General features: G+C 39.6%; 2 protein-coding genes across 13 annotated transcripts; both read left to right on the top strand.

Moving 5' to 3' along the window:
• The first annotated feature begins 779 nt into the window (after positions 1–779).
• On the top strand, positions 780–40,328 carry sh3bgr (SH3 domain binding glutamate-rich protein). Of its 10 annotated transcripts, XM_079824424.1 has the most exons (12): positions 821–983; positions 2,910–3,095; positions 12,144–12,224; positions 14,666–14,743; positions 18,996–19,139; positions 19,479–19,505; positions 20,819–20,836; positions 21,577–21,603; positions 24,577–24,603; positions 26,810–26,833; positions 33,326–33,377; positions 38,980–40,328. In XM_079824424.1, exons 1-11 carry the CDS (start codon positions 939–941, stop codon positions 33,332–33,334), a joined length of 666 nt encoding a protein of 221 aa, XP_079680550.1. In that variant the 5' UTR covers positions 821–938; the 3' UTR covers positions 33,335–33,377; positions 38,980–40,328. The 10 variants fall into 10 exon arrangements, with proteins under 10 accessions (XP_079680553.1, XP_079680544.1, XP_079680550.1 ...); XM_079824427.1 differs by lacking the exon at positions 14,666–14,743 and having other exon boundaries at positions 780–983; XM_079824425.1 differs by lacking the exon at positions 21,577–21,603 and having other exon boundaries at positions 823–983.
• A 177-nt stretch (positions 40,329–40,505) lies between these two features.
• On the top strand, positions 40,506–70,586 carry igsf5b (immunoglobulin superfamily, member 5b). Of its 3 annotated transcripts, none has more exons than XM_079824415.1 (9): positions 40,506–40,766; positions 42,356–42,421; positions 45,136–45,450; positions 59,076–59,369; positions 60,647–60,763; positions 63,497–63,521; positions 64,230–64,330; positions 66,257–66,321; positions 68,464–70,586. In XM_079824415.1, the coding sequence occupies exons 2-9, from the start codon at positions 42,385–42,387 to the stop codon at positions 68,551–68,553; spliced, it is 1,044 nt and encodes a 347-aa protein (XP_079680541.1). In that variant the 5' UTR covers positions 40,506–40,766; positions 42,356–42,384; the 3' UTR covers positions 68,554–70,586. The 3 variants fall into 3 exon arrangements, with proteins under 3 accessions (XP_079680541.1, XP_079680542.1, XP_079680543.1); XM_079824416.1 differs by having other exon boundaries at positions 40,610–40,766; positions 45,160–45,450; positions 68,464–70,431; XM_079824417.1 differs by having other exon boundaries at positions 40,672–40,766; positions 66,257–66,367; positions 68,464–70,433.
• Positions 70,587–121,896: the final 51,310 nt, after the last annotated feature.

The following is a 121,896-nucleotide window of genomic DNA, read 5'->3' as shown; positions in this document are numbered from 1 at the left end:
ATTATTTTTCCCTTTATTGTTTAAATTCCTAGACTTTGTTATATTTCTGTAATGGATCACTATTTGTATTTAATAAATAATCTAGCAAGTCAAATTATTCGTTTGCAAGTGTGATCCTCTTTATGTGACGGTCGAGAACGAGCTGACCTTGACAATAGAAAATTGTTATATTAGGGACAGGACAGGGCTTGAAAACAGGACATGTCCTGGGAAAACAGGACGTTTGGTCACCGTGCGTACGACAGTTAGCGATTATAGCGAAGTTAGAGATTATAGTTTGTAAAGATTTAAATATGGATATTTTTAACAAACGCATTGCTTCTCTAGAAGGCCTTTATTAACCCCCCAGAGCAGTGTGTATTACAGTTATGATGGATAGATGCACTTTTACGGACTTCAAAACAGAAACTGCAATTCACTGCCATTATAAGGAAGAGCCAGGACATTTAAAAAAATATATAACTCCGATTGTATTCGTCTGAAAGAAGAATGTCATATACACCTAGGATGGCTTGATGGTGAGTAAATTATGGGCTAATTTTCATTTTTGGGGGAATTATCTCCTTAAATAGTAGCTATAGCCGACCAACTCGTAGCCTCAGAGTTGCCCATCAAAAACAAAAGGGTAGCCTACTACAATTCACAACACTTTTTGTTGTCGATGCAAATTACACGTTTCTTGAGAAACAGCATCTCTGTCCATATATGCACGTGGTTACACTAACTTTAGCAGCTCCTGATGTGGACAGACAGCTGAAATTGCCAATCGCCCAGACAGCACTGGGACAAACGCGCCAATCCCGCCACACGATGATGCCCCGCGGACAGAAATAGACACCGAGCCGAGACTAGCGCCGTGTGCTTTCCAGCCAAAGGGGGGTGGTTTGCTGTGCCTTTAAACACTTTTCCCTTATTATTTAATCTCACGCGTCTACAAAATGGTCATTAAAGTCTTCCTGGCATCCTCCTCGGGATCGACGGCGGTAAGAAACTAGATAGCAAGTGTGTTATTATTGTTCAGTCATTCAACAGGTCTCTGAGATTTCGATTGTGTTTTAAGTTATACAGATTGTGTTTTATACAGCGCAATAATCGGCGGTGAATGTATTTAAACACTAAAAAAGAAGAAAAATGAACATGCTTTTGACTCAAGCTTGTTTAAATAATCCTGAGTGACCTAATAACCGTTGCAGCTCGGCCAGTTTCCTTAAATATCCCTGAGATCACATTCCAGAAAGCAGCAGCGATTCCTTTAAACATGATTTCTGTTACTCAGCAGGACGAGTGAAACGTGTTTATTTATTGATTTATGTTTTTTTTCAAGAGATATGGCTGGCTTACAGTGCTAATTAACCAATCTCTTAACTTCATCACTAACAAAAATGTACTTTGATGCTATCATGGGAGTACAATCTGTCCCTGAACCATGTCAATTGAGTGAGTATTGTTACAACCTACCCTAATACATGGTTGTAAGTAACACCTAGAAAACACCAGGTTACATTTTGCATTTGCATTTATGGTGGCCATCATTCAAAATAACTGATTGATTGCATAAACTGCTTGTTTTGAAAGATAGTCATCTAATTATTTTCTTTAGACAGGTCATAACTTTTTGTAAAAGTTAGATACACAGGGTTGCCAGGTCTGCGTAACAATACTAACCCAATGGCCAATCAAAAATAGCCCATAAAAGTAGCCAATGACCATATCCCATACATCAAAACTCAAAATATGCCATTCCCACACCTAAAATACATATTTTACAGTCACTGCTATGCAAATTGAAAACCACTAGGGGTGTAACGATACCCTCATGTCATGATCTGATACAGATCATGATACTGAACTCACATTACGATATTATTGCGATATTCCAAGACACAATTTTTTTTTACTGTTGATTAAAATGCTAAATTTGGTATTACATTGGGTGGAAATGAACACATGATTCTGAAGCTGAAAATATACACATATTGTAGACGAATATGCTTGCACTCTGTCACTGACTAGATATATTTTAAAATAATGTCGGCCACTTTTTACTGGTGGTAACATTTAATTATTAGGCATTATTTTGGACATTTTTGGCATTATTAGGACACACAAATATTACCCCATTGGAATATTATACATTATATTCAACATTATATAGTAGTTTAATGTGTAAACTTGAATTTTTTCCTCATATAGTAGCTATTCACACTACATATTGTCACTATCCCTGATACATATTGTTGCATTTTTGTATTGCAATATATTATGACACAATTTATTGTTACACCCCTAAAAATCACTATATCATAGTGATCGTAAACACAAATTCAAAGGCTCCACTGGCCCCCCTTCACAAGCAACGTTTTATCATTGGTAGAATATAAAATATTTTAATGCAAGCATTTCAGTCAAATATAATTCATGCAATATGTCAACTTTAACCTGCAAGGTTATTTCCATATTTCTACTACAGTTTGAAAATAAAAAGTTTAGACTTTCATTTGTAGCAGACAAAGGTTTGAGATATAAATACATAAAAGAGGTAAAAACTTTTTTGTTAAAGTAAATATACTCTGAAAATATAATGTGTGTGTTTTGGTCACACACAATTTTGGAAAATACACACATTTTGTGCACTGTTTCCGGGTCCAGTTGAGGTATTAGAAAGTGTTATAATCCTCCCCTTCTGGAAAGTCAGGATTGTTCTATGTGTTTTTTAAATGTATTACAGAAACATGGTATTATCATCTGACAACATTACTGTATTTACATTTCAAATGCATTATCTACTACATATACTGTTATCTGGAAAGTCTGATGTATGTTTTGAATTTGGAAGAATTTGAATGTTTCGTTTTTTTTCTAAATGTCCTGGGATTCACTTCAGTAATCTGTTATTACTAATACCACAGATCAAAAAGAAACAACAAGATGTTGTCGGGTTTCTTGAGGCACTTAAAATCGATTACGCACAGCTCGACATTGCTTCAAATGAGGATAATCGGCTGTGGATGAGGGAAAATGTCCCTGGAGAAAAGAAGCCCACCAGTGGAATTCCTCTTCCTCCACAGATTTTCAACGAGGAGATGTATTGTGGGGTAAGAACCTGCTGCAACAGAGGCGCCCATAAAACTGCCCTTCTAAAAGTTTACAATGTGGGTCACCTATGAGACATTATTTTACTCCAAAAAAACGTTTGCAAAAAAACGTTTGCGTCAGCCCCATAGGAAACTCCCATGGAAACCCATGGTTTGAATCTGGAAAATACTTCCAAGCTTTAGGACTATGTTTTGGGTTTCTTGGATTTTACATCTCTTAAAGGGATAGTTCGCCCAAAAATTCAAATTAGCCCATGATTTACTCACCCTCAAGTCATCCTAGGTGTATATGACATTCTTATTTCTGACGAATACAATCAGAGTTATATTAAAAAAGTCCTGGCTAATCCAAGCTTTATAATGGCAGCGATTATTGCTCTGTTTTTGAAGTCCATAAAAAATGCATCTGTCCGTCAAATAACATGCTCCACACTTAATAAAGGCCTTCTGAAGCGAATCGATACGTTTGTGTAAGAAAAATAACCATTTTAAAATATAAGTACCGTTTTGGCCTATCGCCTTCTGTATTCAATTTATGGAAGAAATGTTAAAAAAGAATGTCATATACACCTAGGGCCCTATTTTAACGATCTGAAACGCAAGTGTCAAAGCGCGAAGCGCAAGTAACTTTGTGGGCGGGTCTCGGCGCTGTTGCTATTTTCCCGGCGGGATAAATGGCTCTTGCGCCCGGCGCAAATCTAAAATGGGTTGGTCTGAAGTAGCTTCATTATTCATAGGTGTGGTTTGGGCGTAACGTGAATAAACCAATCAGAGCGTCATCCAACATTCCCTTTAAAAGCAGGTGCGCAAGTTCCATAATGGATTGCTATTATTATGGCGTATTTACCAGGCGCACGCCAGGAGCGGTTCACAGCCGAGGAGACTGATGTTCTTGTAAGAGCAGTGAAAGACAGAGAAGTGAAGTTGTAATGTTGTACATTATGGTAAAGGTGATTTCACAGTCTTTTTTTTTTCAGTCTTTCAGTTTTTTCAGTTTTTCAGTCGATTTTTTTTCCTGGTTCTTGACGGACAAACCAATTTGTCAGATGTCCTTATATACATATATGTCTTGCCACTATTGGGCAAACAGGTCTTATCCTTAATTATTACAATTAGCCTGAATCATTTGTAAGCTAGATTTATGCCTATTTTTTCACATCTTCGTGGCACACCACAATGATTTCCGTCATCTCATGTGTTAATATTTTTTTAGTGTAACAATTTATGATTTGCAAAAATAACTGTTGCATCTGTGTAGATTACATGAGCAAAGTGTATGCGCGTTGTGCACGCTATACATTATGGTCAAGCATGCGCCCTTAAAATAGCATAATGAACAACGCGCAACGCGCCACTGACTTTAGACTAGGTTTTTTCTGGTCAGTGGCGCAATTGTTTAATGGAACAGCAAAATAGCACCAGGGATTGTTTGCGCCGGAACACGCCTCCTTTTTTGCGCTGAACCGCCCAGGGAGCGCAAGTTCATTCACTAGTTTAGCGACGTGCTTCTGTGGAGTGAAAAGCGCGCTTTGCGCGGGTGCAAAATAGGAATGACACATGCGTCGTGTACAAAGTCAATTGCGCTGGGTGCAAGATAGGGCCCCTAGGATGACTTAAGGGTTATTTTTCATTTTTGGGCGAACTATCCCTTTAAGAGATGTAAAATCCACTTTATAAGAAACCCAAAACATAGTCCTAAAGCTTGGAAGTATTTTCCAGATTCAAACCATGGGTTCTCTTATGAGAGGTTCTCTCGTATTGCGTAAGTTTCCTTACGCATCAGGAAAGTATTCTTTCTTCGAGATTTCTGAAAAACCCAAAATTATCCTTAATTTTGTAACATTATCAACGCAGTGCGGCAGCCTGGCAGACCATAGCAGGCTATTCCAGCGTGCTATTGGCTGCTCTGCTGGCAACTGCAGCAGCCTATCGGTGAGCCCGCGTGACGTGGCGACCAATGAGGGCGCCTCGCGCCCACCTGGCTTCATTTGCCTACAGGTGGGGCGTGGCCACGTGTATATAAGCGGGGCTCACGGGCTGCGTATTCGATTTTCTTCAGCGAAGCCCTTCGCATCGCTGGATCTGGAACCCGCCGCCGTGATCGTGCAGACGAGCAAGCAGAGGACAGCGCCTGAGGAAGCCGCCAGCATCGCGCCACCTTCAGCCATCCGTGCCTGCTCTGCTATCCGGCAGCCCATATCCTTTTACGCTCAAGTGTTGTCGCCGCTGCGTCACACTTTCTCAAAAAGAGCCAAGCGTTTGATACAAAATGTCTCGTTCCACCTGCGGCTCGTGTCACGCGCAGCTCAGTTCTGGGGACCGCCATGTGATCTGCGCTCTCTGCCTGGGCCGTGATCATGCCGCCGCCGCACTACTCGCTGGCGGATGCCCGGAGTGCGAGGAACTGACGATGTCGACCCTGCGGGCTCGACTCAATCAGTTCGATGACGACATCCCTCCAGTCCCTGCTAAGCCGCGCAGAAAGAAGCGCCGCTCGCAGCGGACTCCGGAGTTCGCAGAGAGAAGCTCGCCAGAACCCTTCCCGCCGGCTTCACTCTCGCCTTCCCCGCCCCCACCCCAGGCCGCCATTTCTGTTGCCGCCTCCGGGGATGAGGCGGATGCGGCCGCGGAACGCGCCGACAGCTGCTCCATCGTGGCTTCCGACAACGAGGACTGGTCTTCCGCGACCTCTTCAGTCCGGGCCTCCGGACGCTCTCGAGCGGGTGAGGACGCGGAACTGTTGCGCCTTCTCACCCGGGCTGTCGAGCAGCTAGGCCTCGAATGGGCCCCGCCCAAGGTGGCAGCGCCGAATTGACTTGACGGATGCTTCCTAAACAGTCGCCGCCGTGCACCCACCTCCAGGACTGCACCTTTTCTGCCAGAGCTTCACGAGGAGCTCGCGAAGTCCTGGAACGCGCCATTCTCCGCGAGGGTCTCGTCTCAGGCTTCTTCGGCGCTCTCACAAGTTGACGGCGCGGCTGAGAAAGGCTACAATTCTATCCCTCCGGTGGAAGAGGCGGTCGCAGCGCACCTTTGCCCGCCTTCTGGTTGGCGCTCAAAGGCTGCCCTCCCGTCTAAGGCCTGCAGAGTGACGTCATCGCTGATCGGCCGGGCTTTCGCTGCCTCCGGTCAAGCGGCATCTGCTCTGCACTCTATGGCCGTGCTGCATATCCTCCAAGCTAATCTCCTCCGCGACCTGGACGAGAAAAGCTATGACACTGAGTTGGTCACGGATTTGCTAAGCGCGACGGATCTCGCCCTTCGCGCTACCAAGACCGCAGCACAGGCCCTCGGACGCTCTATGGCCTCCCTCACGGTAGCTGAGCGCCACCTCTGGCTCACGCTCGCGGATATGCGAGAAACAGAGCGCGCGGCCTTTCTAAACGCCCCGCTCTCCCCGTCTGGGCTCTTCGGACCAGCGGTCAAGGGGATCGTCGATCGTTTCTCTGAAGTGCAGAAGACGACTCAGGCCATGAACCTCTTCCTGCCTCGACGCCCCGGCGCTAGCAATAGCTCCGTTGCTCGCCGTCCTCGTGACCAGCCAGCACCGAGCTCCGCGCAGCGCCCAGCGCGGCCCCCTTCGTCTCAGCGAAGACCGAGCGGCCGCCCCAGATCGCGCTCTTCCAGCCGTGGTAAGCGGCTCCATAGGGCGTGGTAAGCGCCTCCCCCTCGGGGCCCCCGGCCTAGGATCGCGCTGAAGTCCGAGCCTCCAAAGTCCTCCTAGCCAGAGGCGAGAAACGACGGTTAAGTCCCGCCGCGGCCGGACCACCGTCAAAACTCTCTTTCCTGTCAGCCCCCACCACTGTGGCTGCTGCAGATGGATTTCACACAGCCAACGAGCCGGCAAAACTGCCCTCTCGCCTGTCAATAACCGCCGTTTTTACGGCGAACCAGAGAAATCACAAAAGTTGCATTATTTCTGGTTGCACGGCTCACGCCGTAGGTGTTTCAAATGCAGTAAATGTGCCCACTTTTCTGTGTTCACCCCTGCACACAAGCACTATAAACCCCGTGTCTCTCACTCACATAAAACGGCCACCGGCCGCTCGAGTGCTAGAGTTATGTCACGTGTCCGCTTGTTTGCGTCCACGCCTAACCACCACACGCGCTGTCACACAGCCACTTTTAACCGGTCATGTTCCACGCGTAGGAGTTGTGCCCGCTCAAACGCGCTCACACATTTTAGCGAACATTATGCCTCAGGCGCTACGCGCCGCGCCACACACCATTTGTTCTCCGCCCAGGGTGGCCGGAGCGATGAGTGTAGGGCCACACACAAGCCACTCCCCGCTCGAAGCGGCAGAGATACAGTGTGTAGGGCGGCCAGCCATCGCGAGCGATCGGCCGGCCCACAGCACAGAGAGCGCGCGCACTGCGCCCGCCCCTCCTATACAGGCCGTCAAACCCGCGAAGCGCGGCGTTTCGAGCCCGGAGGCCGTTCTATCCCGTGTGGCACATGCGAGAGCGTGGGAAGCCATTCCAGGTGTATCAGAATGGGTGCTGAAAACAGTGAAGCACGGCTACACTCTGCAGTTCGCTCGCCGCCCTCCGCGCTTCTGTGCGCGTACGGAGACGAGAGTGAGCGAGGAAGTAGCACATCTACTTCGAGCAGAGATAGCCACGCTGCTGTGCAAAGGGGCTATAGAACCGGTTCCCCATTCTATGAGCGAGTCAGGCTTTTACAGCCGGTATTTTCTCGTGCCAAAAAGGGATGGGTCGCTCAGACCGATTCTGGATCTGAGGCGTCTGAACAAAGCTCTTATGAGAAGATCGTTCAAGATGCTCACGACCAAGCAGATCCTCGCGCATATTCGCCCGAGAGACTGGCTAATCTCCCTAGATTTGAAAGATGCATATTTTCAAATCAAGATAACGCCGCGTCACAGGCCATTCTTACGATTCGCCTTCGACGGCCAGGCTTATCAATACACCGTCCTTCCGTTCGGCCTGTCACTAGCACCCCGTACATTTATGAAGTGCATGGACGCGGCCCTCGCTCCCCTGAGAAGTCGAGGGATGCGAGTATTGAACTATCTGGACGATTGGCTCATCCTGGCGCAGTCAGAGGCCGAGCTCCTCGCCCACAGGGCAATGCTGCTCAGCCATCTGGACAGCCTGGGGCTCACGGTCAATTGGACCAAGAGCTCATTAGTGCCCACGCAATCAACCTCATTTCTGGGTTTGAATCTGGACACTGTGGCAATGTCAGCCCGCCTGTCACCCCAACGCGCGCGCCAAGTTCGGCGCATGGCTGCGTACTTTCGGCCGGGCAAAATCGCACCTCTCAAGCTCTTTCAGAGGATGCTGGGACGTATGGCCTCAGCTGCAGCTGTGCTCCAGCTGGGCTTAATGCGCAACGCCCGAGTGCCTCACAGAGCCTGGGCATCCGGAGGCTTCAGGATCAGAGTGACTCAGGGCTGCGTTTCAGCCCTAGAGCCCTGGTTAGTAGCCGACTGGTACCAGCGGGGAGTGACGATTGGGAGCCATCTCACACCGCAAGGTCATCTCGACGGACGCCTCCACCTCGGGTTGGGGCGCCGTTTTCGAGGGCAGATCAGCTTCGGGCCTCTGGTCGAGCAGAGAAAAGCTCCTACACATAAACTGTTTGGAGATGATAGCGGTAGAGAACGCGCTCAAGCAGTTTCTCCCGCTTATACGAGGACACCACGTGTTGGTCCGGTCGGACAACACCACAGTGGTGTCCTACGTGAACCGGCAGGGCCGTGTCAGGTCCAGGTGTCTGGGCAATCTGACAGAACGCCTGCTCGTGTGGGCACACACTCGCTGAGAGCTGCGCACGTACCGGGCCACCTCAATGTGGGCCCGGACAAGCTGTCCAGGGGCCTCATTCTCCCAGGAGAATGGTCCCTGCACCCTCAGACAGTCCAGCTGGTATGGCGCCTAGTCGGCAGAGCGGAGCTCGACCTCTTTGCAACAAAAGAGAACGCCCGCTGCCCGAGGTTTCTGTCCAAAAGCGAGGATGCGCTGTCCCAACCTTGGCCCAGCCTCCCGCTGTATGCTTTCCCGCCGATTTCCCTATTGCCCCAGGTCATAGCGAAATTCAGGGAGACGCGCCGCCCGGTGCTCCTTATAGCGCCGCGCTGGGAGAACCAGATTTGGTACCCAGAGCTGGTGAAGCTGTCGCACTCACCCCCCTGGCCAGTTCCACTGAGAGCAGACCTCCTCTCTCAAGCAGGAGGGTCAGTTTGGCATCCCCATCCAGAGCGATGGTCTCTGCATGTATGGGTGACCAACGGATACCCGTTGACCTGCCCGAAGGGGTTATGAACACGATTTCACACTCTAGAGCCCCCTCGACGAGGCGGTTATATAGTTGTAAGTGGTCGGTGTTCACTGAGTGGTGTGTTTCCAAGGGATTGGACCCACAGCAATGTGGGGTCCAGCGGGTGCTCTCCTTCCTCCAGGAGCTTTTGGAACTGGGCAGGTCCCCTTCCACGCTCAAAGTGTATGTGGCGGCTATAGCAGCGTTCGCTCAGACGACGCTAGGTAGCACGCTAGGAAGGAACGAGCTCATCATCCGTTTCCTCAGAGGAGCCAGACGGATGAATCCCCCGCGGCCCCCATCGGTTCCTATATGGGATCTGGCCTTGGTCCTAGAGGCCCTGAAGGCTCATCCCTTTGAACCGCTCGAGACTGTGGAACCAAGGTTCCTTTCGCTAAAAACCGCGTTCCTGATAGCTCTGGCTTCAGTAAAACGCGTGGGGGATCTACACGCGCTCTCAGTGAGCCCGACGTGTATGGAGTTCGGCCCGAATGACTCCAAGGTCATTCTTAGGCCGAGGCATGGTTATGTCCCCAAAGCGATAGGCACTCCCTTCAGGGCGCAGATTGTCTCCCTCTCGGCTCTGCCAGCATCCGATGAGGGGGACGGTGGCAATGTCCTCTGCCCTGTCAGGGCATTGAGGATTTACGTCACACGCTCCGCCGCCTTCAGGCGCTCTGAGCAGCTATTTGTTTCGTTTGGAGGGCGCACTAAAGGTCTCGCCTCCTCGAAACAGACCCTGTCCAGGTGGATAGTGGACGCGATTGCAGCAGCTTACGCTTCCAAACACCTGCAGTGCCCGCTAGGTGTCAGAGCACACTCCACCAGAGGCATGGCCTCTTCGTGGGCTTGGCCCAGAGGGATTTCCATCCACGATATCTGTATGGCAGCAGGCTGGGCCTCCCCATCTACGTTCGTGAGATTTTACAATCTGGAAGTTCCTGCCTTACAGGCGAAAGTGTTATCAGTTCAATAGGGCTGTTGGTTCTGCCCAGTGATTCTGCGCAGACATAGCTCACATACTGGTAGTAAGTTCGGTACTAGGCTTATGTGAATTTGAAGGAGACCGGTGGTGCCGTTCCCTCATTTACGAGACAAGCTGTTGTGAGTTTGAAGGTGACCGGCGGTGCCGTTACCTCACTCATATAACAAGATATTGTGAATTTGAAGGCGACCGGCGTTGCCGTTCCCTCATTCATGAGACAATGTGTGACGAATTTGAAGGAGACCGGCAGGTGCCGTTCCCTCATTCATGGGACAGGGTGTTGTAACCACCCGTTGTAACCACCCGTCAGTTCGAATGAAGTGTCTGTATATGTGGTGGCCCGTTTTCCTTACCGGCCACCCTGCCCGAGCAGTGTTATGGTCCCCGGTTCCCTGGGATACATATGCTGTACGCGAGGCACGCACGGCGTTGACAATGTGTTCCCGATGCGTAAGGAAACTTACGCAATACGAGAGAACCTCTCGTAAGAGAACGATACTCGGTTACTTAACATAACCTTGGTTCTCTCTAGAAGAGGGAACGAGTATTGCGTTCCTTGCCGTGCGCCCCGCGGGCTTTTACGCTTCAGAACTACGAAAACCAAATACGCAGCCCGTGAGCCCCGCTATACACGTGGCCACGCCCCACCTGGAGGCAAATGAAGCCAGGTGGGCGCGAAGCGCCCTCATTGGTCGCCACGTCACGCGGGCTCACCGATAGGCTGCTGCAGTTGCCAGCAGAGCAGCCAATAGCACGCTGGAATAGCCTGCTATGGTCTGCAAGGCTGCCGCACTGCGTTGACAATGTTACAAAATTAAGGATAATTTGGGGTTTTTCAGAAATCTCGAAGAAAGAATACTTTCCCGATGCGTAAGGAAACTTACGCAATACTCGTTCCCTCTTCTAGAGGGAACCGAGGTTACGTTAAGTAACCGAGTATCGTTTCCTTGGGAGTTTCCTATGGGGCTGTAAAATCGCAAACGTTTTTTGAGTAAAATAATGTTTGTGGTTAACTATTATAAATTACATTATAAATTAATGGGATAGTTGACCCAAAAATGAAAATGATATTATCATTTACTCACCTTCATATCGTTTTAAACCTGTATGAGTTTCTTTGTTCCGTTGAACACAAAAGAAGATGCTTTGAAAAATGTTGCATTCTGGTCTCCATCGACTTCCATTGTATTTTTTTTCCTACTATGGAAGTCAATAGGGAACAGCAACTGTTTGGTTACCCACATTCTTCAAAATATCTTCTTTTGTGTTCAGCAGAAGAAAGAAACTCATACAGATTTGGAACAACTTGAGGATGAGTAAATTCATTTTCATTTTTGGGTGAACTCAGATTTTAATTCTGTTGTGTTTGCTGTTTTTTTGTTAAATGTACTTGTTTGCAGTTTATGTAGTGAACAAATTGTGATCTTTGAAGAACTTAAACTAATTCATGTGAATTATGAATCCATTTGAATTATCCACTAATTCACCAAAATGTACAATAGTTATGAATTGTTGTGGGATTGCTTTGGAATACTAAACATTTTGATCCATTATCCTCTAAAAGTTATTGTACGGCTTCATAATATTTGAAAATAAATGTGTAAGTCATATGGACAACTTACTTCTACCACATTCATTTTATGGTATGTTTAGCAGATGCGGTCCCATCCACTAATAGAGAAAATAAAAACAGTCTGGACCCTCTGCTTGATAGCTCCTTTTGAATTCCAGAGAAATGACACATAAAATGCTAATGATAGTTTCATATCCTAAATTGCAGGACTACGAAACATTCTTTGAAGCCAAAGAGGACAACGCAGTCTATGAATTTTTGGGTCTGACACCTCCACCAGGATCTAAGGTTGTATTTTTGGTTTCTTTCTGCGTGCTTCCTTTTCTTGATTGATAGAAACCATTTTAAAGGGTTAGTTCACCCAAAAATGAAAATTAGCCCATGATTTACTTGACCCTGACTCATAAATGCATTCTTCTTTCAGACGAATACAATCAGAGTTATATTAACAATGTCCTGGCTCTTCCCAGCTTTATAATGGCAGTGACTTGTTGGATCATTTTTGAAGTTCATAAAAGTGCATCTATCCATCATATAACTGCTCCACACGGCTCCGAGGGGTTAATAAAGGCCTTCTGAAGCGAAGTGGTGCGTTTGTGTAAGAAAAATATCCATATTTAAAACTCTATAGACTAAAATAACTAACTTCCGGCGGTCAGCGGTAGCAGGTCGACTTGCGGCGAAAGAGTAACCCTTGACCCTTGAGCCCTTGATACATGCGTATTGACGAACGCAGAAGCACAGAGGATAGAGTAAAACAAAACACCGGTCATGAATTAGAAGTCTAAAATAAATTTTTTTAAAGAGGAATGGCAAAGAATTTCGATATAAGAGAAGAGGGGCTTGAGTTTGTTGCCCAGCCCTATCCGCGAGAGGCGTCAAAGCTTGCGATGCGTCAGGGGTTACTCTTTTAGCGCAAATCGACTTGCATACCGCTGACCGCCGGAAGCTAGCTATTTTAGTCTATAAAGTTTGAAAATATGGATATTTTTCTTACACAAAAACGCCACTTCGCTTCAGAAGGTCTTTATAAACTCATGTGGAGCAGTTATATGATGGATAGATGCACTTTTATGGACTTCAAGAATGACCCAACAAGTCACTTCCATTATAAAGCTTGGAAGAGCCAGGACTTTTTTAATATAACTCCGATTGCATTCGTCTGAAAGATTAAATCATGTGCTAATTTAAATTTTTGGGTGAACTTTAAAGGGTTAGTTCACCCAAAAATGAAAATTCTGTCATTAATTACTTGCCCTCATGTCGTTCGACACCCGTAAGACCTCCTTTCATCTTCAGAACACAAATGAAGATATTTTAGTTGAAATCTGATGGCTCTGAAAGGCCTCCATTGGCACAATGGCACTTTTCACTCTCAAGACCCTTAAAAGGTACTAAAGACGTCGTTACAAAGTCCATCTCACTACAGTGGTTCTACAATAACTTTATGGAGTGACGAGAGTAGTTTTTGTGCGCAAAAACCCCCCCGAAATAACGCCTTATACAGTGATGACCAATTTCAAAACAAGGTATCATGAAGCTTCGAAGCGTTATGAATCAGTGAGTCGATTCAGGGGTTTGAATCGCCAAAGTCACGCAATTTCAGCAGTTTGGCGGTTTGACACGCGATCCGAATCATGATTCGACCCGCTGATTTATTTCGCTTCGTTTTGAAATCAGTCATCACTATATAAGTCGTTATTTAGTTTTTTTTTAATGACGTCTTTAGTACCTTTTATGGGTCTTGAGAGTGTAAAGTGCCATTGTGCCAATGGAGGCCTTTCCGAGCCATCGGATTTCAACTAAAATATCTTCATTTGTGTTCTGAAGATGAACGGAGGTCTGACGGGTGTCGAACGACATGAGGGTGAGTAATTAATGACAGAATTTTCATTTTTGGGTGAACTAACCCTTTAAGGTAATCCCTTTAAGGCCAATTCACACTGCATCGACAGATGGCAACAGACACTTCGTCAGGTTTTGTTGAATCAGTGTGTTACTCCTGTCAGCATCGGTCGGCTCTCGTTTTTTGCCGATTGAACGTGTTGAATTTCCGTTTGTCGGTCTAGGAATGACGTACTGTAAACTGGTGACTGTCAGCGTCGGCCTGTCGGTGCTGTGTGAATTGCCCTTTAGCCTGCAATATCTTAAAGTGATACCAGAAATAATGTCTTAACAACTGGGCCAAATAACAACCAAATCTTTTTCACTTGTTCCCGGTCCTGCCAACAACCAAAACACGGCTTTGGTACCGTTTTAGGCCTCAGCTATCTTCAGATGTTTTTTTCAAATGTTTAAGTAATGCAGAATACAGAAGTGGTGCGCATATGATTAAAATATGTCAGTGCCATTGTTTTGTTTCAAGATGCACCACAGTATTGTTTTTTTTTCTAAGGCACATTTATAAAAGCTACTTAAATGCCCTTGTTGAACTAAGGCCTAATCCTGAGTTAATCTAAACCCTGTCTGTGAAACCGGGTCCTAGCGTAATACAACAGCCAGTAAAGATATCCCAGGCTCCTTGGGATCCTCTGAAACATTACCAGGAGAGTCTTTGGTGGTGGATGGATAAATGTCAGTAGAATGACATTTAATCCTGAAAGTGTGTTTGAAACTGTAGAATCCGGTCTTCTTCCTCTCTTCTTTTTAGCATTTTTGGTGAATTTTCCCTTGCTGACAGCGATTGAATTGATTCTCCAGTGCTTTAATAAAAATCTCTCTTGGTGTAGGAGGCACAACAAGCTGAAAATTCACAAAAGCTTCATAATGGATCTGGCACAGAGGAACATCTTGGTGATGACACAACAGTAATACCCGATTGAATTTCTTTTACTCTTTGGTTTATATGTATTTAACCGAAATTCACTTTCAGTGCATTTCCAGACACGTCTTTTTGTATGCTTTTCGTCTGCTTTTTGTTCAACTGGACAAGTTTTTGTTCACCAGTCAATCACAACCTACACTCTCAGAGTAAAAAAAGGTACAAAAGCCATCACCCTTTCAAAAGGAACATCATTGTACCTTATTTACCCCTAAAGGGCAGTGCTTGAAGTGGAAAAAATAAAGTGGCGTTACTCACTAAAGGGTAAAAGGGTTATTACGGGGGTTTGTTTAGTCAATAATTCAAGAAGGTCCATATTTTAAAGCTTTTTCTAACTTGTACTCAGCCTTAAAACTAACATATAGTTCTTGTAATTGTTTAACTATAGCATTTGTTACAATAAAAGATTATTTACAAGGCAAGACCATTGACGGCTCCTCATTACCATGCATGTTAACTTTTTTTTTTTTATCTATAGCATTTGTTATGAAAAATAGCAACACAGTTAGAAACTATAACTACATCATGCCACAGGTGTAATATACATCTTTACTGAAAAATCTATTCCCTTAACTGATTATCTATTATAAAACTACAACTAGTTAAAATGTACCACAATAAATACAATAGAACGTGATAAATTCTAGTAAATGTGGTCATCATGAGTTTAAAAAGCTTGCAGGATGATGTTTTCCCCTCTTTTCATCAGACATTTTAGTGGCTGTTTTAGAACATTTTCGACTTTCTCTGTAGTGTTTTACTACATTCTCAATAGCATTCACATGGGTCGGACATTTCATCATCATCATAGGAACGGCTTGTGCAAATCTTAACACTTTTGGGGCGCGCTGGTGAAGACATTGACTCGCGCTCCACATAATAAACAATTGGGCTTCAGTCACAGTCATAATGCACAGATAATTGATCTGTTATAAAAGCGAGAAGTAGCGGTACGCAAGAAAAAGTGCAGGTACGCTTAAGAGTAAAATGTAGAAATGTTGGTATTGTGTACCGGTGAGTATCGCCCCACTTCGGGTGCTTATTAGTACCTTAAAGGTACATATTAGTCCCGTAGTTCCTAAATGGTATATATTAGAACCTTTTGAAAGGGTACCATCCCAGTGGGGTTGGGTATCATTTGATTTGAACAATTCCGATTCTGCTTATTGATTCCTAATTTCGATTCCAATAAGGGAAAAAAACCCCCAACAACTTAGATATCATTCACATTTATTTTAAGTCTTATTGGGAAAAAAAATGTAATTGTAGCTGAATACCACGAACAAAAATCAACAGGCTAAAGAACACGTACTCAAGGAACTTTTGCCTATGGTTTAAAAATACCACAGCAAAAACAACTAGTCTAAATAATATCAATGTCAAGCAATATTAAACACACACGTAAACACTAAAAACGAACAAATAAACAAATTAGCAATTGCACACATAAATACAACTGAACAAAGATGCAATTGAAATAAACAGTGTTTTAAGATGTTCAGGTACAGATACTAATCAAATGTAAAATAACACTGCACTTTATGAATAAAATATACATTGCAAATATATTTACAAAAGTGATTCCGTCACGAACAGCGAGTGAATTTTATCTTTGTCTTTTGTTGTTTGATTAACGTTATTATAGAGACGTCAGCGGGAATATTAGGCTGCTGTCACTTTAAGAGCTGCACGCATCCAATATACTGCCGGTTTTTTTCTGTTTACGTTCACTTAAGACATAACCGACTGTGTTTATGAGGATATTTTGTCATATTTTTGTGTATTTGTCCATCCAAGCGTAAAAAGACGTGGAAGAGAACTTAGTTTAGGATCGCACATTATACAGTAGAGCTGGCTTTCTGTGCGCACGTCATTTTGGATGTGTGAGCAACAAATAAAACAGCACACAATTCTTCTTGCGCTTGAATGGTTTAAAATCATAGTAAAATGCACACAAAGATTGTTAAGAAGAATCGAAATGCACGTGTCTTATCGAATTTTGGAACCGGTTCTCAATACCCAACCCTACATCCCAGTGACAACTTTTGTACCATTTTTTTTTTTCTGAGAGTGTAACTTAACACTCACGCCATGTTCAAATTAGTATACTACTCACACTACTTCAGCAGTATGTAGACTGTTCAGGGTACATTTGCAAGTAATTCCTGCATGACTTACATTTGTGTATGGACCCTTTTCACATTTCCGCGGTTCTCAGAAGCGGAAGTCGTCATAGTTGGGTGAACTTGCATGTTGAACGGGAGATGACAGCAAATATAATTTTTGTATTTGCATCTGCTCTAAAAGCAAATGAAAAATGTTGTGATTGTGATTCCACGACTTTCCAAAAGAGGATATAACAATATAGTGAGATTGATGGTCAGAAGAGAGAAAGATGTGAAATTAGCATTGTATTAGAAACACCCTCCTCGCAGCAGCGTTAATTCTTCTTTTGTCATTTACTGCCAAGGTAATATAACACAACGCATAGTGTTATAAATGTGTATTAAATTTGTTTAAAATGAACATATTAAAAACTTTCCTTTAGAGTTGCGATGTTGATAACTGTACAGTCTGTGAAAAGGGTCCATTGTATTCCACAATGTTGTTACAGCCTCAATTTTTAACATGTCCTTTTATTTGATTATACTGCCATAATTTAAGACTTTTATGAGAGCTTATATTTCTGAAATGATAATTCCTCACGGATTATTTCACAATAACACTTTATTAAAGGGCTCATTTGTTAACTTTAGTTAACATGAACTAACTTTAAGCTATTTTTTTTTTTACAGCATTTATTACCCTTTGTTATAGTGTTAGTTAAAGCCACAATATGTAATTTTTCGCCGCTAGAGGTCCCATATAAAAAAAGGCATAGCTTGATGACGCCTTGATTTTGCTGAGTTTTTATTATGCCGCACACGAGCGCTTCCGCTCATGCATATGTGGGGTAACGCAGCGCTGTTTTATTATATTATGTACATTTGAGTGTGCATTCGCTTGGCGGCTACTATGAGAGACTATGCACACTGCAGTAGATCGATATTAGGCATGGTAAAACATGGTACTCGCGGTAAATCAAGAAAACCAGATTTTTTATTTTTTTATTTAACCTTTATTTAGTTAACAGTTGCTCACCTGTCTAATGAAACACATCATATATTAAAGTGTCTTTGGTGTTTCCATGGTTTCTACAAAATAAAACTGGAAACCGAGGGTACCGCGGGTATGATGACATTGATAGGTGACGCACAGACACGGTCCATGTCCTGGATAAAATTGCATATTTCGCTGCATTTAACATTTGAGATAATGTAAGTACACAAGTCAACAAAATATATAACATTGTTCTAGTGTTTTTTGGATATTTGAATCCAAAAATCTTACATATTGTGCCTTTAATAAAATACAATTGTTCATCGTTTTTGTGCACAATGCATTCTTAACAGATACAACTTTTGATTTAAAAAATGTATTAGTAAACGAAGAAATTACCATTAATACATTTTTAATAAATATTTGTTAATAAATGCTGTAGAAGTATTGTTTATCGTTAGTGCATATTAATGTAGTTTACTAATGTTACCAAATGAAGCATTATTGGAAAGTGTTACTTTAAAAATGTGCATGCTGTCTTCTTAATCCACTGCATTTGTGTAGGGTTTTTAATATTAACCACGTTTAATCAGGCATGCTTTTTTACTGTTTCAGATACTCAAAAGAAATGCGGAAATCTTGTTTAGATTTGATGTTTATGTTTATTTCTGATTGATGTTTATGTTCACAATCATTTCAAAGTTACATAGAAATGACTATGCGATTACAACCCTATGTAATTACATGTACTTACAAACTTATTTTGTATTTACAACTATGTAATTATAACTATATTGACTTATGTTTGTTTGAGGAAAATATTTTTCTTCCAATGTTGTTTTGTCTTGAAAAATATAGATGTCCTTTGAGGATTTTTCAACATTGCAAACTTATATCCATTTTGTTTGGGAGCATTGTCTAACAAACAAACCCTCTTTTCTTTCTTAGTACTCTTCCTCAAATTCCATTGGTGATTGTTCTTCAAAAAACCCAGTTCATTTACTCATGCCTGTTTTCATCCCGAGGGACCTGTTGTAAAACTACCCAGGATCCTCTGATGCCTTTTGTCTGTGCCTTTGTCAGTCCTGTAGTGTCATAACAGTTTCCCCTTTCCTGGGATGCGTTGTTTGCTCTTCTAGAAAAAGGAAATCAAGGAGGCTGAGCAGAACGGAGATGCACACACAGCAGAGCTGGAGGACGATGATCCGGGCAAGAACGTGCAGATGGACACTCAAAAAGAGGATGAGGAAGAGGAGGAACCCGCAGAAGAAGACGAAGAGAGTGTAACTGACTGATAAAAACTCCTAATTTACCCTCGTTCCTTCTCAAACATCTTCTGCTTTCCCATACCTGCTCATTCCTCTTCCAAATAATCCATAATATCTTTGCTCCATCTATTAACCTCAAGGGTTTTTTCATACAGGTCCTGTAATCTATGCATCTGAATTAACATCTAACGTCCTGCTTTACCATCTCCTCTCTTCTAGTTTGATTCCTACTAGGGTTTTTCTTGTTGACTGTGACTGTTGTGTCAATGAAGATTGTTGGTTTTTATTCAGTATTTGTTTCTTTGCCTCATTTTATCAGCTTGTTTAATATTATATTAACTTTGTTTTTGTTAGAGAAAGGAAGCTGAAGAAGAAGAGCAGGTAAGGAAAAAGTTCTTAAACAATTTTGCATGTCTTAATCGTTGTAGATAGACAGACAGACTTTTGATTATTCTTCTAGAATCAGATTTGTGAGGTCAGGCACTGATGTTGGATGAGAAGGCCTGGCTCTCAGTCTCCGCTCTAATTCACCCCAAAGGTGTTCTATCGGGATGAGGTCAGGACTCTGTGCAGGCCAGTCAAGTTCCTCCACACCAAACTCACTCATCCATGTCTTTATGGACTTTGCTTTGTGCACTGGAGCGCAGTCATGTTGGAACAGGAAGGGGTCATCCCCAAACTGTTCCCACAAAGTTGGGAGCATGAAATTGTCCAAAATGTCTTGGTATGCTGAAGCATTAAGAGTTCCTTTCACTGGAACGAAGAGGCCAAGTCCAACCCCTGAAAAACAACCCCCACACCATAATCCCCCCTCCACCAAACTTTACACTTGGCACAATGCAGTCAGGCAAGTACCGTTCTCCTGGCAACTGCCAAACCCAGACTCATCCATCGGATTGCCAGACAGAAAAGGGTGATTGGTTACTCCAACACGTCTCCACTGCTCCAGTGGTGGTGTGCTTTACCCCACTGCATCCCACGCTTTACATTGGACTTGAAGGTTTGGATGAGCCGCTCGACCATGGAAACCCATTCCATGAAGCTCTACACACTGTTCTTGAGCTAATCTGAAGGTCACAGAAGTTTGGAGGTCTGTAGCTATTGACAGAAGTTGGCGACTTCTGCGCACTGTGAGCCTCAGCATGCGCTGACCCCGCTCTGTGATTACCACTTCGTGGCTGAGTTGCTGTTGTTCCCAACTGCTTCCACTTTGTTATAATACCACTAACAGTTGACCGTGGAATATTTAGTGGTGAGGAAATTTCACGAATGGACTTATTGCACAGGTGGCAACCCATCATGGTACCACACTTGAGTTCACTGAGCTCCTGAGAGCGACCCATTCTCTCACTAATGTTTGTAGAAGCGTCTGCATGCCTAGTGCTTGATTTTATACACCTGTGGCCATGGAAGTGATTGAAAACCTCGATTCAATGATTTAGAGAGGTGTCCCAATACTTGTAATATATAGTGTAGATAGAATGACAGATAGAAGGACATATATAGATATATTTGCCTAAATGTATTCCAATGTGGTTTTATTGTGTTATCCAACAACTATTACAAACGTTTAATCGTACTATTAAAAGTAATTGCAATGGTAATAAAACTAAGCAATGTTTAAACCTGATTGTTTTATAATTATATTCATTACTATTCTGAATGAACCTTTTCTCTTTTTCTATGACTCACAGGAAGGAGAAGAGGACAAGGTAAGACTGACATCTATACTTTTAGTTTCTATATAAGCATTTTGCAATTTTAACAACAATAGCCTTAGTCTTTACACATCAAGATGATTCATGTTAGGCTGTGACATCATTCATAGAAATGGTTTATATTGTACTGTGGCATGTTTCCTTTGGAAATAACCCAAATGAAAGTGGGGAATAAAGAAACAAATGTGTGTATCACAGGGTGGAGGAACAGTTGTCTTTAGAGCGCTGTATTTTCTCTGCCAAACTGTGGAAGTCATTCATCTAAAAACAAGAACTGCTAATTGCTATGACTTCTAATTTTGTCAATGTATTACATTTGTCCAGCCTTTTTTTGTTTGTTTGTTCATGGTTCCCATGGTCATGGAAAACATGGAAATATCATGGAAATTATGGTTTCCAGGAAGAAGTAACAGAAATTCCTTTAGTGCATATATTTATTATAGTTTTGTTTCTGCTTCTAAAATATTTAAATGATATTTCTCATTGTGAGAGTTTGTGTAGAGGGTGAAATATTATAATCTTTCCAGTGATGAGGGTCTTATTACAGTTTATAATATGATTTTTAAAAATTATTTTAATTAATGATGAACGATTTGGAAAAATGTGGGAACCCTGTTTTTTTTTCTCATTATTTCTCATCACAAATGCATTCATACCTGCTCATTTATTTATTCACAAAAATGTTTGTCAAAAAGATCCTTTAAAAAGCTAATGTTCACTATTCACTGTTTCAGGAAGAGGACAACCATCTGGTCTCAGAGGTGATTGTTATTCTAGAACGAACAGGTTCTAGATCTGTAACTCTATATTCTCTCCCATACATTCCTTCTCATCTCGCTGACAACATTTCCATGATTATTTTTAGCAAAATTTTGCATCCATGTGCTTTGTGTGACTCTCATCTCCTCCTCACAGTCATTTACTCACTTGGAAGGCGACTCGCTTGCATTGGGTTTTGCCTGTTTTTCATTTTCCTTCCTCCTTTTCCTTACAGGTTTCATGGATGCATTTTCTGTTTTTAAAAGCCTTTTAAGTCCTCCATCAATATCAAAACACATTTCTTCTGAAAAATTAAATGTGGTTTTGGAACTGATTATTCCATATATAATCAGTTTATTTTTAACTGAATTATGAATGATCGTTTCCATATGGTCTCGCCCATACCAACTTCATTATCCTAACTATCATAACTTATACTAAATTATATGCACTTTTCACCACATGAAGGACACGTCAAATATGGTTTGAAAATATTAATTTAATGGGACCCACTTTATATTAGGTGGCCTTAACTACTATGTACTAACATTTAAATTAATAATTTGATACAATGCACTTATTATGTGCATACGTGTTTTTACATTGTACTTACTTTACATGCAGGTATTTAAAAAAAAGTACCTGCATGTAATTACATCTGTAATTAATTTCTGTAGTTACAATTATAATGACACAGTTGACACTTCCCTTACACCTAACCCTACCCTTAAACTATCCCAGACCACCACACCTGTCCCTAACCTTACCCGTATCCCACCTCGATATCAGCAAAAGTGTTTTTGATGCAAGTATATATTAGATAAGGCCACCTAATATAAAGTGGGACCAGTATAAATGTATTTACACAGGAATTACAAGGAAACTCACAATAAATGTTTTTGTTGTTGTTGTTTTACAGTTTTTTTGTCAGATAACCTAAATAATGTGCTTTATGTAGTAACATCTAAGTTTCATACAAGTCAATAATGTCACTTAATCTGACTACATCAACCTGACAAATGACTACAAATTAAGTCATATTTTTGGGTTCGATCAAGTACAAATATGTCCTTGAAATAACAATTGCAGATGAAGGGCCCTATCATACACCCGGCGCAATGCGGTGCCAGGCGGGACGCAAGTGTTTTTTGCTAGTTTCAGCCCGACGCAGTTATAATTTTTACGTACAGCACCACGTTGTTTAAATAGTAAATGCACTCGTGCCCATCTGTTTGCCCATGGGTGTGCTGGTGGTCTGAAAAAAAGGTGTGTTCAGGCGCATTGTTGGCGTGTTGCTATTTTGAGGAACTGAAAACGACTGCTCTAAAGTCAATAGTGCAGTATTTTTTGTGTTATTTAAAGGGCGTGTTAGTAATATGTGCCTATGGGCGGGTGCACAATGTGCCTACACTCTGCCTGTTAAACACACAGGGACGCGCAGCAGCACAAAAGCGTATTAAATATTAATATTCAAAATATAAGGATTCCTCTCTGGAGAAGCGTTCAGTGTTTCCTCTTGCAAATTCTGCCATGTAAATAGCGAATCCACCATGGTGCGAGCGCAACTGGCTTTTAAAGGGAATGGGAGATGAGACTCTGATTGGTTTATTGCACGTTACGCCTAAAACACACCCATGACTCATTAAGAGACTTGGTACAACCCTTTTGGACCATGTGCCGGGCACGCAGACCCTTTTTCCCATCGTTAAAACTAGCAAAAGTGGATTCGGACACGCTCTAAGTGCACCTGCGCTTCAGAACATGAGCTCAGATCGATAAAATAGGGCCCACTTTTTTCCCATTTATCGCAATTGCTGAAATAAAGCTAAACATAAAATAAAGATAATATATAAATATCAGATTAAATATTAATATTAGATGAAAAACATCCTGCTTTTATAAGCATAAAATAAACAGAGACCACAAATATTTGGTAAATATTTTTATCAATATAAGTATACTGACACTGTCAATAGAGGGTATGCATCGACATCACTTTCCCGCCGGAACATATTTTCCGCTTGTCAAGAATGGAAAACAAAATGTTTATTCAAATTCTGAATATATTACAGGCCTATTCATTATTTTTTATATCACCTAGCTAGACAGCGTGCAAAGAGCGTTCCCTTTTATTATCACTAAAGCTGTCACTCATTCAATGAACGCGATCTCCCTAAGTTCCGACGACACAATGAATCTCTTATTTACATAATGTCTACACTAGAGAGGAGAAAAAACTCAGCACTGGACACAAACTCAGAGCGGTGAGGGGATTCTAACTTCAACACCTGTGATTGGCCATTGCGTTCAAGAAATCAACAAACGTGTCTGTGATTGCCTATCTTACTCACCAAAGCAAAAACACGTTGGAAATTGAATAGACGAGTGCAGATACGCACTGGATCTTTTGCAAACCATTTTTCGCGAATAATATGCTGTTATTACGAAGAAAACATATCCTAGACCAGCAGTTATGGGCAGCTTCCTCAGTGCGGACGGGGGCACAGGGATGTCCATGGGCCTGGTTTTGTGTGTTTTTTTCACGGCATTCACGCTGAAAACCAATGCTGCCTCTCAGTGTTTTTGCCACTCAGTTGGTGTAACCGCAGCGACGTCACATGCATACCCTCTATATAAGACACTGACTGTCTGAAGCGTATTGCACACATTCCTTCTTCTCTCTCCCTCCTGTTTTTTTTATAGGCAGAAGATGATTTGGTGTCTGAGGTAACTTGGGTTTGATGCGCAGTATATCTCTGTCTCTTTTGTTGTACTTGTTTTATCCCCTCATTTCGCAACTGATTTTCCTCCTTTATTCTTCCTTTTAACCTCCTGTTTGACTTTCCTACTACAGCTGCCTCCTGCCAGTCTCTTTCTCCTCTCTCCATCCGTTTCTGCATGCGTCTCTCAAGTTGCTCTCTTCTGCTTAAGCTCTCACATTCCTCTCATCTGATTCAGTCTGTTCTCCCCTATAGGAGGAAGAAGAACTCCGAGAGCTTGAGGTAGATTGATATATGTTTTTTTTCCCCTTTTCTTTGAGCTTTTTGTCTCTATTTCCCTTCTCTTTCTCTTTTTTCCTTTCCCCTCTGTGTGTGTGTTTTTCTTTTCTTTCTTCTAACTGCACTTGATATCTGTTCACTAGCACTTGTGTTGTCAGTCCTCCCATGTCTTGGACCAAATTTAACATACAATACATAAATATCGGATACTTAAAGGGTTAGTTCACCCAAAAATGAAAATTCTGTCATTAATTACTCACCCTCATGTCGTTCGACACCCGTAAGACCTCCGTTCATCTTCAGAACACAAATGAAGATATTTTAGTGTAAAGCTGATGGCTGAGAAAGGCTTCAGATAGGCCTCCATTGGCATTCAGTACATTTACACTTCCAAGACCCATAAAAGGCACTTAAAATGTTGTTACAAAGTCCATCTCACCACAGTGACAGACGACAATAGTTTTTGTGCGCAAAAAAAAAAAACACCTTTATCCAGCTTGTTCTTGTCTTCCGTGTGCCTCCACGACGCATGTGCGAGAATATGACGCAGATCCGGCGTTCGGACACATGACCCAGAAGCGATTTGTTTACAAGCAGAGGAAGACGCGCGTGTCTAAGCTGTTGAATTCTACATTGATCGTGCTTTAGGTCTCGGCGTAGTTCTCAAAATGGGGCTTAATTGTGCATTTCATGGATTCCCGAACGCCGGATCTGCGTCATATTCTCGCGCATGCGTCGTGGAGGCACACACGGAAGACAAGAACAAGTTGAATAAAGGTGTTATTTTGATTTTTTTTTGCGCACAAAAACTATTGTCGTCGCTTCGTAAAATTATTGTAGAGTCACTGTGGTGAGATGGACTTTGTAACAACGTTTTAAGTGCCTTTTATGGGTCTTGGAAGTGTGAATGTACTGAATGCCAATGGAGGCCTATCTGAAGCCTTTCTCAGCCATCAGCTTTAAACTAAAATATCTTCATTTGTGTTCTGAAGATGAACGGAGGTCTGACGGGTGTCGAACGACATGAGGATGAGTAATTAATGACAGAATTTTCATTTTTGGGTGAACTAACCCTTTAAGTAATTCATAAATCCCTTAGTGAATAATATAACATGGCATAAATTTAGCTAATTTTAGTTAGGAAGTAGGTGTCTAAAAAAGCATCACAATGCATTGTCCTGAGAACGTCAATTTAATGTATTAATAATGAAATGTATTAAATGATTACAATTAATTTTATAATAGCCAGTGTATTATGTGTTAATTTCGTATCCAATGTATAATGGTTGAACTTGTCAATATTGTGGTCAGTATTATTTTTTATTAAGATAGTAATTCCTTTTAATTAATTATTTATTTCTGTGTTCACTGTATAGTTTATCAAATAAATACATTAGTTATGATCTATTGTAATAATTCATCATTTAGCATAACAACATTTAGTTTGACGACGTCTTTCATTATTTTTCTTTTTGGTTTAGTTTTATTTACCTAAAGAGAAATACAGGCCCAAATCTGAAACACGGCCTAAAATTAAGTTCACTAAACATTTTTCTCTTCTGATATTTTTTGTTATAGGTATATAATATGCATTTAAAAAGAAAAAGTTTTTACTACATTTACACTAAAACATACATTACCAACAAATTAACAGATTCTGAAAAAAATAAATGCTACTAAGACAAATACACTAGACTTTACGTATGAATACCTTTTGAATACTAATGTGATGATCACGTTGATCAGTGTTGAGGGCCAGATTCAAATCCACGTGCACTAACCACGCGCCATGACTCTAGTGATATTTTTATTTTTGTGACATAAGCGTACACACACCTCAGCAATTTCATAATTTTATTATCCACATTCAGTTGCTGTAAACTCCTCTCTATGATCATCACCTGCTGCTTCATGCTTCCCTCTTTTCTCTTCTTTTCTTCTCGTCATTCCATCTCTCATTTATGTTACAGGAGCTGAAATCATAGAAGTTTTTTTCCCCTGTGGTTGTCACTTCTATAATCTTTCTTTGTTGTGGAAACACACACATATATCCACTCAAACTCTCTTCCACTGCTCATCCTCTTGTAGCTTTACTAGCTCAGAGAACTATATGGGTGTAGCATAACCTTCTCCTCCTTCAGTAGTTGTTTATTTCACGCAAATACATTGATGCATTCTTCTGTTTTAATACCAAATTCCTTTATCGCAGGAGGAAGAGGAACATGCCTCAGAGGTACTCTAGCACATTTTAGCCCGTTTCAGCATGTTGTGGTCGGTGGAGTCCAGGGGCACTGGTGCATGTAGTCAGTTGTCTTTCAGATTGACTAGATCAGTGGTTCTCAACCAGGGGTCCAGGGCCCACTTGGGGCACATTTCCAAGGGGGTCCCAAGTGAGTAAAAAATTATTTTCAAAACCATGTAAATCATCTCAGGTTGCATATGCAACCTGGTTCCCTGATAAGGGGAATGAGACGCTGCGTCTAGGTGTTGACACTATGGGGAACGTCATCAGCGTGGCCGGCGTCTGTTACCACACAGCCTTATTCATTGGTGGACAGCAGTTAGCAAAGATAATATTTTTTGAAATACTCACAGTGAAGTTCTTTTTCGTTCTTTGCTTCGTGGTAAAAAGAAGTTTGAAGTAGTGTTAGTGAGAATCCAGATGCCGCCCGTGCTGCAGCGTTTAGTTGAGTATTAATAACAAAATAAACACACAACAAAAATTACAGGGATGAGAAAACGTCAGAAAAGAAAGCATCTTATCATGTGGATGTCAATGTGGATTATGTTTGCACGAGCTCTGCATCACGTCGCGTCACGTTTATTCATACCACTTTATACAATATTGCTTTAAAGCAAATACACTATATTGACAAAAGTTTTGGGACGCCGGCCTTTACATTCACATGAATTTTAATGACAGCCCATTATTAATCTGTAGGGTTTAATATGGAGTTGGCCCACCCTTTGCAGCTATAACAGCTTCAACTCTTCTGGGAAGGCTTTCAACAAGGTTTAGGAGTGTGTTTATGGGAATTTGTGACCATTCTTCTAGAAGCGCATTTGTGAGGTCAGGCACTGATGTTGGGCGAGAAGGCCTTGCTTGCATGAAATTGTCCAAAATGTCTTAGTTTGCTGAAGCATTAAGTGTTCCTTTCACTGGAACTAAGGGGCCAAGCCCAGCCCCTGAAAAACAGTCAGGCAAGTACCATTCTCCTGGCAACTGCCAAACCAAGACTCGTCCATTGGATTTCCAAACAGAGAAGCGTGATTGGTCACTCCAGAGAACACATCTCTGCTCTAGAGTCCAGTGGTGGCGTGCTTTACCCCACTGCATCCGATGCTTTGCATTGTTCTTGGTGATGTAAGGCTTGGATGAGCTGCTCAGCCTTGGAAACCCATTCCATGAAGCTCTACACACTGTTCTTGAGCTCATCTGAAGGCCACACAAAGTTTTGATGTCTGTAGCTATTGACTCTGCAAAAAGTTGGCGACTTCTGTGCACTGTGTGCCTTCGTGGCTGAGTTGCTGTTGTTCCCAATTGCTTCACTTTGTTATAATACCACTAACAGTTGACCGTGGAATATTTAGTGGTGAGGAAATTTCACGAATGGACTTATTGCACAGGTGGCAACCAATCACAGTACCACACTTGAGTTCACTGAGCTCCTGAGAGCGACCCATTCTCTCACTAATGTTTGTAGAAGCGTCTGCATGCCTAGTGCTTGATTTAATACACCTGTGGCCATGAAGTGATTGGAACACCTGAATTCAGTGATTTGGAAGTGACCCAATACTTTTGGCAATATAGTGTATCATAACTGTTATCTATAGGCCTACTGTAATTGAGACATTTATTGAAGAAATTCATTATGAACAGAAAGATGTATAGTACAGTCCTTTCATGTCAGAGCTGGATGAGCAAACATTGTTTTACGTGAGCAGTACATGAGTGGAACCGTTTGCTAGGACTGCACACTGGCATCAAGCGAAATTTCACTCACACAATGCCTCTGCACTTCACTCCAAGTAATGTATTACTTTAATCGTTACTTGAAAAAAGTAATCAGATTACGTAACTCACGTTACTTGTAGTGCATTGACGCTATGGGTAAGCAATACCCACTACACCATGCTGAACGAATTCCTGTCTCACTAAGCTGTGGATATTCACAAAGTGGGCATAGCACTAAACGACTCTACGAAACTCAGCCAGAGTCAAGAGTGCTTCAACCCCAGGGGCACATACTATGGGACTTGCAAAAAACTATATAGCGGTGCTAATCCCTAAAGACAATATTCATAGGTGCTAGGGTAAAACCCTCAAGCTTCTATGCTCCATAAAATATTTACGTCTAAGAAAGGAAGTCCAGGCTAGTACATATGCCTTGGTATCCCTTACTAGCACCTCAGCAATATTGGAGAAGGCTCTTAGGGAGCAGCCTACAAAAGCAGCGAGGTGCTAAAACCACAGTAATTAGAACCTCAGCATATACAAGGAGTGGACAACTACTTGTTTTTCTAAGATGTAGTCCATCTCCATACTGCCCAAGCATACAAGGGGCAGTAAGACCCTAGAGAGGTGAAGGAGCAGTTAGCGGCATTCAGGAAATGTATCCCGTGTCAGTCCAATTCGCCTTCCAGAGCCTCCGACTCTCCTGGCCGGTAGAGAGATTACTGGAGACAGGGTCTGAGGACTGCTGATGGGAATCAGAAAATAGCTCCCTTTTATACTCACAGCGCTATGCTTGTGACGTCACGGACTGCCGTCCGCCATTAATATTGGGATATGGTTACACGTGTTTCAGACACCGGTCATGCTGATGACGTTCCTTATAGCATCAACACCAAGAGACGCAGTGTTGAAGTTCCACTTCGAAAGTGAACCATTGGTATTTATAATCTTGAATGGAATTTATTTGATTAATTTTTATATTATTTTAATTATTTATAGTTATTTAATTTAATTGTTTTACTATATTTTAAATCCTAGTTTCGGTTAAGAAAACTAGTGATTATAGCAGAAGTATCATGTATCTTCAATATTTTTTCAGACCTTCAAATATTTTATTTGAGTCCAAAAGGGCGAGAACCACTGAACTAGATACTTTCATCTGAATAAGTTTTGCCATTATATTTGTCATTGAATTGATTATTTTCTTACAGTTGCACTGTTTAAAGCTGCTGCAAGCGATCCACTTTTGGAATATCACACATAAAATGTTCCTGCTATTTAACAGGAGTCAGTGAAATAGGTGCCTGTATTGTGAAGCAGGGTGGGGCCGAGAGCCGTGGGAGCGGAGCAAGGCCAGTGACGAGGGCTAGCTCTGCTCCCACGGCTCTCAGCCTCGCAGCTTCATGCCACAGTGCCCTAAATAGTTTTTTTTTTGTTGCTCATATGACATTTTAGGTCACTCTTTCATATCTCAGGAGTGTTCTCACATTTCTTTGATACTTTGATTCTTTGATCTCACATTTCTTTGAACTGACTTAAAACTAGCAGGATGGCTAACATCGCTTACACCAGCTTTAACTTGAACAAACACATACCACAAAATAAGATATTTAATACAAAAAAAATAATTATTGAACACTTTAACAGTTTAAGATGTTTGTCATGGTAATTGTTGGGTTAGTGTGTTCAATTAAGACAAAAAAGTATTTTTTTGTGGTGTTTTTTGTTTAATCTGACTGCTTTTTATTAGACATTCTAACATGTTTATGAACCTTGTTTTGTCACTTTATTTGTTACAATATTGTTTAAAATTTCTGAAGTTATCAGATGTTTGTTTATTTCTTCTGACGCTATGGGAACACCCTCCAGATGTGACAATTGTCTAAAGCCTGTAAAGTCCTTAGCTAACTCGGCCCACAAATAAAGCAGGAAATCAAAGAATATCTACAAGCAATTGCAGCTACATATACCCTGAGTGTAGCCGGAGCTGCACCTGCAAAGAAACACATTTGAAGGAATGCCAACATTGATCCAATAGGGCAGTGGACTGGGTCCAACTTGCCACGGTTCCACATCTCAGGCTGCCAAATTGTGCCCCAAGCCTGAGAATGTAGGTCCTATCTGACTGGAATCTTCCAAGGAAAACTCTAAAAGAGATATCAGATCCAAAAACCAAAACGGAGTCAACAACAACAGACAAACCTGTTTTCCCTCATCCTCAGAAAGACGGCAGAGAGAGGTTAAATCGGCAGGAAAGCATACTGGCCGGTTCTGGGCTACCTTTGCATTACTAGGGGACAGAGAAGAGGGCACTGGGCTGCTTCACTGGACGGAAACAGATCCACTTTGGCCCTGATCACACTCACCACTTCAGGGTGTAACCTCCACTCTCCGGGCCTCAACCCATGCGTTGAGAGTAGAATGTGCCTCGCTAATCTCTACAGGGAGTGAGAACGTATTCCCCTTTGACGATTCAGATAAGAGATCAGTGATGTATTGTCTGTTTTATCAACATGTGTCAATCCCGAAGATCCGGGAGGAGTTTCAATGCAGAAATACCACCAACATCTCCAGGCAATTCATATGCTAACGAAGTTGGGCACACTTCCAGACCCTTTAAGCTGGGCGGCCCTGATAGATCGCACCCCAGCCTACCATACACTCTCAAAAAAAAGAGTACAAAATTGTACCTTTTAAGGCACAAGTGTCCGTCACTGGGGTGGTACCCTTAAGGTTACATTTTTGTACCTCTAAGTCAGGGGTAGGCAAGTTCGGTCCTAGAGAGCGGATGTCCTGCAGAGTTTAGCTCCAACCCTACTAAGCTACCACAGTATAAAACTCATGGCTCCCAGCATGCATTGCAGCATTAAGTATGTCACCATTGTTGAGATTCATATGCTGATTCTTGATATCCGTGTGCATCTAAACTTTTTTCTCCCTAGAATGTATTTAAAAATCAAAATTCAGAATGCCTGATCTGTGGCAGGAAAGTATTGTTGGTGAATATTATTTATTAATATTTTTAGTCAGTGATGAGTTTAGTCAACCATTTTTCTTCACGACAATTTTTGTTTAAGGCTTCTTTTTGATTTGAACAGATTTTGTGTTTTGTTAACACTGTAATAAAAACCACAAACTCACATACAAATCTAAGAGTCAAACTGCCCAACTAAAGAAAACACTATATTTTCAATAAAACCAACATCTAAACCTCTGTTAATTCTCAATAAGAGCTTCTATAGACGTCTTTCAGGGTTGGAGTCAAACTCTGCAGGACAGCGACTCACTAGGACCGAACTTGCCTACCAATGGTTTAATTGTACCCTAAGGACCAATTGTGTACCTTTAAAGGTACAGTTATATGTTTTGTTCTTCAAGGAACAAAATTGTATCTCCACTGTACCTTTTTTTTCTGAGAGTGTAGAGGCATCCATCATGATGGTCTTGAGGATTTGCCGATCAGCGCAGATGTGACTCTAAGCTCCAGTTTATCCACAGTGTGAGCAACCACAACCAATAGAATGTCTCTCCTGACTGCTTGGGAGTAGAAGGTCACAAGGCCTGCCACCTGTGGACATCATTATGCCTGTAGACAAAAGAGATCTCATCGCGAGCTTCTGGGTTGTGTGTGAATTCAATTGGATTTACATAGTGCTCCTTCGCTGCCACCACGCGATACAGAGAGAGAGCGAAAGGGAGAAATCCATCAGCTTGCTCTCCAGAGCCATTAGCTTGACATCAGAGTCCCAAGTGTCTAGCTCACATGTGCCTCGATGGGCTTCAGACAATGGTCACACCTGAGGGTTGTTCCTGCTACAGCATCGAGCGAACCTATGAAAGGGAAAGTTAGTCCACTTTTAAGTCAAGGGAAATTCAAGAAATGATAATGCAACATTACAATGTCATCATCCAGATGGCCAAATAATGTCTGAGTTGCTCCTCCTATACTCGTCGTTTCTATGGAATATATGCAAGGCTGTTTTGTTTGAAGGACCAGGGTGGAGAAAATACATTTGTTTAATGTACACCAAAGAGTTTAATGAACCAATGTAAACACGATGTTGATGCATTGATAAAAAGTCAGACGTTGAGCAAGACCATGTGCATGCAATACACGTTGGTTTGAAAATAAGGAGGACATGGACTCTGCTCTTCAGGGCGGCATGGCTGACATTCAGATGGGATCAAAATGCAGAGAATGGCGTTTGGTGTGGAGTAAAAAATGCTGTGATAAATGTTCCTTTTATCTTAGCATTGGGTCTGAGTGTATTTTCATTGCCATAACTCTTGAGTGAGAGAGAATGTTAAAGACGCGCTGAAGTAGAAAAGTAGCTCAGTCAACAACATCCAAAAACCCTTCTGCTTTTAAACTCGCTGGAATTCCTCACTTCTTAGATTTCTGAGGGACACATTAAAACTATTGTCTGGTATTCAAGATACTTTATAATACTTTAAAAAGAGAAACAACAAAACTCGTCTTGAAGAAATGGTTTCTTCATAGATTGGTATAGCATTTGACTTATTCAGTATGCTGATGCTGCTTAAAGATAACTCAATTAATAAACTAATGAATAATCGATACACAGTTTGATTAATAATTAATTTATAGATATAACAATTGTGTGCAGACTTGTATTGTTTACCTCTAATAGCCAGGCTGCACCAAATGATGAATAAAACTAAATAATAATGAAAAATATTATACAGGAAGCATTTATAGCACATTTAGGAACAATATGCGTTTAACTTTGTGATTTCTGTCATTCACAGGAAGACTAGTGTTTTGAAACTGAGGATTTTGGACCTGGATTTTCCCTCACAGGTAATACATGCGTTTCTTTTGTCTTCTCTGCCACTTGGTGGCGCTGTAGGATACCATTTACCAGAGTAAGTGTCCAGGACTAAAGATATTTGTCTTCCTGGTGAACCAAAGACAATTGATTGCTTAAAATAAAGATCCTGCCTGCAACGACATACATGTTTGTTATCTTAAACCAAATTGGCTTAAATTAACTTGAAATATCAAGAAATACTCATAGTTTTTAAAGTCATGAGGATTTTCCCCCCTTGATCTTTTAAGATAAAATAGTTCATTGTACTATGAAAAGATACTGTCTTTTTCATAGCTTAAATCTTCCTCCCAAAAGAGTATTTATTTATACTAAGCATGTAGGCAATGGTTTCACAGACAGGGTTTAGATTAAGCAAGGATTAGGCCTTCTTAGTTCAACTAGGGCATTTAAGTGGCTTTTATAAAAGTAAGTGCCTTAGAAGAAAAGAAAAAACATTACTGGTGTGCATCTTTAGACAAAACAATGGCACTGACATGTTTTAAGATATATCAGTGCAAGTTGCTTTCAGTTAAAACAGCTCAAACATGCATTTTAGTCTGAGACTAGCTTAAGCCTTAAGTCTGTGAATGCTGGATATTAACGTTGCCCTCCCAGTCATGGTTAGTAACATAAGCAGGATAGATGATTATTTCCTCTGGTGTATCAGAGAATCTATTGACAAGAGTACTGTCAAAGTTCATCAAAGTACTGCTGTTCATGTCACATGGAAAGAGGGTGTTTCTTAAAGGTACAAATGCAAAAATGGGCTGTTTAATTCTAATGAAAAGGTGAATTCTAGAAATCCCTTCAGCGACGTTACAAAAGGACCCCAGAAAGGAAAGTTATTTATAATATAGGGATTATTTACATGTAGCCAGTCATTGGCTAAAAATAAACCACAACAGTGTGATCAGGACACAAAGCAAAGGGATTTATTTTGTGTTTATGACCAGCTTGTTGTGCATTTTCCCACTCATTAATATGTAATATTAAAATTGTTATAGTAATTTGTTTTAGTTAATGTCTTACTGTATTGAGTCGCAAGGTGGCACCAAAGGATACGAAAGACCATGAAAAAGAAAAAGACCATGGAGTGACATTAGATGGTCGAGCTGTCAGATGGTCAAATACAGATATGGGAGAAATTTACCAATTTTGTCCAATTAATTAATTATTTTTCTCATTATAATTATCACTTATTATATTATGATAAATTACTATATTATTTATTTAATTATTATATACATTTGTACAATATATATATATTTTTTACAAATGACCAAAAATAAATTTACGGTAATGCCCTTACAATGAACACCTAGCAGGCAAGTGGCAAAGGGGTAACTATAAATGTTAAATATTTTTGCACAAATAATTTAACATGAACTGTTTTGATGTATAGTCTGTGATATGTTGATGAAATTAATTAGACGCAATATGACGAGTAACTTTTAAACCCGTTTCGACTGCACATTGAGATGTTCATTTAGGCTATTTTCTTATTACACTGTGATTTGAGAAAGCAATAATTCTTACTGACCAATTTAAGTGCTCTCATGGACTTGATCTATATTACTGCCACTGTCCATCCCAGTATTTTATTGGTCATTATATGTTATTTTATAGGTCAGTGAATAAATGCATGGATCAGCATTTGAATGTGACGCATGGTCATCAAGTCACCTTTATTTATATAGCACTTTATACTATATAGATTGTTTCAAAGCAGCTTTACAATGAAAAACAGAAAAATAATGATACAATGATGCAAACAGAATTAAATTTGGTAAATTTTGTAGTGTAAACGTCAAAATGCGTTCAAACAGCCACAAAAGATACCTACTCTCCACCTACTGATCTAATGCGTAAACAGAATGGGAAGCAGCTAGCCAGAAGGGATTTAAACTTTATCGGCTGAAAACTCAAGTTTGGTTTGAAGATGAAAAACGTCCAATGTTCTCTCACCATTTCTGATTTCTAACACACACTCACAAGCGTTCGGCTGGTTTTGTGGCTGTCAGAGCAGAAATGAAAGCTGGTGTTTTTCCATCGTCTCCAGACGCGTTCAAATGTAAATTTCGTGAGCTTATTTTGTCCATAGATCGATAGAGCTAAAAAACCCATACATTTACCCACCCATAGACCCTCCCCTCGAAGAAATCAGGACAGAAGTGGTTGAAAGTGGACAAAAGAGACGGATTAAAACACCAGGTGTGAACGGGAATGTGTCTCCCTCATCTACTTTCTACATTCTCCATTCTCTCACCTGATGGAGTTTGGGTTCCTCGCCACTCTCGCCTTTGGCTTGGTTATGGGTTATACTTAATATTCAACAATGGCTCTGTTTACACCTGGTATTAAAGGAATAGTTTACTTTAAAATGAAGATTATCCCATGATTTCCTCACCCTCATGCCATCCTAGGTGTATATGACTTTCTTCTTTCAGACGTAATAAATAATAATCTGAGCTATATTAATAAATATCCTGTCTCTTCCAAACTTTATAATGGCATTATATCTCTAGCCCACTCGCCCACGAGTTTGAAGCTCATAAAAGCACATCCATCCATTATAAACGTACTCCACACGGCTCCGGGGGTTAATAAAGGCCTTCTGAAGCGAAGCGATGGGGTTTTGTAAGAAAAATATCCATATTTAACACGTTATAAAGTAAAATATATAGCTTCCGTCAGACCACCTTCTGTATTCAACTTACAGAGAAAGTGTAACGGCTCTCGCGCCAGTTACGCTTTTTTCATACGTTGAATACAGAAGGCGGTCAACTGGATATTTTACTTTGTAATGTGTTAAATATGGATATTTTTCTTACAAAACCCCATCGATTCACTTCAGAAGGCCTTTATTAACCACATGGAGCCGTGTGGAGTACTTTTATAATGGATGGATGTGCTTTTTTTTGAGCTTCAAACTCAATGGACCCCATCACTGCCATTATAACGCTTGGAAACATCAGGATACTTATTACTATAACTCTGATTGTATTCGTCTGAAAGAAGAAAGTCATATACACCTAGGATGTCTTGAGGGTGAGGAAATCATGGGATAATTTTCATTTTAAAGTGAACTAATCCTTTAATGCCAGGTGTAAACAGGACCATTGTTGAATATTAAGTATAACCCATAACCAAGCCAAAGGCGAGAGTGGCGAGGAACCCAAACTCCACCAGGTGAGAGAATGGAGAACAAGAAACCAGGCTCAGTCGCAGGACCAGTTCTCCGACATGGTGGGATTATGATTCAGTCTGCATCACAAGTCAGATTGTGGATTGATATCATTCAAAATATCAGAATATTGTTGGTCTGGAATTAATCGTGTTGCATCGAGGGTTCTTGGTTCTAACCTGCAATAAAATAACTTTATTTTATTAAATGAAAAGCACATCAGCTCAAGAGCGTCGACACATTTGTGTGCATATTGTTTTGTGATCCCATAGGAACAGATGGATACACCTGAGAGCTGTACGGGAGAGGATATTGCTGCTGTCACTCTTGGACACACTCAGCAAAACACAAAAAATGACTCAAAGTAATGAAATGAGAACTCTTCTAAAATTAGAAAATTGAAAAAATTATAAAAGTGTAAATTGGAGTGCACCGTGGTTTATCTAAAATCTGATGACGCATTTATAATATGGTTTCTTGAAAATAACAACGTGTAAAACAGACAGACAGATTTAGGTTAATGTATGTTTCTGTCGATGGATACACATTCTGGCTTCCCAATACATTACAACAGCGATGATAAAAAAGCGCGGACAACACAGTCACTCTTGTATGTGAGCGTCGTCTGCTCAAATCATTTCACCGTCCTCTCCTCACCCAGGTGTTGATGTACACTATACTCTTTCCGTGCATTATTTCTTAAAGGGAAACAAGCCTTTTTATGCTGTCTGTATTTTATTGTTAAACAAAAAATGACAGAAATCACTCACTGCTCTTGAGTGAATAGCTTTTGTAACTTCAATAATGATTCATCTTTATTTAATTTATACAGTGAAGATTATAATATGGAATATAATTTTATATTTGATTACTTTATTCAATTTCTGTACCTGAAAACCACTGTTAGATACCTGATAAACCTGAAAAGCACTGCTTATTTAATATGCATCGTTGTTCTATTGTATGTATTTGTGCTGTTGCTTGTAGTTTGATTATTTGTTCTTATTTTATTTATTTTGATTTGACAAATGTCCTAATACATAGCACATAGCGAACCGTACCATAACCATGACCCTAAAACCGTGATAAAAACCAAACCATGAGTAATTTGAACCGTTCCACCCCTATTTCCTACATATTTGAGACACCCTGCCGCAAGCTATTTCATAAAGTGGTGGGGACAAAATAGGGATGTGGGTACATGTCTTGATCCCCAAATAACGCCTGTGATATATAACAATCAATCAGTTGGGATTTGCTGTATAGCACATACTGCTTAACATGAGTATACTGTATGTATCTGGTTTGGATACACTTTTAGTAGTTTAATTACTTTGCTAATTAATTTGTATTATTAAAGGGATAGTTCACCCAAAAATGAAAATTCTGTCATCATTTACTCACCTTCAAGTTGTTCCAAATCTGTATGAGTTTCTTTGTTCGGCTGAACACAAAAGAAGATATTAAGAAGAATGTTTGTAACCAAGCAGATAGAGCAACCATTGACTACCATAGTAGGGAAAAAAATACTATGGTAGTCAATGGTTGCTCTATCTGCTTTGTTACAAACATTCTTCACTCTATCTTCTTTTGTGTTCAGCAGAACAAAGAAACTCATACAGGTTTGGAACAACTTGAGGGTGAGTAAATGATGACAGAATTTTCATTTTTGGGTGAACTATCCCTTTAATTCATTATGTGGTGATATTGAGAATTATGAAACTGGTGAGGTTTTGTTCCATTTATAACAATTTAGTGTAGTGCCAAGCCTAATTACTATTAATCATATTACTAAAGAAAAACACTTTATTATGCATGCCAGACAAGTAATTTGGCGGCCATTTTGTAAAGAATATCTACGCGCCTGCGCACATACGTATTCAAACACGCTTGCCTATAGACTAAACACGTAATGCTTGCATTGCTTGCATGCCGTTTTTTTTTAAGTTTACACGAAGATGATAATGGTATCGTTTCAAAACTATTTCAAAGTTTGCGTTCTCGAGCCACCAAACACTGTTGCCAGAATGCTTTAAAAAGTCAATTGAAAATGGTGTCGTAAGTGGCCCCAAAGTAAATAACTAGTGGAAATCAATCAATCAATCAATCAATCAATCAATCAATCAATCAATAACATATTTTAGCTGAACAATAACTTTTTTTTTTTTTAACAATCTCTCTTCCATTAATTTCCTATTATCATTGTATAAGCTGCTTTGAAACAATCTATATTGTGAAAAGCGCTATATAAATGAAGGTGACTTGACTTGACCTATAAACACATTTTCCATTTTGTTTTCTGTTATTTTTTGTATTCTTTGTGGCATTCAACAGCATGAAAACTAAGTGGGTGGATATCATGAACGCACAACCCTGTACACACACTTACATTGCCCTTTACATTTCAGCTTGAAGCGACACCCCACTTGCCCTGGAGCCATCCAAAATCACCCCCAAACACCTTCACCGAAGCTTTGCTCAAGCCAAATGTGACGCCACTGCACTGGAGAATATGCACTCAGGACCCCGACTTCAAGCTCCCCATGATAACTGTGCCTTATCCCATTACTGATGAGGCTGCAAAATGCCTTTTAATGCTAGAGGTGCTTAAGTGGCGAGTTCCATGTGAATTTTTAAGGGATGTCTTTTATCTTACTGTACATATAGAAGATAGCTATTTCTTTAACCTTTAAACTAACATTTTGTGACTTTGTTCTGTAGAATCCCAAATAGTTGTGCTGAACCATTTAAATGTGCCAAACCAATACTTGCAAAAACTCTCTGTGTTGTGAAGTACACTACCAGTCAAAGTTTGCACACACTTTGCTACAAAGCTAAATGCTAATAATAAAAGCAACTTTCGACTATCTATTTCTAGACAGTAGGAAAAAACTCATATGCTGTGCGTTCGATCAAATTCATCAGTCACTTAGCCAAGCTAGCCATAAGATAACATTTTAGATGCTAACATTGGCAGGTACTTGATATCCCATTATCCTCGAAAAATAGGCAAAAGAAAAATGATCCAAACGACGATAAAAATGGTTCACCAGTATGAACATTGACCATAGTTTGTTTTGCTAATAGCATGAAAAAGAATTCAATTTAAAAAGCCAATATTGTCAATAATAAGTCATGTTAATAATTTGGCATATTGTTGGGTCTTTACTGTAATAGCCTATTCATAAAAATAAATGTTTGATTATCTTACAGTACAATTGAAAATTGCCTAAACAGTTAATTGAATATGAAATGAGGGCTAAGGATATTTGTGTGGGTCTCTACTTGATGTTTAATTACAAATTTGAGCCCTCAAACATTTCATAACCCACTGAGCTAAAATATAATAGTATTGATTTGTTAGTTATTTTTGGTCACTATTTGGCATGCTTCTATTTCTCTTATTATCCTGAAATATGGAAAATAATAGAAATAATTAAGACTGAGTAGGTGTGTCCAAAACTTAGTAGTTACTCTACATACATACTTCACAATTAGACTACACAAAATGCTTCAAAGTTGGTTATAACCACAGTTGAAGTTGCAGTTAAAATTAGACAACGACACTGTAAAAGGGCATACGTCATAATTCCCTCCTTTTTCAGTCTATTGTGTCTGATTTCAGTCTGAATGTGTGACGTCAGTACCTGCGGGAAAGCCATTCTCTAGTCGTTCCGCAGTTATAATGCACTTTGTACGTAGACAGAAATGAATGGTTGGAAATACCCTTATGTACCAATAAAGAGTGAGTTTTAAAGGCGCTGTCTGCTTCATTATGTTCTATTCTTGACACATTGTGTGTATTTAAAGAGCCGAAATGTTCAACCAGGGTGGTTCAATTCAATAAACAGGATGCGACCTTAAAGAGATTCCCTAGAGATAGTGAATGGAAGACAGGGATTGGGCTGTGGAAGGTTTTCACATGCTCACATTTGACTTAACAATAGCAGCAAATTTCGGACGTTATTTTAGGCCGTCACTAAAATATTCACAGCAGCCGATATGAGTCACTGGTGAAGATTTGCAGTGGTCAGTTCAAGGCTAAAAAGGCTGTTTTGCTTTCAGTAATATTTAACTGGCTAGGTTTGGCCACATCCCACAGTGCTCAACAAACTGCTGCTATATTGACTGTGGGAAACATGATCTCTGTTCAAGCTCTCTGGAATACTGCATAACCCTATCTGGAATACTTCAGGTAAGAATACAGCAGCAGGATTTGTTATTCGTTTGGGACATGTACAATAAATCCTTTAAAAAGAATTTTATTAGTTGAACAAATATGGTTCACAAGTGTAAATGGTGACCCATTTAAATTTAAGGTCAAACAATACCTTGTTTATGTGTTGTCATGAATTAGGGCTTATATTGTTACCGTGTTGTGGGAGGAAAAGTTCAACATCCCACATTTAGTTTAGTTTGTTTTTATTATTTTTATTTTTTACAGCAACGAGCATATAAATCGTATTCAAGTGAGTCTTACAAATCCAGTTAAGAACATGACTATATTTTAAATCAAAAGAGAAAAATAAAAATTTATATTTTATTTATTTTATTTTCATGACAATTGCATAATTTTTTTCTTGTTAGCGTAAAGTAAAAGGTGAAATATTATAGGAATACATTTATATGGATTGTGAAGGGAAAGTGTATATTTAGGCACTATAGCTGGGCATTTCTCATCAGTTTTTTTAAATCATCTTTTTCCTTGAGGTCCCAAAATATTGCATTTTTTTTTTGCAAATATCATCTCAGTTAACTTTAGCTCAGAAAAAATGACATGCATAATAATGACAACTGAAAATTTTAGGAGTATCTGTCAAACTGTAATGTGAATCATAATATAATAATAATAATAATAATTAAAGCTGCAAGCAGCAATGAAAGGGCCCTCGCACCCGGGACCACCGCCACCCGGTGGCCTCAGGAAAACGTGGGCCTAGTGGGTGACATGCATTTAAGCGGGTAAATATAAGAGAAAACTAGCAAAGTAACTTTGATGTGCCACACTTCCTGCTGCCAGCACGTGGCGCTTTGAATATAACTGAATATTGGCATGTAGATGTCTTCAGGTCTGGACTATGATATCAAACTTCCTGTTTCGTGGATCTGATAAAATCTCTAGGCGGAGTTCGTTAAAGTACATCTTCTGGAAATGGATATTCAAAATATCTCACTTCCTGTTGGTTTTCAGATTTCATACGAGGGACTTTTTTGTAGGTATTGGGCTGTTACATGTGTCTACCGAATTTCATACCTGTATGTGAAACGTAGTGGGAGGGGCACTTCGTTGAAATTTTGTAGGTGGCGCTATCGAGCCATTTTGCCACGCCTAATTCTGAATCCCATAACAGACGTATATTTTCACCACTTCTGACGCGTGTGCAAAGTTTCACGAGTTTTCGAGTGTGTTTAGCCCCTCAAAAAGCAATTCATTTGGGAGAAGAATAATAGGCTAAGCAATTCACACCCTCGGTGCTCGGGCCCTAATAATAATAGTATTATTCACAAGTTCAATATATCGCCTTGGCACTTTTTTAGACCGAATATAAAATATATTAACAAGACAAATTATTAAATATATATTTCCATAAGAATACATAATTCATTTAATGTATTTAAATAGTATGAGAAACATACCCATATCTTGCACAGTACATTATTTAAGTGTTACTGCAACATTAACTGTGTGCGGCTCATGTTATAAACAAGGTTAAAGGCCATAACAATTATATATTTTGTGGCAATTGCAAATATTTTCTCCACCACCGTGTCCTTGCTGTGCAGAACAATGGCCTGACTGTTTCTCTGGCAATATGCATGGCCACATCCTCCAGCTGTGTGTAATCCAAGGTGAGTGTGTCATCTGCTAAGTAAAGGTATTGTGTGTTTGTCCAACTACATGACTTTGCTTCCAAGAAAATTTGCTGTAGGATTAAAGTGGCATCTACATGAATACAGAATATTAGTGACTTATGTTATCTAAATAGTTATCAATATTATCTGCCATCATTTCATGCAGTAGAAGCCCTGTAATGTGGGCGTAAACTGCATGAAATGATGACAGATAAATATTACAATACAATACAATATTTATTTATAAAGCACATTTAAAAACAACCAAGGCTGATCAAAGGGCTGTACAGAAAAGAATAAAACTAAGAAAAGAGAAAAATAATGAAAGGTGCAGTATGCAGTATTTATGAGGATCTTTTGACAGAAATGCAATATAATATACATAACTATTTTTTCAGTGGTGTATAAAGACCTTAGATAATGAACCGTTATGTTTTTATTACCTTAGAATGAGCCGTTTCTATCTACACACACCGCGGGTCCTCTTACAGTGAAGTCGCCATTTTGCGCCGCCATGTTTCTACAGTGGCCCTAAATGGACAAACTTCTCTACAGAGCACTAGTCACTCTCTGCTGTCTCCGACGCAACTTTTTGGTCGGCCACCGTAGGTTCTCTAAGTGCTTTGAAGGGGGGGGGGGGGGTGCAATTCACAACCTCACCACTAGATTCCGCTAAAAATCACACACTGCACCTTTAAAAAGCACATAACAAGGAGTATTGCAAGCCAGAGAGAATAGGCCTTATGTCTTTAGACTTAAAGGAACACTCCACTTTTTTTGAAAATAGGCTCATTTTTCAAGTCCCCTAGAGTTAAATAGTTGAGTTTTACCGTTTTTGAATCCATTCAGCCGATCTTTGTATCTGGCGGTAGCACTTTTAGCATAGCTTAGCATACATCATTGATTCTGATCAGTCCATTAGCATCTCATTCAAAAAAAGACACTTTCAATATTTTTCCTATTTAAAACTTGACTCTTCTACAGTTACATTGTGTGCTAAGACCAACTGAAAATGAAAAGTTGCGATTTTCTACACCTATATGGCTAGGAACTACTTTATCATTCCTGCGTGATAGTCGCGGATCTTCGCGACCGTACCATGGCTGCAGCAGCGCAATGATATTACAGCGCCTGAAAGCTAGGTAACTTTCAATGTGACCGGCACTAAGTTCGTGTAGTTGCAGAGAAAGTTTCAGGCTTGCAGCCGACAAATTGTGTTGTGGATTTACCTGTGATTAGCCATGGTTCAGTGTGTTGTAAAGGGCTGTGATAGTAAGTCGAAGGTGTATACTACCACCATCTTTCACAGAATACCACGAATCATTGCGCCGCTGCAGCCATGGTACGGCCGCGAAGATCCGCGACTATTACGCAGGAATGAGAACGTAGTTCCTAGGCATATAGGTGTAGAAAATCACAACTTTTCATTTTCAGTTGGTCTTAGCACACGATGTAACTGTAGAAGAGTCAAGCTTTAAATAGGAAAAATATTGAAAGTGTCTTTGGTCATTTTTTGAATGAGATGCTAATGGACTGATTAGAATCAATGATGTATGCTAAGCTATGCTAAAAGTGCTACCGCCAGATACAAAGATCGGCTGAATGGATTCAAAAACGGTAAAACTCAACTATTTAACTCTAGGGGACTTGTAAAATGAGCCTATTTTAAAAAAAAGTGGAGAGTTCCTTTAAAGGTGGAAATAGAGGGAGCTAATCAGATATGGAGAGGAAGAGTGTTACAACGTTTTGGACCTGCAAAAGCGTGTTCGCCTCGTTTTTTTTGGTCTGGATCTGGGCACAGTGAGTAAACAGAGATCACTGGAGAGTTCTAGAAGGAGAAGAAATTGTTGAGGGGTTCATAAATTGCGATTAATTAGGATTATCACAATTTACATTGAATGATGTCTTATTCAATTGGTTGCTATATTGTTATATGAAAATAAGCTGAACACATTCTTCCTCAAAAACTTGTATTGCTTTTCTACAGCATTAAGCCTCAAATGTCAACTATACATTGGTTTGATTTCTTTCTTTTTTTTAAGTTCAAATATGCATGGCATTATAATGTTACACTAATACTAAAAAAAACCTTAACCTGTAGAAAGAAACAACACACACATCTTATTTTTTTTCCTTTTTTTAAATGTACTTGTGGCATCCGTAATTGTAATCACGAATCTCAAATCACGAAATTCGATCAATTGTGCAGCCCTTAAACATATAGTGGAATTTAAAAATCGATTCTATATATAAGTCATTGTCTGTATGAAATGTTTTTTTCTTTAGAATAAAGGACATCTGAGGCTCTGTTTACAGCTGGTATTAAGATGCATTTTAGTCGATCGGCTCACGAGTGGGCGATGCTAAATACAGGTGAAAACGGGGTCTAAAACACTTTGAGCTTGTCCACTTTCAACCACTTCCAGAGGTAGTGGAAACACATTTGACCAGATTACTTTTGTAGAGTAAACGCTCATGTGGTCGAATGTGTTCGAACAGCCACAAAAGACCGTCTCCTCTCCACCTACTGACCTAATGCGTACACATTATGAAAGTGGACAAAAGAGACGGATTAAAACACCAGGTGTGCACGGGAATGTGTCTCCCTCGTCTACTTGTGATCCGATCGACCAAAACTCATCTTAATACCAGGTGTAAACAGGGCCTGAACACCAGAATGTGATTTATTAAACAGTCTCTCCTCTTCACAGCTGTAGCCTCTTTCATCCATCTAGAACCCAAGAATGCCACTGTGTTGCGAGGCAGCGAGGTCCACTTTAACTGCAGCACTGATGAATCCTGGGATGTCATGACGTGGCTGTTGGGTGGAAGGACAGTCCTCAGCATCTCTGCGGATCACGGTCCTCTGGGCAGAGATGAGAGTGTGTCGACAGTAAATCACTCCATGTCATCTGTTTCAGTGTGGGAGTTAGTCCTGATCAACGCCTCTTTCAGCCCTACAGTACAGGAGGTCACATGTGAACTGCTGCCGACCGGCAGATCATCATCGGCCCTGTTTGTACAAGGTATGCCATCTTTTGTTGAGCACATCTACTTAAAAATGTGCAATCAGTCCGTCCATCCGTCTAGGCGTCTACATGGTTATTTTTTAAAAACAGAACTGAACCATATAAACCATATAGGAATGTGCCTCCAACAATATTCAGATTAGTAACTATTACTTCAAATCATAAATATAACACTAATATCTGGTAATATGACCGAATTTCAGCATGTTTTATGCTAACCATGTTTCAGAGTTGAACGTTGCAGGATTAGTGCAAAAATCATCGAGCAAAAATCATCACACTACCATATTATTTATGATATATTAAAGGTGCACTATGTAAAATTTCAGTAAAATATCCAAAAACCACAAGGCCAGTGTTATATATTTTGTTCAGTTGAGTATTTACAATATCCCAAATGTTTCCAACTATTTGTAAATTGTGAGAAATTGCTATTTTAACCAAGGAACCGGGACGTGTGAGGGAGTCTTCTGTCGATGGCGTCATATCTGCATTACCCTCAGTTTCTGGTTTTATTTTGCAGAAACGTCATAACTTCATTTTAAACACACTCAGATGTATCTAATATGATAAACAGAGCTGCATTACCTCATACTCATGACCAGGAAAGTGGAAATGGCGCCGGAGACTGTGGCATAATAAAAGTCCCGCCGACGACTGTGTCATAATAAAAGTCCCGCTGCTCGTGAGGCGTGTGTTGCGTTCATCCTGCGGCCTTGCTCAGCTCCACAACAATCGGTCCTGCTCTGCTTCATACTACAGTAACGTTAATAATCACATCCATGAACATGATTTCTGTGAGGTGAGGTGAAGACCACATGTCCCAAGATTCTGTGCTCAAACTAGGCGCCATCAAACTATGCCTTTGTTTTGAATAGGCGACCTCTAGTGGACGGAAAAGTTACATAGTGCAGCTTTACGTATTTTTGTACTTTGTGCAAAAAAAAAATCTGAAGAGTTTTCAATTTGATTTTCAATTTCAAAATTGAATGAAAGTTTGACAAAAAAAGCTTGTAATTTTGGTATTTGATTTTACTTCAAATTTAAGACAATAATTAGTAAACTTAAGATTTCAATTTAAGAGGCCATGCAAATTGGCTGATATTTCTGAAAATTTTTAGTTTCATTCCTTATTATATCATAAGTCATCTGGATAATGACACTATTCCCTGAAAAGTACTTGTGTATCAACAAGAATAAAAATACTTACCTCTAAAAATATGAAACAAATCTCCACCAACTCTTTTGCTCCATAATGATAATGAGCTGAAGATATTCTTGTTCACACATTGGTTATGTGTTGATATAAAGGCCAGATCCTTCTGCATGCAGAGAGGCTGTCAGTTTTTATGCGATGGCTGATTTAGGAGTGAGCATCGACTGAGGTGTTTTTCATGCTGGGGAATTCATTCGCTGCTGGCCGGAGTGAAGACTGCTGCTCTGGCAGTTTTGACGGAGCATATGACATTGTCGATGCCAGAGCAAAGGCTCTTGGGATGGGAATCGATTGAGGACCATTAAAAATACCTACTGCAAAGCCACTCTACCGGGCGGTAAACTGAGACAGAAAGCACTGCTCGACTCTAATCTTAGATTCAGGGGCCATCAGCGCCCATCTGGTCTACCCATTTCTCACCTTAATTTGTCATTCTAATGGGACCCAAAAATGTCATTCATATTGCTTCGTACTGCTGTAGAAACTGACTATTCTCTTAAGTTCTTTAATAAAAATAAATGTATTATATTATATTATATTATATTATATTATATTATATTATATTATATTATATTATATTATATTATATTATATTATATTATATTATATTATATTATATTATATTATATTATATGAATACTATGCTACAAAAAGGTTTATTTAAGTTTTATTTTTTTCCGTAAATATATCAAAACATTCTAAACAAAGACGTTATAGGCCAATTATAGTTAATAATAAAAAAACAAATGTTAACTATAATAAAATAAAACATGAAATAACTCAACCTATTTCATTTCAGCTAGTTTCTCATTTTCTTGATGACTTGATTCTATCTGGCAGATCATATTTGACAGGCTTTTGGGTGCTTGGACCCCAAATATCCCATAAAGCAATATTTATATTTTTAGCAATATAGATGCTTACTACGGAGCCCCGCACATGACGTGCAAAAAAAAAAAAAAAAATTGTGCGCATGATTTAGCCCACTCGTTTTTTCCTGCATTCCCTCATGTATGGGGCTCTGTAACTTACACTAAGTGGAAATAGCAAAAAAAAAATCTTAGAAATGCTCTTTACACTAAGGCTGCGTGTCCACCGAAGCGCTTGATCCAGCTGAAAACGGCTCGCTGTGGGCACTTGAGAGCGTTTTGGCAGCGCACCGTGTTTTCAGTTGAGACTCTTTGCTTATTATGAAATGGAATATCCACAGAAGTGTCACTAGTATCTCATTTCACAGATTTGTTTCTGTATTGATTCTATATAAAAATGCAGATACAATTATTTGCTCTGGCTCTTGTTTTAAATTATTTTGTTCCGTTATTATGCTTCTTGTTGTCATCTGTTGACGTTGTACAAGCAGTATGTGGCGGTTGGTCAGTGTTGTATTTGTCCCGCCCCTCCTCTACTGTGATTGGAAGGCTGGGTGAAAAGTGACAGTGATGAGCGCTGCGTTTTACTCAAAGTTGAACATTCTTCAACTCTTGGCGACCAGTAAAAAGCGCTGAGCGCTCAGCACTTGAGTGTGAAATACTCGCTCAGTGCATCGTGCCATTGATAACAAGGAATATTGTGTAGCTGCATTTGTTGATCTGGTAAAGGCCTTTGATTCTGTGGACCATAATATACTGATGGATAGGTTAAGAGGTATCAGACTTTCTGAGAGCTGTCTGGCTTGGTTCAAGAGTTATTGCTCAGGGGTTCCACAAGGAAGTATACTGGGCCCTATTCTTTTTAATATTTATGTTAATGATATTGTTTTAGCCGCAGGCAATTCTCACGTACACTTATATGCAGATGACACCATCATTTATAATTTCAGTTCTTCATTGACCACTGCACTGTCCTTATCGCAGGCCAGTTTTTACCCGCATTCAACATGCTTTTGCTAGCCTTCATTTAGTTTTAAATACAAATAAAACAAAATGTATGGTTTTTAATAGAAATCTTCGGCACGATAATGATCCGCCTGAAATTTACTCAATGGATGGCTCGAAGATTGATTATGTTGATTGCTACAAATATCTTGGTATCTGTCTTGATAGCAAGTTGTCATTTGAAACTCATATAAATGTATTGCTTACAAAGGTTAAATCTCGTATTAGTTTTCTTTTTCGTAATAAATCTTCTTTTACACACACTTCAAAACAACTTTTGGTTAAAATGACAGTGCTTCCAATTCTGGATTATGGTGATGTAGTTTATAGGTCCGCTTCAAAAACTCTCCTCCATAAACTGGATGTAATTTATCACGCTGCAATCCGCTTCGCGACTGGAGCTTCATTTAATACTCACCATTGTCCATTGTATTCTTTAGTGAACTGGTCTTCTCTTCATTCCCGAAGACAAATTTATTGGTTTCTATTTATTTATGAAACTCCTATCGGGAAAACACCATTATATTTACAGTCACTTCTTAATATTCGCAACATTAGTCGTAATCTGCGCTCTAGCAATTTCATTAATTTATGTATACCTAAAGTTCGTACCGCTTTTGGTCGTTATTTTCAGTTTTCTGCATTTGCAGCAGACTTTAAAGCTTAGTTCATTTATTTCATTCTCCTCCTTTAAGAATTCAATTTGGTCAATAGTACAAGACCGCTGTACGTGTTTTTAGTTATTTGTTTGTTTTATATGTTATTGTTTTATGTTGTGTTATTTGTACTTATTTGATGTTTTATTGTTCTGCACCCGCTTTTTTACGCTGCCCCTTGGCCAGGTCGTCATTGTAAACAAGAACTTGTTCTCAACTGACTTACCTGGTTAAATAAATAAATTAAATTAAATTAAATCGTTACGCTCATGGCGTTCTAAAAACGTGGTGCTCCAATTGAAAACAATTGAGTACGCCAGCCATCCGAGTGAAAAAACACTTTGGTGGACACACGGCCTAAGTGAAAATAGCAGTATTTTCTTTGCACAAAGTGTAAATAGTTGTGAGATACTGTTTAGTGCAAATAGTAGCAGATACTATTTACATGGTGTTGTCTTGTTCTTTTTTGGCTTAGTTTCTTTGTGCTTCAGTTCTGTCCGTGTTTGCCCTGTATGTTTGAATAATGATTGCGTTCACCAGTCGTTCGTTAATGACCTCATTTAGTCTGTGTATACTCCGTGTTTTGTTCAGTTCTTTGTCTGGTCTCGTGTTTATGAAGTGGATGTGTCACCCCGGGTTTCTGTCCTGTATCCTCTGGATTATTGCATGAAAGACTATTTTTGCTGATCGTCTTTGTGCGCTTCATACAGCCATCCATGAAAGAAGACCTGACTAAAACAGTAGTTCATTTTTTGGCGTTTTCTTTCTCCCCTTTTGATTTCTTTTTCCCCCTCATGGATTTACTTGCAGTTCAACTTCTCTGCTTGGAGCAGAGGGAACTGTCCACTGGAGGACCATACCCTGGACTTTATCAACCTGGCGTGCCAGACTCGCTACCCACAGTGGTCCACGCCTCACAGTGACGGTCCAAGGGAAGATTTTGACACGTTTATGGAGTGGGTGCTGGTGTGTAACTGATCGCCTTCTACTATCTGTCCGGCTGAGGAAGACTCCACCGCAGATGGTGTGCCCGAGCCTGCCATGAGAGAAAAGCCAGAGCTTCTCAGAGAATCGTGTGTTCCGGCTACATCGGTCATTCATGTGGGGCTGCTAGTGGCGTTTGATGTACCCACACCACCGCAGTCGGGGAAATGCTGGATCCGGCCTCTGTGAACATTTATGGCATGGCTGAGTTCAGAGAGGATTCTGCCCTGTGTTTCCCAATCAATCTGGTCCCACCCAACCCCAGTTCTCCAATATGTATGTTGGTTCAATCCAGTTCTGAGTCTCTAGAGCACTCACCCACCCAGCCTCCCTCTGCCACCTCTTCTACCAAAGCCAGCCATTGCGCTGGCCTTGCCTACTTCCCTACTCATCCACCCACCCCACTGCATTGCATGGATGCGCATGTGAACTTCCATTAACCAGCTCTGTCCTGGCAAGAGGAGTCAGTCCTCCGAGCCCTCGATCCACCAACCCTTCAGTGTCTCCTTGGCTCCATGTTCCTCCTTGGTCAGCCGTCGACTCACTACACCACGGTCTTCCACTACTCTGGCAGCGCTTCGTCCCTTCTTCCTTATGGCTCCATCAGCCTCCTCCTTTCCTCCAGCTCTGCCCTGGCTTGCCAAGCCCCTGTCTCCACCTCGGCCCGTGAGCCTCGGCCCTCCGGATCTCTGTTGTCACCTCGGGTCTCTGTCTCCTCCATTCCACCTGGCACTCCTCCGTATCCATCAGTTGTCGCTATGGTATTGTCAAGGGATTCTCCACGGCTCCTCCCTCAATGCCACAATGGGCCTTCTTCCTGGCTGCTCTCTGGGTCATCATCTTGCTCCCTCTGCTCATGGCCCCTACCTGGCTCCTCCATCTTTCCACTCCTTTAAGTTGTGTTTTACCTGTCCGACTGTGTCCAGTCCCTCTCTTGTTCATCATTCTCCTCCAGAGCCCCCGCCCTCACTCCTTAGTAGGGACATTATGTCGCGAGGACATGCCTTTCCGGGAGGGGGCGTACTGTCACATATATGTTCTGTTTTGGCTTAGTTTCTTTGTGTTCTAGTTCTGTTCCTGCTTGCCTGTGTGCCCTGTAATTCGACCCAGTTTCCCAGTGTGTTTGATTAATGATTCCGTTCACCTGCATTCGTTAATTACCTAATTTAGTCTGTGTATATATATACTCCCTAATTTTGTTCCCTTCTCGTGGTTATGAAGTGGATGTGTTGCCCCGTGTTTCTGCCCTGTATCCTGTGGATTACTGTATTGAAGACTGATTTTGCTGATCTATTTCATCCTTATTGGGACATAAATTCCCTAAAAATTTTTTTGTGTGTATATTCAGTTCTTATTCAGAAGTTGCAGGTGCATTGGTTGTCCTGCTCTGAAAGTGTGTAAGATCTACATTTTTGCAGTGTGTGCTTGCTAGCATTTCAAGTACCGGTACACCCAAAATCACCTTTACAAAACCTCTACACGACCCCTCCAAGAATATTATGCAGATATCATGTAGGATTTCATATGTGCAACATTCAGTAGGAAAAATTTTGATCCTGCAGGATTCCAGGATTTATTTTCATAAGCTTGTCTGTAATAAACTGGCTTGTCAGATCGCTTTTAGACAGCTAAAAGTCCTATGTCTCCGTCGATAAAACATGTCAATCTACAGATACATCACCAAATCAAACACTTTTTTAAGACCAAACCTGATTTATTCCTCAATAATTCATCTATTCTGTGACTGCACCTAAACCACAGCTCAGCCAAAAACTAATGAAATGACCTGAGACTCTCTCTATATTATGGAGTAAGCCTATTCATCACTAAGATCACAAATTTGACTTGGTATATGTCCCTATTAACAATCGTGTGTGTTTAATAGAGCCATTCCATGTGGATGTGGGGCAAGTCTGTGACTAACAGAGCTTTGGAATTAATTGGGCTCCTTGGCATTTTCAGTTAGCAGTCAGCATCTCTCGCGGTGATTTGTGTCACATTGGGTTAGACGTACAGTTGGAGGGCGCCCACAAATCTTCAGGGAACCACAAATCCTCTTCACTCCTCTTATTACAAAAGGGTCCTATTCATTTGCATGTGCACGACTAAACGCGATAGCTGTTTCTCACCAAGACAAACAGACCGGCCCCCGTGTGATTGGGTATGTGTGCAGAGATTCACAATCGTTTTTGCCTTCTATTACTAAACTGGCCTTTTTACTGATACTGGACGCCAAGAATAAAAATGAAAAAGGCCAAAAATGTTTTTTGTTTGGACATGTAATTTTTGAAGTACCTTCCCTGCTAACAAAAATGCACCGATCAGGCATAACATTATGACCGGTGAAATGATTAACACTGGTTATCTCTTCATCACAGCACCTGTTAGTGGGTGGGATATATTAGGCAACAAGTGAACATTTTATCCTCAAAGTTGATTTGTTAGAATCAGGAAAAATGGGCAAGCATAAGGATTTGAGTTTGACAAGGGCCAAATTGTGATGGCTAGACGACTGGATCAGAGCATCTCTCTATCAAAAGTGATCCAAGGAAGGAACAGTGGAGAACCGGCGGCAGGGTCATGGGCGGCCAAGGCTCATTGATGCATGTGGGGAGCGAAGGCTCGCCTGTGTGGTCCGAACAAACAGACGAGCCACTGGAGCTCAAATTGCTAAGGTGGCCTGGTCTGATGAATCACGTTTTCTTTTACATCACGTGGATGGTCGGGTGCGTGTGCGTTGCTTACCTGGGGAACACATGGCACCAGGTGCACTATGGGAAGAAGGCAAGCCAGCGGAGGCAGTGATGCTTTTGGCAATGTTCTGCTGGGAAACCTTGGGTCCTGCCATCCATGTGGATGTTACTTAGACACCACTTGACTTTGACACTGAGCATTGCTGCAGACCATGTACACCCTTTCATGGAAACGGTATTCCCTGGAGGCTGTGGTTCTTTCAGCAGATAATGTGTCCTGCCATAAAGCAAAAATGCTTCAGGAATGGTTCGAGTAGCACAACAATGAGTTTGAGGTGTTGACTTGGCCTCCAAATTCCCCAGATCTCAATCCAATCGAGCATCTGTGGGATGAGCTGAACAAACAAGTCCGATCCATGGAGGCCCCACCTCACAACTTACAGGACTTAAAGGATCTGCTGCTAACATCTTGTTGCCAGATACCACAGCACACCTTCAGGGGTCTAGTGGAGTCCATGCCTCGACGGGTCAGGGTTGTTTTGGCAGCAAAAGGGGGACCAACACAATATTAGATTATAAAGTTATGTCTGATCGGTGTATGTATGTAAGCTAGGAAAACTATTTCTGAATGTTCTCTGTTTTTAAAAACTTTTTTTGGTTATGTGCATTTTTATACATTTTGATGTTTGCATCACATAACCAGCTCCATTTTGTACGGCTTTTCTGACATAGTAAACTTATGAGTATGAGTCATGATAAAAGAAGCATCAACACTAATGTTTATGTGTAGTGAATATAGTACATTATCCATAACACGATAGACCATTAACCTTTTTCCACCACTTATAACACTTTTAATTTCCAAACTGCAGCGATACAACAAACAACATAATACAATGTTTACAGATTCATGTTTATCTGTTTCAGATAAAACTGAATGTGCTTTTAGCACCCCTCAATTCACTTTGGAATTGAAACGTGTGATCAATTTAAAGAAAATGACACCAAACAGGCGTGTTTTTTTAAAAACATATTTTAATTATAAGAAAATATAAGCAGTTTTTGCTTATATTGCGGGTGGTTGCCAGAGTGTTTCTAAGGTGTTTTTTTTAAATCATGTTTCTATAGGGTGTTCTGGGTAGTTGTCGGGGTCTCCAAATAAAAAGAGCCCACCCACAAGTCTCTATTCTCGATATTCTCGTTACTATAGTATTTCTGGTGTTTTTATCATCCAGTTCTATGAGTCCTGGGACATAATACTGGGAACACATTCATTCTAATCTTAAATACTATTTAGGATGGATTGTATGTGAACTGGGACACAGCCTTATTACATCTCTTATTCATATTCGCTTTCGTTATGACTTTCCTCTATAGATTAGCTTGGCAAGAGAATCAGGCTTCGGATGTAAATCAGGAAGGGCTAAACGTGTGTCAGCCTTTCGGACTCAGGATTGCTCACAAAGCTTTTCATTAGAGGCATGGCCAGCCATACTTCTTCCAGATTAAACGCTGTCTCATAGACAGTAATTTTCCCTGCCTGGCCCTCCTGCTGGAAAAAAAATCACCAGGCTGACACGGGATGAATGGCTCTGCTTTCAAATTACACAGGCAGGAGCAGACACAGACTTAGTGGTAGATATTTATGTAACTCTCATTGTTACCACCAAAAAATACATTATTAAAATATTTAGTCTGTAACTTGAACTTGATAATGATTTTATATCAGTATAACTTACTGACACATAACTCACACACTGTTTGTGCTATGGATGTGACCGTCTGATCAGGCTGGGGTCACTGTTTGGGCCTAAAACTAGCTTTTTTCATAATTATTTTTTACAGGCCATCAAACTGTTTTCGCAAAAACATGCACTTATGACACCAACATTTTAGATACCAGTGGAAATTCTCAATTTTCAGGTACAGAAATGTAATAAAGTAGACTAATCAAATGTAAAATAACTCTGCATAGTCTTCTCTGTATAAATTAAATATAGATTAGCCCTTATTAAAGTTACAAAAGTTATTCAGGCAAGAGTTTTCTAACATTAAAAAAGCAGGTTTATTAGGCTGCTGTCACTTTAAGACCGAATGCACGGATCCAATATACTGATACATGCTGTACACGTCTTCTTTTTCAAATGTTTACATTCATTGAAAGGATTAGTTCACGTCAAAATAAAAATGTCCTGATCATTTACTCACCCATGTTCTCATGTTCATGTCTTTCTGTCTTCAGTCGAAAAGAAATTATGTTTTTTGAGGAAAACATTCCAGGATATTTCTCCACACAATGATTTTCAATGGCAACCAATGGGTTGAAAGTCCAAATCAATACAGTTTCAAAGGGCTTGAGAGGCTCTGCACGTTCCCAGCTGAGGAATAGGGTCTTATCTAGCTAAAGATAAGGTAGATTTTGGCACAAATCTAAGTAGTCCAAATTCTCAATAAAGCCAATGAGCATTTGATATCTGATGTAAAACTTTGTCATAACACTTCTTGAAGTGGTACATTTTTTAATGTTTTAATGAATGTGGGATATCACTGTTACGGTTGCTACTGAGGTTGACTTTTCTTTTCTAAACGGTTCTGTTCCTCACACAATGCAACCATGTGGATTCTGAACATTTAAATTACAGCGCAAGATTCAAATTGATGATTGAATTTATGATTAGTCTTATTCACAGCCCAATCACAGAAAAAAGCTGTCTCACGGCAAACAAAATAAGTATTACATACGTAATTGTTAATGAAACAAAATTGACATTTTGTTCATTTTAAATTGTAGTTTTAAAGTAGTTGGACTGATATCTCAAATCATATAGCTTATTGATATTATCATTATTACGTTTGTTGAATGGTGGATGGTGAGGTCTTTTGGTTATAGGACCAACTAGCAACTACCCAGAAAATCCTAGCAAATACCCCAATAAATACCCCACAGAACCTTAGCAATGCTCTGTTAACCAGCCAAAACGTCCTAGCAGTGAGTTTACATCGTTCAAACATGTAACAATCTTGTGTTAAAAATACAATTTTACAACTCTACTTTTCCATTATATCAGCAAGCACTTAGATCTTCTTCCTTTTTTTTTTTTTTAACCATAATCACATTGTATGTTGGTTTAAGGGCCAAATATAGATATTTTTAAACAAAGACTCTAAGGTCCATGACATGACTTATGAGGTACAGTATAAGACAATCCTTAGCCACAGTAAAACCTTTACAAATGAATTGCTGTGGCCATGCAATTCACTAAGAGAAAGCGAAAATTTCAACTAATTACCCAGCTGTCTATAACAATCCAACTGCTTTACCTTTTGTTTCTCTTTCCAAGGGGAATAAAAAGCCCATAATGTGGGCTTTTAAAAGAGACAATTTAGCTGTCACACGTGTACCAGTCACATCTACTAGTCAATTATGAACCATCAATCATTTAAAAAGAATACAATAACTGTCTGCTTTTAGTGGAAAGAAACACATATGAAGTGGCCTCAAAAGGTATTTAAACACCTAAGCCACACTTAAAATGTTTGAATGTGTCTGCAATATTTGATACAATATCAAACTGAGTGACATTCATTTAAAAGAAAAAGCACAAGCACGCTTTTCAAGCAAAACATTTCACAAAAAGTAATTTGTTCGGTTTTAACCATTTAAAGCCATACTGTATCATATGCAAATTTCTTAGGCCCCTAAATTATCAAACTTGTACACAAACTGTTGTACACAATTTACTACATGCCTTTTGTCGTCTGATTGATAGTGTATACCTTGTTACCAAATAAACTGCCTTTCGTATAATTGTAAAAACATCCACCTTCATGGTCGGGTTCCACGTGTCTTGCTATTAAATCTTGAATGATTTTAGAAGGTGAACCTTAGAATAGCTGTTATTTTGTTAGTAACATTTCAACATGAACACTTATTTGAGTGAAGCAACTTACTCAATGTGAGTATATCAAATGTGATATATCAGGCTTTTAGGGAGCCCCTTAACTGCGGGAGGAAGTATTTCAGGGCCAGAAATACAGCCATCAATTCGAGGCAATTGATGTGTTAATCGAGATGATGGCCTCCCCAGACCTCTTGGGCTGGACGTCCATCTAAGACCACTTCCCAGCATGTGAGGGAAGCATCAGTCTTTAGTATTCTGCAACGACAACACACACCTAGGGCCATATTTTAACGATCTGAAACGCAAGTGTCAAAGCGCGAAGCGCAAGTAACTTTGTGGGCGGGTCTCGGCGCTGTTGCTATTTTCCCGGCGGGATAAATGGCTCTTGCGCCCGGCGCAAATCTAAAATGGGTTGGTCTGAAGTAGCTTCATTATTCATAGGTGTGGTTTGGGCGTAACGTGAATAAACCAATCCGAGCGTCATCCAACATTCCCTTTAAAAGCAGGTGCGCAAGTTCCATTATGGATTGCTATTATTATGGCGTATTTACCAGGCGCACGCCAGGAGCGGTTCACAGCCGAGGAGACTGATGTTCTTGTAAGAGCAGTGAAAGACAGAGAAGTGAAGTTGTAATGTTGTACATTATGGTAAAGGTGATTTCACAGTCTTTTTTTTTTTTCAGTCTTTCAGTTTTTTCAGTTTTTCAGTCGATTTTTTTTTCCTGGTTCTTGACGGACAAACCAATTTGTCAGATGTCCTTTATACATATAGGCCTATGTCTTGCCACTATTGGGCAAACAGGTCTTATCCTTAATTATTACAATGAGCCTGAATCATTTGTAAGCTAGATTTATGCCTATTTTTTCACATCTTCGTGGCACACCACAATGATTTCCGTCATCTCATGTGTTAATATTTTTTTAGTGTAACAATTTATGATTTGCAAAAATAACTGTTGCATCTGTGTAGATTACATGAGCAAAGTGTATGCGCGTTGTGCACGCTATACATTATGGTCAAGCATGCGCCCTTAAAATAGCATAATGAACAACGCGCAACGCGCCACTGACTTTAGACTAGGTTTTTTCTGGTCAGTGGCGCAATTGTTTAATGGAACAGCAAAATAGCACCAGGGATTGTTTGCGCCGGAACACGCCTCCTTTTTTGCGCTGAACCGCCCAGGTAGCGCAAGTTCATTCACTAGTTTAGCGACGTGCTTCTGTGGAGGGAAAAGCGCGCTTTGCGCGGGTGCAAAATAGGAATGACACATGCGTCGGTGTACAAAGTCAATTGCGTTGGGTGCAAGATAGGGCCCCTAGAGTGGGACCCCAGGTGAGGAACCGGGGTCTGAGCCACTTAGAAAGGGTACGAAGCCCCCGGCGGGTAACCCTTATTTTCCTTTGGGGATTGGCCCTTGGATGAAATCCCCTGGCTCTGAGCCACAACTGAAACGGTCCCATGAGACCAGGAATTCTTTGGAAATGATGATGTGTGTCCTGACCTAGGCTGATATTGCTCAGAATGTTTAAGATGGACTCGACACGTGTGGGAGACAGCCATGCCCACATGCTGAACGAGTCCAAATGGGTCGGAGAGAGAACGCTTTTCTTGGCATTGAGTCTCAACCCTAGAGATTGAAGTTGAGATGGCCCAGTCTGTTGTGATTGGTCTACTCTGCTCTGATTGGTCAGATTGCCCAGTCTGTTGTGATTGGTCTAGCTAGCGCATATTTCAAGTGAATGACTGATGTAACATTAAAGTTTGCAAAACAAATCTTGTTCCATCCTTTATATTTCCTCAAAGTAGGAAGAATAACGGACAATCTGCATTAATAAACTCAGTTTTAGGTAATAGTGGCCCACAGATGATGAGCAGAATAATTTCAGTAAGCAGTAATAACGTGAGTTAGCCAGAGACCTACACAATATGAAACCCAATAAACACATTGTAGAGCTTCTTGACATGATGCCATCCAGTATCCGCTGCAGTGTTTGAGGGGGTTCAAGGTTTTCCTGGTCTTATATGCTAATGTTTCGTCTTGACGTCACAACGAAACGGCTTAGGACTCGTTTAAAAAACGATTCAATTAATTGACTCAGAGTCGACTCTTACTTTTGAGAGACAATAACTTTATATATGGTGCACTTTCAAATTTAAAACTTTGCAGGATGCTTTCATTCACTTAGAACTGTTACACACTACATGCAAGGTCATTTAAAAAAAATCCATAATAGGGGCACTTTAACTTTTTGAGGACGTGCAGTATACCTCAAAATGTCTTATGTTTTAAATCTAGAAAAAGGAAATGTCAGGATTCTGGAGGGTGACCTGTCAGTTCAAGGAGGTGTGCTTGTCACCTTCCATTGCCAAGCGATTGGCTGGTATCCGAACCCTTCAGTGTCCTGGGTGGTCAACGCCACCAATGTGGACAGAGGCAACTACAACACCAGCAGTCTTCAGGACGCCAGCGGCCTTTTCAACTCCACCAGTGTGCTTCAGATAAAAGCCGAGGCGAGCACCGCAGTGGAGTGTTGGGCGTCTGTGTCTGCCGCTCTAGCCCACCAAACAAGCACTGTCAAGCTGACTGTAGGTAAGAGTGATTGGATATTAATGAGCTCCTCATGCAAATAAAACAATTCACATTAATAGTTTGATCACTTTGTTTACGATTACATTCTAAAACACAAAAGAGATGCATGGGTCACACTTTATATTAGGTTTTTTTAACTACACTATATGGCACTAAAAGTGGTGCTTCGTCATAATCAAAGAGGAACCACTTTTGGTGCTATATAGCACCATATCTTAATATGTTTTGTATATGGTAGTGGTGCTATATAGCACCTTAGCAAAAGAACCGGTGAAGAACTGCTGAAGAACCAAAATTGGTGCTATACAGCACTTAAAAAGGTTCCCCTATGATTACGAGCCAAGAACCACTTTCAGTGCCATTGAGAACCTTTTTTTTTGTGTACTATGTACTTATATAAGTAAAGTTATTTAGGTACAATGTACTTATTGCGTTAATGTTGTATTACAAAACACTTTTGCTGCTATTGAGGTGGATACGGGTAAGGTTAGGACAGGTTTGGTAGTATGGGTAAGTTTAAGGGTGGGTTAAGCGGTAAGGGAAGGTCAACAGTGTAATTATAGAGTTGATTACAGAAATGAATTACAGCTGTAATTAGAAGCAGGTATTTTTTAAACATGAGTACAATGTAAAAACATGTATGTACACAATAAATGCATTGTATCAAATAATTAATTTAAATGTTAGTACATAGTTAAAGACAATATAAAGTGGAACCGATGCATTATATATCAATATTAAAATCATAAAAAGCTAAATAGCGTTGATAAAGATTTCTTTTGTTTTATATATTTGATTTAGCTTGATTAAATTCAATCTTATTGCAGAGATACTGTACGTGTTATAAGATGGTGAATGTGATTTCACCAAGTACAACATCCCAATCAACCAATCAGATTTTCAGGGACAAGTTTACAGTTTATGTCAAGTTTAGGCTTACAATGGTTAGGTGCTTCTACATCAGTGTTATTCACCTATCATTTCCCTCTGAATTTAGGGATAACTTATGGGTAGGTTTAGGTTTAGGGGTAGGTTTAGGGGTAGGACCATGTTTTTGGACAGAAATGTTGTTCCAGGATGAACAAAATATGTTGATCCAGGAACTTTTCTTACTTGACTGTTATATGATATAAGTGACAGTGATATAAGTCACAGTGGGTACAGTAGGCTGCATATAATTTCTCTTCCTCATAGCTACAAAAATACTGAATAAATGCATTGGGTCAGTTTTGTGCATATAAATGAAGTGGCAATATTTGTACAAATGTGTTTTGCAGAGGCACCGCAAATTACACAGGACTACACAGTTGTGATCGCCGTGATAGTGTCGGTGTGTACGATCATTCTGCTGGCAGTGCTCATCCTCATCTTGTGCTATAGAAAAAAACTGACAAGTAAGCAAATCCAGTTTACATTCCTCTTAAAAGTTCCCTTTTAAACTCTCCTGCAAGTTATTAAACCAATGAAGAGAGAAGTTAAAGCAGTGCTAGCCATAAATTGGAGCAAAGGCAAGGACGCATTGTGGTAGATTGAGCTGTCAGCAATAAAGGGCAGTTTAAAGGTTTTACTGCATCACTCACCTGCCATGCAAAGTGCTTACACATCATTTAGGACAAAGAATAAACCATTTAAGATGGAAAACCTATTAACAATGTCATTGTTCGAAACGTTCTTTGTTTTTATCTTTTTTTTTTTACTCACTATTTCTCAAAGAACACTTTATCAGTGGTTTAATTAGAGAGATATTCCAATAACACCTGTGAAAGAAATATTGGAAATACATTACAGCACACTTTTTTTTTGTATCTGTACATGACTTATTACATATTCATTAAGAGTACTGACAGATTTCAAAAGGTGTAAACATGTTTCACTACTAAAACACCCAATGTGTAGATATTTATTACAATAATAAATACAATGTTTTGAGAATATTATAAGTATATTTTGTAGGGTGTTATAACATTTTCACATACAGACGACAATGTTCTCAATACAATCCCCGCTCACACGGATTCGAGAAAAATATTAAAAACGCTGCATTATTAATGCCAGGCCAGTAGTTGGTAATGTCACTTTTAAAAAAAAAAGAAACACTGTATAGACTGAACATGTAATACGCATGCACGTGATGTCACTGTTTTCACAAATTCATGTTTTATAGTTCACACGGAGATCATGGGCACTATCATACAACCTGCGCAATGCAACGCCAGGCGCAACGCCAGTGTTTTTTTTCTAGTTTCAACCCGACCCAGTTATCATTTTCACGTCCAGCACCACATAGTTTAAATAGTAAATGCACTCATGCCCATCTATTCACCAATGGGTGTGCTGGTCTGAAAACCAAGTGTGTTCAGGCACATCGTTGGCGTGTTGCTATTTTGAAGAACTGAAAACGACTGTGCCATTGACCACCAAAGACCTGCTCTAAAGTCAATAGCGCAGTATTTTTTGTGTTATTTAAAGGGTGTGTGAGTAATATGTGCCTATAGGCGGGTGCAAAACCTGCGTACACTCTGCTTATTACACACACAGGGATGCGCAGCAGCGCACACACACATGCCAAATATTAAAAAAAAGAGGATTCCTCTCTGGAGAAGCGTTCAGTCTTTCCGCTCGCAAATTCTCCCATGTAAATAGTGAATCCGCCATGGTGCGAGCGTAACTGGCTTTTAAAGGGAATGGGAGATGAGACTCTGATTGGTTTATTGCATGTTATGCACAAAACACACCCTAGGTACAACCCTTTTGAATCATGCGCCTGGCATGCCGACCATTTTTTCCGTAGTTAAACTAGGAAAAGTAGATGCGGACACGCCCTAAGTGCACCTGCGCCATGCACTTCAGACCGCTGAGATCATTAAAATAGTTTTTTAAAATCTTGCACTTTAAATTAGCCTGCCTCTACCCTCCTATGTACGTTCGCTCAACTTTCATTTTCCTTCAGTACTCCGTCTGGGACTGCTGTATATGCTTAGGTTTTCTCCGAAATGTTTTTTACCGGTCCAATCAGCGAACAGAGGGAGTGGCTGAGAGCGATGACGTTGATGTCGTGCGCTAGTTTGAGTTGTAGTTTAGTAATGGCGGCGGAGAAAGATGCGAGTGAAGCCATTCATTCCTGGCACCGCTGCCGAATATCCAGAAGTTAAAGCCGGAGCAGGAGCAAGAACAAACTTTGCTGAGTTTTATTGGTGGCCATGATGTTGTGGCCCTGGAAAAGTATGATTTTCCAGCTCGCTCCGTTAGTGGTGAAGGATTTGGCTGAAGCCGTCCGTCTCCCACCACCCATGTTAAAATCCCCGGCCGAATGACCTACTGTTTTAGACAAACACCAGGGTTGTGTGGTAATTTAATTGCTCTCCGAATCCTCATCTCTGAGTTTTCAAGAATATATCTTATATCTTATCTATATCTTTGACCAGAATATAACCTTTTTGACCACTGCAGAGCACCGGTTGCGGTTGCGCTTCGCTGTAATTCAGACGCATTTCTAGACTTGTATTTGAACGGCAAAAATGCATAAAAAGTTTTAAGTTTTTCAGTGTACTTTTTGAAGTTGGAAAAGATAAGATGCCCTCGGTATGCTAGTTATGGTTCTTTTCATGACAAATGGCAACCTTTTATAACATATTTTCACTCCCTTGAAACTTTGCCTGTTGACTGAATTCCTGTAAATTATCACCATTACTCCCTCAAGGTTTTTTTTTTCGTTCCTTCTGTTTTCTTTGTTGTAAAAAAGGGGTCTTCATTATGTCTGTTGTTTCAATTGATATGTCTTTTACTTTCCACTCAAAAAAAAGAAAAGAAAAGTTGTACGTTTTTAGTGTAAAAGGGTGTCCTGTAAACGGCTCCTAAGACTATACAGCATGATATTAAAGAAGAGTTAACCATATTTTGACCTGTAAAATTCCATTTATTTTTACTTGTTGCAATATATAATTTGTATTGTATATTTTATTGCAATAGACAATGGACAATGGATCTCAAATTTGTTACAGACTCTTATCCTCTTGTTGCACCAGCTACTAGGATGTCATACTATTCAGGCTTGCTACCAGTCGAGTAGTTTAGAGTCTAGAGAAATATCAAGTTACATGTATGCTATTCTTTTTCTCCTTTTACAGAATTGAGCTCTGAAAATAAAGTCAGGTAAGACATTTAAGAGCTGTTTTTGTACATCACACCTGTTTTGAATGTTTTCCTCTTCTGCACCAATGCTGTACATGTAACATCCATAAGATGGAAAATGACCCATAAGCGACAGAAGTCTTGATCTTTCTTAACGTTGCACATAAGATGCTAACACTAACACAGTGCAGGCATAATGCACAAAGCCAATCATATCACACTACTGTTGAACTAAGAGGTAGCTTGATGTTTGAATGCCCGTTTTTAACATTCATTGCACACACACACATACATGAATAAACATAGTGACTTTTTCAAGCTGTTAAAACAACAACCTTGAAACAAATCATGGAAATATTGAAGAGAAATAGAGCATTTTCCATAAATTCCAAACACAGAGAGAAACAGTTTTTGCTCAGTATTGCATACTAACACCCAACAGCTATTTCAAGTCAAATCAAGTCATCACCTTTATTTATGTAGCGCTTTATACAATACAGATCGTTTCAAAGCAGTTTAACGGCGATAAACACAAAGTAATGTCAGCTGAGGTCAGTTCAGTGTTGATTCAGTTCAATAAATGCGTAAAGATCATCAAATATTAAATGAGTTCAATTAAGCTATAAATACTCCCTGGCCTCTACTCTAGCATCCCATTCTGAACATAGCCACTGACTCTTATGTTGAATGTAAGAAAAACTGTTTATTGCATTGCATTTGTCTTTCCAGCTCCTCTTCATGGACTGTCAATTTAAGCAGTGAGAGGAGGTCTGTTGCTGATGAAACCAGCGGAAAAGTGAACCCAGGATACAAGGCTGAAGACGTAACAAGTAATAGCACCAAAATACACAATCAACAGAACACCCTGATGTGTTAAACTAAATTATATGGGGCATAATTCCTGCTTTATTCTATGAATTTTCACAGAAATTAAACAAAAAATCTACACACTTTATGGGATATCAAATATAACAAAGAAGTTAGGTCAGTCTTTGTGGAAAAAGCCTTTGTTAAAATAATGGTAACTTTTTGCCCTTAGTGTTAAAACTGCCAATAATTTGTGCAATTTTGCTTCTTGAGTGTAAAAGGTCTGCAAAGTTTCAAAGATATAAGTGCTGATAAATGTTACTGTCTCCCAGAAAAAAGAACCAATTCTGAAACGAGTCATCAGTAATTCCAGTCTAAAGGCCTTTGCACACTGAGTCCGAAATTTTTGCATGCGTTTTTTCGTATTCGTAATCCGAAAAATTCGTCACGCACAGAGACCTTGCACACTGAGTCCGATGCGTATTAATGAATGCGTTACGAAAAAAAAAACGCAAAACAACACAAAATGCCGTCTTCCACCTCGTCAAGGAGCTGCGGATTATCCAGACCGATTCAAAGTTGAATGTCAGTGGCTCCGTTTGATGCTTTGCTAGCGATTCTGGAGCCACATATTAAAAAGAAGACCACCAATTTCCAATCCTGAACAGAGACTGGCAGTATGTCTAGGATCCGCGCGCACACACACACACACACACGGTTTACAGGGAGTTGGTGTGCTATAATTATAGCTGTGATATTGTAGTATTTTTGATACAATAATATTTGTATATATAATTGTAGGTATCTGAGGAGCACTGGCGATTCATTCACCAGCACTGCCAGCAGTTTTAGGTTGGGCATCAGCACTGATGTGAAAAACGGATGCGGAAAACGCAGAAAATCGAACATGTTCCGATTTTTTTTTTGACGGACGAAAGTTTCGGAGGCAGTGTGCAAGCGTGATTGACATAACGTGAGGTCGAATTAATTTTTTGACGTGCGAAAATTTCGCATGCGAATTTCGGACTCAGTGTGCAAAGGCCTTTACTTCTCGCTCAAACCTACGTAGGTTTATAAAACATTTGCATAATGCCATCCTATGGTCTTCATTGTCTGCCCGCGAACAAAGTCTACTTTGACCCTCAAACACTGTAGTTTTAGCGGAGACTGGAAGAGTTTGGTTCGGGTTGTCTGCATGTCGAGCAGACGCTGTTTTCTGAGCTGTGAAAGCAAATACACTTTGCATACACTTCCAAAGGATGAGGAATCGGGCTCAAATCGATACGGTAAAACTGACGCCATCATTACTGTTCGTATCACTGTGTATCAAGTGCTCAGAAGCACTGGAGCTGAAATTTAGATTTGGATTCTGTCCAATCAAAGTAGACCAATCACAACAGACTGGGCCATCTGACCAATCAGAGCAGAGTAGTTACTCAGAAAGGAGGGGTTTGGAGAAAAGAGGTGATGCTGTAATATATTATCAGAAAATTGTGTTTTGACCTTGTAAACCTATTGTAGGAGACAAAATTAGGGACCTTTTAAATAGCATAATCGGGGCACTTTAATTAAAACAAAAACTGTAAAAAAAAAATGTTGCTACTTGAAATGAAATAAGGTTTAACTAAAATCAAATAAAATGACATATTTAGTCAGGTTTCCACTTAAAACAAGTAAAAAAAAGCCAGTGAAAAAGAGAAAATACACTTTTTTTTTTTGGGAGATTTATTTTTCTAAAAATATTGATCAAAAAGACCATCAAACAAGTCTTACTGTCTTAATATGTAAATATATCTTGCTTTAGATATTTTCACTGGATAATAAGACAAGCATACTTAATATGATGTTTGTATTTTTATCCAGCAGTAAGTGCACATTGAGCAGTGTAGGTCATGTCTGTAAGATTTAAGGTGGTGAAAAGTCACACACAACTGCTCTTCACCCCACAGGTTCAGGACACGGCGACCTCAGGAATAGAGCTGACAGCACGATAAACGTCATCAGCCCTCCACGGGTAAGAGGAGAGAGAATTACTGCCTCTGCATTATTCAAAACTAGTGGTGGGTTTTCTGACACCTGGGAAAAACTCTGATCTCTCTATTGCTATGTGAAGGAATATTCAGTCAGACATTTAAATAGTATGTAAATGCTTTATGTAATCCCTTTTTATTTATGAAAATGCCCTTTACTTTCTGTAATCATACTGTGGCACAGCAATGAGCTTCACCTCTATAACCCATCATGTTTAAATAATTCATAATGTAAATTTTTCTGATTAATGCTAATTGGATGCTGGGTCATTTTCAAGAAACAACCATTTCATTTTTAAGCATTTCATTTGAAATGGTTACTATTGAACTTTCAAGAAATCATATTTCTCACCATCAATCATAGACATTGGGCCACAATCTCGGGATGATACATTTCAATGAATATTTGGTAGAATTTAGATTTGTAAAAACTTCTCACGAATGGGAACTTATGAATGGGACGATATTCCGTTGTAAACCAAGCATTTAAAACAAAATTTCACGTTTTATCAAAGTCCTTTTAAAGGGTTAGTTCACCCAAAAATGAAAATTCTGTCATTAATGACTGACCCTCATGTCGTTCGACACCCGTCAGACCTCCGTTCCTCTTCAGAACACAAATGAAGATATTTTAGTTGAAATCTGATGGGTCTGAAAGGCCTCCATTGGCTCAATGCACGGTTCACTCTCAAGACCCTTAAAAGGTACTAAAGACGTCGTTACAAAGTCCATCTCACTACAGTGGTTCTACAATAACTTTATGAAGTGACGAGAATAGTTTTTGTGCGCAAAAAACCCTAAATAACGACTTATATAGTGATGACGATTTCATAACACGGCCTCATGAAGCTTCGAAGCGTTGTGAATCAGTGAGCCGAATCAGCAGTTTGGATCGCCTAAGTCACGCGATTTCAGCAGTTTGAATCGCCAAATTTCAGCAGTTTGGCGGTTTGACACGCGATCCGAATCATGATTCGACTCACTGATTCATAACGCTTCGAAGCTTCATGATGCCGTGTTTTGAAATCGTCATTACTATATAAGTCGTTATTTAGGGTTTTTTTGCGCACAAAAACTATTCTCGTCACTTCATAAAGTTATTGTAGAACCACTGTAGTGAGATGGACTTTGTAACGACGTCTTTAGTACCTTTTAAGGGTCTTGAGAGTGTAAAGTACCATTGAGCCAATGGAGGCCTTTCAGAGGCATCAGATTTCAACTAAAATATCTTCATTTGTGTTCTGAAGATGAACGGAGGTCTGACGGGTGTCCAACGACATGAGGGTGAGTAATTAATGACAGAATTTTCATTTTTGGGTGAACTAACCCTTTAAGTCATTTCACTCGGCGGCCATCTTTGAAACGTCCTTTAGGACATGCAAGACATACATTTCCTATCTCTCTGAATGGGGGAAAATCAAATTCTCCAAAACTGTTTGCCAAGCTTATGACCAATGAATCTGACAACTGTTGACAACTGAATGTAATCATAACGTTTGTTTCTAAATGCTCGAATCATGTAAAAAAAACGTAATTTTTCAGTCTTGAAAAAGCTTTCAGCTTGGCTTGCGAGCTGGAAAAACCAAACTCTGGTCAGGCCAATCACATCGTGTATGGAGTCGGTGGGCGGGCTAAACATAATGACGGCAGAGTTGATGCAGTTCCGCGTGCTACTTGAAAACAAAGAAGCTGGCGAACAGCGGTCTTTCGAAACGACTTTGGCCGCGACTCTGGAAGACGAAGCTTTTCTTTGAGAAAAGAACAAAGAACAGCACTGAAGTCATTCTTAAGAAAGGAAGATGTGTTCGGAGTTTAATCAAAAGTTTAATCTATCAACTCGCTCCGCTTCACCTTCTTCGTTGCTCTGGTTGGTTGTAGCGCTATCCTTTTGCGTGCAGAGGGAATTTGAAAGACAACCGTTTATCCCGCCTCTCGGATTGAGCCCTGCCAATGGTGTGTTCCCAGACCCAACATCTTGATGTGGTCTGGCTTGTCAGGCTAGCACATTCTCCCATTCATAAGTAACGGCAACTGTCTTTTTGTATATAAAGTCTTTGGTTTTATTTAAATTGTATTTTGTATTAGTCATTAAAAAGGTTCATTCAACAAATTTTGTTCTTCAACAGGTTCCTGATATTGTTATTTACAGCTCTCAAAATCAGAACTTGAACTGCAAGGGACCAGTGAAGACAGTCCGTCGGGTCACTACTGTTTGACCTCAGGGTCAACCACCCATTGCAAGAAAGGCTGTTTACATGCTGCTGTTTTGGACCAGATTTCTGTTCAGATAGAAGCCTCAAATTCAATCTGACTTTATTGTTCCCTAAAGAGATCATATCTGCTGAAGATAAAGTTGACTGGCTTGCATGTCAAGAGGACTGCATGCAATCATACAGCCACATCAACAATGCATATGTTTGTTTGTTTTTTACTTTAAAAACCATTATCATAATCCTTTTTTACTGGTGTTCCACCTTATTCAATTGGAATATTTTATTATTTATTTTTGTGGATCAATATTTTACACAATAATGTACATCAGTATTGGTATTGCCTTTTAAAAAACAAAACAAAATGAGTGTTATACTCTATATACTGCACTGTCAATTATTGATTGGTATACTGAAGCTGAGTCCGAAATCGAATACTTCTCTACTATATAGTTTGCGAAAAACTGTACGCCAACAGAGTAGTATGTCCGAAATCATAGTATTCAAAAAGTAGGTGAAAAGTACCCGGATGACCTACTACTTCCGGCGAGATTCTGAAGTGCGCATACGATGGACACTTTACTATCCCATGAGGCCACGGGAGACGGTTTATGAATTGAGGTGATGGGACGCAACCAAGCGGCAATCTCCCCCAGTTTCTCTTGAAGCCAATACGGAAGTGACTTAAACTGCAATTCATCGACTGGCCATTAGGGACAGGCTCCAGAAGGAAGCAGAATCTCATTGAGCCCCATGTTAAAATGCCCAAGCAGAAGAACACATGTTTACAGTCTGGTACAAATTGTGGTTTTGGTCTATACGGCTAATTTTGCCCTTCATGAGGGGGACTCATTCGTTTACATTATATAAAGCCTTAAAGTTCTGCATAATTAAGGGCGTGGCCACTTTGAGTGACAGGTGGATTGCCATTCATCACCTCAGCTCCGCCCACATCCCGCCTCTTTGCCCATTTTCTGTTGTCCGGGAGTGACGAGCGATGACGCGCTGCCAAGACGGCAACGGCCAGCTCGACCCTACTTTCCGCTTCAGAACTGCTCTTCAGAATCCTATGGGTGACGTCACGGACACTACGTCCTTATTTTTTACAGTCTATGGACGCAACTGACGCTGGTAGGTCACATGATCATGACAACATGGCGGATGTAGTACGTCCGGATTACATTCATACTATATTCATTCACACTATATAGAACATACTTTTTTAACGGTCGCGAAGTTCGTTCAAATTCAAATGTAGTACCTACTCACATAGTTCGAGATTTCGGACGCAGCCTGAGTATTAAAAAAAACCCCATGTTTTTCAAATAAGGGAAATGTGCTCATTTCTTTCTCCTCATGTTTTTCTGTCTGCTCGTCAGTCATGGATGGCAACTGCTGAATAAATTAGGGACACCCTCAGTAAGTCACACAAAGCTGTCGCGATATGAGAGGGCGATAACATAACCCTTTTGTTGTTGTTTGGGTCTCCAGACCAGTGTTCTCTTTCCTAGACCTGCTTGTGTTACTGAGGTTTTCATTTGCCATTCACAAGTGGCGGATTGATGTCAGGGTCAAGCAGACTGTTTCTCTGGGGTGATTTACATAGGCCACTGTTTGTCTTTCAAAGACTTCTGCATCATTGCTTCTGAAGTCTGTTTCCCTTCTCTCTGCCGCTCTCTCGTCTTGTTTTGGCATTTACTTCAGAGGATGTCTTGATTGCCTCTCTCTGTTCTGAGAAAATGTCTTTGCAATGCAGTATTTGAGACATGTTAGATAATAAATGTAGTGTTTTTCTAATTTTCCTGTGGCATTTTAATGTATAGCCATTTGTATAAAATGAATTCAAATGAAGAATTCAAATAAACAAAGGACATTCATGATATCACAATTGCATACAGTGAATGTTAGAGAGTGTCTCAGAAACACATTTGTGTTATATCTGGAGCATGCAGGCACTGGCTGTAAGCATCTAATCATGAGCATAAATATTTATTCATGCATATCGGAGCCCAGCCACCACATAAAGGTATTCGCCTCCAACAATGATTCAGTCTTTATGTAATTGACCTCAGCTGAATGAACCCTTTTGGAATCAGTCACGGTACTTTGAAACAATTGCAGCCTACTTTGTGCAGAGCAACGCTGATGAATAACTTATCATGTCTTCTCTGTGATTGAAATGCAATCTACTGTAGTGCATCCTTACAACAGGGCATTTAAGTGCTTCCAAAGTCAGTTAGGTGCCACTGTATTAAGTGACTGGCTATCAAAGGGAATTGGAGACAGGAGCCCTTGACATGGTGCTGTTAGCATAATTAAGGCCAACCTAATTAGCAGATTTATGCCTCTTAAAAACTGATGAGTTGAGTCGGAAATGCAGAAAAAGCTTTACATTCGAGTTCTCTTTTATGTGCAAACTCAGTGGGAGTGAGGAAAGCTCAGAGAATGGCCACCATGTGAATTCAGGCTAACAGAACACTTGAAGCCTTGTTTCGCTTCCCAAAGCAAACAGGCCTGTCTTACTAAATACACTTCAAGTAACCCAGAGTTTCATCACAGTGAATGCGTACCGACAAATCCTAACCAACACTAACTTTGCTGGAGGACAAAAGTTCTCCCTTGAAGCTTGAGGTATCAAACTCAACACATTTGCTCCAATTACTCATGCAGGCTCCAAAATGTACACTCAGCGTGTGACACATAAAAATAGGAGTTGCCAACTAAATAATACAAAGTTCCTGGAGGGCCAATGTCCTGCAGAGTTCGGTTCCAACCTGCCCCAACACACTGGTCTGGAAGTTTCTACTAGTAATCATGAAGACCTTGATTAGCTTCAGTTGTGTTTTTTTTTCTTCTTCTTCAAATTAAGATTTGCGCCAAAGGTGTGTTCACACCATGTCAGAATTGCGTAATAATGACAATTCTGGAATTTTCGAGAGCTTCGACTTGACTGCTGCAACATCATGCAGAAACACTCAAAATGTCAGCGCCTTGAGAAGTAAAATACAGTTAAGAACTTATATTTGATGAACTGATGTTAATGTCTTAATGCAAGAATAATCTGAATAAAAAACAAAAGACATACAATACTGTTTAATGTAGCTGGGACAGACCTTAATAACTATTTCCCTGCTAAATAAACTATACGTATATTAATAAGGAATTTGCATGAAGACTGTTACTTTTGATTGTGGTTTTGCCTATTTATTAGTCCAATGCCATTAATAGTGTTGCCATTAAAGCACATAATTCCGAGTTTGAGAATGTTAACATTCCGAGCTAGGATACAGGACTGAACCAGGGAATTTGCATGGCTGGACAGAACCAGCGAAGGAGGAAAGTGCCAAGGAACTGGACGGAACCAGAGAGTCTAATGCTGCGTTCCAGGCAGGTTTTTGAGCCCGTAAATTACAACTTCAAACCACGACTCACGACTTTGTAGTGTTCCAGGCAAAGTCATGCCAAACTGCCTGAGCGCGAGGAATTGTGTGGTAGTTAGATGTAAACAAAGCATGGTGGACCGTACGGGGTGTACGCTCATTTACAATCATTTCTATCGCCAAAGGTGCTTACTCCTTGCTTATTTGAGGGAAACGGAGGAGAAAAACAGCGCAGATGGCAAGAAAAGCTGTTATACCTTTTTATTTTACGTTATTTGTATATTTGTTTCATAAACACTGCATCCGTAGGGGGCTGCCATTGTTGCTTCGCGGGCTATGTGACGTCAAAACTCGTAACTGGGAGTACATCGATCTAGTACGAGTTCATGGATGGGAAGTCACGGGTTTGGCTGCCGTTCCAGTGCACTTTCACGGGTAGAAGGTTGGAAAAACACGGGTTACGGGTTGCCTGGAACGCGGCATAATAAGCCAGATGGGACCGGCGGGGGAGGAAGAACTGGGTGGGAATTGTCAATGAGCCAGGACCTATCAATGAGCACTGGCTCTGGGAAGGACATGGCAGTGTGCTGAGGGTCCATGGCTGGTGTGGGGCTTGCTTGGGGTCCGAATTATCTTCATGCTTACCAACTTTGAAAGGGTATCAACATTAAAGTAGTACTCCACTCCAGGATTTCCCTAAAGGACCAGACAGGCATGCAGATGTTATCCCGGGTTGTCATCTAATTACGGTAAATACGACATGGTGTGAACGCAGGATATAAACTTGGAGATTGGCCCTCCAGGAACAGGATTGGAGACCCCTGGTATAAGGAATTGTGGCATGGTTTAAAAATAGTGGCACAAAATAAAATTACAAAAATAATGCCTGTTTTCAATCAATATATAGTATTCTATACAACAATAATCTCAAAAGGGTAAAAACAAATAAAGAAATACATACTTGTCATGTCATGTGCAGGCAGGGAAGAGTTGAGGATCTAACTGAAAAAGTGGTCTTATTCAAAACAAAAAACTCTGGACTGGAACTCAGGAACAGTGGAAAAACACCACATCAAAACAGCTAAGCATACTAGCATAGACAATAAGAGACAAACTTACAAATCAAACTCAAGGAACCATTGACCGACCATTGGCCAGTGGATCTGAAGACTGAGGCAGAGCCAGAGCAGGTGGAGACCAAGGTGAAGCCAGAGGAACATATGATGCATTCAAGTCATGTTGTAAAGATCGCATTTACTAGTTGATGCACATGAACGCCACCACAATGTCGTACATACAAGTGGGAAGCTTGGGGCTTTCATTAAGCCCCGATCTTTACGAGTTTGGGGGCGTATCAGAGAGAAACATGGTGGAACACCACAATACTTAAAGGTATTTAGCAGTGATATTGTCTGAATTGCCTGCACAAAATATGATAGTATTATAATATAACAATATAATATGTAACGATAAAGTTTACAGTGGCTTCATAAATTAATTAAAAACATAAAAAACAAAACACACCTGATGCAGATTTCTTTGTACTTCATTTTCTAGAAGTAAAGTTTAAGAACCTTGCTGTGTTTTTGCGTAATTAATTAAGATGAAGTACACCGCCATCTTACTCTAACGAAAGTGACTTCACGACTTCCCACCTCGTAAATACGAACTTCCCAGGAGAACTTGAATGCACCAATAGAACCAGGGCGACGTTGTAAGTTTAGAGGACCAAGGCAGAGGCGGAGGGTTAGGGGACCGAGGTAGAGCTGGTGGTTTGGAAGACCGAGCTGGAGGCAAAGGGAGGGAGGACAACAGTGGAGCCGGAGGGATGGAGGACCCTGGTTGAGCCAAAGGGGCGAAGCGTCCAAGCTACGCTAAAGCCCAAAAGACCATAGAGGAGCCAGGGGGATGACAGACCATGTCAGCTTAAATCTATACCAAAAACACATCTCTTTACTATGGCATACATATAGAACATTATCAATTTATATGATTTAAATCAGTTAAATGATTGTTAGGATGCATTAACTAGGTCAGCCGGGACCGGGAACACTTCCCATATCACCTGATGTACTCATTACATCATAAGAAGAACGGCATCTACGCTAATGTTAGTCCCTCTGTTTATCCTGAGGTTTACTTTAGTCAGTCGGATCCAGATCAGATGGTGGACCTGCACCTAGACATGACCACAACGCATCCCTGAAGAGTCAGCAGAGTCTGTGTCAACTAGACTCTTTCCCTTCCCTTCCCCTCTGTACAGATAAAAACACATATGCACACATACGTATTCAAACGCGCTTGCCTATAGGCTAAACACGTAATGCTTGCGTACATGCCGTCGCCGTTTTTTCGCAGATTCGCCTTGTTTGGGGTTTGCCCGGGGATGATGATGGTATAGTTTCAAAACTATTTCAAAATGTCATGGTTTGTGTTCTCCGGCCTCCAAATGCTGTTGCTGTGCAGATTTATTTAAGTTGAGGATGGTGTTGTTTAAGTGGCACCAAAATAAATAACTAATCCGTTTTATCAAGAGAAATTAATCAATCAAAAACCTGCTGGTTTTTACATAGACAATTGATGGAGCAGGGGTGCTTCTTATTCCTTATTTGTGCATCCTCATTTCCTTGCTTCCTTTTCTCACGCCTTAGCTCCAGTTTTGTGGAAATGTGATTTTGTTTTCTTTTCAGGATTCAAGATTAATTAAATATTAATCTTTTCTTTTTCTTTCAAAAATCTTACTGACCCCAAACTTTTGAATGGTGGTGTATTTAACAAAATAGCACAAGTACAAAGCCACAATTCAGACATTGCATTTTATTAATTTGTGTATGTGTAAAAGCGAGTGTCTTTTTCCCCTACAGGGATCAAGACAATGTTGCTGCAAATGGCCTTTAATTTAAAATCGCTATTTTATGTTGCCCAAATATCTCTCATCACAAAGCTCTGTTGACGGCCTCACATCTCATTTATTAGGTGCCACTGGGATGTTACTGGATTATACATTCCGACAGTACAATAACTAGCAATTATGCAGCAGTCAGCCGGAACATAGTACAACAAAATCCTTGAGTGAGCAGAAGGTGGAATTCACTAAAGTAAAATGTCTCACCTTTGGCAAAATGCTTTGAAACACAATTAAAATGGTGAGAAGTCTATTGTGTCCCCAAAACAAATGCAGGCGAAGAGTTAACATGGAACAACAAACTCATATACAATTGCTTCGGGCCATAAGCAGCCATGAAAAAACAATTTAATTGCCCAGCAAGGATTTCACGCCATTTCATATTTATAATATGGGTTTGGGCAGTTATAAAAAGGTAAGCTATAGTATAATAGCAAAACTGACAAGCATATACTCAAGCTAAACTAAAACATAAGCATGAAAACAAGAGAGAAACAACTTTTCAGGGGAACAACAACTTTTATGGCTAGAAAATGGAAATGGACTGATAGATAGTTGAAATGTCTGTTTTGGTCAGATTCAAGCTGAGAAAATTGTGTTGAGTTTAGCCAGGTCTTTAACTCATTGATACATGATGATAGTGATGCAGTCTGGTCGGCAAATTTTATATATCTGAATATCATCAGCATAACAGTGGTATTGAAAACCATGCAGCAAATAATTTGTCAGAGAGAAATAATAAAAAATAATAAATAGTAATGGGCCGAGAACTGAGCCCTGTGGCACACCCTGTTTGAGGAAAACAGTGTGAGATTTATAATTGTGCATGGTGATGCAGTATTGTCTGTATGTCAGATAGGAGGAAAACCAGGATAACGCAGCTCCTGAGATGCCAATCTCTGAGAGGCGCATGAGTAAGAACTTATGACAGACAGTATCAAATGCTGAGCTGAGGTCGCGTAATAAGAGTATGGAGAGGTTGCCCGAATCACCAGAAAGTAAGAGGTCATTGATAACCCTTACTAAGGCAGTTTCAGTACTGTGATGAGAGCGGAAACCAGACTTAAATATATCAAACCGATCACTGAGAGCTAGAAATTACTGCAGTCGAGTGGCGACAACTGTTTTCAACTTAGTGAAACTAAGAAGCAACAAGGGACCACAGAAGCAAGTTATTTCAAACACGACTGATGTGTACACACTATATTGGGTATTGGTTCATCCCTCCAAATCATTGAATTCATGTGTTCCAATCACTTCCATGGCCACAGGTGTATAAAATCAAGCACTAGGCATGCAGACGCTTCTACAAACATTTGTGAAAGAATGGGTCGCTCAGTGAACTCAAGCGTGGTACTGTGATAGGTTGCCACCTGTGCAATAATCCATTCAATGGCGCAGTCGTTTTCTGTTCCTCAAAATAGCAACGCGCCAACAATGCGCCTGAACACACCTGGTTTTCAGACCAGCACGTCCATGTGAGAACAGATGGGCGCAAGTGCATAGGCTATTTAAACAAAGTGGTGCTGGATGGAAAAATGCGTCGGGCTCAAACTAGCAAAAAACACTTGCGTCGCATTGCGCCGGGTGAATGATAGGGCCTTTGAATGTCAAAGAGTGGTTTTAACGCCCCACCCTTCCAGCTGAACTGGACGTTTTGATTGGTTTTGCAACCTAGTCAGACTTGTCTGTTATTGGCTGAAGCACAGGGCTCCACTGTGCCCTATTTTAATGATCTGAATTAATTTGAAAAGTGCCTGTCAAATGCAAGTTTGCCCTGTTGCTCCTTCAGGACCTTTGTCAAAGTACTTTGTAGTTCTTTAGTTATAGTTATAGTTCTTTTATTTATAAAGCACACTTAAAAACAGTCTGAGGACTCACCAAAGTTCTATACAAATCAAATAAACACAACATAAAATGAAGTAACACATAATAAATAAGACCATCAACATCATTTAAAAGCTAAATTATATATTTTTGGTGAAAAATATATTTAGTGAAGTTGAATTATTTATTTTTATTCAACTCAAGTAAAAGTACCACAAATTATAAAAAAAAAAAGTACTGTAACGTAAGTATTTGTAATTAGTTACTTTCCACCATACTTTAAGGTCATATTCCATGGTTCCTTAGAGTATGGTGTGTGAATACGGTAATCGTTCAGTACCACGGTATATACACCATTAATGTAGCGCTGTGTAACCATCTAACCTCATCCAGGACACTACTTTTTAACTCTCTACCAACAATCCCACACCCTCCCATTACCTCCGATACATGTGCTGTCATCAAAAAAGTGACACTGTTGAGTGATCACCACTTAATTTAATTCAAAACCCATTCTAATAACAGATCATTTAGCTAAAACGCTTTGCCAGACCCCTGCTTGTCCAAGGGCAGTTAAACAGGGGCATTTCCATATGTGCCGCTGCACCCCATCTGTCAGAGCTGGGCTCAGATGGCAAACACAGAGGCAGACGGCAGGCCAAACGCAGGCTGTCACTTCAGCAAATAAGTCTCTCAACTCCTTTAGACGTCCCCTGAAATTCCCTGTCCTGAAAAATGGGACTGTGTTCGTTTTTGGCAGGCGGAGAGGTTGAAGTTGCAGTTACATAAAATTTAGCTGTGACAGCTTCTGCGATCTAATAGAATTTCGAGCAAATTGCAGTTCTGATACATTTTTATGTCAGTATAATGGTGTATAATGTCACTATTTATTGCCCCTGTCAGCAATTAAATGTTCCCTGTGTGACTATAAGCAAAACTATTCTATTATGCACCCCATAGAACATATTGATTTAAAATAATTCAAACATAGTTTTCTTTGATGAAACAATTGTTAAGTCCTTTAACTTCAAATGTTTTTACAAAAAATTAGCAACCATCAACATATTTAGCGCAACCTTGCAAAAAGAAGTGCGCTTAGCTGTGTTGAATGTGTTCTTGTAGTGTACTTCAAATTTTAAAAGTATTTTTTTTTTAAATAGCACTTCCAGATAATAATATTGAAGAAATATTGGCATTTAAGTTAAGTGTACTTTATACAAACAGAGCTCACTTTCATGACTTTGTTTCTTAAAGGGATAGTTCACCCAAAAATGAAAATCCAGTCATAATTTATTCACCTTCAAATTTCTTGATGAACGCAAAAAAAGGTATTTTGAAGAATGTTGGTAACCAAACAGTTGATTGTATTTTTTTTCCTACTATGGGAGTCAATGGGGTCCATCAACTGTTTGGTTACCCATATTCTTCAAAACATCTTCTTTTGTGTTCAGCAGAAAAAAATTATAGAGGTTTTGAGGGTGAGTAAATGAGACTATCCCTTAAACTACCCCTTTAAGTGCATCTTCAGAAAGTGTTTTTTTTGTAATAATGTCAATTACACTGTAAGTTTTTCTTTTCAATAATCTTTGGTCTCCAAAGATTTACACTTATTTTGATGTGTTGACTAACACACTAAGCACACAATTATAAATGTAATGATAGTGTTATCTTGATAATACATGTAGTGTTATTATAATTTAAAATATACTAGATTGCAACTTTGTCATTAAAAATGTGTAATTGCAAATATATTTAATACATTACAAATTTAAATAGAAATGGCATGTTTGTCAGTACATTAAAGTTATTATGAAACTGCATATAAATATGTCCTACTTAAGCTTAAAGGGTTAGTTCACCCAAAAAATTCATAAATGCAACCCGATCTCACGGCAATTCGTACATATTTTACGAGGTAGCTAATTCATATGAATTTGGACGACTTCACTCGTACGAATGTGTACGATTTTTGCTAATTCGTACGTATTTGACGAGTTGCCAAGAGTTGACAAATTTGTATGAATTCGTACAAATTACCTACCTCAAACCCCGCCCCTAAACCTACCCGTCACTGGGGTTTAAATAAAACGTATAAATTCGTACGAGTGAGGTCGTACAAATTCGTACGAATTAGCCACCTCGTAAAATATGTACGAATTGGTCGTGAGATAGCGTTGCATAAATGACATTCTTCTTTCAGACGAATACAATCAGAGTTATATTAAAAATGTCCTGGCTCTTCCAAGCTTTATAATGGCAGTGATTGTTGGTTCGTTTTTGAAGTCCATAAAAGTGCATCTATCCATCATATAACTGCTCCACACGGCTCCGGGGGGTTAATAAAGGCCTTCTGGAGCGAAGTGATGTGTTTGTGTAAGAAAAATATCCATATTTAAAACTTTATAGAGTAAAATAACTAACTTCCGGCGGTCAGCGTTGCACAAGTCAGCTTGTGTTCAGTTTCCTTTAGTTCCTGTTTCTCCGCTCTGTTAAGTTTTGGTTTCCTTGGTTACTGATTATGTCCTCATTTGTTTCTATAGTTACGTATTGCTGTCACTTCTGTCTAGTTTAGTTCTCTTAGTTTACTTTGCCCTGTGTTTTTATACCCCTAGTTTAGTTCAGTCCCGTGTCGGTTATTATAATTGCTATGTGTGGTTTTTGTTGTACTCTGCAAAAAAATGTATGCACCTCTTAATTGAAATAAATGATATGATGTTATTTCCATCAAGAGGTGCATCAATTTTTGAATTCTACTCCAGCACATCCCAAACACTTTCAATGAATTTAAGGTCTGAATTGGAGGTGCTAATTCATGTGTGAAAATGAATCTTCTTGCTTCCTCCCTGATGAATCTTGACATTGTCATCCTGGAATAATATGGCCTTGATGTGTCTTCCTATATGGTTGTTTAAGAAATGAAAAGCTACACACCTAATCAATTATGGTTAGAATAACTGTTGCCAAACATATAACACAGGAAGTGTATATTACTCCTACAACCTGTGTTCTTGGTTGGATTAATAATAAAGACTGATTTTTGGATACTCCTGCATCTAGTTTGTGCATGCTGACCACACACTGACGGCTAGATTCATGTCTCTCATATCACTCTATGGTCTCTTTCTCACATGGTAAAAAATAATGAAAACTGAAATCATAGTTAATTTCCATAAATGTATTGATTTTGTAAGTAGCCATGTAATGATTAGAATAATGTTCTGTCATCAAACTAAGCCTCTTAGCAGAGATGCAAAACCTCTCTGATACAGGACACCGAGGCATTGGAGAGGAGGGGACACGGCGAGCTTATGTGTCAGTCTTTACACAAGAATAATTGTCTATTCACAAAATTACAACCTTAATAACTGCAACTTAATAGTTCACCCAACAAATGAAAATACTGTCATTATTTACTCACGCCATTCCAAAACCTTTCATGCTTCCTTAAACCATTGGAGGACTTTCACTGGTTTACATTTTTACATTTTTTACTGTGAGCTCTCATGCAGTGAACAAGTAGCCTACAGATTTTTCTTCCATTATGTGACGTATGAGTGAAATGGATTACAGGACAAGAAAAGAATTGAGGTGCAGAGACTTGGTTCCTTCCATGGGTCCTTCCATTGGTTGGAGGCAGATTTTAATGTAAATCCATTGAAAAAAGGTCTGCATTTAAGCGGACTTTAAGCAGATTGGAGAAGTCCAGCTTATGTAACCGGAGAAGTCTGTTGTTTCACCAGAAGATCCTATTATGGCAAAAATATGAGGTCTAAATAAATAAAAATGGATGCATGAATAAATCATTCACAATAAGATCGATAACATGCATTCAGAAAATTCAATGCCGCAAGGTCACAAGAGTACCATAAACGTGTCATATAAGAGGTCCATATGACTCATGCTTCATATTCTTCTAATGCTTTATGAATGTAAGCCGCCATTTACTGAAAATCTTGACATCTGCTCTAGCTCACCATGACAAGTTCAGGAGAGAAGTAGCCGTCCAAATTCCGAAGGAATCATTCAGGTCTGAACTCTGAATTCGCAACTGTTCGGTTCTGGAGTTCAGCTCACTGACTCGATGCAGTGTCAGAGCTCAATAGCTCACTTTAGGGTAAGACCGTTAGCAAATAATGACTCGCTTCGAGAAATATAGCACATGAGTTGAATGGACCATTTGGACTCTGGGTCCAGATTTGCTGCAGTTTAAAGAGGTTGTACACATGCCTTCAGTTGTGGGCCCCATATTAATGATCCAATTTGCATGAATTACATAGGGTTGCCGTGCATGCCTGACTTTATCTCAGTCTGCACTCTCTCCCACAGCATTAATGATGGGTAACCATAGGCTCTCCCCAAAGACGATATTGGCTAACCAAAGATATGCTATGCAAATGATATTGCAAATGTGATATGCAAATATGGCTATCAATGGCTGAATCTGGGTGAGTGACTCATGAGGGATATAGATAGAGACTTTGATCCCTGGGTTGGTGCCTGAGGCGTTACAGAATTATCTGTTAGTTATTGAGATTATTTTGATGGATTAACCCAATGATTACTGCTAAAACCCATTCTGATAGTGTGGTTTGAATTTACATCACTTATATAGAAAGGAGTTGTGGTATCAAGACATGATTTTTTGACATAAGTATAGGCATACTTTTATCATCAACATACCTTTTCCAGATCTCTACATTCTTTAAAGGGGTCCTATTATGCTTTTTTCACTTTTTCAACTTTAGTTAGTGTGTAATGTTGCTGTTTGAGCGTTAAAAAGATCGGCAAGATTACAAAGCTCAAAGTCCACTCCAAAGGGAAATATTTTATTCAACAGAATCCACTGGAACTACAATGAACGGCTCATTTGGACCACAACATGTTTTTTCCAGATCTTGTGAAGTCACAATGTTACTCATCTAAATAATCTCTGCCCACGGAATTAGAAAAAAAAGGGGATGAGGCCTGGTTAAGCTGTATTAGAGCCTCTAATACAGCTTAACCAGGCCTCATCCCCCTAATTTAGAGGACAGGGTTGTCGCTATGTTGAAGAGATGCTGTTTTTCCACAACGTTTCCAAAATATGTGTGACCTTCCTAAGACTGATGAACTTAGAGTTGTTACAATTTATTTTAAACACTGTTCCTGAACATTATAAACCCAACGTTTATCTATGTGCTGCACATTTTATGGAGAACAGCTTCCAGAATCTAAGAGAGTTCAATCAAAGTCCCTTTAAGACAAATAATTTCACTCAGTGGCCATCGTTGAAACGCCTCTACATCAAATTCTCCAAAACTGTTCGCCAAGCTTACAATTAAGTTTCATATGTGAAATCAACAATGAAATCTGACAACAACTGTCTCATAAAGTTTGTTTCTAAACGCTCGAAACTGCATTTTTCAGTCTGGACAAAGCTAATGCGCATCCGGAGTCCCAAGCGCGTGTCTCAGAAAACTGCCTGTTTCTATAGCAACCGGAGCTTTTAGCGGCAGCTGCAGTGACACGATTACTTTACTAATCAACGATTGGCTCTTTCATTTACAAGATGGGGCTGGCAGTCAAATATCCATAATTCATTTATTCTCCCTACTACGTTTTATCTTTTAAATTTCCTTTCTAAAAACGCCTACTGCTTGTATACATTCAGAAGGTCTTCCCGGTTTATGGAATTGGACACACAGCAGCCGCTGGTCACGAAAACTGAGACCCACTGCATTTGATCACTGGATTTACAGATATCATTTCACTTTTAACAAGTGTTTTCTCAACATTGCATATCTAATCGACTCCTGAGTAACACATTATGAACACATTATTTGAATTATCACTCAGTTTCAGTGAGTTATTGCATTAATGTCTTTGGAAGGCGTTTGTCTTTCAAACACATTCAAATGTAAAAATGCACATCATTTCATATTTACATTCAAGGCAGGGATTCCCCAACTTTGATGTCAGCTGAAATTTCTTTGACCTAATTGATTTACTTGAAGTTCAACCTTTTTCAAACTATTTCAAACTATTTCAAACTATTTCAAACTATTTCAAACTTTCTGGTCCGGCTTTTCCAAGCCAACTTAAAGTTTGTCTCGACGAACTTTTTAATCTAGTTATAAATTATAATATTAAGTTCACGGTTCTCTGATGTCGGTTAATGGTCACATGACATGCAGGTAAACAAATAAAATACATTTTAAAATCTTTTTAGTAGTAGTTTTTTTTATTGTTTTTATTTTTAAATGATTTATTTCAATTTAAATGTTTTATGATTTAATTACTTAATAGTCAAGTCAAGTCATCTTTATTTATATAGCGCTTTTAACAATGCAGATTGTTTCAAAGCAGCTTCACAGTGTTCGGCCGTATAGCCGTTCTGGAGAAAACGCTGATGTCATTAGTTCAATTATCATACAGTGACAGTGTGGGCTTTAGATCAGTAATTAGATCAGTAATTTAGCTTATATGGTTAATTTAGTTTAATAATTAGATTTATTTCTATATTTAGTTGAAAAATTTAGTGTCCCCAACTGAGCACACCAAGCCAGAGGCGACAGTGGCAAGGAAACCAAAACCCCATCAGGTGACCTAATGGAGAAAAATAAACCTTGGGAGAAACCAGGCTCAGTCGGGGTGCCAGTTCTCCTCTGGCCAATTAGCAAACAGCGTATGATTATTATTCTGGCAACTTTACAGGTCAGAGGTCATAATAGATCGGAATAATCGAAATATCGGAGTCATCACGCCGGAGACGGGTTAATTGAGGATGCCGTATTATTGAAACAATTATTAAAGTGCAATATTCGAAAGATTGGAGGCAACACGCCGGAGACGGGTTTATTGAGATGCCGTGTCGATGAGGCAGTTTCAGGGGGAGTCTAATTGACACGGGCTCTGCAGACACTTCAGGGTCATGCGTTGGTCATGTCTGGGCGCAGGTCCACCATCTGATCTGGATACGGGCCGGATCCAGCTGACTGCAGTAAACCTCGGGATAAAACAGAGAGACTAACATTAGCGTAGATGCCATTCTTCTGATGATGTAACGAGTACATCAGGTGTTATGGGAAGTGTTCTCGGTTCCGGCTGACCTAGTTAATGCAGCCTAACAATCATTTCATTGAAAAAGTATTTTATGTGTATGCCATAGTCTTGTAAAGTCAAGTATGTGTTTTTAGTCTAGATTTAAACTGACAGAGTGGGTCTGCTTCCCGTACAATGTTAGGAAGACTGTTCCAGAGTTTAGGTGCTAAATAGGAAAAGGATCGACCGCCTGCCGTTGATTTTGACATTCTCGGTATTATCAACTGGCCAGAATTTTGAGACCGCAGTAGACGTGATGGAGTATAATATGTTAAGAGCTCGCTCAAGTACTGGGGAGCTAAACCATTTAGTGCTTTGTAAGTAATAAGCAAGTGTATGCGATGTTTAATAGGGAGCCAGTGCAGTGTTGACAGAACTGGGCTAATATGGTCATACTTCCTGGTTCTAGTAAGAGCTGCTGCGCTTTGGACCAGTTGGAGTTTGTTTATTAAGCGAGCAGGGCAACCACCCAGTAGAATAGCTGCAGTTCCATCATGAATCCCAGTCTGGGAAACCCTGACGTAATGTAGTATGTCATGCACTTCATGTTGTTGATAACAAAGACTAGATTTTCTTTCTCTTTGTATTTTTATATCAATATGGTACATGATTATTCTACTCAAATCAATGTGATAAACAAGTTAGGTCAAAAGTGATCTAAAAGTAATCCAAAAGTAGTCAGATTACATTACCTTAAATATTTAATGTAATGGATTACGTTATTAACTACAATTTTGTCATGCAATTTGTATTTAGTAACCAATTACAATTTGTGAGTAATCTACCCAGCTCTGTTCATAAGTAATCAGAGTGCACCGTCTTCCTATATTTAAAGTATTCGGTACAATGCAGGCTACGTACAAAAGCCTCTCCTGAAAGATGGAGCAGTTCCCACTTGTCGGGACAATCTGTTGTTTGTGGATCACAAAATGTATGTCTTACTATTTGCAGTTGCATTTCTATGAACAAATTCCAAGTTTTATGTTGTTGCTATGATGTTAACAAAGGGCAAAGCTTTGCCTCCGCTAGCCTGCTAGCCAACATTAGTGTTGATAAAGTGTTTACTGTAGCTTTTGTAAGCTCTCGCTTTTGTAAAACTGTTCACCTTAGAAAATTATCTATGGTTTTGTGATTGATTACTGTTAGTATTACTATAGTTTTCCGACAAGTATCATGATTAAAATGTGTAGAACATTGTATCTAAAATGTATAATTACCAAAAAATTACAAAAAATACCTCTGAAACGTCCTGTGAAATCCGTGCTTGAAATCTGTTCTGGGCGATCCTCTTTAACATTCTTAGGTCTGAATCAGACTTGAATTGGTTTGAAATTGACACCATCCTTTGGCCTGACAAGCCAGACCCACATCAAGATGTTGGGTCTGGGAACACACCATTGGCAGGGCTCAATCCGAGGGGCGGGATAAACGGTTGTCTTTCAGATTCCCTCTGCACACAATAGGATAGCGCTACAACCAACCAGAGCAACGAAGAAGGTGAAGCGGAGCGAGTTGATAGTTTAAACTTTCGCTGTATCCGGTCAGCAAAACTCTGAACACATCTTCCTTTCTTAAGAATGACTTCAGTGCCGTTCTTTGTTCTTTTCTCAAAGAAAAGCTTAACTCCAAGTCTTCCAGAGTCGCGGCCAAAGCCGATTTGAAAGACCGCTGTTCGCCAGCTTCTTTGTTTTCAAGTAGCACGCGGAACCGTGGCAACTCTGCCGTCATTATGTTAAGCCCGCCCACCGACTCTATACACGATGTGATTGGCCTGACCAGAGTGTTTTTCAAGCTCACAAGCCAATGGAGAGTTGCTAGACAACCTGGCTGCAAATTATATTTGCTGCCGCTAGGGTGCATCTAGATTTCTAGGGTAACTAACCACCTGAGCAGATGAAACTCGCGGTTATGAAGGGGTGGGACATTTCCCGAACACATACTAAGCACTGCCAAACACAACACACTGGGCCAGCTAACCAATCACAGCACATTTTGTATTTCGGAAGGAGGGACTTCTTCAAAACAGGAACAGAACGATGCGTTCAAGCCAGACTCTGGAGAGAGGTGCTGTAATAAAACAATAAATCATTATAAGCCTTTTATTTATTTAATTCCAATTATTGTCAATGGTTATTCTAATTATTGCAATCCAGACATTTTAACTACACTACCAAATACTGACATGATGTCTGAATACTTTGCATTATCTTTTTTCTACATTGCAGTAATGAGATTTTGTTGCATTCTGGCAAAGAGAATAGGTTGGAGAATTGTGCTTAATTGTCATGAAAATAATATCACAATGCAAAAAAAACAAACAAAAAAAAACCTTAGTTATAAAACATGCTTAATATTTAAAACACATTTTTGGTTTATTTTTTATTTTGGGATTATGCATATATATTTCGTCAATATTACATTTTTATTACATATTTATATAGACAATATTACAGATTTGATGTGAGTTGAGAAGCTCCTTCACTCATTCTGGAACACAAAGCAATTAACAGCTTAAAGAAGTATAGCCTACACTTATAACCCAAGATGCTTTTCTTTTCACCATAAGGAATCAAAACAAGATTGTGCTGTCTAATATGAACCATAATGTCTGGCAGAATCTTAAATTGGCTGTTCCTTGGAAGGGGATTTCTCCTCATGTGGGAGCTTCTCTGCAGCATTTCCTCTGCGAACTCCCCCGGCTGGATCTTCTGCAGCAGAGACGCTCATGCGATTACAATGTGTTGCAGACACTAATGCAAAAGGGGACTTCTCCAGATGCAGTGTTTATTCTCAGAGTAAACATCTGCAGAGATGCCCATGGTGGAGTCTGAAGGCTTTTGAGCAGAATCGACTGAATTGCACTGGAATGGTTATATGATTAAAATCGAGGGTATACAGTTCATAATTATATCTGTGGATTGCAGCAACATACTGGTTTTGTGCTTTAAATAATATTTCTCAAATATATAGTAGGCTAGCTACAGACATCTATAACAATGAACTTATAATGACATGCGAAAAAGAAGTATTTGGATTAATACATTAAGCAGAGATATGCTGCAAATGTGAGAATAATAGGCTAGCTTGCAGAATACCAGAAGTGTATTTTCTGTTTCTGTTATTGCGCGAGCGGCTGATGGAAACCCCGGAGTGGATCCACAGCGACAAACGCTTTAAAGGAATAGCAATACTGTAAATAAATAGCGAGAGACAGCCATTGGGAATTCTACTATAAATTGTAAGCAGCAGTAAATAGCAACTACAATACAGAATACATAATTACTTATATATCTGTTTAACATATAAGCAGAATAAACCATTGTTATATGCTAATGGCACACGAATATAATCCTGTTTGTCCTGGACTGTCAGGCTGCTCTGAAGCTGCGCTCATGATGAGAGGACAGAGAGGCAGCTCTCTTCATTACTGTAGGGAATAAAAGAGGATAGTAATATTTCAGAAAGAAGGGAGGAGATTTGCCGACGGCTCTCCCATTGGTTTAGTGCAACCGTGATGGCATTGGGGTGACGGCTTCATACTTTATAAAGCTCCCTCAGAGTGAGGAAACCACTGTGAACTCCTTACAGCTGAAGTGGCGCTGAGGAAAACCCGTGACATAACACTGAACCATGAGTGAGGTAAGTGCACCTCCAGCTTTACCGCACCCAGACGACATTTAAACGTTTTATATCGATTTATTCCGCGAATCTTTGAGGCACTTTAGCTTCTATTTGCCGATAGAACTGTGTGGTTACTTGAATGAACTTAGGTATTTAATTTCACTTCATTTGACGAAGACTTCTGAAGAGGGTTCACTTACTATTACACATCATCACACTATAGGCTACTTAAATAAATGTCAATTTTCTGTAAGGTAAACAAACTATATCAGTTGGCTACAACAGACATTATCTATCTATCTATCTATCTATCTATCTATCTATCTATCTATCTATCTATCTATCTATCTATCTATCTATCTATCTATCTATCTATCTATCTATCTATCTATCTATCTATCTATCTATCTATCTATCTATCTATCTATCTATCTATCTATCTATCTATCTATCTATCTATCTTCTGTCTGTCTATTTTAGCTGCACAAAGGCATTCAATATTTCCACTGTTATTGCCCTGGAGAAGTGGCACAGTTCATTAAACACACAGTGACCTTTTGCAACACCATCACTCAATAGCAGTGCATGTTATCGCTATGGGAGCCTGCCATTAAAAAGCACATTACAGGCTAGATAATGCCAGTTCAGCAAAATCTGAACAGTAACTGAATAATAATGAAGCACTGAAAGAATCATCAGAAGCAAAAATGTAAAACATCAAACATTGTTTTTGACCGACTTACTTAGTTCATTTATAAAATCATAACTTTTAAAAACACGTGATAACTTGCCCCAAAGTGACAATGCTCGACCTTTCATTAAAATATAGTCGAATAATGTCTCAATAATGCATGCCATGTGGTTTTATGATGTGAATGTAAAATTTTATAATATTGTCACAAAAATAGTTTAGTTTTAGTTGCATTTCTAATGTTTAAATTTGAAAAATTTTGATCTAGATATTTGAAATCAACATTCACGTTTGCATTTGACTTTTGACACAAAACCTTATAATCTCAATATATAGTGCGCCCCCCCATCATATAATATTTATTTATCAGAACAAGAACTACATTAACTAGTTGCGTGTTCAATGTTTGATGATCTGTTTTCACTTATGTTTAATTTGATGATGAAATGCATTCTCTTGCCGCATACTAGTGGATCACAGTGTTGTTGATTGCATGGAAAATTATTACAAATAATAAATATACACCGCTTGTTTGGATACAATACTGTCATTGTGTATGTTTTGGCTTATATGTAGTTCCTGGTAATATTTCGGTAGCTTTGTATGATAAACAAAAGATACCTTGGTATACACCACTTGTGTCCAATGTAAAGTCCTGAAGCAAAGCTACTACACATAACTTTATTCATTTGGCAAACCCTTGTCCATCTCAGAATACCCGCTGAACATGAACATGTTCATATTCATTTACCCTTTTCTGGACTTTGGTTATTGAGGTCTGAAAGCAGCCATGTCTGTGCTTGTTGTGTTGGGTACAGGATAATCTCAGTGATGTTCTCTCAGTAAATAGTTAATACATTTCCAGAGAGGAAGCGCTAATTAACTTCAAAGTCTTCTAGAAGCGGTGCTGCTGTGGCATCTCTCTCCAGCGACATGAGCTAGGTGTGTGTGTGTGTGTGTTTTCTTGTCGTTATTTTCTGTGACCCGCAGTGCTTTTTGAACATGATGTGCCAGATGTATCATAGAGAGGGATGCTAATTATGAGAGAGGAAATTAGCATAAACTCAGCCCTGATTTAAGCAGTCAGGTCATTACCATGTGTTCAGTTTGCTTCAAAGTATTAGAGCGTTTAATATCTAAAGAAAAAGACCAATTACTGCGAGAGCTGCGATCAAACACCATATGCCACATCTCTCCGGCTTCCTCTCATTAGCTTTCATTCTGCATTTTATATAGAAAATTTGGTTGCAGAAAGATGTTTATTTCTATGCAGATATTTGTTGTAATAACGTTTCTATCTGACCCTATACAGAACGCCTTTAAAAGGAGATTACAATTGAGATTGCAATATTTTCACTTTCTCAATACATATCGTTATTAAATTATTTAATTAATTATTATTATTTAATTATCTTTATGGAAATGTAATAACTTTCTCCATCTCCGCCACTACTTCCTTTTCAGGCTGTTGTGGGAGTGGGGAAAATAATATGAACCAATAAGTAAACAGCTATTAAGGAATTGTTTTAATTTTCTATTTTAATAGTAATGTGGCCTTTCTAACCTGACTATATCATTAACAAAAGTTTGAATAGTTTACAGATTAACTTAATGCCAGGTAATGTTAATGTAATTAAGATTACAGCAATGATAGCAAATGATAAAAAAAGCGAACTTTCATTAATTTAGGATAATTTGCTTCACCTCTGAAACAGAAGTTACTTTATTAGTGAAATAGCAGAAATGCTACAAATAAATTCTGACTTTAAAAAAATGATCTTAATTTAATGGTATGCTAATTGGTTAATAGTAATGTGTCTTCCAGTATTCGGTGAAAAACTGTTAATGTATAGTTTTTTGAAGAACAGGTCATCTTATAATTTACAGTGAAAAACATTAATTGAACAGTGACAGCTCACATTTGATGTTTTTTATTTAAATAATTATGCTTCACCTTAGGCTTTTGTTATCAGTTATGAATATTGGGGTTTTATGTTGTTAAATTAATGGTAATTGCATTATTTTAGTGTCATGCATGTTACCACGATGTTTCCATTGTTGCCACAGTATTTTTTAATTTTTTTATTGTTTATTTTCTATAGCGCCTTTAAATGTACATCTCAAAGCGCTTTACAGAAACAGATAAAAAAGAGTACACAAAAATAAAAATAAACAATACACATAAAAGAAAAATGAAAGTAATAGAATTGTATTCAAATATGCAAATAAAAAATTCAGCTTTTAAATAATTTCATCCAAAATCAAAACAAATTCTGCTTCACAGTTAATTCTTTATTTAATTCAGTTTTTCTGCCCATGTTCTTTGAATTGTGCTTCACAGACCCGTATGAACTCATCGCTTGAACAGAACTGCAGAGCACAGATTGGGGATAGATCAAGAGCCACCAGACACATTTAATCTGATTCTGACAACTCTTGAAAAATGGCCCACATTACTCATTTCAAAATGGTCTCCTCGTATCTCATCTAATTCATCTCTGACCTCTGCACACAACACTTCCCTCACACTGGGGGAAGGCCTACTAGATTTCTTCAAGTAGCACATCTTTCGGGAATCTGATTGGACATGTGTTGCCATGAGCAAGAATGAGCCGCAGCATTTGAGCTCCCCGCGGTTGCCACCAACTTTCTTTGCCCCTTACAACTGTCTGATGCAATATTTCCATTAACAGAAGCTGTTTTCATTCTGCCTGTTTATAGTGAGTAGGAAGCCAGCTTTCATATTCAATTTGACGAGCATCTGTGTACTTAATGACACTTGCAACGTTAACCTAAGATTTGAGTGATGAATGAGGTCAAATAATACCCGAACAAGCTAGTAGTCACAAAATAAACCCATGAGCCAAAACACCAGCCTAATTTGCTGTTGATCCTCCATGTGCTGCTAAAACAGTGCTGACCTGGTGAGGCATTGACTCCACAAGAGCCCTGTAGGTGTCCTGTGATTTCTGGCACCAAGATATTAGTTGCAGATCCTTCAAGTCCTGGGCCTCAACCTGCTCGACGCCGAGGGTGTCCCCCTGCAGCGTCTACACCAGCTCCGGCGTGACTGGAGTCATCCCGTCCACCCCGTCCAGGCCACTAAACCCTGAGCCCTGAGACAGATGGCCCAGAGGTTGTGGGAGCTGCTCTGAACCAGGAGGTGGTGAACTCCTTCCCCAGGATTAGGGGCCAGGTGGTGAACCTTCAGTACCCAGTTTGTGAGCGACACCCCACTTCCTCACTCCCAGCCACCCCTTCCTTCACCACGGTCAGGGAATGCTTCCTCACACCACCCTATCTAGTCCCTCATGGGACCCAGTGCCAAGGAGCCAGGTCAGTGTCACACCACACTTACTGCCTCTACTTCGAGATGCTGTGCTTCCCAAGTTAGGCCCCAGCACTCCTTGCTGCTCCCCCACTGGTACGTCTGTTCTACCTCTGGTGCCATTCTGAGCATGGGAGCCTGTCTAGCACTTCCGAGCCCGTCCCATTGGCTCATTCGGACAGTCAGACTGAGCTACGCGGTTCAGTTTGCCAGGTGTCCCCTCAGGTTCAGCGGCCTCCTGTTTACCTCAGTGGCAAACAAAAATGCCCCTGTCCTGCATGCGGAAATTAAATTCTTCCTGGCGCAGGGCACAATAGAGCCTGTCCCTCCATCCAAGATGAAGTCAGGGTTTTACAACCTTTACTTCATTGTACCCAATACAAAACGGGGGTTACGGCCTATCTTGCATCTGTGTGTCTTGAATCTGTCCCTTCACAAGCTTCCATTTGAGATGCTTACGCAGAAACAGATCGCCCCCAGGATTGGTTTGCAGCGTTCAACCTGAAGGACACGTACTTTCATGTCTCGATTTTACCTCGACACAGACCTTTTCTAAGTTTTGCTTTCAAGGGTTGAGCATATCAGTACATGGTCCTCCCTTTTGGGTTGTTCCTGTAACTCCGTATCTTTACCAAAGTTGCTGAGGCTGCCCTTACCACGCTCAGGGAGGTGGCATTTACACATTGAACTCGACGATTGGCTCATTCTAGCTCACTCTCGAAATTTGTTGTGCGAACACAGGGGCATTGGGGCAGCTGGGAAAAGCAAGCTCTCCCCCGCGGAGAGCATCTCTTTTCTAGGTATGGAGTTGGACTCGGTCAGTATGACGGTGCGTCTCGCCAACGAGCGTGCACAGTCTGTGCTGAACTGAATACGTTTAGGCAGAAGACAGCGGTTCCACTGAAACAATTTCAGAGGCTCCTGGCGCATATGGCATCCGCAGCTATGTAAACGCCGCTCGTATTGATGCATATGAGACCGCTTCAGCACTGGCTACATGGCCGTGTCCCGAGATGGGCATGGCGCCGCGGCACAATACGTGTGGCCATCCGAGCTGTCGTCAAAAATTCAGCCCCATGTCAGATCTTGCCTTTCTACAGGCCGGAATGCCCTTAGAACAAGTGTCTAGGCATGTTGCTGTTACAACAGATGCCTCCAGAACAGGTTGGGCCACTGTGTGATATGGGCGTGTAGCTTCAGGCTCCTGGATGGGACCTCAACTGTACTGGCATACCAATTGCCTGGAGTTTCTGGAGTGTACATGGTCAGCCCTTGTACTGGTCAGCCCTTGTACTGGGCTAGATGCCCATAAAAAAAGAGGAAATATCCAAAATAACCGAACAGTAATTTCTTAGCTTGTAACTGGCAAAAAGTGAATCCTTCACTACAGTGGCGTGAGGTGGACTTCTGAAACGAGGAAGCAAAGTCCCCTGTTTGTGTCTTCTTATAGTTTTATGTAAGTTATGTTCCAGTTCAATTTCTTGTTTACATAGTTTTAACAACAAACATAATATTTTTTGTGTTTATTATCATACTTACATTTCATATTATTATTATCTCATGCTTTTATTAGAAACTGTTATGTTGGTCCATATTTTTGTTTATCTTTCAGTTGTCTTTCAGTTCATGTTTTTTTAAGACATTCCTCATCGTCATGGTCTTGTTCATGGTTTCAAATCATGTGTATTTAAGCCAGAGGTGCAAAACTCAGTTCCTGGAGGCCCAAAGTCCCGCAGAGTTTAGTCCCAAAAACACATACCGGCTATGTTACTAATGTTACCCCCACTTCCTTGAAGGAGGGAACGGAGACGTTACAATGAAACTGACATATTAGGGTCTCGCCTGGGAGCCCAATCACCTTCAAGTGGTAACTAAACGGGCCAATGGACATTGGCCAACAAGATTTACTAGATGCCCATATGCTGTGATTCCCCCTTGGTAATCCCATATGTGTTCTGTCCATGATATGGTTTCCCTGTCTGTAAACCTGAGTCTTTCCAACAGTTCTGCTCTGCCCCATCTCTGCATCGGTAGAAGCTCCTCCCTGGCTAGGTAGGACCTATCGCAGAGATCTTCCATATGTAGTACTCCCCCTCAGGTGTGGCCTCCATAGTGTCCCTCTCCATTGCACACTTCCCCAGTGTTAACACTAGTCATGGCTTAAAAAACTTGGGATTTAAGATCCGAAGAACTCTTCCTCGTAAAATGTCTCGATAGAGGAACACCAGCTATGACTGTCCGCAGAGTAAGGACTACTCTCCTTGCCCTTACATGGGGCACTGGGTAGGTTATGACTGTGAGGGCAGTCGCCAAAGGGCACACTACAGCTTGCCAGCATCTCTGACACAGGTAACACAGTTCAGTGGTTCGCTTTCCATAGGGACCCCAATACATCAGTATCAACGTAAAGTGGAATGAGACTGACTGAATGTTACGTCCCTCCTGCACAGCCCTGAACCACTGCTGAATGGCTGAGATCCTTCTCTCGGCTCCTCAGCAAAACATGAATGAGAAGTGTGTGTCGGCCGTATTTATATGTCCAGGTAGGAGTGGCTCGGCATGTAAATCTTGTTGGCCAATGTCCATTGGCCCGTTAAGTTACCACTTGAAGGTGATTGGGCTCCCAGGCGAGACTAGCCTGACGTCGTCATACTCAATTCTAGTCAGAATATGAGTCTGAAACTGCTCCGTTGGGCTGTGATTATGGGCGTGTTTCAACCGAACCAGGAAAGACCTCAATTGGATAGACCTACAACCAATCAGAGCGACGGAGCGAAGCATAACGTTAGTTATCAAATGTCAACAGAACTCAACTGCACTGTGTTGCCATGTCCGCGGGTTGAAGCGACCCCAATTATGTGATATACAGACCCAGGAATGCGATTTTTAGCTGCCAGCCCTGCCAAAATAACACATATTTTACCCCCCAAATGCCATTTTTTCCCGGAGAACCCCCCCTGGAAAGCTATTGGGCTTGTTTTTGGCTAGTTTTGAGGAACGTTAGCAATTGGGCGGTTTTGTTGTAAAAACTTGGCAACCCTGTCTGCACGCACGCTGGAATAAGTTACGTTAGAAGAAAAAGATGAGTGTAAACGATCTTTGCCGGTGTTGTAAAAAAAGAATTTAAGGAGACACAGAGTACTTACCAACACGATAATTTCTGAGAGAAATAGTAAAGGTGAATGCATATACAACAAGTTCTCCGTTTAGGATTAGAACAAATTTAACCCAAGCGCTCTTTGGTGACGTGGATGATTACGTTAATGTTGATCATCTGTCCATCATCGTCTAAAGCCCGCCCTGACAATTTCATTGGTCCGAACAGCTTCTGTTCGGGCATAATTACTCCTCTACGGAGAAAGTCCAGACCGAACTGCCCGAGTAAAAATGTTGTGGGCGGGACTAAGTTCGGCTGGCATCCAGGCTAAGGCGAGACCCCAATATGTCAGTTTTGTTGTAACGTCTCCATTCCCTCCTTCAGGGAAGTGGGGGTAACATTAGTAACATAGCTGATATGTGTTTTTGGGACTAAACTCTGCGGGACTTTGGGCCTCCAGGAACTGAGTTTTGCACCTCTGGTTTAAATACACATGATTTGAAACCATGAACAAGACCATGACGATGAGGAATTTCAAAATAAAATCATGTCTTGAAAAACATGAACTGAAAGCATACACAAAAATATGGACCAACATAACAGTTTCTAATAAAAGCACGAGATAATAATAATAATATGAAATGTAAGTATGATAATAAACACAAAAAATATTATGTTTATTGTTGAAACTATGTAAGCAAGAAACGGAACTGGAACATAACTTACTTAAAACTATAAGAAGACACAAACAGGGGACTTTGCTTCCTCGTTTCAGAAGTCCACCTCACGCCACTGTAGTGAAGGATTCACTTTTTGCCAGTTACAAGCTAAGAAATTACTGTTGGGTTATTTTGGATATTTCCTCTTTTCTAAAATCTAAGCATAAGCTGTTTCTTTGAACATTTGCAAATGAAGTAGCCCAACTGCAGGGCAAAGCCGCAGTCAATTTTGCGTTTGGCCGAAGGCATCAACACATCAGCATATTAAGAAGCTTAAGCAAACAGTTTTGTTATCCAAGCTGGATTATGTGAACTTTGCAGTATCATTTTTGTAGCTCTGGATGTTGGTGGTGCTTGCGAAGGCAAGTATTACTATAACTATTGGTCATACTGAGTGTTAGTCATTTGTACAAACCCTTAACCCTAAGGATTACAATTCCTGGACCATCTGAACTACGCACATGAATGGTGCTTCAAATCACGCGGCTTATATTGAGGAAAGATGTGCTATTTTATAAGTATTGTACATATAACAACATACAGTACTAATAAGCACTCTGTAAACCTTAGCTCCCGAAAATAGCAGCACCCTAGCTACTACCCACAACGAGTAAAAAAAAAATGTCTTGAACTTGCTGTACATCTTCAGCTTGACTTGATGATTTTACGTTAAAGTGCAAACTTCCCCATGATCTGCCATAACCAAATGAAAGATGTCTAAAGAACAAGGACCAAAACGTATTCACAGAACTGGTTCTATAACATTTGATATGCTTATTAGATGCTGCTTTCCATATTATAGCATGGCGACAGGAAGTACATCAAAAAAAGCTATGAATATTTGAATGGTCATTTACTTCCGTAAAAGGGTAATAAATCACACACACACACACACACACACACACACACACACACACACACACACACACACACACACACACACACACACACGCACGCACGCACACGCACGCACGCACACACGCACACACACACACTCGCATTCACAATCAATTTACAGAGTGCATTACAGACTGACAGGCTAAGTGTTGTTATAAGAATAAATTGCCCCTGTAATGTGTTAGTTTTGGTTTGATTACTGAAGCAGTATTCATCAATTGCATCAGCTCTCGGCATTGGGTTTATAAGATTCCCTGCCCACTGTACAGCATCTTTCACATGCAATGTAAATCTGTAAATTAAAACGATAAAACAAACTGACAACTTTATTAAGCCCTTTGATGGTGAGAAGTGAATTGAAAGGTGATAGCAGAACATTTAGTCAATTGAACAATAAACTGGGTAGAAACACTATAATAAATAAATCTCTCCTTTCTAGGGACGGCATGCTAGCTTGATTGATTGAGACCGTTATTTATAAGAATGCTCTTGCTGATATATGCTCTGTATAATCTACATTTTAAAATAAGATTTATTGGTTACACTGTCCTTGTTACAGAGCAATTATACATTTAAGTACTGAGTTATATTAATGAATATTAATATTATAATACTAACTAATATTAGTAATATGAATTAATTACATGCATTCACTATAGGGTTAGGATTAGGTTTGGTTTAGTTGCATATAATTATGCACAATTTAGAGTAATTACTATAGAAATTACATGTAACGTGTAACAAAGACGCTGTAAAATAAAGTGTTACCGATTTATTAATATCACTTTACATGCTGTTCTACTTTGCTCCACTTCTAATGTTAGTCAGGCTTTTGCACAAAAAAAGCAGACCACTGGTATTACAATCAATGGGAGAAACTGTAACACCCAATATGGCGCCTGTAGTAAATTAAGGCCACATCCACATGAAGCCCCCCCCCCCCCCCCCCTCGTCTCAAGAAATATCCATGTACATACCACTGAAACCGACTCAAAACGATGTAGTATACATGCCAGACCAGTATGTGGTGCTGGGATTCTTCCACAGAAATACACTAAAAACGGAGAAGAAGAGTTGTGGCTAGAAGGGGTACAGCAATGGTCAGAAATGAGGCAAAATCTCATGATAAAATAAGAATAAATAAATTTGCTCCTTACCAGATTGTTTTATTAACGCCTCAACCTTAAACCTACCCTTGCAATACTGCAAATACAGTAATTCAATTATGCAATATTTATGTGCGCATGCCCATTGCGGGACGTTGTGTGATGACATATTTGTTTCACAAAATATACGGATTGGCTGTACACACGAAAACGCAAGAGTGTCAGTTTCAGATTTATCCACTCTGGTACCCGGTTTCAAAAAATACCAGGCTCCAAAAACAGCGGATCTGTCTGGACGAAACGGTATGGAACAATGTCAAACAATACCATTTATTGCTTATTTGAAACATGTTGTTGAAATTAATTTTTTTTAATGATTTCAAGCTGTGCTCGAGTACACTCTCAAAAAAAGAATACAAAATTGTACCTTTTAAGGCACAAGTGTCCGTCACTGGGGTGGTACCCTTAAGGGTACATTTTTGTACCTCTAAGTCAGGGGTAGGCAAGTTCGGTCCTAGAGAGCTGATGTCCTGCAGAGTTTAGCTCCAATCCTACTAAGCCACCACAGTATAAAACTCATGGCTCCCAGCATGCATTGCAGCATTAAGCATGTCACTATTGTTGAGATTCATATGCTGATTCTTGATATCTGTGTGCATCTGTGTTCACACCAATCTGTGTTTTTCTCCCAAGAATGTATTTAAAAATCAAAATTCAGAATGCCTGATCTGTGGCAAGAAAGTATTGTTGGTGAATATTATTTATTGATATTTTTAGTCAGTGATGAGTTTAGTCAACCATTTTTCTTCATGACAATTTTTGTTTATGGCTTCTTTTGATTTTAACAGATTTTGTGTTTTGTTAAAACCACAAACTCGCATACAAATCTAAGAGTCAAACTGTCCAACACTGATCACCATAATGGTGACCAAACATTTTCAATAAAACCAACATCTAAACCTCTGTTAATTCTCAATAAGAGCTTCTATAGACGTCTTTCAGGGTTGGAGTCAAACTCTGCAGGACAGCGACTCACTAGGACCGAACTTGCCTACCAATGGTTTAATTGTACCCTAAGGACCAATTGTGTACCTTTAAAGGTACAGTTATACGTTTTGTTCTTCAAGGAACAAAATTGTACCTCCACTACCTCTCTACCTTTTTTTCTGAGAGTGTAGTTCACAGGCTGTGGGTTTGTTTTTGGCTCATGTATAGTTTTTAACTGGCACATACTTCAATAAAAGCCTCTTTGTCAAGTCGTCTTTATGTATATAGGGCTTTATATATAGATGGTTTCAAAGCAGCTTTACAGTGATAACAGGAAAAAAGAAAATAAGTGTCATTGTTCAGCTGAAGTCAGTTCATTGTTGATTCAGTTCCACTGTAAAGACAATCAATTATTAGTTAATTACATCCATGAAGCAGTTCTGCAGAACAACAGTGATTTCATCGTCCAGCTCAGTTCAGCTCAGTTCAGTTCAGTTCTCATCCAATAGTGTCAGTGCAGTCAGATTAATAATACTGTTGAATATTAAGTGTCCCCAACTAAGCAAGCCAGAGGCGACAGTGGCAAGGAACCAAAACAACACTATCTGGTGACAGAATGGAGAAAAACCTTGGGAGAAACCAGGCTCAGTTCTCCTTCAAATATTCCTTTTGCTTGAAGATCAGATTCATCACACCAGTATGGAGACAAAGCTGGTCATAGGGTCTGTGCAGAGGACTTGTCTTGTCTTGATTCTCGTGGCCTTTAAACATTAAACTGCACTGTAAAATGCCCCACAGACTAAGATCAGACTGAAATGATCAGAAAAAAGCATTGAAAAATCAACTTCTGCTACTCATTTTTAATGTATATGCAAAGTTGTAGGTGCTACACGCAGTCAGGGAAAGCAGAAGGTTTGGCAAACATTCATACATTTTACTCCTGCTATTCATTTACATGTTTTGTCTTATATCAGGGGTCTCCAAACTCGGTCCTGGAGGGCCAGTGTCCTGCACAGTTTAGCTCCAACCCCAAATAAACACACCTGAACCAGCTAATTAGTGTCTTACAAGGCCCTAGTTAGACACTGATTAGCTGGTTCAGGTGTGTTTAACTGGGGTTGGAGCTTAACTCTGCAGGACACTGGCCCTCCAGGACCAAGTTTGGAGACCCCTGTCTTATATAATACTGCCTTTCCTGCATCTTCTTTATTCTCTCACCGTGACAGGGTGGGTCCCACTTCTGAATGCTGAATAGGCGTTGTTGATTCGTAGGCTGTCATGTCTATGTATTTATTTAGCAAAACTTTATTCTGCTAAGTTACAATGGATTGCCTATTTGGACTGGGGAGGAAGTTTAATTTTGAACGTATGTTTTACATAGTAGGTTTTCTTACAGTACGTTTTCATAGTCAGATATCAAGGGGAATTTGATTTCTCATGATTACGACCCCTTTAATGACTGTTAGCAAAGCTGCAATTTGGGTTACACTTTCTTTTCGATGGTCCACTTTAGACATTCTACTTATTATAAGTTTGCAACTACATGTCAACTACTAACTCTCATTATACCATGATCTGTCTGAATACTTGATTCTGATTGGCTGGAAGGTGTGCAATAAAATCGTTGAATGCACAGTTAGTTCCAAGTTCTATATTAATGCACAGTTTTCATTGAAGAGCGCACACACATAGGCCTATGTCTCTCGCAAACAGAAAGCGGAGACACAAACATACACAAACACACACACACAAAAATTCAGGAGTGACTTTTAGTAATAAAATAGCGTTAATACTGAATTTCGACATTATATTTCTGGCAACGAGGGGGTTGCATCGTTATTCTGTAGTAATAAATTAGTAATACAATTCCTGCAGCTTCATTGTTAATGGAGACAGACGCTGAACAGACGCAGGTACGGATCTCTCTCTCTCTCTCTAAGTAATTCAAATAAATGTTTTAATTCGTTCATTCAAATAAATGTAATCTTATGCACTACTTTATCACTGTGTCTGATTCAAAGCGGGCAGAATGCAAGATCTTACGAGCCATAACTAATGAAAATAATCGTCAATTGCATCTAATGCATAGATAAATGGGGTGAAAAAAACAGTTTTTTTGTGATAACGCATTTTGTATGAGGATATCATGTCGATGACCATCAGTAATTTTGGTGAACAATAATTTATTCACCTTTTCTAGATAAGCTTATTATCCACTTTGCGTCGGGCGTTTTTTTGCCTCCATGTAGTTTAGTTACAAAATAGATGATAAAATTGTACTCAGCATTTATAGTATGTTACCTGAGGGATAGAAAAAGAGAGCGAGTGAGAGAAAGAGAAAAAGAAAAGAAGAGACGAGAGAAGAAGAGGAGAGACAAAGACCAGTCCTCACGAAGAGAGAGAGCCAGAGAATCAAGAGCCAGAGCAACCGTTACAATCTTCTTTTATCCTTTTCTTGACCATGTGACTTAAACCCTAATGTGAGACATTCAAACTGACCAATCACCAACTTCCCCCACTGTACTAAAGGTGTGACACATTTTGGCCTATAGGCCTTCAACATCTCTTTGTCTTTAGGAATTCCAAATGGCCCTTCTGGTAAGAAAGATGGGTGTTGAAAACAGTAAAGCAAATGTCTTTGTTCAATTTCAAATATGCCTATCTTTGATTGTTTTCAATCCTACAGTATGAAATGGTTACCCCATGGTACTATGGTAAAATGCCATTGTATCATGTTAGTATCTAGAAAAGGTGAACAAATTATTGTTCACCAAAATCACTGATGCTCATCGACATGATATCCTCATACCTAATGTGTTATTACAAACCCCCCCCCCCATTTATCTATGCATTAGATGCAAAGCAATACATTTTGATCAGACACCTATCAACCTCAGTTTTTTTTACAGCTTAAAATAAAGATGACTTTGAAATTATATACTGCATCCAGTAGTAAGCATGTGCATTAGCACATTAGGATTTATTTTAGTTGTTTTGAACACAGTAAAAAAAAATGGGGACATTTACAAGGGCATCTCCAGGAATAGGACACCACTGGTCTCACAGCCAGACTTTCAGACTGACGGCAGAAGGTCTGGACACCATAACAGCTTTCATTGGCCAAGGACCTCCCAGAGGGCATCTGAATGACATGAAAAGCAACCAATCACAGTTCGTTTTGGTCTGCGTCATATTTGGGGGCATGAAAATGTAACCTTGATGTCCCTACAGTGTAAAAGTCTTGGACGTATTTTACATATACAGTTTATGCCGCAAACTTTACATACTTTTGTAAATCCAGCCTTTAGTTGATCCTGGTAAGCTCATTGTCGCAGTTGTAAACACAACGGCGTTCTTCTTCCATGGGAGAGTTTGGCGTCACCAGGTTGTTTCCAGGCGGACTATTAAAGAACGCAACACACTCGTCTCCCGGAAATCCTGTAGAATTCAACCAATCAAATGAAGACTTTGAGACACCTAAAGTGTTTCCCATTTTGTGTGCCTTAAGCATGAGTCCGTCTGAGGCTGAGACTAGGACACCACAAACTGGGACTTTTCTCTGAAAACATGGACACCTGGTCACCCTATTAAGTGTAAATGTTGATAATTGGTTACCTATTGTTCAATTTCAAAACGGACTAAACCATAGAGAGGCGAAGCTGTTTCAAGTTAGCCGACTGTGTCAAGGGAGAAGTTTCTGTAATGTGAGACAGGGGATCTGGTGACAGCAGGAGCGAGGCATTGAGGAAGTGAAACGTTCCCTTGTGGTTTCAGCTACGGCTCACCTGACAGACTGCTCATAAATCACCTCACCTGTGACAGCTGATATCTGTCACTTCATCTGTCAAGAGATCTCGTTCGTCTTAAACTTAAACATTGCTTCAATACCCTGAGAAAACACAAAAGCTCAGTGGAGGATTTCCCTCTCAATCTGTTGTTTTTATGGCTAAAAAACTTGCAGAACAGTCTAGCTGTGTTGTAAAACCTACCGAGTTGGCCTGCTGTCTACAGAGCACACCTTCCTATCATGTAACCGTAAGGAACAATGGCAGTTTGAAGGTGTTTAACCGTCATTGAGAAGTTTCCGAAACCTCAGAAACAAACTTCGTTTTGGCCAGACTTAGTTCTAAATGTCGTTAAACCTGTTCATTCTTTGTTCGATCTTGAATTAAATGAGGATTTTTAGGTTCTCTTTAACTCTGAACACCAGGTTGCTAAACACCAAGTCCTGTATGAAAGAGGAACAGATGTTATATGAGTGTCTTTAAACTTTTTCAGACCAATTTTTAAGAATAGGGGAGCACAACCTAACGTGGGGTTAGTTGTAACACGCATGGTTTAACACTTTCCCCACATGCCAGGATGACGAAACTTTGTGTATTTACTAGTTGCTATGTCAACATTATTTAGAGAAAAAAATACCGCCAAAATTAAAAAATCTCTGGAAGATTATTGAACATGTATTTAACCATAGCAAAAGTAAATGTCTTACTTAAGTTTAGTTTTCATCTCTGTTTTTTGTGTTTATTTAAAATAAGACAAATCAGATATTATTTTAATTTTATATCTGTTATTTAACAGTTGAGATTGTTCTTTAATGCTGATCTAACCAGCAGAAGACACGAGCCGCGGTTTAAATCCCAGTTGCGCAGATGGGGTGCGTTGTAACACTGCATTACAATGAGCCCCAATTAGAAATATGCCATTATATTCTATACTTTTATGAATTCTTTTAAGAAACCATGAGAAAAGGGTGAATAATGTTCAGAAATGAATTATTATTATGTTTTGATCTATGCTGTATAGCTGTATTTAGCGATGTGTTTGTAGTCAGACTCAAAACTGCTTATATTTTTAACGATTAAAAAATGCCATTATTTTTTATTTAAAAAAGTTAATAATTGTATTTTGTTGACAAAATATTTTAGTTTGTCTTGGATATTTTCAGGAACATTTTAAGCTGTCATTTGGTCATGTTACAATGTACCCCACCCATGGGGCATGTTGTCACATTTCACTTCCATTCTTTCGGGGTAAATCAAGAAAAAAGTATACACTGTATTAATGAAACAAAACCACACAATTGTACTAGAAATGTGTGCAATTAATGTGGGAAAAAATAAATACTCTGAACCCCAAGTGGATTTACACAAACTGAGAAAGTAAAAAAGCGTTAGGTTGTGCCCCGCTCTCCTAGCTACAACTACAATAGGCTGGACTGACAACAAAGTTTCAAAGGAGGCACTTGATCTTCAAAAAATGTTGTTTGTCTACTGGTAAATGTCCTGTTTTTTTTTTAAAGCATATATGTGCATATACATGCAACCCTGTAACCCAGGGGTCTCCAAACTTGGTCCTGGAGGGCCACTGTCCTGCAGAGTTAAGCTCCAACCCCAAATAAACACACCTGAACCAGCTAATCAGTGTCTAACTAGGGCCTTGTAAGACACTAATTAGCTGGTTCAGGTGTGTTTATTTGGGGTTGGAGCTAAACTGTGCAGGACACTGGCCCTCCAGGACCAAGTTTGGAGACCCCTGCCTAACCAAAACATAGGAACTGTTGCATGATCAAAACTTTGCTGAACACAATCTACTACGGCTGTCTGTTGTCTGATTGATATATATTTTAGAACATAAATCATAAATTTGATCATAAAACTAAACATTTAAATACTAAGATATATAATTGGGAGATACAGAGTGACAACTCATATGTATATGCATTTTATGTAAGTTATCTGCTCTACTAATGTAAAGATTTCATTGATTTACAATACAAGCAAAACAAAATTCATCTTAATTTTCATATTAATATCAGCAACTGCACCAAAATGCACATTTATGCTCATTTTGGGCCTCTGAATAGTTTTTTTCCTCCTCCTCGAACATGAGCTCTCACTATATCATACTATATGAGCCATAAAAGCCTGATGTATCAAATGTAATACTCAACACAAAACACATTTTAAAATATAATGTCTAAAGTTTCAATAAATTGTTCATTTAATAACTACCATTTGTGACCCTGGACCACAAAACCAGTCATAAGGGTAATTTTTTTTAAATTGAGATTTTTACATCATCTGAAAGCTGAATAATTAAAGGGTTAGTTCACCCAAAAATGAAAATTCTGTCATTAATTACTTACCCTCATGTCGTTCGACATCCGTCAGACCTCCGTTCATCTTCAGAACACAAATGAAGATATTTTAGTTGAAATCCGATGGCTCAGAAAGGCCTCCATTGACACAATGACATTTCCTCTCTCAAGACCCATAAAAGGTACTAAAGACGTCAAAAAGTCCATCTCACTACAGTGGTTCTACAATCATTTTATGAAGTGAAATAAAATCAAAATAACGACTTTATTCAACAAGTTCTTGAAGCACCACGACGCATGCGCAATAATATGACGTAGAGTCGGCTTTGATAAGGCACTTTTACGTGCACTTATTAGTTTCTCACGGTTCGGGCATCCAGGAAATGCGCACTTTAGCACCATTTTGAGCGTAAAGCACAATCAATGTAGAATTCAACGCACATATACATATCTATGATAACACCGGCTCTATGTCATATTCTCACGCATGCGTCGTGGTGCTTCAAGAACTTGAGGAATACAGTCGTAATTTATTTATTTTTTTGCGCACAAAAACTATTCTCGTCGCTTCATAAAATGATTGTAGAACCACTGTAGTGAGATGGACTTTTTGACATCTTTAGTACGTTTTATGGGTCTTGAGAGAGGAAATGTCATTGCTCCCCATGGAGGCCTTTCTGAGCCATCGGATTTCAACTAAAATATCTTCATTTGTGTTCTGAAGATGAACGGTCTTACGGGTGTCGAACAACATGAGGGTAAGTCATTAATGACATAATTTTCATTTTGGGGTGAACTAACCCTTTAAGCTTTCCATTGATGTATGGTTTGTTAGGATAGGACGATGTTACGGACGAAATCTGGAATCTGAGGGTGCCAAAAAATCGAAATATTGAGAAAATCTCCTTTAAAGTTGTCCAAATGAAGTCCTTAGCAATGCATATTACTACTAATAATACATTTTTAATATATTTACGGTTGGAAATGTACTAAATATCCAAATGATTTTTGGCATAAAAGAAAAAAAATCGATAATTTTGACCCATACAATGTATTTTTGGCTATTGCCACAAATATACCCGTGCGACTTACTGGTTTTGTGGTACAGGGTCACATTTGTGTAAAAATGGAACGAAAAATAAATTATTATTTATCTTCTCACCATGTGGGACACAATCATTTCATATTTGATGAACTTTACACAGTTATTGATCTGAATCAACACTGAACAATGACACTATTGTCTTTTTTGAGCTGCTTTACAGCCAAATTGATCTGCGTTTGCATCATTGAATCATTGATATGTAATAGACTTTCAAGCCTGCTATCTCTCCTCTTGCTGTTTTTAAGAAGCTTTAGTTCAAAACTATTTCTTCTCGCACATAAGGGAACTTGCCATGAATAATCCGAAAGCTGTTTGAGTTTGTGGCCTAATTCCACGTCTTCTTGAATTCTTAATTCACAGTGAAAGGCACGCAGAAGTTCTGTAGACTGTCTACAAGCTCCTAAAATAGCACTACGATGGCTGTGGGGAATGTCTGTTATTTATTCAGCGCATAAATCCATAATTTACATTTTACAACTGAAGACACAGACAGTTCATCTTCACATTACATAATCACACATTTACTGAGTTTAGATTTTAGATTCTGATCATTTTAGCAATGTGAAAGTTTACTTCATATACAACTTAAAAGTAAAAGGGAAACGTAATTTACTAGCACGTACAGTACTGTACATGCCTCCATTCACCCAAACCCACACAAGCACTTTATGTCCAGGGATGGAGGAAAATACATGGCAAATATCTCATCTCACCAATATCTGATAACTAAGAGACTGAAACAAATACTGAAAATACTTATTTACTAATGAATAAAGCTGAGCGAACATGTTTTTGTGACCTTCAGAATCACTCAGCATGCGTTTTCCTTGAATGTATGTTCTTATGACAGAGAGCATTTAACGTTTCATTAATACTCTGGTACTGTATATCGTCTCAGTCGCTGCTGTACACATATCTCAAAATGTGGAAAGAACAGGGACTCACTTTAACATGGTTGAGACAAGGATAATATATCAATAATATGTCGAAATATATTAGGGCTACTTGTTTGTTTGGTGAAATGTTTGCTTTTGGTTCTGTTTCCTGGCATTTAAGCATCTTTTGATATATTGATTTTTATTTTATTTTAACATGTTCCTTGAGGTTCACTTATAATGTTAATAAAGCTTTTTGAAAAATATAGAAACAAATATTGTCAACCTTCATTCTGACACTCCGTTTTTAAGGGCCGGCTCCTTCAAGGCTTGTCAGTAAACGCCGCTGTTTTGATTGGCTAACGTCATTGCATAGGAAACAGTATCAATGGCCACTCGATATTGGACATGAGTTAGTCTTTTAAAAACATTATCCATATAAAACAGTAATTTACATTGTTTATTCAACACAATGAGAATGCATATCAAAAGTAAGAGTGTGCAATGTCGTGGAATGTAAGTTTTGGCGTGCATATGGTATGCAGGTTTTCGTTTTTCTTCTTGATGGTGTGTATATGACACGCTCTTGGAGGTTGGGAGTTTGTGCGTATAATACGCCATAAAGTGCGTATCATATGCACGCGAAATACTGCATACCATATGCACAGCAAAACTCATTTGGGCGTATACATTCCACAACATTGCACACTCGTATTATTTATACGCATTTTCGTGTGATCAGGCTCTGTTTATTGAGGCTGTTTCATCTTTCAACAAAAGTTTCTTTGCGAACTCTCTATTACACTGTGCCTCGTTTACAAAACAATCAGCAGTCAAATGCTCCGAACAAACCTCCGACATGATCCGGGAAGCCATTAAAGGGGACATAACACACACAGTTTCTGCTCATGTTAATCTTGAGTACCTATAGATTAGTAGGGGTGTAACGGTACACAAAACTGACGGTTCGGTACGTACCTCGGTTTTGAAGTCACGGTTCGGTACGGGTTCGGTACAGCAGTTTTACAAAATTGCTTTTTATTTATTTTTATTAAACAGTGGTTTACTAGAAAAAAAGTTTTGTCCTTAAATTAATTACATTATTACTAAAAGTTTATTGAAGATTGCACATTAATATTGAAGATTAACAACAGAGCCCACACTATTAGCCTAAATTCAGTTGCTATTTATTTTTAGGTATAATAATAAACACTCAAATAACATAGTACGCAAACATGTAAACTTCACAAAAGGCTGTTTTTGCAATAACTTCTAAATCTAATTATAAAATAGTTTTTTCTCCAATGCATTGTTGAAATATAATCATTTTGTCTGTCATTTTCATGACAGGTTTATTTAAAAATACATTAAATAATCAGTACATCATTAACAGGTTAAGTAGAATATAATGAATATAACGGCTAATATAGTGCATATATTTAGTGAAAGAGTTGATTTCTCAAGTGAATAAATTTCTGTGGACACTGAATCACTGCCTGAGGTAAATTTGATGCTACATTGTTTACAAGCAGTAATATTGACGTCTTTCCGCCATTGAAACACTGATTGAGCGATTACACCACATATGATACGTGACAGTAAGTTGTAATGTATCCTCAACATACCTTCAGATTTTCATTCATGTTTATTCTTTAGGAAGAGATGATCGATCGCGTTCACAGATGGTGACGCGCGCGGCTGCTTGAACTGATCAGTGATCAGTCACGCTACATTAAAGACCGTCAAAACGGCATTTATCATTTGAATTTCTTGATAAAATGGACTGAATACTTCATATGTTCGTGTGGGAACTCGGATTGAAGGGTGTTCCGCGCTTAAAACAAGCCGACTGTGAACTGTTAAAGATTGCACTCGGAAACCGTTCGGTATATGCGCGCACCGAACTGAAAGCCCTGTACCGAAACGGTTCGGTACGAATACGTGTACCGTTACACCCCTATAGATTAGCATTGCTTCCTTCATATTTCCCAAGAGTCTTTATTTTTATCAGATTTATAAAAGTCAGATACGCTGTATCGCTTCTTTCCGACAACAGTCAAGTTCCTGGAGGCGTGCAGTGGGCGGAGCTAAATATTATACATTATGCACGTACGTGCCGATTACAAACAAAACACAGACATCTGATGCAGTTTTACTTACCGCTGGCGGTTCCGGACTCATGACCGGTATCTTTTATCGCTGGGACAGCTCCAACGATTCAAACGATCTGCAAATCCAGCATTAAACTGGGCCTTTTTTATACTGTAAACCATTCGTCACCAAAATGCAGGCAACAAACAAACACACTTGCACAACTCCGTTGCTGCCCCGGAAAAAACAATCTCTAGTTCAGAATTTTCTCTTAGTGCAAAGAAATAATGTAAAGGCGCAGTGAGATTTGCTTTCCACATCATAACGCCGCATTCACACGGGGCTTCGGCGTCAACGCTTGACGGGCGTGGCTGAAGCTTGGTGCTGACGTGACCGTCAAACTGTGACAACAGCTAATCACATTACTTGCCGCTTGGACCACAACACAAAAAAAGCGCCTTTTTTGACAGCTAGTCTGTGAGACTATTTTGTGTATGAAAACTGATCACTTTAATATTTGATTCCTCATTTGGCTGGGGGATAGCGCCTATTTGAACCACACATGATATGATATGCTGCCTGTCATTCAATGATAAACAGAGTAACGTTACACGGACGGAATACAAGCATGATACATTCCAGATTCTCCAACCGTCTCTGCCGCCTCCTTCCAGGCCTGGCCCCTCCAGTTTGTGTCCCGGTATTTAAATAATGATTGGTAGTAAAGGACCGGGTGATTACCCACCGCAATTATTAGGTTTTCCTCCATTTTAGATCGTTCTTCACTCTTCAACGAACGCGATTGGCTAGCGTCTGCTCTAGGATATTTGCATAGGGTGATCTGATTGGATGACGCCTGCGTTGGCGCTTGAAAAGTTGAGAAATCTTCAACTTTTGCCGCTTGCAACGCGAGTGAAGCGACGCAACGGAACCCACAATTCAGCTCGTCAACGCATGACGTCACCCATTCAAAGTAAACGAGAAGCGTTGACGCCGACGCCCCGTGTGAATGCGGCGTAATGTTTTTTCAAAATTGCTAAATATTAAACAATAAAAAGCTGTAAGTGTATTTTGGTGACTAGCATGACCAAAAAAATTTTTTTTTAATTTTTTCCATCAAACAGATAGTCCTGCTCCAAACTCACACCTTTGCTCACTTGTTTTGTGAGAGCCACATTCAGGGAGAATCAGTTTTCGAGTTGTTTTACTTATAGTAGTTTCTTCACATGAAGCTAGGGGATACTATTTAACATTGAAAAACTGAACATTTCAGCTTTAAAGAAGTACAATAAATGTTTTCATGACTTTTCAGCCTTTAATGGATGAAAAATAGCATCTTCACTGCATTTGAGACATATCAGCAGAATCCTGAAGACAAACTGGATACAATAGGGAATACACCTGGAGTGTTCCTTTAAGAGAAATTGATAGGCTATACTGTTTTTTTTATGGGTTCCATAACTATTTTTTCCCCCAGTTTTCCTTTTATGAATGAGGCAGGTTTATGTATGCCGTGTCTCTGAGAAGGCAAGAGGTTAAGACTGAAAGTGCTAACTTCAAAACAAACCTGTCATGCGTGTGAATTGCACAACCTTGTCATGCCAAGTCAGCTATCTAGGAGAGGCCATCAAGCATCAATGTCAAGCATTTAATATTTATGGCAGGAAAATCTGCCAGTCTTCCATGGTTCTGAGCGAGCAGCAGCCCGAGGAAACCGTCTCTGGGGCCCTGCTGTTCCCACAGACGCTTCGACACTAATTCGCGCATGATGGTCACAAAACAGCTGTGACGCACTGCCAGCCACAGAAAACCAACGATGTGTGTTTGCCGAATACATTTGAGATGAGAGATGCTGAGTGTCTGGGGGAGATGCTTCAAAATAATTTGTTTAAAACCTTTGCATTGTTTCCTGTGTGGAACACAAAAGGAAATATTTTGCAGAATGTCCTAACTTCACTTTGAAAATGTGATTCACATTTCAAAGGTCAATACCTTTACTCATAAACACATAGAAATTGTATTTAACTCTCCCAATCGACTGTCCATTTTCAATTGTTAATAAAAAAATTATTCATGTTGTCCCAGCCTGGTCTCATCGCTAATACGTAGGTATTAATACATAACTTTCAAAGACACAAAACGTACGTTTTTGTATGTTTGGATAGGTGCCAAAATATGGACGTATTGGCGACATTTAAACGTAGCATTATTACGTTTTTAAAGCTGAAACGCGTAAAATATTTACGAATCTTTCATTTCATAAAGATATCTGTATAATTTCCCTTTTACAGATAATGTAAGATCCCCTGGTCCTAATTAAAACGAACCTTCTAATTTGAGCCGATAATCCTACACCTACCCCTACACCTACCTTTAACCATTTCTCAAAACTACCGTATTTTCCGGACTATAAGTCGCACTTTTTTTCATAGTTTGGCGGGTCCTGCGACTTACAGTCAGGTGCGACTTATATATAAAAATTAATTCATACTGACTGACAAGAATAAACATTTAGCTACGTCTACAGCCACGAGAGGGCGCTCTATGCTGCTCCTGTAGCCTACCCCTGAAAAAATTAACTGAAAACAACTGAAAACCTGTTAACTGAAATATTAACTTAAAGACAACTGAGAAACACTGCTTCTGCCCCGCCAACGCTTGCGCGTGCGGTGTGAAGCTGGCGTTATAGTCCAGTATAATGCGACTTATAGTCCAGTGCGACTTATATATGTTTTTTTCCTCTCCATGACGCATTTTTTGACTGATGCGACTTATACTCCGGAGCGACTTATAGTCCGGAAAATACGCTATGTACTGTTATAAATAAAAGTATAACAGACAAGAGTAATCACAATAATCTTTTTATTTTTTTGCGAAAATGTCAAAAGCTCTACCAAAAGTAGTTCAGCTGATTATGTGTTGCAGTCCCATTTCTCTCAGGTGGTAAAGTTTTGTATGAGGTACAGAGTAGAATTTAAATTATTAATCCATGTTAACCCGGCTTCATTCCGCGAAGTTTCCCATTTCAAATGTACATCGACTAAAACGCGCAATCTGTGACGAAGCAGGCGAGAGCCAATGAGCATTCGATACCACTGCCGTAAAACATGTCGTAACACTTCTTGAGTGCACAATCTTTTACATTTTGAATTCATAACAAGTCAAGCACACAGAATTTGACGTTTACACAGTCGCCGCTTAGAATGGAGATGAAGATCGCTGGATAAAGGGCTAAATTTGGATCTGTTCCTCGCAAACAGATGGATTCTAAAGATTTGGATTACACCAAGCAAATAAAATGTATGTCTTTTGTGAATTTATGTTGTGTTTTGGTGTATTTTACACTCAAAAAAAATGAACTTTCACTGTTGTTAGTTGCACTCAAATCATCCTTGTTCACATTACTTAAAAACTCATGTAACTAGATGAACTTAAATTTACTGAGTTGTTTCTACTAAAAATTTGTATTGTCAGCTTTACTTAATAAATGTTTGTTCGGTCAACTTAACATTGCTGAGTGAAACGAACAAACTGGACAGTGGATCTATAGTTCCCAGTATTACATTAGGAGAGTAAAAATGCAAAATGTAAAGTGTTATTTTATGTGTTTTTCAGTAAAGGTAAATATGTTGTTAGTTTATGTTAGTGCTTAATGTTCAGTTATGTTGGACATTTAGAGGGGTTTCTGTAATTTTGTGGTTACCATTATGCAGAACAGTGGTGCCTGTGTTTAGGCTGTGGGCATCACATACACACATTTATTGGATGGAAATCCTGCCCTCAATTAAACTGAGTTTGACTATTTTTGCATTTTGTTTCTAAAAATATGCTTGTTGTTATTTAATAGTTTTCCACTTACACTTGTAGAGCTAATAGTTAATTTAATAAGGTAAATTAATTCAATAAATGTGTTCACCTTACATAATTTTTTTTATTTAACTTTTATAAATTTAACATAACATTTTTAAGTAAACTGCACATATAAATATTATGTAACAAATTTAAATGGTTTGTATTTACTCAAATCAATTTGGTCAGCTTTACTTGAATTTCTTTTGTTAATACTTTTGCTAATATAACTAAATTGTTATTTGTAAAAATTACTTAATAGTTGCATGGAACCACTTATTGCTGGTTTTTTAAGTAAATTCAAGTCATTTTTTGAGTGCATTATTATATTGTCAGTCGCTGCATAGGAGAAATATTACAGTAAGCAGACGAGTAAACTGCATTTAATAAATGCGACTGAAAACATGCAATTGATATGACAATTAAAATACAATAGAATCAAAACATTAATGCCACAATTTTAATGTTCATGCATGGGAACTGCTACACATTCACACGGATACGTAAATATTTAACGTCTTTAGTGCTGTCAATACATAAATAGTTTATGTTTTAGTGCTGTCAATACATCAATATTGTACGTTATAGTGTGTGTGAAAACGTAAGTACATGTACTTGTGGTAGAACCACACATTACGTAAAAATAGACACATATCCTCATGAGATCACGTTGGTTGTCCCAACATACAAGGATTATGTACATTTAAAGTGGTGTGAATATAATTAAATTAAGTTATGACAAAATGTTTAAGGACTGTTACTTAAGCTCATTTTAGCATGAATAAATATATTCATATTATCATATATTATTTTATTTTTTTTTAACAAAAAAATCATATTTATGGTGCCATTATTGGTCATCCTGTTCCAAAAAATATTTTGGGGTTTATGTAACTTTTTTTGCATTGGACTCATTAAATACACTGCTGTGCAGGATTTAAAAAAAAATATTACTATGTGTAACATATGAAGAGCTTTTGAATAAAAGCTTTTGATATCTCTGCTCTTCAAAAAGAGGTAATTGTAATTGCTTTTTTCAATTTCTATGCAAAACTAGACATTGCAGCAACCTTGATTTGGCGTTTTAAATGCTAAAGAAAGCACTTTCCTCCAAACGCAGAGACCATAGCAACATAATTGGTTTTCTGAGCGGTGACACTATGTTTTTGCTGAAGGAGCCTCTCTCAGCTCTTGATTCATGTGGTTGTGCAAGGAGAAGCCAACAAAAGAAATGTGTTTACCTTGAACATTGTCTTTTCTGTGCTGTGTGGAAACAAGATTGCATGTGTGTCTGACATTCTCTAAAGAAGTCCTCTGTGTAATTGCCAGCACTGTGGTTTGATTATGGCTGCAGCCCATGGGGAGTGTGTCTGTGTGCGAGTGTGTTTCTCCTTAGAATTTATTTGCAGTTACTGTAATGTGTTTCCCAACACCCCACAGTTTCAGTACAAACACCTCTGTGTATGATTGTGGGTGTGGATGTGAATAGTAAGCAGGGGTTAAATTTGGATTTCGGAGGCTGTGAAACCTTAAAGGTACGTTCACACTGACAGTAATTGAATCGCTGCTCTGTTGGTTACATGCCTGCTGCATCACACTGACTGTATCAGGTGGTGGATCATTTCATTCAGCTTCATTGTCTGGACTCCCATTGGTCATCACGGTGTTGCTGCCTGGACAAATTACATAAGGGAACCTTTTTGGATTTCAGAGACATAATCTTTACTTTACCCTAAAAATAAATTGCTAAAACTAGTGATTAGGTGTTATCACCACCAAAGGAGAGACAAAGGCCATGTTCACATAGCAGTAGTATACGGTGGTCAGTCCTGTATTTGAGCCCTTAAAAGGGAACTAAAATGCAAAATTCACTTTACATGTGCTGTGTCTGAAATCGCATACTGTTTGAGTAGGTACTACACTTGAATTTGAATTAACATGTATTTTGCGACCATTAAAAAAGTATGTTCTACTATGAATATGCAGTATGAATGAAATTCAGACATACTACATCCTCCATGACCTACCAGCGTCAGTTGCGTCGCTTCACTGCCATTCATAAACCCTCTCCCATGGCCTCATGGGATAGTAAAGTATCCATCGTATGCGCACTTGAGAATCAGAAGTCTCCGGGGACTTTTTGCCTGCTGATTTTCAAATGCTATGCATTCGGACACACTACTTTTCTGTTGGCGTACTGTTTTCCGCAAACTATATAGTAGGGAAGTATAACATTTCTGATGCAGCGATGGTGTTTGAATATAAAAGTATGTGTACACAACCACCCTATAATGATGAAAATCCTTACTTTGTTGCATTCATTTCCTATTATTAATGAGGAAACTAAAAATAATAAAGTATACTTTCAGTTAAATTTATATGTACTTCTCAGAAATATACTTACAATTACACTTAAAGGGATAGTTCACCCAAAAATTAAAATTAGCCCATGATTTACTCACCCTCAAGCCATCCTAGGTGTGTATGACTCTTCCCAGCTTTATAATGGCAGTGACTTGATGGTTCGTTTTTGAAGTCCATAAAAGTGCATCTATCCATCATATAACTGCTCCACACGGCTCTGGGGGGTTAATAAAGGCCTAGCCAAGCGAAGTGATGTGTTTGTGTAAGAAATATATCCACATTTAAAACTCTATAGACTAAAATAACTAGCTTCTGGAGGTCAGCGATAGAGTAACCCCTGACGCTGATGTACAGGAGCATCGCAAGCTTTGACGCCTCTCACGGATAGGGCTGGGCAACAAACTCAAGCCCCTCTTCTCTTATATCGAAATTCTTTGCCATTTCTCTTGAAAAATTATCATTTTATACTTCTAATTCATGACCGGTGTTTTGTTTTACTCTATCCTCTGTGCTTCTGCGTTCGTCAATACACATGTATCAAGGGTTCAAGGGTCAGGGGTTAGTTTCGCCATAAGTCGACCTGCTACCGCTGACCGCCGGAAGCTAGTTATTTTAGTCTATAGAGTTTTAAATGTGGATATTTTTCTTATAAAAACTACAATCCTACCCCAAAAATTAATTATATATATATATAATTAATTTTTTGGCGGGGGATTGTAGTTTTTATATATATATATATATATATATATTCATTTATATACAGAACTATCCATTCGTTTTCTGACAGGGAACACATGGAACGAATCATCGCTCCACATTTTGATTGACAGCCGTCACAACCTACTAGTGACCGTGTTTACTCAATGTGACCGTGTTTTCTCAATATGATCATTAAAAATCAACAGTCTGGTGAAAATGCGGGACATTTTCTCAATATGTGACATGCGGGACAAGGGGTGGAAATGCTGTGCGGCACAACGCAAAGAGGGACAGGTGGTCACCCTACTTTCGCCATAAGTCGACCTGCTACCGCTGACCGCCGGAAGCTAGTTATTTTAGTCTATAGAGTTTTAAATGTGGATATTTTTCTTACACAAACACATCACTTCGCTTCAGAAGGTCTTTATTAACCCCCCGAGGCCGTGTGGAGCAGTTATATGATGGATGGATGCACGTTTATGGACTTCAAAAACAAAACCATCAAGTCAATGCCATTATAAAGCCGGGACTTTTTTTTAATATAACTCCGATTATATTCATCTGAAAGAAGAATGTCTGAACAGAGATCAGCCCAATACTGTGAAATTGGCCTTATTTCATAATAAAAGCCAGTCAAATATGACATTTTTGCTCAGTGGGCATAATCTGACAGACGGTTCACCAGAAGCATCCCATCCTCTATAAATATTAATACACTCAGGCAGGTGTAGCAAAAAGTTATGTTAGACCCTGTCTACATCTCATGATTTAAATGCATGAAGCTGTGATTAAAAAGAATGGAAGGAAGCATTAAACTGACTGGCACTATAGGTTGTCCAGAGGGTTATTTCAGTGCTCATGTTGGCTGAACTTTCTGCGTTGCCTGAAAGGACATGCAGGTTGCCTGAGCTCCTCACATCAAAGCACTACAAACACTGTTTGAAATTCAGTGAAAGTGCAGTTAATAATGCAGGAGAGGATGTGGCCAGGGAAAACATGTTCGGCGATGCCTTCTCGCTCGCTCAGCTGTTAAACTGCAACCCATATTTCTGCATATGACTTTAGGGCCACCCAGTTTGGTTTGGGTTTGGTGGAATATCAAAAGATAATCAAAGATCATAAAGCAAACTGTCACTTTTTTCACATGATACTGCCAAAAATCATGCGTTACCGCACTGGTGTTTTTGATTCTGTCTAATAGCCTCTTAACTGTCACTGTCCCGCTGGCGGGACACCTGGCACTCTTTTTTTGATCGCCTTTTTTTTATCATATATTTGAGTAATTACCATAAATCATTCAAAAGCTTACGAACTCAAAATTCATCCTGTGAAAACCGTTTTGAAATTGGATGTTGCTTTACCATGGAAATGGTACTTTAAATTTTTCTAGCAGGCTCCTCCCCTAGTGGGTGGTGTCATGTTTCATATTACAACATTTATTTTAACTACTTTATAATCAAAATCTTTTCTAATCTTGACAAAACATATATTGAGAGTCTCAAGGTTCCATATTTGTTGACCGTTTTGTGATGGAAGTGACATTTGGACAGAAATTTACAGGAAAATGCATCAAAAAAACAATCAATGGAATTTCAATGACACCCGGTGGCTATACATATTTGGTATAGCGCCTAAACAAAATCTCATGGGAACTTACATTTTTGTGATATCAACTTCAAATTTGGAACACTTGAACTTGGTTAGACATATGACTTTGATTTTATAGTAATTTTAGATTAAAACATTTTTGTAAAATATTTATTTTATATAAAAGAAAAAATATTTAGTACAGTATCTTTTATGTACAGTAAATTTAAACTTCGATAACTTTTTCATACTTTCATATGTTGAATTGCTTTCAATAATTGCAATAATCTGCCGAGTGTCTGCTTTAAAACAAGACCAAACTTAGGTCTATATTCCAAAGCATTCTTGAATTACAGCCCTTTAAGTTTGGATAGTGAATTTTCATGTGTATTCTCAAAAAGGGGGGTGACAGTTCAGGGGCTAAGCAGAATCAAACCTGTCTAACCGAGCAAGCTTAAGATTTTAAATAGGCTAAAAAAAGTTCCAACAATAGAATGTTTGTTTGTTTGTTCAGGTTGAAATCTGTATTGATAGCGAATGTTTTTCTCCCCTTCTTTGTTTTTAATGATACTTTTGGTTTTGGTTTCGTATTTATATTCTTATCAGTCCATTTGCAGCTATAACTAACATAAACATAGCATTGTTGCTTACTTTTAAGCCACAGGCCTCTAATACTCTTTATCTCATTGTTATATAACTTCTCCTACTTGGTTACATATTAAAAGAACATACACTGCTTAGAAGCCCTTCCCAACTTCTTTTTTGAGGACATGAATGCATCATTCTCTAAGGGAAAATTTGTGGGATTTTTTCCTAATACTCTTTCACAAAAACAAAAAAGAATGTGTGATGTCAAAGGCAGCATACAGGGAGAAATATTAATTCCTTAAGAGCCCTTCAAAACATTTGACACTAGTAAAACAAATGTCAACAGCATCAAATAGACATTACAAAAAGTGGCGTTAGATATAAATATTTTATTTGATTCAACATACAATTTATTACACATAAACTTTTAGGCTACAACTGCCATGATTTTCTTTCAGAAGCCCTGCATTGGTATTTAGATATATTTACTGTTTAATATATATTGTTGGTTACCCTGTTGATAAAAACAGCACATGCTGGTTAGGTACACTCTAAAAAATGCTGGGTTAAAAATAACCCAGGTTGGGTTGAAAATGGACTAACCCTGCAATTGGGTTGTTTTAAGCAAACATTTAACCCAACTGCTGGGTTAAAACAACCAAATTGCTGGGTTAGTCCATTTGTCAAACCAACTTGGGTTATTTTTAACCCAGCATTTTTTAGCGTGTATATTTTGAAGCATAGCAGCTGGGTTGAGCTGGTTTAAGCTGGTCATGAGCTTGTTTTAGCTGGTCAAGGTGCTGGTCCTAAAAAACTATCAACAGCTCAGGACCAGCTTAAACCAGCTCATGACCAACTAAGGACCAGCATACTCCTCTTGGCTGAACATATCGCTTGGAGGAAGACTATCCTCCATATCAAGAACGTGAGATCAGCTTGTTCCATAGGTTCAAATGGTGCTTTGGCCAGTGAGTGTAAGACAATAGTAAGGCCCTAAGCAGGTGATCTCATAACTCCACCTGGGTGTAAACGGTGTGCACCCTTAAGGAATTGAGACACCAAAGGGTGTTTGCAAATACTTCCATCCACTAACACGTGAAAGTGGGAGATGGCTGCAATGTAGACCTTTATGGGGCTGATTTTCCCAAATCCAACAATGATTAAAGAAACCGAAGAACCAATTTGGTTTCACAATTGTCAGTCTAGTTTTCGGTCTTGATACCATGTTAAAAATATTCGCCACTTGCAGAGGGTGCCTTAGAACTATTTATTGTCCTCAATACAGCTTCATCTAAGTCTTTAAAGAGGGACTGAGCAAAGGCCATACCTACAGTTGTAATGTCTCTGGTCTCAGGTGCCAGATTTGGCCCTCCACTTGGGAGAGATCAACTCTCTTTGGTAACGGCCAAGGGTGACCATGGACCAAACATACAAGGGCTAGGAACCAATGTTTCTTTGGTAGTAAAACTTTGTGATGGTAGTCGCAAACAGGTCGATCCTCGCCATACCAAACTGAGCCCATTTGAGTCTCATCACTTCAGGATGGAGACGCCTCTATCAGGAGAGAGGTCCAGTTCGGGACAGAGGTCTGCTGCTCTTCTGCTGCTACACTGCTCCTTTGTCACCTGGAGACATTGTGCTGATCTGGTGCCACCTTGGTGATGTGGTACACTGCAGACATGTTGTCCGTTCGTACCAAAGCATGTTTGTTCTGCAACAATGAGAGAAAAGCCCTCAGAGAGAGATACACTGACATGAGTACCAGCACATTGATGTGCTCTAAGGTCCAGGGAGATTCCCAGAGACCCCTGATGGACCTGCCTTCCCAAACTGCCTTCCCACCCCATTAGAGAGGTATCTGTCATTATCACAGATTGCCTCGCTGGGATGTTGCCTAAAGCAACCCTTGTGATAGTAACGTCTTTTTGTTCCAAGGGTGTAACATTTGGATACACCTTCGTGTAACCCTTATCCTTACATGTTTGTGTAATTTGGGATGTAATTGGAAGTTGTTCAACCACCGTTGGGGTGGACGGGCTCTGAAAAGGCCGAGTGGGATCACAATCACTGCCGCTGCAATCATACCCAACAACCACTGTAATTGGTTCTCTAAACTTCATTCTCTTGTTCAGATACAAGGACTGAGCTAGACTGAACAATTGTGCCACCTTCTGGGGTGATAAAGATGCAGTCATCAGTTGGGAATCCAGCAAAATTCCCACAAACACCATCTGTTGTCTGGGACTTAGATTGCTCTTTTCCCAATTCACTTTGAAACCGAGAGACTGGACAGGATAAAGCACTATTTATGTGTCCTTCATGACTTTACTGTGAGAAGGAGCACAAATTAGCCAGTTTTCTAAGTATGACAGAATTTTTAAATCTGCACACTGAAGAGGATGAATGGCTGCTGAAACCACCCTGGTCAAGACCCTTAGAAAGAAATGGAAGGACCCTGCATGAACTGATAAACCCGATCTTGAAAGGCAAAGCGAAGAAACAGGTGATGATCCTGACAGATGTGGAAATATCATCCTTTAAGTCTATGGAAGTGAATCAGTCTCCCAGTTCTATGGATTACAGTATTTGTGCTGTAGTCAGCATTTTGAATGGCAATACCTTTATGAATCTGTTCAGCTGTCTTAAGTCCAGAATGGGCCGAAATCCACCATCTTTCTTGGGTACTAGGAAATAATTAGAATAAAACCAGTTAGAGGTTTGGAACCCCTTGGAGTACGCCTCCTAAGAGATCCTCCTCAGACTTGAGTGTGAGACTGGAGAACTTTGTCTGGTCTGGTGCCTCTATTGGATTGGTAACTCCTAGTTCGTCTTCTGTCATACGACAAAGGTTCTGAACGAGTAAAGTGTGTGGGCTGAAAGGATTGAGCTGCTCTATGGCCATATCTAGTAGGTCCACCAAATGTTTGTTGAACTGATTCTCGTCTGCGTTTTGCCTGATTAGCAGTATCCAATAAAGATCAGTGTGAAATACCTGACCTGGAACCACTGGCATATTAGTCAGTTATTTCTTAATAGTCTCAGGCAAAAATGTCCGAGCTAACCAGATCTGCCTTCAGGCTAAAATTGCTGAAGACATAGATGAGTGTCAATCAAATTCATAACATTAAGCTCCTCTGAATTGACAACTCAAGCAGCCAAAACTATTGCCAAAGCATTTCCTGATCGGGCTGCCCGGGAAGCTGCATTATACGCTTGGCACACAAACCGATCTGTCTTCAACTGAGTGTTGTCGGTAACCCTATCAGGTTACAAAGTGGTTAAGGCTGTGATCTCTTGCTCAACTGAAGGCATGTGTCCCATACCACTCTCAGGGGCATAATTTAACTTAACAAACCGCCTGCAACCTGCATTAACTTCTTTGCTAACGTTAGTTGATAGATTAAACTTTTACCAGATACGGTCGGCAAAACTCTGAACACATCTTCCTTTCTTAAGAATGACTTCAGTGCCGTTCTTTTCTCAAAGAAAAGCTTAACTCCAGGTCTCCACGCAGAACCGGCGCAACTCTGCTGTCATTATGTTAAGCCCGCCCACCTACTCAATACACAATGTGATTGGCCTGACCAGAGTTTGTTTTTTCCAGCTGGCAGGTCTACCAAGAGTTGCTAGACTACACTCGCGGCAAATTAGATTTGCTGCCGCTAGGGTGCGTCTAGATTCTAGGCTATTGGTTCACCTGGTTGATTCACTCAAAACGCTGCGTGATATTGCACACGTTACTTGTGTGATCTTGCTTTACTATATCAAATGATACAAATATTAGACAAGAACTCATCCAGGGGCATTGAGAGACAATGACAATGATATTATGATAACATAACTATGATGAAATATGACTGGTGACTATACTGAGATTCACACAGGAAATTTTGTAGTTTTAGTTTTGTAGTTAAAAGGGTTACTTCAGCGATTTAGCATTAAGCTTTGTATCAGTAGAAACCCGGTTGTATATTCAAATTATGGTACTTTTCCCCCTCATGTCTCCCTGAGACGAGAGAATTATGTATTTTATTTCTGGAAAAAATCCTCAGATGACGAAAATATCGTTTGGCCAGAGGCTAGAGACTACAGGAGCTAGTTCCGCATGTTATCAACCTGCCCATAGGGGTGGGATCTCACTCACAGAATGTAAGTGCGCACGGCCGCTTCAATTAATTCCTATGAAAAGTCAAGCTTCCATAGGCATGATCTTAAAAAGAACGCGCCAGACTGGACACACGTCGTGAATGACTGCCGCGCTTACCTCAGCTCTGCTCAGCTCTTCTTGTGATGAATGAAATCTGACTCCTGCTGCGTTTGCGCCGTGACTTTCGTTCGGCTCACTCACACTTTATTGAAAAGACGCATTCAGTTTTTAATTGTAGTGTCTATTCTCTAACTGAACGAAATGATTGTATTACTATATGAATATCAAAACGACGTTGGGGGCAGT

Source organism: Gobio gobio, assembly GCF_949357685.1.
Source record: "Gobio gobio genome assembly, chromosome: 8".
Classification (NCBI taxonomy): domain Eukaryota; kingdom Metazoa; phylum Chordata; class Actinopteri; order Cypriniformes; family Gobionidae; genus Gobio; species Gobio gobio.
This window is presented reverse-complemented; position numbering and strand designations above follow the sequence as displayed.

What these genes read in the sequence shown, in the direction of transcription:
- sh3bgr (XM_079824418.1), top strand. Translation starts at nt 939, where the DNA reads ATGGTCATTAAAGTCTTCCTGGCATCCTCCTCGGGATCGACGGCG. An exon ending in ACGAGGAGATGTATTGTGGG is followed by an intron (nt 3,096 to 12,143) that starts GTAAGAACCTGC and finishes CCTAAATTGCAG; the next exon opens with GACTACGAAACATTCTTTGA. An exon ending in AAGAGGAACATGCCTCAGAG is followed by an intron (nt 26,834 to 33,325) that starts GTACTCTAGCAC and finishes TGTCATTCACAG; the next exon opens with GAAGACTAGTGTTTTGAAAC.
- igsf5b (XM_079824415.1), top strand. Translation starts at nt 42,385, where the DNA reads ATGCATGGCCACATCCTCCAGCTGTGTGTAATCCAAG. An exon ending in CCAGCTGTGTGTAATCCAAG is followed by an intron (nt 42,422 to 45,135) that starts GTGAGTGTGTCA and finishes TCCTCTTCACAG; the next exon opens with CTGTAGCCTCTTTCATCCAT. An exon ending in ATCGGCCCTGTTTGTACAAG is followed by an intron (nt 45,451 to 59,075) that starts GTATGCCATCTT and finishes TTTTAAATCTAG; the next exon opens with AAAAAGGAAATGTCAGGATT.